Source organism: Caretta caretta, chromosome 6, assembly GCF_965140235.1.
Source record: "Caretta caretta isolate rCarCar2 chromosome 6, rCarCar1.hap1, whole genome shotgun sequence".
Taxonomy (NCBI): Eukaryota; Metazoa; Chordata; order Testudines; family Cheloniidae; genus Caretta; species Caretta caretta.
Window position 1 is genome coordinate 26,973,967 of NC_134211.1, and position 124,056 is coordinate 27,098,022.

Below are 124,056 nucleotides of genomic sequence, written 5' to 3' on the forward strand. Positions count from 1 at the left end.
CAGAGCGAGGCAAGCCCCACACCCCACAGGGAGCTCCAGGGCCGGATTAAAACAGCGGGCGGGCCCGTGATATTGGCCGTAGTTTGCCCACCCCTGCTATCTATCCCTGAACACTGGCAAAGGTGGCACTGGCTGTCCTTTGGTGATCAGTCTGTTGGCTGCAGGCTGACACCAGCCCTCAGGTGGAGGACTATTAGGCTGGCTTCAGGGGGCCAGGTACCGTTCTCGTGGTACGGTTAAGCTGCGTGTCCAGGAGCCTAGCGTGGCCAGAGTTCAACCCGCTGAGCAGCAGCGAGGGAACCCGGAGAGCTGGCAGCGCCGGGCCCTTAGCATGCGGCCTGGGCAGCACGGGTCCAGCCCGAGCATGGCAGAGTCCACCAGGCGGGGTGGCCTGGCACGGGGGGGGGGGGGTGGGCTGGGCCCAGCCCGCAGGGCAGCGTTCGGGTGGGCCTGGCTCCGCCTGCGTAGCAAGGGCCGCGGTAGCCTGGCAGGGGCAGGGGCGGGACCGCTGGCCCGGAAACAGCTGGTCGCTCCCGCCCGGGGACATGAGGTGAGCAGCCAGCGCCGCGGCGCGCGCGCGCGCCTCCCTGGGCTGAGAGAAAGGGGGGCGTTGGTTCCTGGCGGTTGCTGTCCAGGCCGCGCGCAGGCGCCGCAGGAAGCGCGGGGAGGTGCCCCCGCCGCGATGGAGTTCTCCGAGGAGACGTTGAGGACGCAGCTGGTTAAGGTGCGCGCGCGCGCCGGGCTCCCGCCTCCCCTCAGGGCGGCGGCAGGGTCTGGGAGCCGGCAGCGCCCGGCCTGGCCCCTCGTTGGGCTGGGTGGGGGCGCGTGGCACCCTGCCTCGCGTGTGGGAGGCGAAGGGGTAAAGGCCTGGGAGGGAGCGGGTATCAGTGGGCAGGGAACCCCGGCTCACCCCCCCCGCCGAGTGCACGCGCACCGCCGGCTCCCCTCCTCTCCCCCCCCCACCCCCACCAGTGCATCCACCTCCCAGTCCCCCTAGTGCAGGGTTTCTCAGACTGGGGGGCGGGACCCCTCAGGGGGTCGTGAGGTTATTAAATGGGCGGGGGGGGGCGCGAGCTGTCATCCTCCACCCCAAACCCTGCTTTGCCTCCAGCATTTGTAATGGTGTTAAATATATAAAAATGTGTTTTTAATTTACAAGGCGAGGGTCACACTCAGAGGCTTGCTATGTGAAAGGGGTCACCAGTACAAAAGTTTGAGAACCACTGAGCTAGTGCAACTGCACCCCTGCTCACCCCTACATAAGTGCACCCTCCACCCAGCTCCCCCGTCCATATGTGACCCCCCCCCCACTCAGATGCCCAAGTGTACTATTTTCTGCTTATTTTCCCAGTGTAGCTGCTAGTTCATTGAACCAAAATGGGGCTGCTGTTGTATGATGCTTGTCGCTTAGGTGCCTGTGTTGGGGTGTCAGTTCAAATTTCCCATGATCTGGAGCACCATATCTAAATCCTGGAAGCTGAACAATCCCAGATCCGCAAAATTGTTGGGGAGGATAAAGAATCTATAAGGCAACCTATGGAGAGGGAATGATCCAAAGGAAGTAGCTGGAGTCTGGTTTTGCAAAGGCATTAGCCCTCACCGATAATTATATTCATACCACATTTCAAATTTCAGCAGTTCCTGCTGTAAGTCTACCTTAAAATGTGGCTAGCTTTTTTTTTTTTTTTAAGAAATGTTTGGGTTTTTCCTCTACTCTCACCCAACACAACCACTATATGGATTTTGCTCCACCTCTCCAAAATTAATTCACTTATGGACAGAGACTAAGCACATAAAATTTCAATCCAAAAGGTGAATTTTTCAGATACTTTAATATGTTTGTGAGAAAATGGTTATGAAAACCCTTTAAAATGTGAAAGCCATTATAGAGTTTGCTGTTAGCAAATAACGTAATTATTTGGCTTCACCTTTTTCAAATATATTGTATAAATATATAATTGCAGATGTTAATATGCTCATAAGATTATGCTTGCCATGGAGCAATCTGTTTAAGAATTAATTTAATGGCAAAATTGTTAGTTATAGGTAATTATTAGCTGCCTCCTTCTGCCTTCTCTTCTCTTATTCTTCCCCACCTATCCTGTGCAACCAAAGAAGTAGTCCTTTCAAGTTGAAACATTCTTTTTTGTTTCGTGTACAGTATAAATTCCGGGACCTGACCATAGAAGAACTGAAAAATGTTGTTAAGATCTACCCAAACTTCAGATTCTCCGTGGACACATACAGTAAGAATCTGATCTAGTTACTTTGATTGTTTTTTTTCAACAGTTAATGATTATTTGGAACTCTGACTTTTCATAGGTTCTCTATCTAAAATGAAATATATCTAAATTACTGTCATTTTCAGTTTGTCTTCCTCACGTGATATCATGTGACTTTTTTTTTCAGGAGTTCATTTCCTACAGTACTTGTTGTAAGTTACCTTCAACAAACTAATCAGTATATTTTTTTAAAAAATGAATAAATTGTAACACATCAGTGATTATACAAATTGGTAATTTCATGGATTCCATCTTATTGTTCCAGTTCACTTAAGCAAATTTAAACATAATTTGATGGATTTACATTGTTAAAAGTAAATTCCTGAATCCCCCCACCCCTAGCAAGAAGAAAAGTCCTATTGACACGAGCCTTACAGAGAAGGAAGAAGAGCAGAGGCCCCTTTTTGGAGGGATATGCAAGCTGATAAAGCACTGTAACTTGAGACCACAATGGAGAAGGTCAACAAGATGCACATAAAGTTTCCTTAGTTGTGCAACTGTCATTAAGCTTCCAATAAAGAGTGATACCAAAGGAATAAATAAAGTAACATTCTATTTTAAAAAAAGAAAGGGAGGGGGGGAAGGTCACCTGTGTGTGTTTAATTACTAGATGTAGTATCTAAGTACAAGGAATTAATCTTTGCAGTCACATTTCACTGGTAAATGTTCATTTTCAGCATACATCTGAGAGTTGAAATCAGTAGTTATTTAAATGTGGAATGAAGCAGTATGGGTAATACTTAGAATTTTGTATTTTAAAAAAAAATCCTCTAACCACTAAAAAAGAAAAAACTTGTTCTCAATTTCAGCTTTCAAAGACGGATCCCTTAAAGACCTCTTGAATTTCAGTGGCACTATTCCAGTGAAATATCAGGGTAAGGCTAACAACTGATAGACTGTATTTTCTATACCAAAGCCAAATACAGTGGTAAGACATTGTGTACATTTAACAGTATATCTTCCTGATTAGTCATATAGAGTCTTGGAAAAGGCTTCTAATTTAGTACTGCCAAGAAGGCAGAGATATCATTGTTTCCTTTTCTAAGATGGGTGACCTGGAGAGTCTCCATGTGCCACACAAGAGTTGGATTAAGATCTCTTTCTAGATAACTTGGACTGGGCTTGAAAAATCCACTTGCTTTGGTCATCAGTGTCTGGGGTCAAAGCTATAATTTTTGTTTTGTTTTTAAAGATAATTTCCATATATGAACATAGTGTAAAATGATCCAGTGCTATCTTCCTAAATCTGCAGATAGACAGCTCCAGTGCCTCTGCTGCTGTTCATAGCTGGTCAAGCTGCAGCAATCGCTAATCACCAAAGCAGGGGTAGTCAATTGGCAGACCCTGGGCCAAAAATAGACCACCAGACTCTTTTGAACAGACCCCAAAATCTTTCTATTTACTTATTATCATCATCATTATATTTTTTTAATTTTCTCTGGAGTCTGGGCTATACTTTGACCAAGAAATTTGGACCTTGACAAAAAATAGACTACCTCTGGTTCAGAGTCTTGGGGGAAGGAAGAAGCTATGAGGAAAAGCAGTGGCTGGCACTAAAGCCATTGTCTGGGTTGGAGGGAACAATTTGCACAAAGGCTGAGAAAAGAATAGCTTAGCAGAGATCTCTCCTCACTCTTGCAGTAGCCAGTAGGCCGAGAGGGAAGAAAATGGAAAGTAAGAGTGCTCTTCTTATGATCAGCCAAAGGATTGGAGTGTGAGCTCACTTCTAAAAATACTTTAAGTAAAGCTGATTGACAGTTAAATTCTGTACACCAATGTTTTTTCATTTAAATTTCTGGGGTTAAATTGCGCAGATTGGCTTTAGTAGTGGGGATGGCCTCGTGGCCACCTTCAAACAGGATTACATTAATGTGAACCAGGAACCTTTTAGTTTGTGCCTGGAACATCTACATAGAGGAGTTACAACCTTTGTAGTCCAAACTGCGGGGCAGTGTAGGTGCCCTAAAAGTTGACATACTCCCAGTTTCATACCTTAGCTTGTCACACACTAACCATGTAGACAAGCGCTCAGTTTACCTAAATCAACAGTAGCCACTTCTATTCCAAAATAAGAGTGCCCTCAAATACACTTGCCCTGAAATAACTAACTACATATTAGAAAACTGATTTAGTTAACTAGGTGAAAGACTGTGTAGATAAGCCCTTAGTCCTCAGGCTGGTGGGTGTTGGGTAAAGTCTTCATGCCCTGTGCTTGGATATGCAGTGTCCTCAGATAATTAGGACTCTTCCTTGAACTTGCAGTCTTTGAAGTCTAAATATAAAGCACTTAATAGAGTCTCCTCCTCATTAGCTCTCTGTTTCCAAGGTTATATAAACCCTATAAAAGTAAATAGATTGCTCTAAGAAGTTCCTTTGTTCTGAAAGTCAGACTTATTTGCTGGTAGAGTTCTGTAAATTTGACAATTTATATTTGACAGGATTTCAATCAATGATACTTAATATACCAGGTTTGGTCGGGATAGTATAAATCAATAGCATAAATAATCAAAGCAAATAAAGTGCTATATTTTAAGGAAAACCGAACACACAATCATGATTTCAGTATACCTTCGAAATGCGGAGGTCATAACTCTTTTTGTTTTGTGTCTAACAGGTAATTCCTATAACATACCAATTTGTTTGTGGATTTTGGATTCTCATCCTTTTGCTCCTCCCATTTGCTTGCTGAAACCAACTATAAACATGGAAATCTCTGTGGGAAAACACGTAGATGCACGTGGCAGGATATACTTGCCCTATTTGCAAAACTGGAGCCACGTAAGGAAAAACAAATTCCAAGAAGAATGCGTTATATTACATATAAATTAACACTCATTTTTTTCTCTTCTCCTACATTTGTTAATCTTAAAATGTACAGTCAATGACTATGCAAACAGAAGCAGAAGATTGTTTCCCTTTAAGCAGTAGCCTTCAGTAGCAGTAGAAAAATTTCCTAATTTTAAATTGAGGAAAAAAGGGGATTAAACTTGTTTCTGTTAGAGGGAAGGATAAACCAAATAGAGATGTTTGACACATTTTCTTTTAGTGTTGTGAACAATGTCCAGTAACTGGGTAAGCTGAGGTTATATTTAGCAAGTGCAGTTTTTCAGTAAAATTATAGTAACTGATATAATAGCCTTATGTCTGGTATAGATATTATTGCAAAATCGAGATTGTTTTTCTGGGGATGACTCGTATAGAAGGTCCAAAAGCAACTTTAGTTGCTAAGTGGATTTCTTTTATGAAATGCAGTACATAGGTTACTTTAAACGTGTGGCTGTCAAGCCATAAAAAATAATTTAATGAAATCTGTTTTGTTTTTTCAGCTAGCTTTTTAAGATAAATAAAAACAAAGCTGTTGAGGTTTTTGGAGGGGGAAGAGTGGGGGTGAGGGGTGTCATTTTCCTACTTAATGAGGAAATTTCTTTGTGAATATGTACCTGGTAATTACTGATTCATGCCCAGTCCTTACTTAGCTAAAAGGTCCATTGACCTCAATGAGAGCTTTGTCCAAATAAAGACCGCAAGATCGGGCTCTGATGCAGCTGGCCTGAAACTTCTCTAATGAGTTTTGTTTTTCTTCTTGCTGCAAAGTAGGATATGTTTTTTCTACAGGCTTCTGCTGGTATGGGTGTGAAGATCTATGATTTGTGACCAACAGAGCTGTGCCAGCAGAAATCCCTACTGTAGGCACAATTACACAGACAAAACTCTTTAATGGTATAGCTTGTTTTGCTTGTGCGGGGTTAGTTTTACTATTCTGGTACAGAGGCTTTGCTGGTTTACTGTGTCCACACTGGGAGTGCTTTGGCAGTAAGGTTATGCCTATACCGGTAAAGTGCTCCGTGTAGATATAGCCTTAGCCTGTATTTAGTAATATATGCTACTTTATCAGAGGCTTTCTTATGTCCAATAATGCTTCAAACAACCAATTGAGTTGGTGTTTGGTATCTTTAATTCAGTCTCTATATTCTCCACTTTTCTAATCCATACTCCCATAGTCACACATTTATATTTGTATTAATAAGGTATTAAAAATAAAATAGAAATATACTCATGGGCAGTGCTAGTTTTCCTCTATCTTAAAAGTTGGTTTGGGTGTGAAAGATTGATATTTATAGTTTGGCTAAATTTATACAGTGACTCTTGATACCTTGTGATAAATTGTTGCAATTTATGGGCATGCTGTTTTATCATGATAGCTAGTAAAGATTGTAAGTCTTCTCCTATATGTATGTGTTCCAGCCAAAGTCAATTATCATTGGATTAATCAAAGAAATGATTGAAAAGTTTGAGGAAGAGCTACCTCTGTATTCAGTATCATCTTCCGATGAAGCCAAGCAGTTAGAACTGCTATCCTATATTGCAAAGATAACTACAGGTGTGTAATTTGTCAGCAGATCTGAATCAATATCAATTTTATCTATGCTTTTAGTTATTTTTATTTTATCTTTTCAAGGTGGACAATAAATATTACTTAAACTTGTAGTAGTTACATTTTCCTAAAGCTCATTATTTTTCCTTTACCTTAAATTACTTTCTGACGGCATAGCTGATTTACATGTTCTCTCATGGATAATGCACTTTAAAACCGTCTTTCAATATTTTAAAAACACTTTCTGCAGTAGTATACATTGGTGCATGTAGTAGCATTAAAGGGATTACTATTATTTGTATTGTGGTAATGCCTACAGTTGCCAACCAAGATTGTACTAGAGCAGGGGTGGCCAACCTGAGCCTGAGAAGGAGCCAGAATTTACCACTGTACGTTGCCAAAGAGCCACAGTAATACGTCAGCAGCCCCCCAACCAGCTCTCCACCCAGCGCCTCCCGCCCACCGGCTGCCGATCAATGCCTCTCCCTCCTTTCCCACACCTGCTGATCATCTGTGTGCTCGGGGGTGGGGGGGAGGAGCGAGGGCATGGCAGGCTTAGGGGAGGGGGCGGGAAGGGGTGGAGTGGGAGCAGGGCTTGTGGCAGAGCCAAGGGTTGAGCAGTGAGCACCCCCTGGCACATTGGAAAGTTGGCACTTGTAGCTCCAGCCCCGGAGTCAGTGCCTACACAAGGAGCCGCAGGTTGTCCACCCCTGTACTAGAGGGGTTACCTATATGGAGCAGCAGTGCGGTGTGATTTCTAAAGCACACTAAAGTGTTGCACATTAATTGGTTCATATAGACCCCTGCTGGTGCTCACTAAATACTGCTTAGTGAGCTTTAATGTTAGTACTGTTTCAAACAGTGCAAACATAGCACTAGGGAATCCTAGTACACACCACCAGAGGTCTACATGGACCAATTAATGTGCAACACTTTAGTGTGCTTTAGAAATCACCCCCCACTGTAGTCCACATTACTGCTCCATGAATTCAAGGCCAGACACTGTACAAAGCAGTTCAGAGTTTTTGTCCCAAATATCTTAATCTAAACAAACAAGATGGACAAAGAGTAGCAGGGGAAATGGAAGTGTACAGAAATTTAATGAGTTGCCCAGGGTCACACTGCATTTCAGTGGCAGAGCTGAGTACAGAGCTGGGGGAGCGTGGTTAATAGAAAAGGCGTCTATTTGAATTTTTTTCCTTGCTGATGAAAAACTTAATTTAAATGTAAATTGTAAGAATATAATTCTGTGGAAAAAATGTCTTACTCAATGGAAGCCTTGAAAATTAGTTTCCATAGTGTGACCAGCGTACTGGAGAAAACAAAGTAATTTGATTGGTCGGACCCAGGCATTATCTTTCACATTCAGTACATGTGTTTACACTGTCTTATAAAACCACCAGCTGTGATTGATTGTTTTTTTTAAATTTTAGGTGAAACTGACATGAATTCAAAGACTAGGGTGGGTGGACAGAAAAAAGATGGAGGCTTTAACAAAGTTACTGTGATTGGAGCAGGAGATCTTGGCATTGCTTGTGTACTAGCAATTGCAGCAAAGGTACTTACTCATTTTTAATAGAATAGCTATTAATATTGTCTAGTGCTGTTCCTATAATGATCTCCAACCTAGTTCTTAGTGTATTTAAAATACAAACACAATGACTTCATTTTAAGTACTTTTAATAATTTGTGATGTTGCTTCTTTAGTTTACCTTTTTCCTATTTAAATATATTAAACTAAAAAGATAACATGTACACATTTCAAATTTAATCATCCTTTATGGGGTCCGACAGTCAGCTGTTTGTTATAAAACATCTTAATGTTGAGCACAGATTCTTCAAACTACATAAATTTGTAGTTAAGGGATATTGTCAAGGTTGTGCCCTAGATATTGTGGAGTTCTCACAGTGTATGGTATTTCTGTATGTGCTCAGTATTTGAGCACAAGAGTCACAGTTTTGGCCTTAACTTTGAGTGTCTAAGTGTAACCATCCTAAGGTGAGTTTTGTGTATGTGGTTTAATATACTATTTGGTAATGGAACTACCAACACAGATGTCCAGTTTTCCATTTAACATTACACAATCATTGGTGATTTGGGTGTGGGCTGTTTTGGGGGGGTTTTGTGATACAATTAAAATTCTTTTTAAAGTGAGATCAAATCTCAGAAGCATCTTTTTATCAGAATAAACTGCATTTTATTCTGTTGCAGAGATGAAATATATTTATTTGTACAGGGTGCTGCAGACCAGGTGGTTCTCTTAGACCTCTCAGAAGGAGCAGCAAAAGGAGGAACAATGGACCTGGATATCTTTGCTCTGCCAAATGTAGAGATCAGCAAAGGTACTCATTTTTTATATTGTAGTGGAACATATTACTGTATGTTCTGTATTTTTATTTTGCTGTATACTTATATATTTATTTACTTTATGGGAACTAGATCACCCTAGGGAGTGATAGAATCTTTCATCTCTGGTCATTAATGTAGATTCATTCTGGGTCTTTAAACACCCATTATCTTCTGATAGTTTCTCACCTCCTGAAGTGGTGTGTGCAGATTAAGACTGTGAAATGCTGGTGGCATGGTCCAGGGAAGCTGGTACTGCTCTTGTCCAGTACTCTAATCTTTTCTGTTTTTAGAGGCTTAGATCTCTTGTGCTATCAATCAGGCACCTTCTAGCTGCATTCAGTTCATTTACTAGATATATTTTGTAAGATACGTTGGTTCTTTTTTAGTCCATGTTCCACCTCATGCCAAACCACCAGAACAGACTCTTTGATACAGTGTCAGCATCCTTGACTCTGAGCTAGAAGGACAAAAAGAACAGAAGCCCCTATGTGAAAGAAAGAAATGAGGATAAAGATCTTCACCAAGAATCCAGGATTATCAGGATGCAGTGTTCAGATTCTATAGCGATGGCCCCAGTATAAATACCTAGCTAGATGGGGGTTGGAAAAAGGAGAGAACTTCTTTTTTAGAGATCCAAATAATGTCAGGAGAAGGATGCTAGTTTTTACTTCTTAGTTTCTCAGCAAGGTATAAAGAAATAAATATCAAAAAGCTAATGTAATATATGCTACCAATGCCCAGTTGTTAGAGTAGGAGCCTGGGAGTCCAGATTCCTGGGTTGTCTTCAAAGCTGTGCATCAAGCTCTGTATGATCATGGGCAAATTGAAGCCTCAGGTTTCCATCTATAAATGGGAATAATGTCAACCTTGCATGGTTCTATGAGGCGTATCTAGTTGTAAAATACTTTGAGATCCTTGGATTAAAGGTACTGTAGAAGGGGGCAAAGTACACTCATATTATAGGCAAAGCAATTCCAACACAAAGCTCTGTATACACTTCCAACACAATAGATCGGGGATGGTGATACATAAAAATATCCTTATATATCTTTCTAGTTCAATTCTACTGTAGGAAAAAAGCTGTTAACTTAAAGGCTCTTGCGGAAAGGCAAACAAAATAGTTTTGTGTTGAATTGAACCTATATGTACTGGTTTTAGTATGGGTCATTTAAAACATTTTTGCACCAAGTCTATCTTGACATATCTATAATTTGATAAAATGAGACTTTAAAAAAAACAAACCCTCAATTTTTTTTTATGTTTATCAGATTTTTCTGCTTCTGCTAATTCAAAAGTGGTAGTGCTCACCGTTAATTCTCTGGGTAATGCTCAGTCGTATCTTGGTGTCATACAGAGCAATGTGGATCTATTCAGAGGAATTGTCCCAGCAGTAGCACATTATAGTCACAATAGTGTGCTGCTTGTCGCATCTCATCCAGGTTTGTTGGTATTTTACATGTATCTGTTTTTTTGTTCTAATCTATTTAAAGAATATCCTTTTGCCTGATATACTCTACTGAGCAGGGAGCCAGCACTCCTAAATTCTAATCCCAGTTCTGAGATGGACTCCCTCTTCAGACTTGGGCAAACCACTATATCCGTGTGTTTCTCTATATGGAGAGGCTGTTGGTAAGATGTTGTCTTAAGCATAGTTGAGATAAAGGGGGGGAAATGAGATTATTTTGTATATCAAAAGTCTTCTTGCATATGTTTTGTTTTTGTCTATTGTTTAAACCTCATTTTATCTAGTCTTATGATATGTCTATCTACTGTAGTCTTATGGTATGTCCATCTACTGTAGCACCTTGAAAATGTGTTAGTGACAAGATCTCTCTCTCTTCCCCTATGCTGTAAGGATATATAAACACAATATGATCAAAACTTCTGTTTGATAGGCCCTTATGTTACCTTATGTTAAATACTTAGCCCCTTGTTTGTTTGGAAACACATTCATGATCATAAAACTATCATGATTCCATGATCTTGTGTCAGAACTCTAAGTAAGTTGGGAAGGAAGAAGTAGACATGAACCTACCCATCCACACACACTTAAAACATGTTACTATAACATATTAGAGAAATTGGAAAGATGACCTTTTGCTCCATTCAAAACAGGGAACGAGGAGGAGACATTTGCGAAATGGAAAGAGAACTAAACTTTAAGGTGGGGGCTAAGTTTTTTGGGGTGGTGGTGGTGAGAGAAATGATTTGAGTTTCTGATATCTTTTCTTAATATTTTATTTGAGCTATGACATGATTATTCTCAAAGCCTGACTCATTGTTTTAGAAATGAGTAAGCTGCTGATAGTGTCCTGTATGCTTATACTTTGAGTTATAAAATGTTCCTGCTTTTGTTTCTTGAGTGTGAATTATAGTTTGCTGTTGTGTTGAATTTTGGGAGTAATTCTGTATGTTTTCAACAAACTTTTGTCCCATGTTTAGTGGAAATAATGACTTACGTATCATGGAAGCTGAGTGCATTTCCTAAAAGCAGAGTTATCGGAATTGGTTGTAATCTAGACACTGAGAGATTCCAATATATTATCACAAACTTGTTGAAAGCACAGACCGTAGGAAAAGAGGCTTGGATTATCGGCGAACGAGGGGAAGATAAAGGTAAACTGATACATGATTATGACTTTGAATTTGAACTGTTCTAGAAAGGGGGGGAAAGACACATCCTATGGAGAGTGTTAGTGTTTACAGCGGGGAGGCAAACTGCGCCTCAGGGGCCATATCCGGCCCTCCAGTTGTTTTAATACGGCCCTTGAGCTCCCACCGGGGAGTGGGGTTCGGGGCTTGCCTTGCTCTGGCGCTCCAGCTGGGGAGTGGGGTCCGGAGCTTGCCCCACTACACGCGGCTCCCAGAAGCAGTGGCATGTCCCCTCTCCGGCTCCTACGTGTAGGGGCAGCCAAGGGGCTCCGCACGCTGCCCCCACAGCTCTCATTATCCGGCAGCCCCAGCCAATGGGAGCTGCAGGGGCAGCACGCAGAGCTTCCTTCTGGGAGCTGCTTAAAGTAAGCGCCGCCGAGAGCCTGCATCCCTGACTCTCCCTTGCACCCCAAATCCCTGCCCCAGCCCTGATCCTCCCTCCCACCCTCGGTCCCAGCCCAGAGCACCCTCCTGCATCCCCAGCCCCTCATCCCCACCCCAGAGCCCAAACCGCCAGCCAGAGCCGCCCCACCCTCCTGCCCCCAACTCCCAATTTTGTGAGTTTTCATGGCCCACCATACAATTTCCATACCCAGATGTGGCCCTCGGGCCAAAAAGTTTGCCCACCCCTGGTTTACAGGGTGTCCCCCAAGATTCTAGAGCAGGATGGGAGCAAACAAAGATGTTCTCTGTGTGTCCCCAAATGGGGAGAAGTGTACAGAAGTACAGCCTTGATTGTTTATTTGGTATAACACTAAATTACATTAAAGATATTGAAGAGGGAAGACTCTTTTTCAGGGAAGGGAATGCATGGGGGTAAAAGTATGTGGAGGGCTGTCAGTACTTCAGAGAATACCATGTTTTCAGAGGTGCTGATCCCTGACTCATATGGATGTTCACAGTAGCTGTGGTTGCTCAATACCTTTGCAAACTGGCTGTAGTTGATTTCCCAAGTGCACAGCAGCGACAAGAATGGAACCCAGGAGTTTTGGGTCTAGAGCAGGAGTGGGCAAAGTTTTTGGGCCGAGGGCCACATCTGGGTGAGGAAATTGTATGCAGGGTTGGGGTGTGGGAGGGGGTGTGGTGTGCAGGAATGGGCCCAGGGCAAGGGATTGGGGCAGAGGAGGGGTGTGGGCTATATGAGGGGTCTCAGGGAAGGGGGTTGGGGTGCAGAGTGCAGGAGGGGTGCAGACTGCGGGAGGGAGCTCAAGGCAGGGGGTTGGGGTGCAGGAGGGGTGTAGGGTGCGACAGGGCTCAGGGCAGGGAGTTGGGGTGCACGGGTGTGCAGGGTGTGGCAGGGGGCTCAGGACAGGGAGTTGGGGTGCGAGGTGCAGGCCAGGGGGCTTAGGGCAGGGAGTTGGGGGGTGGGGTGCAGGAGGGGTTTGGGCTCTGGCTCGGTGCCGCTTACCTAAAGCGGCTCCAGGGTGGCAGTGGTGCACTGCCTGCCTGCCCTGGCCCCATGCCACGCTGCTCCAGGAAGCAGCCAGAACCACATCCCTGCGCGGCCCCTGGGGGATGGGGTGGGGCACAGTGCTCCATGTACTGCCCTTGCCACGCCTCCGGGTACCTCCCCCGAAGCTCCCATTGGCCGCAGTTCCCCGTTCCCAATCAATGGGAGCTGCAGGGGGCAGTGCCTGGAGACAAGGGCAATGCACCGAGCCCTCTGCCCCCCGCCCCCCCGGGCCCCCAGGGATGTGGTGCCGGCCGCTTCTGAGAGCAGTGCGGGGCCCGTGGCACCACGGGGGAGGGGGGGCAGTCCTGCGGGCTGGATCCAAAGCCCTGAGGGGCTGGATCTGGCCCATGGGCTGTAGTTTGCCCACCCCTGGTCTAGAGGAATTGAGTTGAGTGCTCTTTACAGAACTGGATAAAGTGAGATTTAGCTTCTCCCTACATTTAAAAAAAGTGATGTATGAAGGATAAAGTAATTAAAAAACCAAACAAACTAGGCTCTTTATCACATCTGCTTAAAATGCTACTCCACATAGAAACATCAAACTTTAATTCACGATTGTGCGGCATCTGCTCCTACACAATGCAGCTACTGCTACCTTTCTCTTAAGTGTCAGGTTTTTTTTCTTCTTAAATTGAAAGCCATGCAGAGGTGGTAATTTCTTCAGAGGAGGGTTATCTCCCTTTTTCCTTCCAAAAGTTGTCCTCAAAATAATGAAATCAAATTTTTGAAAAAGCAGTTAGGTTAAAAAAACAAAAAACTAATATGGGCATATCAGAAATGTAAAGTGTGAAGCATTCTGTAATGGAGATTTGAGTATATGTGAAGAATGGAAATTGCAGCTAAACTTTGGGGTAAACTAGGCTGCCTGGATGTTAGACATTGATAGGCCATGGTGTTTCATGGACCAGAGATAGAAAACAATGTACTGTTATTAGAGTAATTTTTAATGAGAAGTCTGTTTAAAAATGTCAGTAACACTTTTCTAGTATACCTTTCTGACTCATAGAACAACTTTCACTATCAGTGTTTTCATTGTATGGCTCCTTTAAGTCATGACTTCCAATTGAAATACAAAAGACTGATTTATAAGGAATCAATCATAGATTTAATTTGTACAGTAGGTTTGTCAGTCTTCATGAATCTGGTCTCTGTCACACTTCAAAGTATCCTTGATAGCTTATTGTAGCAGGTGGCTTTTCAACTGACTTGTCATTCCCAGCTTTCCTTCCATATGTTAGGCTAAACAATAATATATTTTCTTTGAGTTCAAAAGAACTGAAAACATTATACCACATCAGATGCATTACACACTGAGACACATTGGCTCCCTCTATTCTCTGCCAATCCTGATCTACAGGACACAACTGAGGATGAGAGAATAGCTTGGTCTCCATGGTCCATTTTTCCTGAGGGTCTCTGCTGAAAGTGAATATAGTAGTTTTTGTGATGATATTTTTTAGTTTGGATAACTGTCTGCTAAGAACCTGATACTCAGATCTCGAGTTTAGGATTGCCTTTCATCATGCTTGCTAAATCAAATGCACACTACTATGTAGGATGTATTTTCCAGTTACTTTACAGAAAAGTCTGAGGGGAAAATATTTAACCCAAATTCTGCAATAATTGGACTGAACAGAAAGGTTTTACCCAAAAATTTATTTTTCTTTTGGCAATATTCCTATTTGAAATTATGATAGTGGGGACTGGTTGATTTTAAGGGAATTAGTAATAGAGTACGGACCTTTCACCTCTAAGTTACTTCAGATCCAACTTGAGTTGACAGAAAACTACCACCTGACAGCTGTCTGGGGGCATATGTAAAATGAATGGGTGGGTTCAGTCCTGTTCTTGGTAGATAAGTTTGCATACCAAATGTGATCTTTTTTTGTGACACTTATCGTCCCCCTTATGTGTGGTTTAAACAGAGATTAAATGGAAATGGAGACTGAACTAGCCTCTTGCCCTTAAAGTTAGTCCCTTTAGAGGGTTTAGACATGCTGGCAGGACAGTGTGAGCAAGCTTGCATAGCTATTTTCTGTGCTATGTAAGGCTGTCATCCCAATAATATTCATCAGCCTTGTGGATATGCATACCCACCCACCCTGGTAGCAGCATCATGCATTAAGGGGGTGGGGAAAGACATTAAATCCAAAAGTTTAAGTTGTAGGTAAGGTTGTAAAAGCGTATTAAAATTTAATAAAGGAAATGCTTTGAGCAGGGGGTTGGACTAGATGACCTCCTGAGGTCCCTTCCAACCCTGATATTCTATGATTCTATGGGAGTGAAAAAAATAAGACTACTGAAGCTGTTTTAAAAAAAACAGGAATGCTGAGAAATTTTAAGATAAAACTTATGGTTTTTTACCTGTATCCCTTCTCTCTTTGCACCAACACTTATGAGACAGTCTTTTACCATAGGTTTCAGAGTAACAGCCGTGTTAGTCTGTATTCGCAAAAAGAAAAGGAGTACTTGTGGCACCTTAGAGACTAACCAATTTATTTGAGCGTGAGCTACAGCTCACTTCATCGGATGCATACTGTGCACAGTATGCATCCGATGAAGTGAGCTGTAGCTCACGAAAGCTCATGCTCAAATAAATTGGTTAGTCTCTAAGGTGCCACAAGTACTCCTTTTCTTTTACCATATGAGACTAACAAATTTATTTGAGCATAAGCTTTCGTGGGCTACAGCCCACTTCATCGGATGCATAGAATGGAACATATAGTAAGAAGATATATATATAGAGAGAGAGATACTCCACCTTTTCACTTTCTCTGTATGTGTGTGTAAGAGGCTAATTAAGATGAGCTATTATCAGCAGGAGAAAAAAACTTTTGTAGTGATAATCAAGATGGCCCATTTAGACAGTTGACAAGAAGGTGTGAGGATATTTAACATGGGGAAATAGATTCAATATGTGTAATGACCCAGCCACTCCCAGTCTCTATTCATACCCAAGTTAATGGTATCTAGTTTGCATATTAATTCAAGCTCAGCAGTTTCTCGTAGGAGTCTGTTTTTGAAGCTTTTCTGTTGCAAAATTGCCGCCTTTAAATCTGTTAGTGAGTGGCCAGAGAGGTTGAAGTGTTCTCCTACCGGTTTTTGAATGTTATGATTCCTGATGTCAGATTTGTATCCATTTATTCTATTTTGTAGAGACTGTCTGGTTTGGCCAATGTACATGGCACAGGGGCATTGCTGGCACATGATGGCATATATCACATTGGTAGATGTGCAGGTGAACAAGCCCCTTTCATGTTCTCTGTGTGTGTGTATATATATATATTTTCTTACTATATCATAGAATCATAGAATATCAGAGTTGGAAGGGACCTCAGCAGGTCATCTAGTCCAACCCCCTGCTCAAAGCAGGACCAATCCCCAATTTTTGTCCCAGATCCCTAAACGGCCCCCTCAAGGATTGAACTCACAACCCTGGGTTTAGTAGGCCAATGCTCAAACCACTGAGCTATCCTGTTCCATTCTATGCATCCGATGAAGTGAGCTGTAGCCAATGAAAGCTTATGCTCTAATAAATGTGTTAGTCTCTAAGGTGCCACAAGTACTCCTGTTCTTTTTGTGGATACAGACTAACACGACTGCTACTCTGAAACCTGTCTTTTACCATATGTGTCTTAACATTGACAATAGAAGCCACATTCTACATAGTGTACTTACTAATGCATAACAACAAATTCTGTTAAACTCTTACGTGAAGCCTTTTTTTGAACAAATTTCTCCAGGCCAGTTCTGCCATGGAATTTAGAACCTCAGAAAGACGCCAAACTGCCCTCAAGGCCTGTACCAGTATACGCTTCAGAAAATCCAGTTTAAAACTTTATCATTCCAATATTTTATAACATTGACGAAAGTTTGTTTTTAATTTGATTTAGTGCCTGCATGGAGTGGTTCTAATTTAATAACATGTCATCAAACTGAAGGAGTAGTGAATGATAACTCTCAGGAGCAGTTGGCAAACAGGTAACAACACTGTTACAACAGTAAACTTAAATTCACACCAACCTGTTACCAGAATAGTAGAGGTGTTTTTTTCCCAATCCGCAGAGTTCAGAATCTCTGAATAATATGACTTTACTTTACTACTATGAGCAAGTCTGCTTTGAAACTTTCAGGTCATTGGTATACCTTGAGTATATAGGAAAAGACTATTTTTTTTAGTTCTGAATTTTGTTTTTCCAGTAGCTAAATATAGTTAAGTGGTAATGTTAATAGAATAAGCGTGTGCTCCTCTAAACTGTTTGCAACACTTACACTAAAATGCGTTGCATCAGCATTTATTTGATGCAGTAAACTAGGCTGTTCATAATCCTAATACATGACACTTATTTAGTACGTTCCCTCTGAGGTTCTTAAAACACTTCTTAATCAAGAATACACTGCAGTGAACAGGGTATATATTTAACATTGCTTTTCATAGAAATTAGGAAAATGTCTGCCATGATAATTTTTATTAAGTTAGCAAAATTTTACCATTTGCATGGAGAAATTAAAAAATTGTGATCTTTGTAGAATTGGGAAATAAAGCATTGCTTTAGAATGCAATTTTTTAGAGAAGTAGACAGCGGTCTTCATATGCTATGCAATACTTTTTGTGTGTTTATGGAATACTGTATGTCAAACAAAACATGGTAACTGAAGAAATTTCTAAAACCACATTTTTCTCTGTTATGTAGAGCCATGGAAGTTCTTAAAGGAAAAGGTCAAAAGTCCTGGTCTGTTGGGCTGTCAATAGCTGATCTGATTGAAAGTATACTGAAAAATAAAAGAAAGATTCATTCCATATCAACTCTGGCAAAGGTAAATATGGTATTAATTTCATATATTTTTCTATTGTGCCTTTAATCCTATTACTCACGTTAATTGTAGCCATATATAGACCTTAGGGTATGTCTACACTACGAAATTAGGTTGAATTTATAGAAGTCGGTTTTTTAGAAATCGGTTTTATATATTCGAGTGTGTGTGTCCCCACAGAAAATGCTCTAAGTGCATTAAGTGCATTAACTCGGCGGAGTGCTTCCACAGTACCGAGGCAAGCGTCGACTTCCAGAGTGTTGCACTGTGGGTAGCTATCCCACAGTTCCCGCAGTCTCCGCTGCCCATTGGAATTCTGGGTTGAGATCCCAGTGCCTGATGGGGCTAAAACATTGTCGCAGGTGGTTCTGGGTACATATCGTCAGGCCCCCATTCCCTCCCTCCCTCCATGAAAGCAAGGGCAGACAATCGTTTCGCACCTTTTTTCCTGAGTTACCTGTGCAGACGCCATACCACGGCAAGCATGGAGCCCACTCAGCTCACTGTCACCGTATGTCTCCTGGGTGCTGGCAGACGTGCTACTGCATTGCTACACAGCAGCAGCAACCCATTGCCTTGTGGCAGCAGACGGTGCAATAGGACTGGTAGCTGTCATTGTCATGTCCGAGGTGCCTGTGTGAGGTCGATCAGGAGCGCCTGGGCAGACATGGGCGCAGGGACCAAATTTGGAGTGACTTGATCAAGTCATTCTCTTTAATCCTGCAGTCAGTCCTATTGAACCATCTTATGGTGAGCAGGCAGGTGATATGGATTGCTAGCAGTCCTATTGCATCATCTTCTGCCAGGCAGGCAAGAGATGAGGATGGCTAGCAGTCCTATTGTACCATCTTCTGCCGAGCAGCCATGAGATGTGGATGGCATGCAGTCCTTCTGCACCGTCTGCTGCCAGCCAAAGATGTAAAAGATAGATGGAGTGTATCAAAACAAGAAATAGACCAGATTTGTTTTGTACTCATTTGCAAACCCCCACCCCACCCCCCGTCTAGGGGACTCATTTCTCTAGGTCACAGTGCAGTCACTCACAGAGAAGGTGCAGCAAGGTAAATCTAGCCATGTATCAATCAGAGGTCAGACTAACCTCCCTGTTCCAATAAGAACAATAACTTAGGTGCACCATTTCTTATTGGAACCCTCCGTGAAGTCCTGCCTGAAATACTCCTTGATGTAAAGCCACCCCCTTTGTTGATTTTAGCTCCCTGTAAGCCAACCCTGTAAACCGTGTCGTCAGTCGCCCCTCCCTGCGTCAGAGCAACGGCAGACAATCATGCATCTGAGTTGAGAGTGCTGTCCAGAGCAGTCACAATGGAGCACTCTGGGATAGCTCCCGGAAGCCAGTACTGTCGAATTGTGTCCACAGTACCCCAAATTCGACCCAGCAAGGCCGATTTAAGTTCTAATCCACTTGTCAGGGGTGGAGTAAGGAAATCGATTTTAAGAGCCCTTTAAGTCGAAATAAAGGGCTTCATCATGTGGACAGGTGCAGGTTTACATCGATTTAACGCTGCTAAATTCGACCTAAAGTCCTAGTGTAGACCAGGGCTTAGTCTTGACCAGCCATTCTACAGACACACTATTTTAGTTACTTTATTCCTACAACAGGCACCCAGCTTTTAGGATCCATCTGAAAATGAGCAAAAATCAATTACTGCAATTACTATGGTGGCCTTTCAAATTATAGGAGTTGAGAGATGCAACATGTGCAGTGCTGGTGTCTAGCTCATCATCGATCAAGGCTATTAACACAGTTAGTTTTGGCAAAATAACAGGCAGATGTGTCATGGTTCAAAGTGCTTAATGTTGAATGCAAATCTCCCCAAAGGCCAAACATCTTCAACTCCATTTACAAGAATCCGATGCAGATTTTCTCACTTCTATATTTGTCAAATCAGGAGGCAAACTTTTCTAGTTTCTCATTTTCTAATTAGGGAAGAGAGGATATGCTTATATTTGACAAAAACAGAATCTCAGACTAGATTTTAATTAAATTTCATTCTAAAGGACATAATTAAAGCAATATGTTGTTTATATTAGAACACACTGTGGAAACATTTTTCTTTAGTGACAAGGTCTGTGAACTTCCTATGTTGGTGACTGATCCATTTTGTGCTTGAGATTACAAAGACTTGTTTGTGTTTCATTATGTACATAAACTTAATTTCTTCTTCTCATCATGTGAACATTTTAGCACTTGTTATGTGAAATAGCTATTCAGGTATGGGAGTGACTAATAGTGTCTTGAGATGAACATAAATTGTACAGACACTATGCAAGATTCGAACAAAAATTTAATTTTATTTTGAACAAGACTTATAAAATTTCAACTAATTTTAGTTGCAGAATGTTGATGATCTATTACTAAGATTTTTTTAAAAAGTAGAATTTTTAATCTACTATACAGTATTATAAATAACAAACTAAGCTATGCTTGTCAGCTAAACAAAGCATGTCTTGTGATTAATTATCCTTGCTTACTTAAAATTGTTAATGTACATAATTTTGTATTTTATAGTGGGCATGGGGAATGGAGATTAATGAACTTAGAGTTGTTTTTATGTACATTCTTTTTGTCTATTTCAGGGGTGTTGCAATATAAACAGTGAAGTATTTTTAAGTATGCCATGTATTCTTGGAACCAATGGAGTGACTGAAATTATCAAACCACTGAAGGAGGATAAGTTGGTGGCAAAGAAACTGCAAAGCAGTGCAGCATCAATTCATGACCTTCAACAGCAATTGAAACTGTAAACACAATGGAATCATGCCATATCTGCTCATGAAAATGCTGGGTTTGCTAAGGGAAAATGTTTCCCTGGTAGATATAGGTTTCTGCAAACAGAAGAATTATCATTTCCTTTCAAAACTGCCTCACTCCTTCAAACCATTAGTTAAACTATGTAACAGAGAACATCACAAAATGGAAAGCTTTTTTCTTTTTTTAAAAAAGCTGTAGCTTTTGTAGTCAAAATGAAGAGATAATCTACAACTGTGTTTTGTCAAAATTTATGTAACTTTGCCTGCATTCTTTGTTACTAAGCTATGCACTATGTAGGCCTGATTTTCACATTCACTATGTTTTCGTTGTGCCCTCTGCTGGGACAAATAGGTTGTAAAGCTGACTTAGCAGTCTATCTGCAAGTGTGTCTAGTGTAGGGAGAATCCTTGGGTGGTGTAGAGCCACTACAGAAGCAGTATGTCACCTTCCTTGTAACCTTCAGTGTAGGGGGCATGACTAGAACACCATTGCACTCCAGCTTTTCAGTGCAGTAAAGGATTGACTAAAATGATCCTCATGCTTAGCAAACACGATAAAGCACTTTATTGTTTTCATGTAATTGAACTTGACACTAGAACACTGCTAGGAAAAATGGGAAATATTTTTTTAATGATACACCTTAGAGCTTGAGCTTTTGGGCATTGTGTATGAATGCTGTTGTATGTTCATTTAATTGTCTGAGCTTTTTTCCTAGAATTTTTCTCTATTCTAATTGTTTTGTATGTTTTACAGCACTTTAGGTGCTTTTATGCTATATGTTTTAGAAATAACTTTTTTGTTTTAAACACTAGAGGTATGCCAACAAATACAGCATTGGTACAGATACTGTACACAGTGGTGAGGTGTTTGTGTGGGGGGAGGTGGGAATAAAGGACAATCTTACAGTTGAGTAATATAGAAGTAAATAAGACTTGGAGGCATAATTAATTCATGGAAATATATGATTCAAAGCCCATTGATGTCAGTGGGCTTTGGATCAGGTTCATAAGGAATAAAGTGACTGGGAAAGGCAACTGAATCTGAGTAGGGAGACACTCCTGACTGACAAGGGTGAGGGGTGTACAAAAAAAGCAGGATACTAATGTTTAAAATAAACTGGAAAAGAATGCATGTTGGTACAAGTGGTTTTATCGACTTCTTAAATAATCTTTGCTTGTTCATTATGTTACACTCCTAAAAGAAAAGTAGTATAATTCATCTTGTGAGTAGACTTTAGTATTCAATTGAATACTAATGATACCAAATACAGTAAAGGAGAAAATGTGGACCCAACTCTTAAAAGTGCTGGTATGTATTTCTTAAAATACCATTGCAGCTTTATGTTGGTAAAGACACAATATATGAATGAATTAGAGTGATGATACACTTGCTTGTGACTTACACTTATACCTCAGAAAGGGCCCAGTCTTAAAGAGGCTTAGTACCCTCAACAACCTTTTGGGCCTGATATGTATCACTTACAAGTCCAGTTTCCATTGTGATAGATGGGGGCACGATCTAGCCCATTGACATCATTGGGAGTTGTGATCTTCTGAGTGATCTCAGGATTGAGTCCAAAAATAGGAAAACTACATTTTCCTTAATGGGATCACCATTCATATTGCCCGAGCATTTTTTTAATGATTTAATCAGTGATGGTTTGTAAATAGTGATTATTATGATAGAACAATTGAGCTGGTTGTTTAAACATAATTGAGCACTAGTCTCTAGCTGGACTGGTTTTCTTTGTAACTTAATAATATCTTCATGAATGAGCAATAACTAACTTTTCCTTAAAGTGTGGTACATTTAAAATTGTTCATAAAGAGGGCTACACTTAGCTAGAATAGATCATCTTTGTACCTTAATGTTGTATCTTATTTTGTTAAAAGCTGCAGTCCTCTTATAATGGTCACTTTTTAGGATAAATTGTACTTAGCACTCATAATTCAGAAATCTGATCTAATTTTTAAATATTAAATGCCATTGTTCAGACATTTCCAATTTTTATTTAAAAAGAAGGGATTGCAGCTTTAAAAATACATTACATGGCACTTTACATTGTTGTAGGAAGGAAATTGTGTAAAGTCACTTTTAGACTAATGGCACTAAAAGGCATCTGTTGTATGACACTTATTCTTGTTCAGAAACAGTGGGGGAAAAAGTGTTTTAGATGCACAAAGAACTTGTAAGATGTGGCCTGCTATTAAGGGCCTCTAAAATGAGGGTTTTAGTTGGCCAGCCATTTCCAGTTTCCTAAACAGCTGGTGTGTTGCTGCAAAACTCTTAATGTTGATATCTAGGTTCAGATATACTGAATTCATGTAATTTGTATATTGCACTGTTTTCCTGCTATTCTGTTTTTAAATTATGGTCTTAGGCATTGATGGTGTCACGAAGTATTGAGTCGTTGTAATCTATATACTGTGCTTTCATTCAATTCTGTTTTAAATCATGGTTCTCATGTCTTGTGGTTCTCAAGATCTAATGATTCTTGTTATGCCTCTAAATGAATTACTTACGCGAAGGTGGTTGTTGGAAAAATTAATCAAAACTGCAGTAGACAATAGGAGGGCTCTAATAGTGATCATGCGCTGTCCAAGGTACCATTCTGAAGGGTCTCAACTAAAGAAACACATCAGGCACCAAGATAATAGGAGATGCTCGTTAACTCTAATACTATGTTATGGTAAGTATGTTCTTGTATTAAAATATTAATCATGAATCAAACAAAATGCCGTTTGTAACTACCTTTGTAGTGAATGCAAGAAATGTCTTGTTGCTTACATTACGGCTGTCAACAATAAGCTTCATCTGTACGCTGTTAAGAAGTGGTAGTAATAAAGGATGCAGAATGTGATACCTATGCTGTCTATATATTAGTCTCTTCTATCTTATGGACTCATTTATGTGTAAAATTTAGTATGCACTCATGTGCTTACAGAAGGGGCCACTCTCCTGGTTCGCCCCTGTGGCTTAAAGCGGGGTTAGTCAAGAGACAAACTGTAGGCCAAATCTAGTCCACCAGACACTTTTTAACAGACCCTAAAATCTTTGTAAATAGTTATCTTTTTTAAAAAAAATGTTTTCTTTTCTTGTTCAAGAAATTAGGACCTTGACAAAAAACAGATTACCCTAGTCACAGCAAGGCCCAGTTTATACACTGCTGTCATGTAGTAGGGCATAGCCTGGGGCTGGCAATGGCTTGTGAGTACTATCTTGGGGGGCCCTCTTGTTCTCAGAGGTGCACTTGAAGAACTAGACTTGCTGGTGCCATTATTCCCCTTGCAGCCTGTGTGGTGCTGCCCCTGTGGGTGAGGCCCAGTCTGCTTCAGCCGAAGGGTAGAAACACTCTTGAAGGCAAGGTCCCTACAAGGGAAATGTTCAGAACCGGTTCAGCTAAACCACTTTAAGGTGGTTGGCGCTGCTGTGTAGATGTGCTGTCCATGAGCCACTTTCCGCTTCTTCCAGGCTCAGGCGCAGCTGCCAGGGCCCTGCCAGGCGTCAAGGTGTGTTCGCCTCCGTCTCTCTCTCTCCTCTTTCCCCCCCCACACGTCACATGACCTTTCTGAAGCTCTCAGCCGTTGGCCGAGGCCCAGTATTGCCTGAACGCCCCACTATCACGTGACGAGGGCAAGCGCCGCCGAGTTCGGAAGTGACGTATCGGCCGGCGGAAATGGGTCCTGCCGGAAGCGAGCCCGCAGTGAGCTTCCTGTTTATGCAGGAGGAGGAGCTGGAGGCGCGCGCTAGGCCGCTCTCTCGTCTGCGCGGCGGCGCCGGTGACGGCGGCCAGTCAGGGGGGCGAGGCTGCCATGGCGCTGTCCGAGAGCCAGCTGAAGAAGATGCTCGCCAAGGTAAGCGGCCGCTCCCGAGACGCTGCCGCCCGGGAAGCGGCCGCTCCACCCCCCTCACACACACACACACACACACCCTGTCGGCTCCGCCACACGCCCGGCACCGGGCGGCCTGGTCTGTTCTGCTCCCCCCGCCCCGCAATATCTCGTAGATCCGCCTGCTTTTCCCGACCCGCCTCCAAGCTGGGGTCCGTCCCCCTCCTGCCCTTTCCCCGGGGGTTCCCGTCCTGGACGCCTCGCTGGGGTGGGGCTGGAGCAGCCAGGCGAGACCCGCCCCCGCCCGTGGAGGCTATTGTGTAGGGAGCCCTGAGCCGGCGGGCGGTGCACGGACTCCTGCTGGGGGTGGGGGGGCCTCGTCTCCAGGCGCCTGCAGCGAGTCTCCCCCCGCCCCGTGCGGAGAGGCAGCGCTGCGTCTTGCCTCTGCCGCCGCCACTCTACGGTGGGCTAAGGGACCGCATAGGTGTCTCTGGGACAGGAGCCGGCCCTACCTGGTCTTCGCCCCTGGGGCGGGGGTGATGCAGGAGTCAGCAGAATTTAGCTGCTTTGGCTGCCTTCTTCCCTCGCCGGTAGCTGGAAAAACCACCCCTTTTGCTTGTGGCTCAAGGAAACCTGATCTCAGAGTTATTGCGAGAAAATAATTATAGGTCCCCGTCGTGCTTCGCTGGCTCTGAGCACTTCAGTTTGACATCGGTTCGGAAGCTGCCCTCCTGTTAACCTGCTGAACAAGCCATCAGCTTAAACTGGTGCTGAGGAGTCAGGACTCTGTAGTTCTACTAACTTTCTTTGTGATCTTGAGCACATTTGTGCTTCCATTTCCCCATAATGCATTGAAGTGTTTGATTTTGTTCCTTGGCTGAAAGATTTTATATAAATGTAAAGTATTCTAGTAACAAGTCTAGTAAGTGTGGTGGTATCACCATTTCTAAGAGGGCTTTTTAAATAGTGGTTGGGTTCAGCCAAATGGGGTTTAACTATTTTTTTACTGAAGTGCCTAGGAGCCCTACTTGTGAACCTTCATTATGCTAAGCGCTGTACAAATACAAAGAAAAAAGACAGTACTTGCCTTGTGGTTACTTACTGTGTCTCAAATTGGTTTTAAAACCACCACGCTAGGGATCAGTAAGAACCACTTGTACAGCAGATGCTGCCATTACACAAAAAAAGGAACAAAATTGTACTGAGTGGGGTATTTGCATGGCAGTGTTAGCACTTTCCATATTAACATTAAAATACTCACTTATTTCTGTATTACATTGGTTACTGTTGTAGGTTTCCCCTGTACCATTGATATTTAGCATTTATGTTTTTAGAAATTGATTTTGCACTTATGATTGAACCAAAAATTAATGGGTTGTAATAGTTGTGCACATCCTTCGGCTGTACAAAATTGAGAAAATAGCGCTAATAAACTTAGCGGTTGTAAATTTTTGGAAACCAGAGACTGCCAGTAATTAACATTCAGAGTATTTTTTTTAGATGTGTGAGACAACCTTTATTAATTCTCAGGTAGTAAACCTTTATTCGTGGTCACTTACTAGTCATGGTCAATCAAATTGACAGATGAAAACTCAATCTCTGAGATTGTTTTCCTATGTTAACTTAAAACATTTCAGTGGTCACCTGACAAACACATTAGCAGTCACACAAGGACTTGCTTGGTGCCTTCAGTAACAGTGAAGAAAACGTACTGAAGAGTCTTCAAGAAAAGCTGCTCCACCTAAATGTTGAAGCTGAGGCCCATGCTAAAATCCTACTGAGCTAATCCCTGCCACCAGCTACTGTCATCAGAAAGTTGCACTGTATTGTAATATTTAAAGGCTTTTCATATTGGGTGTACAGTATTGATTACTTCACATTTCAGAGGGGTATGGGCAGGGTTTCATCTTTGAAGTTACGCTTATGAACTTTCTAAAAAAATTAGATCTAATTTGACTGTATAAAAAAACAGGAAAGTAATCTGTTTTACTTTCTGAGAAAGAAATTGTGATTGGTGAGGTAGCGAGTTTCTGTTTTTCACTTTGGAGGTCCATGCAGACAATTGGAAGAATGTTAATCAGATCATATTTATATATAAAGAAATTCATCCTGATTTGCTACATATGATCTCAGTGAAAACTGCTGTTCACCTACTAGCAGATGAAAGTAGAGGCTTCTTTAATCTCTCTCCACTTCTTTGAACTTGCTTTCACAGAAAAGAAATTATACTTCTTAAATGTGTGGCTATAAGGAGACTTTTAGGTATTTCTAATGGGAAATATTCAAAAACTGTAACAGTAAATGACTTCTAATTTAAGTGAACGTAAAGAGTTCTGCAAGTATTTACTGCTGTCACTGACTTACTGTGTGAGCTTGGGCAAATCACTTAGGCTCTGTGCCTCTGTTTCCTGATCTATAAAATGGAAGTATTTACTGTTGTTTGTAAAGTGGCTTGAGATCTGTGACTGAAAAAGCATTATATGTAAGAGCTAAATATTTGCTCAGATTAATACATTTAGATTTTGGAGACTCTCTCTGAACCCTTATTCAAACTGACAGTTTATATTTTGAACCATTATTCAGAGGGCATAAAATATTAGATCAAAAACTTTGCTTATTTAATACAAATTGGAGTGAAAAGGAAAATAAAGGGCACAAACATGTTACATAATTGCAGATGTAGCTGAAAGGAGTTATTTGAAATTTGATAGTGTAGTTGAAAATAACTCAAAGTTGGAGAAAGTCCATCATTTCAGAAATAAGAAAAAATATTCCCTCAAATATCATTCTTCTGTATGCAATATTTTTCAGTCTCTCAGTATTCCATAGTTATCTGAATAATCTTAAAAATCACATGAGAGTGATTGTTGCAGCATTTGCTCTGTTTATAGCAGCATCCGTAGCCAAACTCATTTGCATGTCTATTGAAAGTAAGGGATGATAAATTATTGAACAACCAGGATAATAAAGCAGTCACTGCAACAATATTTTTTTAAATCTAAGGGGGGAAAAATCAAACAATTGCCAAAGCTCGCTTTTCTGTGTGCTTAAAAAAGAAGAAATATTTCCCCCGAAGTATCTGAAAATGTCAATCCAGAAATTTGAAATTACTATAAAGAGCAATATATATAGGAGTGATGTAACACTCTCTGAATTAAATTATAAATCTTCAATCAGACTTCATAGTTTTAAATCATCGTTCCAAGTCAGCTAAGCTGTGTCATTAAGATGTTTTAGATTTATTCCTGATAATAAATGCTTTCTTCTGTCTCCAGAGAAAAAACTAGGATTGAAATAATACTGTATGCATACAACACTTTTCAGCACTCTGCAAACACAAGTCTCACAACATTCATGTTTATCTGACAAGCATAACTAGGGCTGTCAAGCAATTAAAAAAAGGAATCGTGATTAATTGCACTGCTAAACAATAATAGAATACTATTTATATAAATATTGTTGGATGTTTTCCACATTTTCAAATATGATTTAAATTACCTCACAGCATACAAAGTGTACAGTGCTTACTTTATATTTATTTTTATTTTAAATATTTGCACTGTAAAAATAAAATAAATAGTATTTTTCAATTCACTTAATACGAGTACTGTAGTGCAATCTCTTTATCATGAAAGTTGAACTTACAAATGTAGAATTACAAAAAATAACTGCTTTCAAAAATAAAACAATGTAAAACTTTAGCGCCTGCGAGTCCACTCAGTCCTACTTCTTGTTCAGCCAGTTGTTCAGACAAACAAGTTTGTTTACATTTGCAGGAAATAATGCTGCCCACTTCTTGTTAACAATGTCACCTGAAAGTGAGAACAGGCATTCACATGGCGCTGTTGTAGCCAGCGTGGCAAGATATTTATGTGCCAGGTACGCTAAAGATTCTTATGTCCCTTCATGCTTCAGCCACCATTCCAGAGGACATGCATCCATGCTCATGATGGGTTCTGCTTGATAAGGATCCAAAGCAGTGCGGACCAATGCATGTTCTTTTGCATCATCTGAGTCAGATGCCACCAGCAGAAGGTTGATTTTATTTTTCGTGGTTCGGGTTCTGTAGTTTCCACATCGAAGTGTTGCTCTTTTAAGACTTCTGAAAGCATGCGCCACACCCTGTCCTCATCAGATTTTGGAAGGCACTTCAGATTCTTAAACCTTGAGTCAAGTGCTGTAGCTATCTTTAGAAATCTCATATTGGTACCTTCTTTGTTTTGTCAGATCTTCAGTGAAAATGTTCTTAAAACGAACAACATGCTGGCTCATCATCCGAGACTGCAATAACATGAACTATATGGCAGAATGTCCGTAAAACAGAGCAGGAGACATACAGTTCTCCCCCGAGAATTTCAGTCACAAGTTTAATTAACACATTATTTTTTTAATGAGCGTCATCAGCGTGGAAGCATGTCCTGTGGAATGGTGGTCAAAGCATGAAGGGGCATACAAAGGTTTAGCATATCTGGAATGTAAATACCTTGCAATGCCGGCTACAAAAGTGCTGTGCCAACGTCTGTTTTCACTTTCAGGTGACATTGTAAATAAGAAGCGGGCAGCATTGTCTCCCGTAAATGTAAACAAATTGGTTTCTCTTAGCAATTGGCTGAACAAGTAGTAGTACTGAATGGACTTCACTTTGTTTTTGAGTGTAGTTATGTAACAAAAAAAAAATCTACATTTGTAAGTTGCGCTTTCGTGATAAAGAGATTGTACTAAGGTGCTTGTCTGAAGTGAATTGGAAAACACTTTCTTTTGTTAATTTTTACAGTGCAAATTTGTAATAAAAATATAAAGTGAGTACTGTACACTTTTGTATTCTGTTATAATTGAAATCAATATATTTGAAAATGTAGAAAAACATCCAAAATATTTAATAATTTTCAATTGGTTTTCTATTGTTTAACAGTGCAATTAAAACTGCAGTTAATCGTGATTAATTTTTTTGAGTTAATCATGTGAGTTAACAGCAATGTTATATGAACACCAATTACTGTAATTGTTCACATGGAAGAATATTAGAAAAGTAGTGTGTTTTACCTATCTTGGTGTAGATTAGCAGTTAGAGACGAGACATGATAATATGCCAAGCTAGCTTTCTGCTACCCATGAGCAGATGGTTTGTGGACAGTTGGTGATTCATGAACCCCAGTTTGAGAACCATTGAATTATATAGTAGACTGCCTATTTTTACAGATCTCCATGATATCAGCTTCTCCCTGCTGCTAAGGGAGTAGGTCCACACCATACAAAAGGGGTGGGCCATGAGACAACAGTACCGCGGCTGTTATGCTGAGTTGGTGTGCTCCTGGAGCCTGGGACTACCTGTACCCTTTCCAGGCCCACAACGCTTTGTAGCCATCTCTTCTGTTTGACTTTTTTATGAGGAGAAGACACCCCTGCCTCCGCTCACCATTAGAGTGAGGTCACCCTGTTTCCACATTATTCCCTCTCTAAAGGGGCATTCCTCACCCTGTATTCCTCACAAATGCACTTACACACTTCAAATAAAAATTGAACTTAATCGTAAAAATACTTGCCTCTAGCTCAGTTTGGAACCTTCAGTATAAGCAGCACTCCTGAATCCGTGCACCCTAGCACTGGTTGAAAATCGTGCTCTCACTGGCACAGCCTGAAATGGGATGGGGGCGGCAACATGCATCTTGTGGCTTTTACAGTAGCATGGCTGCCTTCTCCACTGTGTCCCTGCACATATGTATGTTATAGCACAGGGGTGGGCAACTTTTTGGCCTGAGGGCCTCATCGAGGTTGCAAAACTATATGGAGGGCTGGGTAAGGAAGGCTGTGCCTCCCCAAACAGTTTGGCCCCCTCCCACTTCCTGCCCTCTGACTGCCCCCATCATAATCCCCAACCCATCCAATCCCCCCTGCTCCATGTCCCCTGACCGCCCCCCCGGGACCCCACCCCCATCCAACCCCCGCTTCTCCCTGTCCCCTGACTACCCCAACGCCTATCCACCCCACCCCCTGACACTCCCATGCCTATCCAACCACCCCCTGTCCTCTGACTGCCCTCCCCCAGAACCTCTGCCCCATCCAACCCCCTCTGCTCCCTGCCCCCTGGGACTCCAACACCTATCCAACCGCCCCCTGTCCCCTGACTGCCCCCCCAGGACCTTCACCCCATCCAACTGCTCCCTGTCCCCTGATTGCCCCCTGGAACCCCCCCCCCGCCCCCTTACCATGCCAGAACCAGCCACACCACCATGCTGCCTGGCAGGAGTGGCGGGCCAGGGCGCTGGTGGCACAGTGAGCGGAAGCTGTGGGGGAGGAGCCGGGGGCTTGCCTCCCCGGCCGGGAGCTCAGGAACTGGGCAGGACAGTCCAGCCTGTGGGCCGTAGTTTGCCCACTTCTGTTATAGCAGCGAAGAGCATCTGCTTTCCCAGTAGGAATTATGAATATTGTTACTCTCTACATAAGTTTGTATGTTGAACAAATATTTCACATCACACTGTTGAGCTTAATTTACATATTTTATGAGTTACAAATATTATATAGCTGTGTATCAAAAAAGTTTAAGTACTTGTGGTTTCAGGGTAACTGCATCCTGTATTCCTCTTGCCTGTTTCCTCGAGGGCACCCACTTAATGTTTCCAGCTTCCAAACATGATCTCTCTTGGGTAGGGGCCCTGTTCCCACTCCTGTCTGACTGAGGGTTTTAAGGCTGCACATCTTCCTGCCTTACACTGTGGTATCGCCATAAAGACAGTCCACCTAAAACCCAGTGTCTGTGAATTGCTTTCTCTCCGAGGGCCATGAACAGTGTATTGCCAGAAGTTACAAGTTAATACACAGCCATTTTTAAGCAAGCACCTTTAAAATAACAGCACCACAGAGATGATGATGATATAAAAAACAATAAAAGTTACTATACACATGCTAAAAACTTACCAAAGGTCACCTATCTGTCTTATGGTAACCTAGTAGACCAAAGACACATGGGGATAGGGGAGGGAGTAGCTGAGTGGGGGTGCCGGGGCACATGGGGACAGGGTAGATGTGCCTGACTGAATGAGAGAAGCTATGAGTCAGCCAGGGTCTGCATGGGGAGGCTCCCTAACAATCCTCCCTCTCAAAAAACAAACCAAAAACCCTGTTCCATACTTTTCCCACACCCAACAACCCTCCAAGTTCACACTCAGGCTCCTTCCCAAAAATTATTTCCCTCTTGCTCAGCTCCTCCGTTACCCCTGACTTCCCCAAGCCTTTGCACTGCTTCTGTGCAGTGCAGGAAATACCTTTCTGTGTTGACGTTTAAATGAATTATTATTCAGAGTTCTATATTAATATTCCTAGTAAGAAATCTATTTCTCAAAAAACATTTCCTGAATTTTTTTGTTGTCTGTATTGTTACAGACATAATTGCTGCTCGGTACTTTGAAATAAATTACCAAAATAATTGAAGCTGGCATAATTACATTGTGTTGTTTTAACAAATAAAATATGCAGAATTTTAAAATATTGTGTACAGAATTTTTCATTTTTTGGCCCAGAATTCCCTCGGGAGTAGCATACAATCCCCCTAGCCCACTGTAATACAAAACATTTAGAACAGTATGGGCCCCAGAGACACTGAATGGGATTGCTATATCCATCATACTTGTTATGCAGGTTGAGAGAGATTTCTTTAAACCTCAAATACCACCAGCCCCAAAGCATTTTTAGCATTTTTTTCCCATTAATTTTCCTTTGCTTTTGTTCTGTTTGGATTTGTACTACAAATAAAAAGGCCTAATGGGAAGAAATGTAAACTTTTGTATGGTTACATCATATCATGGGAAAATAGATTTCATAACTCGCTTGGTCTTTTCCACATCGGACAGCTTTGATTCTACTCTTCTGATTTACAACTAGTCTGAACTTTGACCATAAGATTACATACATGATTTTTGCAAACTAAAAAAATGATATTTGATTTTTTTTAAGGATTTGACTTTTGTAGATAAGTGCTTCACTTAGAGCTTTGCAAATGCAATTTTTGACCAGTTTGCTTGTCTCCAAGGAAAGCAATGCAAGACAGAACTTTATAAAACGTCTGGCTTTGCATCTTAAAGGCTGCCCAAGCATTAAATGCTTTTGTTTTTCAGTATAAGTATAGAGATCTGACGGTGCAGGAAACCACCAGTGTTATTACCCAATACAAAGACCTCAAACCTGTAATGGATGCATATGGTGAGTTTGTGCATAAGAAAATCTTCTACTCTCTTGTTTCTGATTTAAATGTGTAGTGTATTTTCATGGCATTTCCTCAGCTTTAAAGTTTGCAATTAGTAAAATTTAGTTGGCAACTGGTGCCTATTATCTGGTAATAAGTATTTATTTTTATTGTTTTATACTCTGTTAAATAGCTTTTTATGAGAGAGGACTGAAACTAGAGTATAGAATTTGAGGTTCTGTTAAATAAATTCTATTGACGGGATCTCATCTTCCTTGGGGAAAAAACATGCAAATAGAGAACACTTATTCAAAAAGAAATGTACATGGGGAATTTTTGCCCCTTCAGTGTTGTCAATAAGTGCTTTGTTCCTCACAGCTCAGTTTTTGTTTGATCCTGCAGGTTGTACTGTTGCGTATTGCTCAATAGTCAGTCTGTTGCCCTATTGGAATCTATGGGAAGATGGAAAATTCAGCTCCATTGTAGTATAAGATATTCTGATTGTTATATTTATTTATAAAGAACAGTAAATCGACCCCCGTCCCAAAAGCGTCTTGTTAACAGTGAAACATCTTGACATTTGTTAGGGTAGGAATAATGTTCTATATTCATGTGTGTAGGAAAGCAGTTTCAGAGTTTTTGTAATGCGCATTATAAATATTTTTTAATTGCTTAACCTATCAGTGGTTTAACTGCTGTCACCTTAACCTTTGTTTTGTTTTGTTTGTTTTTTAAATTGTAGCAATAAATGGCAATGTATTAAGTGTGGGAAAGTTCCAGAGAGCACTTCAGGAACTAGTTTTATGTTTGGATTTAGTTAACGTCTTTCCCAAGATCCAAATGAGGGTGTAAACGGATTCACAGATAACTCTAATTTGGGAGAAATATTCAGAGAGACCTAGAGCAATTAAAAACAGGTAGAAAATAACTGAGTTTTAAATTGAAAAAAATGCAAACCAACAGCTGGGGAGAAGTAATCTAAAACATTTACCTTGAGAGAGAACCTGAAATAACCCTGAAAGAGACTGAAAGGAGAATAGTGGACAGAACTCTAGACATGATTTTGTGTTGTGATATGGTGTTCAAAATGTCAATTCCATTTTGAGCTGCAAATGGAAAGGCTTATATCCTGCAGCATAAATGTACTTGTTCCTTTCTAAACTGCTCTGGTGAGACTGCACCTGTGAAATTTCTTGTGTTCAATTTTAAACACCACTTTACCAGTAAGCTAATTCACACTGGAGAGATTCATTTTTGATAACATATAAAGGGTGAAGACACAGTGTAGCCAAGGCTTCTGTCTACGTTGAGAGTTAAGGCTAAATTATGTGGTAGCAACCCAAGAATTACTCAGTACTGCTTTGCCCAATACCTCTCTCCATGCTCCCTCCTCTATATAAGTGGTATAGTATCTCTTGTTGGTTGTATAGCACTTTAAATGTATGCTGTCCCCATATTTTCAGTCTGCTGCAGGTTTACATATTGAAAAAGTATATGTGTATTGTAGAAGTTTTCAGGGGGAAAGCTTGGGACGGAGACATTTGTCACTTTGGGCACATGGGAAGGCATGCGAGCCAATTTCGTTTTTTGGCAGTCAGGGCACAGTTGAAGCTTTTGACTGGGGGGGAAGACTCATCTCCCTCCACACCTTTTGGGCAGGCGTGAAAGTGACTTTAAATTTGAAAGGGGGAGGAGGGGCTGAATTCCTCACTCCCGAGGAAACCTGGACACCAGCTAACTGTTCCGCTGTTTTTGGTCCTCTTCACCATGCCAATATCAGCCACTATGTCCAACCATGATTAAGTACATTAGCTTGATATTTCTGTTAAAATTACCCACAGTGAAATAGTTAACAGTGTTAACATATTAGGTATCCTCAGTGTGCTTCAGATTTACCACCCTACTGAGATACATAAGCAGTTTGTCTTTCAGAACTGTTGTTTCAGGATGCATACAACAGTGCATTGAATTTGCATTCAGTTCATATTTTGAAGGGCACCTTTGCAACTATAAGAACTAGTGTGGGTTTTTTTTCCCTCAAATGAGAGTTTAGATTCAGAACAGGGTTATGTGGTAATTTATGTGGCTGCATCGTTACATGGGGCTTTGAGTATAGGAGACAGTCCTACGTTTGTAGGGAAAAGAGATCTAATTTTCTAATCTGTCTTCCCCATCTCTAAGAATACTTTGTTTTTAGGTGTTAATCAGCTGTGGATAAATACTTACCAATTTATAGTTATGTAATCTTCAAGAAAGAGACGCTCTTTAAGAACAGCATAAATATTTGTCTAGGTCACACAGGCTGAAAAAAGTTTAGGTAATTTGAACACAAAGCTAACTCAGCAAAAATTATTTAATACTGTGTATTGTCTTTCAGTTTTTAATGATGGCTCATCCAGGGACCTGATGAGCCTCACTGGAACCATTCCTGTGCCTTATAGAGGTATACATCATATCTTTCCTTTGTTTTCAAATCATTTGGAAGATTTCAGCTTGTAGATTGTTCAGTTTTAATAATCACTATTCTCTTTAAAAAAAAACTTGACTATGTTATATAACATTTTAAAAGATTTGTTTGTTCTGCTCTGTTATGGAATTCCAACATAGCGTACAAGCTGTATTTGTCTCGTGGCTGTTTGATTATTCCAGGCAGCCTCTACCTATCTGATAGTGTTGGATGCAACATCTTTATTTCACAGTAGTGCTATTGTCAATACTTGACAACATTTTTATTTTTAAAAAAGTTTTTTGCTTTTCAGACCTGTCAGCCAACTGAGGGGGAGGACTGCAAACAACTCACAAGTGGGACTAAGGATAATTTAGAGATAGGGACTCTGTGTTTCATGTTGCGGGGGGAGGAGGGGCATTTGTGTAAAACACCTTATTAGTGGTAAATTATAGTCATGGAGTTCATGGCTAAACCAGGAGCTCTTCATTAAGTATGTATTTGGTGAAGTTCAGTTTACTCTAGAAACCTATACTTCAGTGTGATTCAAATGTTGGTTCATGCATTAATTTTGTGATCTCAAGATAATGGTATAATCTAGTCATGGGTAATTAATAGTAGTTTATTTTAAAAATCTCAGATCAGAATGAGTTGAGGAGGAAGAATAAATTCAGACCTTTTTTAACTTTTCTTTAGGTAACACATACAATATCCCAATATGTCTGTGGCTACTGGATACCTACCCTTTCAATCCCCCAATCTGTTTTGTTAAACCAACTAGTTCAATGACCATTAAAACTGGGAAGCATGTTGATGCAAATGGAAAGATATATCTTCCTTATCTGCATGAGTGGAAACATGTAAGTATAATTAGTCTGAAATCCTTCAAACTGATTACTCTTGAATTCCATTAGATTATTATATCAAGTTTCTTAACTAATTCTGGTCATTTTGGCTTTGAGCAATAAAACAGTGGTGATCTTTTCATCAAACACCACATTACCAGAAAGATAATTGACACTGGATGGACATTGGATTGGGACTTTTAATCAAAAACTGTTGTCTGAATGTCACTTTTACTGCCTTAAATTAATAAATTCAGTATATCACTTTCACTGTTGGCCAGCTAGCTATGCCTAATGACAACTCTTCTGGCTAGTGAAGGAGCACAGCATTGGTGGTTTCAAAAGGGGAATTCATGTAAGCTTCCTTTCCTGACAGGTTTGATTGGATATAGGTCCTTAAGAGAGCAGTAGGGAGAGTGTAGTTATTGAAAGCAATTTAGGGATTTTCAGGGATGTCCCTGGGACAAAATTATAGTACTGTGACAAACTTAAGGTGAAACTATGAAGATGAACTGTTTGTAGAACAGTTGAAATTTTTAAACCTTAGCAAAACCTACTGAAAGGATGATAAAAAATGGCACTTGAAACGGCTTTGTTTCTGTAACTTGTTTATATTCTGAACTCTCCTTCAGAGAGCACTCACTGTTTTATAGACATGGCTTGAAAAGCAAAGAGTGTATTTTCATGTTGAAAGTTTTAATTTAAGAAACAGCAGCAAAGGCACTCTGGGAACTTCCTTCTTTATGTGTAAAAAGGAGGGCAAAATTTAGCATATCCTCATATCTCTGCTCGTTCCTCTGATACCTCTTGTGAGTATTTGTCCCTCTCTGCTATTTAGTATTCTACCCCCATTAGGGAGAACACTTCACTTAATATTGAAACTTTTAGCTGGTCTCTCTGTTCTATAATGTGAATAAACACTGCTTTTTATACTGCCATTGAAACAATAAGGGCAAGCATACTTTTAGGAATAAGATACAATTTTACCTCCAAATCACATTATGGTAACTCTGGATTTGAAGTTTGCCTGACACTGAGCTGTAAATGGAATGTAATTGATCATCTTTTTATACTATTTGCAGTGAAAATCAGGCTGTTGAGTACAGGACACAAGAGTGATCTTTATTGGCCTCATTAATGACCTGCAACAATCTAACTATTGTGCTGTGTGTCAAACTGAGGAAAGCCTGCACCTCATGTGGGTTGGAACCATTAGAATGTTTAGTCTTCTGTACTTAATTTTCATGACTCAGTGTTGGTTAAGTCTTTAAAATAACTAAACTTTTATGGTAGTTTTAGTCCTTCTTCAGTTGCAGTACTGTAATTCACATGGAACCGTGCATTGTCCAGAGTGTAGCTCTGTATCAGCACTATTCCAGCTGTTTGTTCCCTCTTGATTATTTAACATCATGCTAGTCGCACAAGCTGACTAAGTTGGAATCTACTAGGTTGGGTCTATAAATAGGAGGAGAGAAAATATTCAGCTGACCAGTGGTATGTGATGAGATGGTACTAAGTCATTATTGTTAGCAGTCAGCTATCAAAGTCAGCTGTCTTTAGTACAAAAAAAAAATCAACAGCTTTTGATCTGCTTTCCCTCATAGCCCCAGTCAGACTTGATAGGATTGATTCAAATTATGATCGTGGTGTTCGGAGAGGAACCTCCAGTCTTTTCTCGGCCTACCATTTCAACATCCTTCCAACCATACCAAGCAACAGGACCACCAAATAGTAAGTGATGTGCAGACACATATTTTAAAGTATTTTCAGTTCATTATCAAGCATTTTGGCTACCCTGTGCAATATTTTGACAAATGATTTATTGTACTCTATAGTGTTGAAAACTGATGGCCCAGTTTCTGTAGTACTTGTAGCTTTTTGAATTATGCCATAATACCATTTGGCTTTTGGCTCTCATAATATTTTAATAGAAGGAAATGTATTATCATATTAAACTATTAAGTTTGACTGCTGATTGCCATCCCTAGACATTGCCAGAATTCATTCTTACCTTATACTGACTTCCTCTGATAACCTTATTTGTGCCTTACTCATTTTATGTCTTGAAAATTGAAATTCTTTTTGTTAGAATTTTTCTAAAATCTTTTTCTCCAGGATCCAGGACAACAGTACCTGTGTCCTTTCTCTATTTGTTGGCTTCTTAATCATTGGTTAATCAAATTCAGAATTGCCTTGTAGGTTTTTAGACTATTGATTTTCCTCTTCAATTTTGAGTTCTTTTCCTTTCACATACCAATTTTTTTTCCTTTTGCAACCTCCTTTTAAGCTCTTACCTTAAGCACTGTCTATACAAAAATAAAAAAAAAGGCTTTCTAAAGTGTTTTGTTACATTTTGTCAGAAGGATGATCATGTTCATAGGTCTGATGTAGTGGGCTGTAGGGAGGTTGTGCAGAACTTTGTGTGACCAGAGGAGGAAAGGGATGTGCAGGTTATCTGGGAGAGATTATTGTTAGGGTATGGGGTCTGTCTCTACCATCAACCTCCATTACTCCACCAGCCTCTATGGTTGCTTGCTTGCAGGTCCTCTGCGGTGGGCCCTTGTGTGAAGAACCTTCTGGTTCACCAAACTGGGACTCTTAGTTGGTCAACCAGGGAGTTCACCGGCTTGGACTATTGTCAGATAAGCAAAGAAAGCATGGAGCTACATTCCTCACAGCCTCTAAGGAACCAGCTCCCCTCCACACCTAACTGGGGAACTGGTAGTTGAAGCACTGCCAGGAGGAAGTACAGTGATCAGGTCCTTTCCGCTTGCAGCTGCCCCAACCAACAAACCATCTGCAGTTTAACAGGTCATATTCCTGGTTTGTGGGACCAGGCTTGCTGTGAACATAACTGGGGAAGGACATTTCTAGTGCAGAGGGAATAAAATAGGAGCATTACAGATGGGGTGGGGGTAGTGACAGCATTTCAGGATAGCCCCATGTGGCAATTAGCCTTGCTCTAAATGCCTTCCCTGTCCCAGCCTGCTCAAAGGAAACCCAATTCCCTCCTCACCATGCCCTAGGAAAAGTGTTCTTCTCCAGCAGCTGGTTGGTGTTGTTAGAGAGAGGGGATGTTACAGTGGCTAGGACATTAGCTTGGAAATTGAACCCAGGTCTCCCTGCTCTGTGAGACTTCCTGTGTGACCTTGAGCAAGTCACTTAGTCTCTCTCTGCCTGTGTCCCATCTCTAATGTGAGGATAATAGCAGTTCCTTACTTCACAGGGGTGGTCCTAAGATAAATACCTTAAAGACTGTCGGGCACTCAGGATACTATGGTAATGGGGTCATATAAGTATTTTAAGGTTAACAGTATCTGCCTGCAAAGCATCCACTCTCTCAAAGACCATGATCTTCACCAGAAAGGGCAGCTGCTTCAGGGACCAAACTTCTACTGGACCAGCTTCATCTGCTGTTCTGCTGTGCTCCACTCCTTGCCATTTCCCATCATCTACCCCCTACCTGCTGCCTCCTACAGGAGAAAGGAAGAGACTGACACTGCCGGTTTCGGATTGGAGGTAGAAGCTCCAACCCTGAATCAGCTTCTCTCCCTTTTTGACAAGGTTCAAATCAGCAGACATCATAGTCTCCATTGTTGTTGGACTGCTGCTGTAAAAGGCCTGTGGTAGGGGCATGAAAGGGGAGCAGTGGGGAGTATGTTGTTGGGGCAGTATTTTGAGATTGTTTAATGGAGGAAGGGTGCCTTTTCACAGACCTGCCCTCGTGTGCTTGGCCTTCACTTGGCCACTCATGCCTCCGGTAACGTCCTTTTCCCCTTGCCATCCCACTTAGACTACCTTTCCCTCATTGGCACCATCGTCTGAAAAATTAAAATGTGTAAACTTTTGTTAACATAAGGTTGCTGGCACTCCGCAGTGTTTTGCGCTGCTTATACCCTTCCTGGGTGCAAGAGATTAATTCCCCAAACTCTCATTCTGCATTTCTTGATTTTCCAACATTTGAATTTCGGGAATTAAGTTTTCATGTTTAGATAGGATCTAGGTAGCACAGGTCATTGCTGAGCTCCACCCCTGTGGAGACAATTATCATAGGACATTAAAATTATTCATATTGTCATTCTGATTGCAAGGGGCCTAATTATCTTATCACCAGTTGCATGTACAACTCTCACTTGCTTCAGTGGGAGTTATGCCCGTGCAACTGACAGAAAGTTATACTGGAAATTATCCCTTTGTGCCATCAACTTAATGAAGGAATGTGAATGTATAGATGAGCTCCCCTAGCTTGAAGTGAGAGTTATAATAGCACTACTAAGATTAGGAGACTCTTTGAAAGTACTGCATTTGGGGGACCTGAATTCCTTGGCAGTTTCTCTTCTGTGGGTACATCTGTTCCAGATCTGACACAAGTAGCAGGGAAGATATTAATGAAATTAGATGAATTAATGAACTGATTTCTCCATTCTTTATCTCATTCCATCCCAACTGTATCTCTTGCTCTGAATCTTTCCTCAGCTTCATGACTTAGCAACAATGCAGGTCTGAGTTTATGATTTAGCTTCAGTAGGACATCCCCCGATGCAGTTAAAAACAGAATGTTTCTCTTAAACGTAACTTGACAATAGATATTTTAACTCACAGTTAAAGGTGCGTTCTCAAGTGTGAATAAGTGAAGCTATGTTGATTCAAGAGCATATTTTTAATGTTTTATTGTATTCATAGTGTCTGACTTCGACAGGAATAGACTTTATCAATGGTAAAAATACTCCAAAAATGCAAACTGTAACACATTCAGTTTTGATTTTTGCATAAATATAAAATTTCAGTAAAAGTGTTTGAGATAAGAGTCGAGAATACAGTATATTTACTCCTTTCCTGTTTCTCCATGCCTTAAATCAGACACTGCTAGATCTGTTAAGACATTAGAAATCTGCTTTCAAGATGGCATAAATCAGTCATTCCCCACACCCCCTTCCCATCCTTCCTTCTGCAAAAGTTTTGAGGTTTTTTTAGCTGAGAGATTGGATTTCTCCTAGGTCAGTTGGCAGCATTACTCTGACCTGTAGTAAAAATGTTCAATAACTCGGCAAAGAGCATGAACTATTTTAATTTTTAACAGTAGATGTCAGTGCAAGTGTAGAGTTACTGAGGAGTACGAACTATACTATGCTTAAAGGGGCAACTGAAAGTCAAATTTCGCTGAAAACTTTGTACCTGTTATATTTGCAAATAATACCTCAGGCTACTATAATTTAATAAATTAGCAAAATGTATTTTTCAGGTTTGTTTTTTGTGTGCTTTTAACAGCCACTTTGTTATCGTCTGTTTCACTGGGGCAGCCAGTCAGTTTCTCACCAGGGGACTGTGAGAAACTTCATAAAACTTTTTTAAAATCTGGACATGTTATTTGAAAGGTGCTGTTTCAGCACCAGAGTTTTTGAAAATGGACAATTTCAAAGCATTTAGGTTGGCAATGCGCTTCTAATCTTGTGTTATTTAGTAGTAAGCTATTTAGTGCAATGATTCTGAACGTTCTCAGGATCAAACAATGAGAAGTGCATCATTTCAGAACATAAATAGTTGCTTAACTTGCAATCATGTAATGATTATTAGGAAAGGAAAGTACTAGGCATAGCTAAAATGAACAGGTTGGAACTAAAATAGACATTTTTATCAATTATGTTATCTGTTTGTCACTAGTGAAATATGAGTACAAATAACAGACTACAAATTTTCATAACTCATCTCGGAAGCATAACATCATTTTCCTTAGACCACTGTTGATTCCCACTTGGTGAAATGAGATGAAAACAAATGACACACCTTATGCAGTGTTTTTCAATTTCTTTATGGCATAGTTGGATGAATTTGAAAATAGGGATTTATAATGGAAATGTTGGCTGACAGACTTTATGATAGTAGCAAAGGCTACAGAATAATTCTGTGCTGAAGGTTTTCTCAGTACTAAAGAGGTGTCTGCAGAATTAAAATAGTAGTGATGCAAGATCATCCCTAATCTAAAGAGAAAAGTGTATTTGGGTCTCTTAATGCCTAATTGTATGAATATAATTACTAGAGGGAGCCTGTCTGGAGACCATCTGAAGGCACAAACTCTTTATCATCCGTATAATAGCTCATATTATAAGTAAACTTGTAGAAATGAGTCAATGATTTTTTTAAACAAATACAGTATAAGAATGTGCTTAAATTGGTTTATATCCTAATTTGCAGTGTTGGAGTTTTGTATAAGCAAAAAAGCACAGGGATGAGTATTTACCTGGTTAGTATTAAATCAAATTATGACTAAACGATGGAAAGAAAAATGGTTCCTCAGGTTTCATTGACTGAGGAGAGTTGTATATGACTGCCTCTAGATTCTGCCACCACAGCTTTGAACATCAGCCAAAGGAAATTGCCGCAGTGGTATGTGAGACTGTGTTTTCGGGCCTCCCAGCCCCTGCTGATTCTGAGAGGGTTCCCCCCAGCAGCAGGTTGTATTGCCACTAGATAACCTGACCAGGCTTTGTTTTATTAAATAATGAATTTGCATAAAATTTTCTGGCTTTTTTCAATGAATTGTTTTAAGCCATGATCTATAAATGTTGAATAAACATAAAAAAAATTGTCAAATTTTTTTCTTTGTTACTGACATTTGATTCTGTCATTGTACTGTGTTCATGAATGAACAGTGTATTGAAATATCTCTCATCATAGCATAAATATGTCTACCTCATTTAACAAAATCTTGAAAAGTAAAACTGTACAAAATTGTTATTTTGTTTAGCATCCTACATGCCAGGCATGCCAAGTGGAATCTCTCCCTATCCACCAGGACACCCTCCTAACCCAAGGTAAGTTATGCTTTAAATCCAGTCACTGAAGAGGATCTGCTGTGATAGTGCTGCTTCGGAGAATCCCACACCCCGTTTGTATCTTCTTTTGATGGAGGTTGAGTTCTTGGATTTATTTTTAAATTATTATGGTAGTGAATTATTCAAAAGTCGAGGATTCAGTTCTTGTCAATAGCAGAGGGAAAGTTTGAATAGGGCTAAGCCCTTTAGTGCTAATTGATGCCAATATACAATTGTTGGATTTTGGTTAGAAAAATTTGCTTACTGTAAAGTGTTCCTTGCTGGATTATTGCTCCTCTTGTTACACTATATAAAAGGTCAGTTTTTATGGGGTAGGTCCCCCTATTTCTTTTTAAAAGTATTGTCCAATTTCAATTCATGCAATTGACTGCTGAAGTAAGAAATCATTTTTTGTTTAAACCTTTCTTCTAGGCAAATATAGAACACCCTTTGTTCCCTTCCCCTCAATCCACAAACACTATAAAATCAAAATGAGCCATGAATAACATTGCTCCAAATAAGAAGTATCTGTAATGTTTTAATGACTCTTAAGTGTTGGACGAAAAATTAGTTTACACATCAATTCAGTCTTCTGAATATGTGGTAACCAGTCAAATTCCAATTTTCAAGTAAGTCTATTTAACATCACCTTTGTCATAATCTATACTCTAAAAGTTCTGCTATCAGAGGTCTTTGGCTATCTTATGGTGCGTTTTTCTTGTTATATTGCTGCCCAGTATAAGTAAACTTGATACCAGAGGGATTTGGTTACTGAATTTTAAAAGAAAATTGAAGTGATTACTTCTGTTAACCTAAAGAGTAAATATTAAGCTAGTTAATGTATGTGTTAAAATAGTTTTAAAAATTCATTGTAAGAAATATGTCAGTGTTTCTATATGTCCCAAATTGAGAATGGCGCTGGTGTTAATAAACTTAATGTAGAAAGTCAAGTTTGACCCAGTAAATGCATTTCAGTATTATGAGGGTATGACACAGACAGGAGGCTTTCATAGTTGTTGTAAAGTCCATTTTATTGTTTGAAATTTGTAATCTAATACTTAAATATTTTATAAACAATTAACAGTCTAGCCTTACAATTTTGAAAGTCTCCTGCTTATCTCATAATTTCATATGCAGGGTTGTGCCTTCTGTATCCCAAACTGTCACAGAATGGAACTTTCTTTTTGTTAATTATTCATTGTTACGCAACACATTTTAAAATATTTAAATATTTTAATTAAATGCAGGGATTAGGAAATAGTTTATTGTATTGATATAAAATCTACACTTTGGGTATGATCCAAAGCCTATTGAAGTAAATTTGAGACTCACTTTGACTTCAAAGGGCTTTCATTCACTCCCTTTTGGAGCATGGGGTGGCACTGAATGTAAACCTTTTGGTAAGTATGCCATGCGGTCATGTATCTTGCATCTGTTTGGGCTGGAATCCTTGGTTATTATTATTATTGCTATGCTTGTCTAGTATAGAATTGCTGTATGAACAAAATTGTGCTTCGGAGAGTAGGGTCTTGTTAGGAGGAGCGGCAGACGTTTCACTGCTTCTGGCAGACTTGCATTTATTTTTCTGAATGATACAATGCTCTTCTCCTGTGAGCACTTCATGCATATTAAAAAGACCTAAAAGATAATACAGTCTCAAAAAATAAATGTGCTAAATTCCTCTTGTAATACATCATCATGAAGACCTTTTGTACCTCTTTTTATTAAGTTTTCATTTATTACTCAGTTTTAAAAATCCCTCTTGATCAACAGCCATAAATTATCATATTTTGGGGAAATAGTCTCTAATACTATTTTTTAAATTATAATTAAAAGACTATTTACTACAAGGAAGTGATAGGTACAGATCAGTAAGGCCTAATCCTGGCAGTTAGTGCATAAGATTTACACTTCCCATGATGATAGTTAGTTTCAATTTTGAGGATAAATGAAGACAGATTAAATGTCATCTGCCCAAACTGTCAACTGCCTTGATGAATGAATTTGTTGTTAATATCTGTGTATTTATTCTCTCCCTCTTCTTCCACAAAAATTCTTAATGGTACTGTGACAGAAGACTTTTTACCTTACTCTAATATTTTTATTACATGATGATAAATAAACTTTTAACACTTGCTTTTTACACAACAAAAAACAAAATAAAAAGTTAGTTTAACAGCTGTACAACAGTTACTTACTATCATTGTGCCAATCAACACTCTAATACAATTTAGTATGTAAATACTTTCTCTTTAAATATTTATGGTTCCAAGTGGTTCTTCGGGATGGTAAAATAAATTAATCAAATTGAAGGAAACTTGAAACATTCAGAACATTTGACCTGCAAATAACTTGTCAGAGACAAAAGTATAATGATATCGTTTTAAATTATACAAGAAATTGTGAAAAACATCTTTAAGCTATATTAGTAGCGTATCCTGTGAAGAAGAAGAAGAAAGTAAAGTCTTTACTGGCCTGTAGTTTGAAGCAGTTTATTACCTTTACTTGTAAAAGTGGCTTATTATATTTGAAAAGGAAACTTGCTCTTTCTTTTAGTATGATAACTTTGTAAAAAGTTTTGGAATCAAAAGTTTAGCACTGGAAAACTTAATGTAAAGTTGATGTACGTGGATGTTCTGCAATTTCTTGCGTAACGTTAATATAACTTTCTTTACCAAGTGGCTACCCGGGCTACCCTTATCCACCTGGTGGTCCGTTTCCAGCGACAACAAGTGGTCAGCACTACACTTCTCAGCCTCCTGTGACTACTGTTGGTGAGTAACTTTGAAAGTATCTCTCTTTCTGAGTTCTAGAGAAAGCGAAGGTGCCAGACGTAAGTAGACCGGGGGCGGGCGGGGGGGGAATATCACATTTATGAAACACAGACATAAATTGCATTGTACTTGTATGGTAGTTAAAAACCTGAACTTTTAAGCAGAGATACCATTTAACATGTATTGAAAAATATCCATTGTGTTTTGTTTCCTCCAGTCAGGAACTTGGTAAATTGTCTTCCTTCTATCCATAGTCTCTGATTTGTGGACTTTCTGAAGCACAATGCATATAACCACCCTACATTTTTCTTTCCCCATTTGATAAATTGTGACATTTTTATTGCACGTGCACTGCTCTGTGTATTTGTTTGTTTGTTTTAAAAAACTGTTGTCCTTATTTTAGTTATCTGTTGGATTCATTTGATTTGATCCAAGAGAACCATCTAGTAAGTGGAGGTACAGAGCTATAACTCTAGTTTGATAGCAGTTCCTTCCAGACATTGTGTGTGAAGTAGCAATCACTTGTAATATGTTTACAGCCTTTGTCTCCTGCAAAATAAGTACCATAAGTAAAAACAAGAAAACACAAACAAGTTTTAAGTGTGTATGTGCTCTTTCTTATTTAGAAATGCAGTATCTTTTATGATATCCCTTGTATATTAATTATGTATTGGGCAAACAAAATTATATCTTGAAACTGGTTTGAATGAGGTACCTGAGGAAAATGTAAATCTAATCTGACAACTCAGGGTAAGCAGTTGACTTTATTTTCTTGCAACACAAGATGTATATTTGTTTGCACTGTAAAATCTTTTGTGGTCTTCACTTTGTTTTGGGAACTATGAGTCATGGTGAAGGATGGGACTGTGGTGTTTTTGAGTCCTACTTTTTGAGAATCAGCAGTGCTATCCTGGGAGGAGGGGGGCATATTTCATTTAAATGGAGGGCTCAAACTGTATCTCTTTCCGAAGGCACCATATGCCAATCTACGTCCTTGTTGCAGTATTGCTGGCCTCTGAAGTGGCTATAGCAATTGCCGCTTTAAATGCCAGACTGTATTGGCAGCACCAAAAGCACTCACTTTGGTTACCAGGAGACTCAGAAACTATGGGATGATGTGGCAACTGAAGATAATGCAGTCCACCAGCCAAATGAATGAAGAGAGAGATGGGAGTTGGGTTGATATGTACAAGTCGGCATTTTAGGGGTTTAATGCACGGGCTATTTGATCGTCTTTTCTTGCACTGAACCTTTTGAGCAGCAGTACCCAGGAGGCTGGCTCTTATGCTTATATGTTTGTACTTCCTCAGCTGTCTGGACTACTATTCTTTGAAAAGCTGGGTGACTTCCAGTATTTGATATTAGTCTCATAGATTAGCAAGAGGGGATGAGTTGCATGAAAAAGACAGCCGTCTAATAGGAGTGGTCTCCTTACATCTGTTGTTTTGGGACCCCTGTTAGTTGTGGGGAAAGTTTGCAACAGTATTCCCAAAATAACAATGAAGCTAGCATTTATTCTGATGGTTGGGGTGGAGGGTGTTTTGGGGTTGAGTAAATCTGTGAAGTTCTCAAGCTCTGGCAAGACCTAGTGCAGTGGTTCTCAAACTTTTTTTTTTCGCAGACCACTTGAAAATTGCTGAGGGTCTCGGCGGACCACTTAATGATCTTTCCAAATGTTGTTTGTACCATTAACTAACTATTGTAAAGCGCTTTGGATAAAAGTGCTATATTAAAAAAAACTTAATTATTAACTTTTTTTGTTCTACAAATAAAAGCACACAACTCACATTTTCATCTCCGTAGTTTTACTTTTCTAATGCAGTGGATGTGCCCTCTCTCCCCCGCCGCAGCAGCCCCTGAGTTTGGGCTGGGAAGGAGAGCCGTTTCTCCCCAGCAGCCGCAGCCCTGGAGCTGGGGAAAGTCGCCTCTTTCTCTGGCTGCCGCAGCCCTGCACATCTCAAATTCCCCCACCACCCCCTCTTCTCACCCCGCTGCCCCCTCCCACCTACCCCTTAGTCCCCTCCAAGGCCACCACTTCACCTTACATGTGCGTCTTCTCCAGGGTCCAGGCACCTAATTAGTGGAGCCATGCCTGCATGGCTCCACTAATTAGGTGGGTGGCCTTTCATTCTTTCATGTGCGGCCACCCAGGCGCGCATCTTAGAGGGAACTATCCACGGACCACCTGAATGGAGCTTGCGGACCACTCGTGGTCCACGGAGCACAGTTTGAGAACCTCTGACCTAGTGTATTTCAGGACCTTCATCACGATAGGAGACAAAGAATATATATTTGCCATTGTGGGACCATTCCAAAGGGACATGAACATGGATTGCCTTCTGTAGATTTTTATATCCAGTACAGGCACTAATTACCAGCAAAGACGTCTGAAGGAAGGTAAATTTTTCTTCATGTACGTGAGGGGACACATTTGTCTAAACAGACACTGGAAGAAGACTTGGTCTCCCAGATTATGGTTGAATATGACACCTTTAGGATTTATGCATGTGCCTCACTTGTGGTCTTGGCTTTTCCAAAGTATGGAGTATGGCAGAGTGAGCCACATTTAAGGGAGTTGAGGGGCTGTTAGGCCACATACAATTTATAAAGGTGGAGTCCAGACGAAAGCATTAATATTTGTTTGTGTTCTCTTAATAGCAGATGCCAGAAGAAAGCAGAAGCAGGTATGGATTTGTGGTCATTCGTATGTTTTCTGGGCAGAAAAACGGGCACTCGTAAGAAGCTTTGGTCCACAGCTGGGCATTCGAGTGGAGGATGCCAAATTGCACTGGATAGGAAAGAGCGGCATGATGTGGGATCAGTTAATACCCACTCTGTTTCATGCACGAAGGCGTCTGCCAGATCCTGATGTGCTGGTGATACACCTGGGAGGAAATGATCTGGGGACAACAAAATTTGTGGATCTTATAATCCGAATTAAGAAAGATTTAGGATTTATCAAGCACACATTCAAGAATGTCATTCTGGTCTGGTCAAACATTGTGCCCCGAAAGGCATGGAACCAAGAAGAGACCTATAGATTCATGGATAAGAACAGAAAAAAAGTCAATAGGGAAATTGGCAACTTTATGAAGTTTATTGGAGGGTGTGTGATCCGACACGATTCCCTTGTACCAGAGTCTCCGGGTTTATTCCATCTAGATGGTGTTCTCTTATCTCAAAGTGGTACTGATGTCTTCAACCTGGATTTACTGAGTGTTTTGGAGACTTTGATATGACTTTGGAGGAAGTTTGACGTTATTGGCCATGTTTTGACGTAGGAACCTCACCAGGGGTAGGGAATACACTATAGGAGGATTCCCAATGATATGGGGATACTTTGGTAGTGTTTGGAGTTGCCATCGCTCATGGGGGAGAAACAGTACTGATTGCTGAATACATTTCGGAGATTGATAATAGTGTTTGTGGCACACAATATTTGTTACCCCACTATTAAAATGAAATGTTATTCCCAGGCGCTAAACTTTGTTGTTCTGCAAGGTCTATTTAACATTTTATTTTGAGCTTCATATGATTAATTTATGTAATTTGTTTAAAGGGACACTGCCAAATAGTTTTTACCCCTTTTTTTAATACACTATCTTCTGTGTGCAAAATCATTCAGTAGTAGGTAGCTTTGTGGTAGGACCTAAGGTATAATAAGTGAACTTTTTGAAGCATTTCATTATTAGAGATACAGTAATACGAACTGTAGGGACATATTCACGATGACATTTTCTGACACAATATGCAACTTTAAAAAAATGTAAAATTGGAAGGTAGGTTGTCTGACAGAGCAGGACACTGTGAGTTGAGACTTCTGGGTTCTATTCCCAGTTCTGCCACTATTTTATTATGGAAATAAGTCAGTTAACTTCTCCATGCCTCTGTTTACCTGTCTGTAAAATACATAATAATTACCTCAGAGGGGCATTTGACAGTTCAGATGACAGTTACTGTAGAAGTTCAGTCTTATTGCTGTGAAGGTATAGACTCTTGACATAATGTCCTTTTAAAATAACCAACTGTTTTTATAGACTTGAATTTGTTAAAGTATAGTATTTTTGGTTCTTTTAAAGATGGTTGAAAACAGATTCTTTCCTTACCAGTTTTGTCCTTTTCCATCTTTCCAGCAGTTTTCCTCTTTCTAACAAAGCATAAAATTAACAATTTTGTGCTTGCGCCCAATATCTTTGATGTTTGCAGTGTAGCCCTGGCAAAAGTGTCTGATACTCCAAAACAGTAAGAAACATTCTTGCTTTTATTTTGCTTCTTCAGAATTGAAGCCGTTTAAAACTTTCTTATATTGTGGATTTTCTTCTTCTTTGAAACTGCCTGACTGATTCACTTGAAACTCAGGTTTTTTCTGTCTTGAAATTGCTATAAACTGCTTGACAGTGTCTCTTTAATTTAGCGATCATGTAGAAAACTGCAGCATTTTCCTTCCAGTAATTGTTGCAGTATATTTATATGTTTGTTGTAGGGAAAAAGCTTTGGGTCTGGTTTACAATTTATTTTTTGCATATAGCACTAAAATTTATTTTTGTTAGTTGGGAGTGCTGAGCTACTACAAAACAAAATATTGTGAAACGTATTAGCAAATATATTATTCTATATAGTTAAGATTTAAAAAATTAAATTTTGTAGAAAAGAATTTTAATATTTCAAAAATCTCCATCTTCTCTCCTGTCTCAGATATGTGTTACATAACGTTTGTTAATTTGTATTTAAAGTAGTTTTGGTCAAGGAACCCATTTTATTTTCTTAAATGAAGACTCCTGTCAGTATTTTGATAGCTCCTTGATGCAGTAATTTGCATTTGGAAATCCCTTTATGACAGGACTTGAGAAAGGAATTGCTTTAACCTTACCAGGTGCCCCTTCTCCCAATTTTCTCTTTAATCAAGTCTTCATCCAGAAAGATACTGGTTATGCAGGGAATTGCCTGCAAAAGGACACTTGTCAGAGGCAGGGGAGAGGTGAGTACTAGGAGTGGAGGAGTGTTTATTCTCCACTATTCTGGTCTTACATTACTCAAATTCCCAGCCTCGCCAACTTTTTGGAGGAGGAATTAGGAAGCCGCAGTTTAGTAGAAAACACCAAAGTCTGTTTACAGGACTCTAAGGCAAAAGTAATAGAATATAGGACACTGTGCAGGCTAAAAGTTAGTTTGGTGAAGCTTGCAGTAGGGATATTGGAAAAGATTTATTTGAGTATTAATCTCTGTTCTTGAATACCTCTGAAGGTTTCCCTGCTGTACAGGGAAAATTTGTAGCCTTTAGAGGAACTGGGGCTGACTCCCTCACGCACTGGGAAAGGTTCCGCTCAATATGTACATATCAAGGACTTAGAAGCACTTCCAGCACATATGGCATGGGTACGTGTTGCACCCTACCATTGGAAAATAGAATATTCCCCGATGGAAATTACCTACACTCTGGCGAGGTCTACAGTCATATTTATACCTTTTTGATGTTGAACGATGTTGATGATTAATGCATTTAATTTGTATAACTTGGTGATTGTGTTTTACAAATAAAGTTGTAGCCTTTACTTTTTAGTCATCTTGTGGTGTTTTAATGAACACATGACATGGAAGGATGTGAGTTTACAAATTCGTTTTTGAGATAAAGTGCCTTTGTGGCTATTAACTCCAGCCTGTTGAAATGGTACTCGGTACTAAAACATACTAAAAATATTTTCATAACAGTTTCTAACTTAGTCTGTATATTTCAAAAAGTTTAAATGCACATCAAAGTTAAATACCTCAGTTAAGACGTTAAAAAAAAAAAAAGAAGACAGTAGCTCATAATACAAATAGTTCAGCCTGATCAACACGTATTTGTGACTGAGTATGACTTTGTTGCTATAGTTCTTGTTAAGGCAGATAGTCAGTATTTAGTAATCACTGCGGTTGAGTATCTGTTGGTTTGTATCTTTTAACCTTTGGTCAAAATGTAGTACTTAAGGTGCATAGCATTAATTGTAAATGTTGTTGTTTGCTGTTAAGCGATAGCAGTGGTGAATGTATGTTGTCAAGATTTCTTTCGTATTCTCTCCATTTGGTGGTATTCTTGGAGTTACTGAGATTGGTTTGCAGAAACCATTGTCTTGTTGGGTGTTTTTGCTCAAGTTCGCCTGCGAGTGCTTGTATGCACACGGTGCATGTAAACATCTTCTGCAGGGTCTGTTTTAGTTTGCAGAATTCTGTTGGAGTTCCTGTTCTGGTCTGTAGGTAAGTAATCCTTTTATCTAATCAACGGAGACAGTGTCTCAAAAGATGGTGCAAATATATTGATTGTTGGGATTAGGTTCTTTAGCATCTGTTCTTATTTTCATTGGTTTTATCAAAAATAGGTGGTCTGAGTTTTCTGTTCATGTTAATGAAAATATGTAGTTGTCTCAACAAGTGTATCTGTTTTCTGATATATTCTTTGCGTAAATTTGTACCCTTGAAGCTGATCTGGGGCTAGAAGATAGTCATTGGAAATTTGCTGACATGTACATGCTGAACATGTATTTGCAGTTTTGCATTTGATTTGCATTAGCCTTTGTTGCTTGGGAGATGTTTCAATCCAAGGGTGATCAAATAGTTTCTTCATAACAGCATCCTTCTAGCTAGATTCTGGCATTTAGCCACAAACCCTAGCAGGGGAGAGTGCATTGCTGTCCCATCCTAGGGAGAGCTGAGGAAGGGATTGTGCCTCAGGCATACAGAGTTTCTTCTTGGTGCAGAGGGGGAGGAGTGCAGAGGGTGTACTATACAACAGGATGATATGACCACTTTTCCTCTCCCAGCCTGTGGCCCACATGGCCCACCCCAATGGAACAATGTTTTTTTCTACTTGGGGATAAGCATAAATGGGAGGAAGGGGGAGTTCCCCATTGGAGTACATGGCAAAGAGGGGGTGTTGCATTGACTTGCACCTTCTCTGGAGCCATAAGCACTCTCAAGGGTGCAGGGAAGGAACAATCCCTTAGCTTCCCCAAGCCTGGGAACTGAGATTGCCCTGATACTTGTGCAAGACTTGCCACGGCAGGAAAGGTTCCTTGAGCCCTCCCCTCCATCTTATCATATTTCTTGGCAGGGTTCAGAAGTTTAGTTTACATTGCTCTTCAAAGTAATCACACTTGATTTTTGCTCTTCATTGCAGTGTACTAACTGCATTATAGTTATGGCTGGAAAAGCACTTCATTTTAAGGCTCTGTTTTCAGACTCGCTACTAGCATCTGTTTTATAGTGGAGTGCCAGATGCACTATAGTTAAGTTTGAGTAGATACACAGTTAATCTGCCTGTTTCATGCCAGTAGAGGTGGGAATAATGTTATGCTTGCTTGATTTATTGCATGCTTGATTATGCATAAACTGACAACTACTTACATTGGTTACTTGTAGATGTACATGTGTCACCATTTCATGAGGTAGGATTTTTTGAGCTGCCAGATCACTTGCATGCATCCTGCCTTAGACCAGCTCGACAACATGATTTATCTCACTGAGCTGCTTGATGATTTTAAAGGGCCCCTCCCAGGCAGCTTGGAGTTTATTCTGCCACTTTGGAATGAGTGCCATAACTTTATTCCCTGTTCCATGTGACCTGGCCTGTGCCTTGTGGTCATACCATACAGTCTCTCTCTCTCTTAGGCTTTAACTAGGTTCTCCTAAGCAAAATCCAGGAGTTCTGTGAGCCTTTCCCTGAAGGACAATATATACTCTACTGCTTCCTCCTCAGGAGAGGTCTTAAGCTCCCACTCATCCCTCACTTGGTTCTAGGGTTCCACACCCTCCTTCCAAAGAGCAGTGCAAAAGGGGAAAACCGGTTTCTTAGTGAATTTCTCTATAGGCAGACAGTAGATACAGTAAACACTTGTCCCAATCATGCGATTGCTGTTCTACAAAAGTTTCCAGCATCATTTTAAGTGTCCTATTAAATCTTTCCACCAGTCCTTTGGCTTGAGGGTGATATGTAGAGGCCCACAAGTGTCTGACCCCATGTTTCTACCATAAGCCCTTGTGAAGGGTTGATATGAAAATGAGTCCCTGAGGAACTTGCTGGGGGGGAAGCCCATCTTGCTGAAAATTGGCAAGAGAGCATCAGCATCTGTGCCTGCCTCTACAGAGGACAGAGTTGCAGTCCTGCAGGATAGCAAGTAGCATAATCTATCACCCCTAGTACGAATTTCTTTCCAGTCTGGAAAAGCGGCAAAGAGTCCTAACTAACTAACAGACGTATTGGAGCATAAGCTTTCGTGGGTGAATACCCACTTCGTCGGATGCATGTAGTGGAAATTTCCAGAGGCAGGTATAAATATGCAAGCAAGAATCAGGCTAGGGATAACGAGGTTAATTCAATCAGGGAGAATAAGGCCCTCTTCTAGCAGTTAAGGTGTGCCGACCAAGGGAGGAGAAACTGCTCTTGTAGTTGGCTAGCCATTCACAGTCTTTGTTTAATCCTGAGCTGATGGTGTCAGTCTTACTACGGGGTCCCACAGTATCCATGGTCAGCCTCAAAAAAGGTTCCTCTGTTATCGTAGTGGCCTCTTGACTGCTTTACACTTTCTTGAGCTTTTTACACTTCTGGTAGGAATCACATGTTCTGACTATTCTTTGACTGTCTCAAAAACTCTAGGCCAGTAAAAATTATGCAACAGCCTGTGTTTTGTGTGCTGGATCTCCCCATGTCCTGAAAAAGGGATGTCATCGGAGAAGTTTAACGTCTTAGGGTGATACTTCTGGGACACCACTAACTGTCTTCTGGTACTCCAAGTCTCTGTCTCCCCTGGGGGAAACCATTCCCTGTAAAGGAGTTGCTTATTCCATGGGAATCTCTCCCTGCATTCCTCAGATAAGAGGGCTTTCAGAACTTGGACTGGCCACAACAGCCCTCACCTTCTCTAAGGAGGGATCAGGCTGCAGCTCTGTTTGGAACACAGCTGCCAGGGCAGGGAGCGTAGCCTGCTCCTCCCTGCTAAACTCATCCTGTTTCCCCCTCTTGGCTGGGATATCATCCAAAGCAGCACTCAACTCAGCACATTCTCACAGGCTGGAGGGGACAGTTGTGCCAAATGGCAGGGGAACAAAGGTGGTCTCTCAAGTAAGTAGTCCCAAGTCATTTTTAGGAAGGAACTGGTATTCTTCTCAACTGCGGATCTTAATTTTTTACATAAAAATGTTTGTTTCTTGCTGCTACAGTGTTGTGGCTTGTAGAGATGAAGGACTATTAAAATGTCCTGTTAGGTCACACTTATAAGCATAATACACAGTATGTCATTAGGGATCAAATGTACAGCATTTTATTTGTTATACCGTGACATTTAAATAGGCTTTTTGATTAGTGACCTTAATTTCAGTTTCTTCAAAGCAGTTTTTTTCAGTCTTGTCCCATTCATTATCCTTCTGATTCTGTTACGGGTCTGAAGTTTCTGTAAGGTCACTTGTGAAACCAGACTCTGCGTAGTAAAGGTTAAGTGTCTGAGTGCTCCTAGGGATTAATGGCTATGTGCCATAAAAATCTTCCCAAAGCTGGGCTAATTATGGAAGTGACAGAAAATGCTAAGGGTTCATGCTCTGTAAGGAGCCACATTGAGATTATTTCAAAATGAAACCTTACATGTGCAAGGAGTTAGTAGAAATCCACCATTTCCTGTTTCATTAACGTTTTTTGTCATCTGAATTTCCATTTTTAAGATTAAGATGTCTTCCCTAATATTTCCCTCCTGGTTTATTATTAAAATGTCTTGTACAAAAGTGTCCTAAATAAGGGATTTCAGAAAACAGCTAGTATTGATCACTGACTTTGGTTTTGCTTTATAAATGTATATTATATTTAAAAGGAGTGACTAGAATCTTGTGAACTCTTACATTCATGATCTGAGTGTCTGGATGGTTACAATTCACTTCTTCTCATAATTACAGTTGTCTGGTAGTGAGTGTACTCTCTTGTTCCTTTGGGAAACTTTACAGGGCTAAGAATGTTTAAACCTCTCCTGGCTACCATAACCCACTGCTTTCTCTTTTCCCCTTCTGCCCATCCCTTACCTCACAAATAATTTCATATAAAAGTGATGGTAAAATCTTTGCAATATAATAAAACAATGTATATAATGCATTACTTCAGTAAATAATAAGATTTATATTCAGTTACTGTAAATTAAAGGGTTTGGTTCCCCTCTATGGTGTTCCTGTAGAAAGTGCTAGTCCTGTCTCCTCAGCATTGAAGCATCCTTGAGCAATTCCTTTTGGTTTATGTGCCATTTCACATACTTTCATTGCCACATGTGATAGGTGTTTACAACTTTTAACAAAATATTGTAGATGTCTTTATTGACCAGTAAAGTGCCTGAGTGACATGAGCTAGAAATGACACCTAAATGAAATGTATTGTATATACATTTTTATGAACCAGACATCATCTTTTTAATAATCTATCAATCAGCTTCTACATGAGGGGTATTTAGTCTATTAATAGATGAATTGTACAAGACGCTTGTATAAATTTTATATATAAAATAAAACAGTAATGCCTACTGGCTCTGAATAGGTGCCATTAGGTTTAGAACTTTGTGCTGCATATCCTGCATAGAACCATTAACATGCAACACATGCTAAATGAGTCCATTACTACTTGGTGAAAAATATAAAGCTGGCATTGCTTTGTTATAATTTTTCTATCATGAAAAATTAATAATCAGAAATATTGATGATAGATTTTTAAGGTACGTTTTTCAGTAGTTTTAAACAACTTTCTGAACGTGTGGGATTGTAAAACAGATTTATCACAATATGCCGTCTTTCTAGTATTTATGGGGTAGATAAGGTGACTCATTGAAGAGAAGTTTTTACTTCTTGAAAAGTTTTCTACATTCTCGTTTGTTGCTTGTTGTGACTAAAAATGACTTGGCTTAAAAACACCTGATTCATCTTTACTCTGTACCTTTGGCTCATTTAGCAGAGTTTGGTGAGTTGATAATATAGGTATTGCATGAGTTGGTTTTTTTTTTTACTATTATCCTTGTTTCAACTGGGTGGCTTCAGGCTTTGAAATAACTGGATGGGAGAAGCCTTTGTGTTGGGAGCAGGAGAAAGGAAAGGATGAGGGGGGAGTCATGGGCTTTGGAATATAGCTTCTAAGATCTGTGGGAGCAGGGATAGCGGTAGAATGGGAGACGAGCAGAGGCCTAATGTATAGTTTCTAAGCCCAACATAGACTAATGAAGAGCTCCTAAATTCCATGTAGACTTTCATGGAATAACCCTTCGGAAACCTTCTAAAAACAAACAATTTCCAATACCTAATAATTTAGGTAAACTTGATTTACGCCCCCAGAAATTTACTGATTAGTAACAACAGAGTACTTGTAAATTCTGCTTTAAAATAGCATTCTTTTTACTAGAAAAACCAGAAAGTTCAAAGTAAGTGTGCTAGAGTATAGTTATGGAAGATGTATTGTCATAAACCAAATGAATCTAGCTAACACAGGCACAAAGATGCAAATACTGATTTAAAGCATAGCTAATACATACACTGTTAAGGCTAGAGTCTGTAGTAACAGCCTTCCAACTTCTGTTGGTTTAAATTTTAATAGTTCATATCATTTTTAGAGTAGATCTTTATTATTTTCAGATATAGCAGCTCAGTCTTAACCTTTTGGAAAAGTTTAAATAATATATGCATCCCAGAAGAGGACTCTTTCTTTTATAGTTATTCTCTTATAAAACTCTTTTGTGCATCAAAAAGGTAAGCGATACACTGAGTTCTTGGCCAAGGTATATTCAGTGTGGTGCAGAGTAGGTGTTCTTGGCCCATTACTTGTGGCATTGCCTTTACCTGCAACATTCCGGATATTAATCTGTAACTTTAAGACACAGAAGCTGTAGAGATCAATGCTGGTCTAAACCCAGGTCTCTTCTTATTTGGAGTTAACATAGACAGCTTTATAGCACTGCAAAATCCGATGTGAAAAATATATTTGGTTCCTGATGTAAATAATACCTGCATATACTCATCTTAGAGTATTTTCTGATGCTCTTGATTTCAGAGTTCAAAATCTCAGATTAGATTTGATCTTGCATCTGGTCAGTCTTTCCTGTTCTTGTGTTATCTGGAGTACATGGTTGACAGCAGAAGTCTTTGCTTGAAGTATCGGCCCATTGACTATTAGCTTGTGATTGTGTGGTCTATTTTCTGCTTTTAAACTTTCTTCTGGTACTGTCATAGGCTATCGCAGAGAAGATAGCCAAAACAGTTTCAAGTAAAACAATGCTATAAAAACCCAACTATTTTAAAAATAAATAAGTCTGAACCCATGATGTGTTCAGAAACAGATCTGTTCTGTTGCGCAACAAAGATGTGCACTACCTTGATGATTTTATTACGTCTGAGATGCTGACAAATGAAATAAAGGTTCGAGTGTACTGATTTTAAAAGGTTCTGCGCAAAGTACTAGATCAAAGACTGATTATTTAGAAAAAGGATTTGCTCATAAAGTAGGTCAGATAATTGTATCGTGCTCCTGTTGCTACACAACCTGCATGCTGATTTGCGTAAAGTATAATGGCATTCTTGACTGGAAGAATTGGATGTTTTTGTATGGGGGTTTAGGCTTCTGAGAAAGAGTCAAGATTAGAAACTGGTATGAGAGAAAGCCCATTTAGTTGCTTGTAAAACTTTGTTTGGAACATTTTGATTAATTTAATGTGTTAATCAAGAGGATGCACTTAGCCATCGTTACAGCTTGGGGATAAAGTTGGTTTTATGTCACCTTTACAACTCCTCTGAACCTGAGGTCAGTCAGGGACCAGGCTATTCCCTCTTATACATTAGAGCAGCCTTAAGACTGCTCTAATTTATGTCTTAGCTGCTTGTGACCCTAATCAGTTATTCTGGCAGCTGGGGATCTCTGGGGCATAGATATACCCTGGCTACTCCCCCTTTTCCCTGACCCACACCTACTGCAGCAGAGGCTGGGGATGTGTGACGTTGGACACTCCACAGTGACTCCACGTCAGTGGGGGATGTTGGAAGAATCCTTCTCCAATATATGTACCAATATATATGCTGGAAGAATCCTTCACCAATCCGTTTAGATGGCATTGTGGCTGTTTTGTGCTGCCAGTGTAGGTCCAGGATCCTGAGCTCCAGTTCTTCCTCAAACACCTGGAAATGTTATAGTGGGTCAGTTCCTTTCCTTTCAGTTCCGGCATTCTTTGTTCTCCCAGTCCTCTCTCTGTTATTCTTTTTATGTTTTGATTCCCAAAATGTATTTAATTACATGACTACAATCACACATTTAATTTTTAAAAATTACTATTTATACAAAATAGATCAAATTTCAAAGAAACTACCACAGATGTATCTACCCTCTCCTTAGGCAAAAGCCTGAAACTTGAGATGGGCTTTGCTGTGTGCCTTCAAGGTCAGCAATCTTGGCTCTGTCAGAACAGTTGAGAATGAATTCCAGAGTTTAGGCCCATCCACAGAGAACGCATGTTCTCTTCACTTCTGCCTTTAAAAATAAATGTCTGTAGGGAAATACTGAGTGGGGCAGTTACTGTACAACAAAGTATTCAGGATTGAAAGTGTTACACACTTAATTAGGAAGAAATTTTCTGAGACATTTTAGTATGGAAATTTTTGCAGTCTGTTCACCTTTTACTTATTTAAGAATTATTTTATAGTTGGCTAATCCAGTAACTTCTTTGGTGTAACTTGATATGCACTAACCCCAAATTAAAATTACTAATATTTTTCTTATGGTTTGATTTACTCTAGATTTAATTGTTTTTCTTACGGTTTGTGGGTTCAAAAGAGTGTTTTCCCCTCTGGACCACTGTGTTGGAAAAGTAGGCTTAATTTTAGGTCTTAGTTACTCGCTCAGTTTGGCCAGTAGGGCAGGGAATGCTGAGGAGGGAGAGGTATGTGCCTTGCACTGCTATCCTGAGATGAATTTCAGATGATATGGAAATCCCTTGACTGAATCTGAAAGGATATACAGTCATCAGTCAAGAGGCCCGTAGTGAAAAAGTAAAGGAAGTGATCTTGAAGATAACTTTTTTTCCCAAACATATTCTCAGTTTTAGTCTTTAGAGGTATGTGACTCTTGAGGGAGTTAGCCTAATTCATAAAACTCTTTCCGCTTTGTGATGTGCGTAATTTTGAGAGATTTTGGTTTGGCTATACACTGAGAGTATGATATGCGTGATGTTATGACAACGTCTGTATTTTGACAACTTGACTTTATTCCTGTGTAAATGGCTTCCTTGGGTGTTTTCTCTTTTCTGAAGTTTCCCTTGCAGCAACAGGGCTTCAAAACTATACAAAGTTCAGCCATATAAAGGTTGCACAGTCCGGTCACACAGGTTACTACAGTGATTCCTGTTGCTGCAGTTGAGGTTTAGTGTATCTCAAAGTAATTACATGTAAACCAGAAGTATAAGGGAAATTGCAAAGCTGTGTATTATTCTTTAATAGATAACAGTTAAAGTGATTTGTAATGGAGACTGGAATGATTACTTTTTCAGTGCAGGGATATCAACATGAAATTGGAGAGACTGAAGTTTTCTGCATTGTATACATGCAACATTTTTCTGCAACAAATTGAAAGGTTTACTTTATCTTTTTAATATGTACATTAATTAGTCTAGCAGAGGACATATAGCTACTTGCTCTGAAAGTGTGATCTGCAGAAAAAATTCTGTTAATCCACCTAAAGGCTAATGCATTTAATGTTACGTTCAAAGAAAGTGACTAAGAAAATCTTGGCAGAGAGTTGATTTACATGATTGTTTACTTTTTTTCTCTCGCACTTGCTAGTATTGAATCCCATGTGAAAATAGTATTTGCTTAGTAACTGTAAATTACAGGTCACACATACCTAGTAACCACTTTACTGTGGTAATCTCATTTTATATTGTTTAATAATAACAACGTTGATTATTCATCCCAAGTTAATTATCATGATTATTACATAGCACTTACAAGTTTGTTACAAAGGAAAATATCTTTTACGTAATACCATCTAACCTTTTTGCAGAGTATATGGAAATTGGTTTTGGATCTAATTGAGTGTACTTACCCAGTAATCTGTAGGAGTCTATAAATGTTTCTTACATTTTATGTACCAGGTGAAACCTTTGAGTTAGAGCAGGGGTGGCCAACCTGAGCCTGAGAAGGATCTGGAATTTACCGAAGTACATTGCCAAAGAGCCACAGTAATACGTCAGTAGCCCCCCATCCGCTTCCCCCTGTTCCCAGTCCCTCCTGCCAATCAGTGCCTCTCCCTCCCTCCCCGCACCTCCCGATCAGCTGTTTTGTGGCATGCAGGAGGCTCAGGAGGGGGAGGAGTGAGGGCATGGCAGGCTCAAGGGAGGGGGCGGGAAGGGGTGGAGTGGGAGCAGGGCCTGTGGCAGAGCCAGGGGTTGAGCAGTGAGCACTCCCCGACACATTGGAAAGTTGGCACCTGTAGCTTCAGCCCCGGAGTCAGTACCTATGCAAGGAGCCGCATATTAACTTCTGAAGAGCCACATGTGACTCTGGAGCCACAGGTTGGCCACCCTTGAGTTAGAGTTACTGCAGCCAAGCTGCAGCTAGCCATATTCTTTTGTTTGCCCAGATTAATTAGGCTGCTTTAACTGAATTACAATAGAAGTTAATTGTATAATTCACTTATACAGAATCTTCTTACAGTTGGCTAACTTTATCGCTCTAAATGGGTGAATAAAGCAAACGTGGTTATCTGCTAAAGCCAGATAAAATAATTTAGCCAGGAGAAAAACTTCTGAAAACTTTCCCTAGATATTAAGTAATTTTATTATAAGTAAATGCCTAATGTTAGATACCTAGTGTGACCCTGAATGGTTACTTCTTATTATAACACTGCTACATATTCTTAGTCTACTGAAATATAAGATTAACATTACTCCTGATATACAACAGTTAATTAAGAGTTGCTGCTTTTCAAAGGAGAGTTGTAGCTAAAAATGCATCCTCTGTGACGCAAGGCTTTCCCCCCACATTTTTGGCTGAATGATGGTAATAATCATGAAATCAATTGGGAAGAGTAGGACCTCAGAGAAAACTTTAGGCCCTTAACCCCATCCAGTAATCAGTCCTCAGCAAATGCCATGTTTCTAGGTTCACATATATGTTTGTTTGCAAATACACAAGATAGGCCAGTCAACATCTCATTTTTGTGACTTAAATGAGAGGAAACTATGAAAAGTACAGTTGTGCTTCATATGATGTTTTTTGATTTTGAGGGTTTTGGGGGTTGTTGTTTGCAAAATATTCTCATCTAAGATCTACTGACATTTTGTATTTCCCATTTTCGTAGAGTCTTCTGAAGTTGGAAAATGAATTTTTCTTATGATTGAGCAGCAGTCCTTCCATAAGATTATTAAATAACAAAATCCTGAATTAACACAGGCTTTTTTAATCAGCTATATTTTTAATTAAGATGACTGGAAGCTTTCCTACAATCTGGAACACGTACTAAGCATTAATTGTCTGGAAAGGCAGTTGCGCAATGCAAGTACATCATATGCTCAACATTTCTGTAGGGTGTAAAGGAAATCTTGGACAGTTCCCCCCACACACACACACAAATTGCATTCAGTAATAACAGAAAACAATAGTCTAATCTTGGGTCCTAGCATTAATGCAATATCTTACATTTGTTGCCTGCAATTAGAAAGGTAACATCCCAGGCCCAGTTGTTTTCATCCTTTTCCAATTATAGCAACTTTTGAATGAATACAGTATAAACTTCAAGCTATATATTCACATTTTATAGAAAGATTTAATCCTTTTTACATTATGTAAATAGGCAACTATTGTACTTCTTCTTCTGTATGTCTGAGTAACTTAATAGTTTATGAAAGGCTACTGCTTATTTTATATCCCATAGACCATGGATCTTGTTCCTGCTTGTTGTTGTTTTGACTCTTACTATCCCTTTGTAGCTTTCTAGAATTTACTTTAAATAGTTCTGATCTTTTTGCTTGGGGTGAATATGAAGGAGCAACATACAACCTTTTGTCTTGCACTGTATTCAAATCCAAACAATTGTATATAGTTATGCTTTTGCTTTTCTCTATTGTGATATGTTTGTGCTTAAGTTTACAAACATTGTTAATGAAAAGAATACAAATAAAATAACAGCAATGATGTAAATGCAGGGCATTTCCTAGAGATTGACCTCTAAGATCAATGGGTTAAAATGTGCCTCAACTTCTCTCCCAATTGGTCAGTAATCCCAAAGAAACACACTGTCTCAATCATTATTGCTTTATTAAGTTTTTTTCATTTTCAAGAGCTTTCTTTTAAGACATTTGAAAAACTAAATATAGCCAATGTTTGGGAAGTTTGGTTCAGATGTATACTTGAGTGATCAACAAAATGAACTGTGAAAACTTTTAAAACTCAGTGCTGTGCAGACTTTTGTGAAAAGTGTGTATATGCCTGTGCGTGTTAAGAATCGATCAAAGAGTTTTAACTGACATGTAGTTCATTATGCAGAGGGAATACTCTGGTTGGTAGTTACCCAGTCTTCCTTAAATGTGCTCAGCTATACGTTTTTAGAGAGAAGAGGAGAGACTCTTGGCAGAGGAGCTGTGAACATGGTGAATGTTATGTTGGACTGTTAATTTTAACTTCGTAAGAAACTCGCTTCAGTGGTGAACAGGAAACTTAAACAAGTCTAAGAGTGATACTGGACTTTTCCATCATCTGGAGGAGAAAGAATGAATCAGTACCTGACGGTCAAGTTTTGAAGTAAAGAAGCTTGTGTGCACCTGCCTTCAGTCAGATTTAGCCACTAGAACAAGTAAAGAAATATGGAAGGTGGGATGCAAAACTCCTGAAAAATGAATATATCACTACAGAAAATAAATAGTCATGTCCTCGCAAGAGATGACGAAACCAGAAAGTGAAATCTGAGGAAACTCGAAGGAGAGACTTGGACCAGAGACTGTGTTCCAAAGGGACATTGTGGAACTGGATACCCTAACCAGTGAATAAAACAGCAACTGATAGAACAAAGCAGCCCCAGAGACTTTAGGAAGAGTAGCCAGAAATTTACAACAGTTTACTTTGTTGTTCAGTGGACCCGAGATTATAAAAACAGCTGAATTTGGGAATGGACCAATCACACCAATGTCATGATGTCTTTTATGGATGCTCACTGTCACCCAAATAGGTTACTCATACACAGATCATCTTAAAGAAAAAAAAAAAAGACTAGTAACCAGGAAAAGATGGTAATTCAAAAAGAAGAGTTTTAATTTTAAAGATCAAGGGAGAAAGAAAAAGGATGGATGGCTGCGTATGAAAGCTGTGGGGCACTTTGAGTTGATGTTTAAGGTAAAATACAATTTTCATACTAAAGTGCTATTACTAATTTTTGTTGGTTTTGATGTTAGTGTGACATGAATAATTGGTGCTAAAGGCATACAAATATTTAAGAAAACAACATTTTTAGTAGTGTTAATGGAAATAATATTTGAGTTAAATCAAGTGTGAGAATTTGTATGTATAAAGGTTCCATGTTAAATCAAAAGGACATGTGCAAGACCGTCTAATCTGCATGAAGACAATGGGGAAAATTGCAGATTAGAAAGCACTTTGGGAGTTTGTGACTATAATGTTTTAAGGACTGCTTTTTACCTACCTATAAGGAAAGAGACTTTTCAATTGGGAACATTTTTGTGCATAAATGAAATGTTACTTTTGGATTTATATTCGAATGAGATGAGAATCTACTATGTAATCAGATATAGGAAATTTAAAAGTACTGATACAGAATCGTAAAGGTTTCAAGAAATGATCTGTGTATAATTTAAGGTATCAAAAATAAACCAGCATTTGTCTTGGATGTGATTCTGTTATTGCTCATTCAGTCTTTCCCCCTTATTTCAGTGTTGAAAGCAGCAATCAAAGGTTATATTCCGATAGAAAAGCATCTGCTGTGTTGTTCAGAATTAAGTTTAAAATATCACATGTGGGGTGTATCCATTTACTTCTGGCTGCTTACTAGGTTTATCCATCCTTGTTGGTAGAAAGTTTCAAACTACAGAGTATCTGAAGACCAATTTACATTCATAGGCCAGCTGTTAAACAATCATAATAGTTACATATTTGAATGTTATCTTTTATACTAAGCTCTTCTGGAGTTTGCCATAAATTCAGCCTTCTGTTAGAGACTGAAACTAACTGTTTGTGGATCTCAACTGCACTTGGTGATGAGATGGGCAGCCCCTTTTTAAAATTAGGGTTGAAAGCACGGTCAGATTTTAATGTGTGCTGAGTGCATGGATACACCTTTAAATTTAATTCATGTATGGTTTTCTGCATTTCATTGTGGCCTCTGCATTGCTTCTGAAAATTAACTAACACGGAAAAATTCATTTTATGTTCCTATCTCATATTCTTAAAGCTAGGTGCAGGGATTTAACCACTTTCTGTCAAATGGCCCTGTAACAAAGCTATCCAAAAGAGTGAGAGATAATTTTGTGTCTGTGAATTCTGTTCTGCAGGTCCCAGCAGAGATGGTACCATCAGCGAGGATACCATTCGAGCGTCTCTCATTTCAGCAGTGAGTGATAAACTGAGATGGCGGATGAAAGAGGAAATGGATCGTGCACAAGCTGAGCTCAATGCCTTGAAGCGGACAGAAGAGGACCTGAAAAAAGGTCACCAAAAGCTGGAAGAGATGGTAACTCGCTTAGACCACGAAGTGGTAAGCTGATTGAGAAAGCAATGCCATGTGTCTTGATTTTCAGTAGTGAAGTGAACCGTGTATGTGTACAGTCTGTTTTGAGTATAATGGATATTCCCAGGCTTCCAGTATGTCAGTTTTAAAATGTGTCCCCTTTTTTTAGTTGAGGGGGGTGTGTGTGTGAGAGAGAGCGTGAGCAAGGAAAGTAGATGGAAATGGAGTTAAGACTATTCAACTCACTGTCCAAAATATCCACTTTATCATTTTATTTAGCAGTAGGGAAACTGTAATACATTTTATTGAAGGATATGTACTCCTGAAGATGATGCTGATGTAGGGATGTGTATAACTTTCTGCCTCCATCTCTCTGATCCTATGTCCCCTCTCTTCCCCCACATAAATGATATGGAAAAAGGGGTACACAGTGAGGTGGCAAAATTTTAGATGAGACAAAATTTTTCCAGATAGTTAAGTCCAAAGCCGACTGTGAAGAGTTACAAAGGGATTTCACAAAACTGGGTGACTGGGCAATAAAATGGCAGATCACGTTCTGCCATTACTTTGCATTTATTAAAGTAATTATTTATTACTTTAATAAATGCAAAGTAATGTGCATTGGAACATATAATCCCAACTATACATACAAAATGGTGGAATCTAAATTAGCTGTTACCATGCAAGAAAGAGCTCATGGAGTCATTGTGGATAGTTCTCTGAAAACATCCACTCAATGTATGGCAGCAGTCAAAAAAGCTAACAGTGTTAAGAACCATTAGGAAAAGGATAGGAAAGACAGAAAAATATCATAATGCCACTATAAAAATCCATGGTACACCCACACCTGGAATACTGCATACCGTTCTGGTTGCCCCATCTCAAAAAGATACGTTAGAATTGGAAAAGGTACAGAGATGGGCAACAAAAATGATTAGGAGTGTGGGACAGCTTCTGTGTGAGGAAAGATTAAAAAACCTGGGACTTAGCTGCTTGGAAAAGTGACAACTAAGGGGAGTCTATAAAATCATGGCTGGTGTGGAGAAAGTGAGTAAGGAAGTGTTATTTACTCCTTCACATAACACAAGAAGCAGGGGCCACCCAATGAAACGAATAGGCAGCAAGTTTAAAACAAACAAAAGGAAGTACTTCTTCACACAATGCACAGTCAACTATGGAACTCATTGCCAGTGATGTTGTGAAGGCCAAAAGTACAAGTGGGATCAAAGAAGAATTCAGTACGTTCATGAAGGATAGGTCCATCGATGGCTATTCACCAAGATATGCAACCACGTGCTCTGTGTGTGCCTAGTCTTTGACTGCCAGAAGCTGGGAGTGCACAACAGGGGATGGATCACTCAGTTGCCTGTTCTGTTCACTCCCTTTGAAGCACCAGGCATTGGCTGCTGTCGGAAGACAGGGTACTGAGCTAGATGGACCCTTGGTCTGACCCAGTATGGCTGTTCCTGTGCTCTGAACCTCACTCACACTATGCCCCTCACTGTGTGTGGCTGCTCACCTTCCTTCAACTGTCTGTGGTGCTCGTCCCTGGCGCACTGCGGGAAATTGAACAGGAGTTTCAGGAGGGGAGGGGATTTGAGCTGTCTGGTGGGGCACAGGGCCCTGCATTGAGACTTGTGCACATCAGAGGCTTCTCTTGGTACTGCTGCCGTGGTATAGCAGGAAGCTGGGCAGCAGCACCAAAAGGAGCCATTCGTGTCCCAGTGCCTCAGCACAGAAACAGTTCGTTCCCAATCCTTGCCACTGTGTCAGCTCTTTGGTGCACTGTGGCAACAGCGCTGGGGAGCACTTCAGTCTCCAGTGCCATGGCATAGAGGCACTGGACTCCATCCCTACCTCAGTCTCCCTGCATAGCCCTGGACCCTCAAGCCAAGGGCCCCCATCCCACACAACAAAACGCCTCTTCCATCCCTCATGCCCACATATCCCTGTTAAACTAGTCATCAGAACTTGCTAATATCTCATCATGCCTCCATACGCAGCACTCACTCTGGCGTCCCACATTTTTGCTTATCGTCTCATGGCTTCTGAACTACATCTCTTCCCCTGGAGCCATCACCTTCCCAAACCCCTGCTTGCCATCTGGCTCCACAGGGTCTCTGTGTTGAGCCAGAGCCAATGAGTCTGCAAGACAGCCTTGCAGCACTGGAGAATGGGAGTAGCTGTTAGAACTGGACAATTATAGGCTAATCTTGGCAAAACTTAACGGTAGGTTGTCTTGAATGAAGGGGGATAACTATTATTGTGAGTTAACTTTACAAGATCAAAAGTATCTTATGTCCAAGATATTATCCAGATATATGTGTAATCCCTATTTTGAAGCTTGTGGGGATTTTGCTTCTTTAACTAGAGGGACCTAAGAAAAAGTGAGGAAAGCAGGACAAAATTACAGAAAGGAAGCAGCATTTTTCAGTGTTTTCTTTGTAATAATTAATATATTAACTTTAAAAAGTATATGAAAAATTCAGTTGTCCTCTGAAGGATTATTGTACGAAAATTGTAAACTAAATTCAATCATTAAAGTGCAAAATGGAGGAATTTCTGTCCTATTTAAGTACGAATCAAACACAGTCTTAAGGAGGGGGTTGCTATCAGGTCTTCCATAATTTTTCATTTATATATCACTTTTCATCCCAAAGGAGACCATAGGCAGTCACAAATGTGATACAGTATGTACAACACTGAAATGTTAGCCACCTCTGTGATAGATAGTGGGAAACAGCCAGACAACTGGCAAATCAATCATGGCATAACCATAGCCAGAATAGTATAAAATAAGTACCTCACTCTTATTCCTATTTATACATTTTAAAATAGCATTCAGTTTTACATTAGAGGAAATATCTAGAATCTATGTGGTGATAGGATTTACCATAGTAAAACCCTGATACAAGTGAGCAAAGAAACTGAGAGCCAACTAGAGTTCTCAGAATTATTTTATCTAGTCAAATGCATATCAAAGTAAAATTTAAGAGGTCATCTGGATCTCAAGAACTTTAACAGAGCAAGTATTTTAAATATTTTTTTAGGCTGAAGTCGATAAGAACATTGAACTTCTGAAGAAGAAAGATGAAGAACTTAGTTCTGCACTGGAGAAAATGGAAAATCAGTCCGAAAATAATGACATAGATGAAGTTATCATTCCAACAGCACCACTTTACAAACAGATCCTGAACTTATATGCAGAGGAAAATGCCATTGAAGACACCATCTTTTACTTGGGAGAAGCATTGAGACGTGGGGTTATTGACCTAGATGTCTTTCTAAAGGTAGGTTTCGCAAGACACTTTTGAATGTGCATTGAAAGTTACTTTGAAATCCTTCAAATTGACTAACGTTTTGGCACTGAAAATTCCTGTGTGTCTGTCCCAAGATTGTGTTGCTGGGTTGTTGGTTTTTTTGCCAAAGGGGAACCAGTAGGTTTAAAAATGTCTGCATTTTTTAAAAAGAGAACTTCAGTTAATAAAAGGAATGTCCGTGGTTGTGAAAAGTCCCTAGTTAACAGCATTGTAGACGAAAGTCCTGTGTTACTAGGCCAGGTGTAATGGTGGCAGGGCAGTGTGCCCACCTTGCTTTATCACTGTACCTTCACCCTGATTGTGGAGAAACTAAGTGTAAAGGTGAGCAGTTAGTCAGTCTCTACCCTCATTCTATCCTTGGTGGCTTTGCTGAAACAGCTAACTAAGTTTGTGGTAGTGTGGATACAGAAATGAACGCAGACCACCAACTCATTTCCCATAGCCTAATGCTCCACCATGTTCATCTTTTTCTTCCTTACATCAGATTTTTCTATTCCAAGCAGAGTTTCAAATGCTTGAGTGGCTTTGGATCAAGACATAGCCAGATACTGAAAGATGAGTAAGAGGACAGAATGAAAAACGCTGTTTTAGGCATTGACTTCAGTTGGCTATTGCAGGTTGTCTGATTCTGAGGCATGCAAACCGTATGTATGGACAGACAAAAAGATACGCAGAAGCCACTTCTATAAAAGAGAATCCGCTCATTACCACTGCCTGCTTATGGATTTGTTTATTTATGAGTATGGTGAAGATTTGACATAGCTTATTAGCTAAATGTGGCAGTGATCTATTTTTATATGTGGGGTATAGAAAAGGGAAAGAAGGGGAAGAGGACAGTCGCAGCTTGTCACCTGTTTAGCTGTGGTTATCAGGCTGGGTTTTATAGGCATTACAGCAGAGGTGTCTCTTAAGGGAGGCATTTGCAGGAAGACAAGGTGCATGTGGGAGAAAGCCTGGAGGCTTTTTACAAGAGAAGCTGACAGGTGGGCAGTAAGGGTGTGGGACATTGGCAGAGCAAAGGCGGTGATGTATGTCACAGAAAGTTACTAAGTTAGGAAGGGTGGGGTGAAGTTGTGAAGGATGCAGGGGTCCACCTATGCGGAGCCAGTTGCATACTTGGGGTGGCCTGTGTCTAGGAAATAGTTTACTGAAGTCACTTCTCTTTTTTAGTATCTCTCTGCTTTCCAGTGGTGTAAAGGCACACTAAATTGGTATGCCTTGGTATGCCTTTAAGCTTTCACTCAACTTAGAAACAGGAATTGTAACTTAAATCTGACCAGCTTTACATTCTATAAAAAGGTAGCAAACACCACATAGATTCACTTTAAAAAACTTATCTCCAACATGGAATGGTAGTATAGATATTTTTTAATGGCTAGTGCAATAAAAGGCCTCATCCCTATGAGTCTGTTTTCATTTATAACCAAACAGGTAGTGTGGAAATATTTATCCATACTTTTTGGAATGATGATTCACAAGTATTTCAAACATCTTTTGGCCCTGTGCATATGAAATCCTTCAAATTAGATGGGAAGCATATAGCAGATATTGAGTGACTTGATTTTGACCAGTTAACTGAGCAACCAGACATTTTCCAGGAAGGAAAAGCAAAGGGTTTGGGGTTGCTGATCGTAGTCTTGTCTTAACTTCACTTATAGGTCAAATCATTTCCAGAGAGGTTGATAGCTAAATGTTTAATTAAGGATCAGGATAAAAAATGCCATGCAGTGGGCAAAAAGATACCCCACCTGTATTTTGCAGGTGAATAAATCCACAGCGACTTTGAAACAAAGTATTAAAAATGCTTAAAATTAAACTGATTCAATAAAACTATTTAACTTTTAAAGCTCATTGTTGTGTGCCCATCTCAGTTAATACTCACTCCTTTTATATTTCTCAAATACAATGCCTAAGGGACTCAAAAGTCTAGTAGTCTGCACCTACGCAATCAGTACTATTGGTTCTTTTTTCTAATGATAGAAGTTCACTGACATTCCAATTTGGGGTGAGACTTCAAATCTGGGGTTCAGCTTTAGCATCGCATGCATGGAGAGGCCAGATAATGGGTTAACATCTGGTCCTTAAGCAGCTTGGCTGTTGCATTCACCAATGTGGTCTTCACCCCAGCTTCCAACACGTATCGTTGTCTCTCATGGGAAGCACAGTAGTAATCTACAGTGATTCAATTTAATTTGTTATACGCTCCATAAAATGAAATGTTTTTACCAGATACTTAATTCACTAAAAATAAACCATAGTGAATGATACTTTATTGAATTTGATTGCTATTTCTTAGCAAAGAAAGTGCTGTGAACTATGTGTTGCAGTTTGCAGAAAGTGTAAAGTATTTTACTTTGGGACATATCTTGAGGTCCTTACTCTGTGTTTACTTAAATCAGGATTTGGCCCTGACAGTGTAAATATCCATTTCCAGAAATAAACATCACATTTGACTCAGATTATGCAAAGTATTAAAATTTTGGATTGCAGATAATCTCAGATTGTAATGAAGACCATACTAAATTGTATCTTCTCTTTCTCCAGCATGTACGTCTTCTGTCGCGCAAGCAATTCCAGCTGAGAGCACTAATGCAGAAGGCAAGAAAAACTGCTGGACTCAGTGATCTGTACTGACCTCTCTGACTTTAACTGGGAAGTAGGGCTCCTTAAGAAACAGTCACTCTCTTTTAATCAGTAGGTGCCCAGAATAAGTTATTACATCATTCAAGTGTAAGATATTTTGAATCAATAATATATTTTCTTTTTCTTTTTGGTAAAGACTAGCTTTTATTAATGCACTTTCTATTCCCTGTAACCTTTTTTGTGGTGGTGGATTAATGCTAAATAAAACTTATTGCATAATATTTTTCTTCCTATGTTTTTGTTTAGAATATACTTCCTTTGCAAACAGATACGTCTTCCTAGTTTGTGCAACTTTTTATTTAACTAACAAACATAGATATCACTAATAGATTGCCGAGACCTGGAAACATCTTTTCTTCAGTGTCCAGAACTAGGAAGAATAAACACAGTTGCTTTAAGTATGGCTGTTACGTCATTTTTAAGTTTATTATAAACTAATGAAAGCAGGGTGCCCAAAGTAAAGGCTTGTCTTCTGTGCTTGATCGTGTCACCCAGGAAATGTGATTTCTTGCAGGGTGAGCATAGCAAAAACGGTGGTGATTTTTTCCCCCCATTCTATTTAGATATTACAAGCAAATATCACCCACTGGTAGTATTGCAGTTTGTAAAAACAGCTAGACAAAATAGGAAACGTTGACCTTAATTAGGCTGAGGTGTATAACACTTTTACTCGTAATCACCTCATAGATTTGTTTCAAGCTTCCATTTCCTTAACAAATTGTTTATGCTGCAAATTGCTTTCTATAATCCACACTAATAGAGCCTGCTCTTTTCCCAGGTGACTAATTACCACCATCTCCTCAGCAACTTGATGTCATTTGCTTCCTTAGATTAGGGCTGGTGTGGGCTACCTCAACGAATCCTTCATGGAAACCAAATTTTCATGTCCTTTTCCCCTTCAAGATGAAGTGCAGAGGTCATATACTGTAAAGGGCCCAAAACAAGCAGCATTCACACTTCCCTAAGCAAACTGCCCCATTTTCATGTTAAATGCAATGACCTTCCTCCCTTAAGAGGCCAAAGAAATCTATGTGTATCTCCCATAAGAGTCTGAAGGGAAATTTCCTCATCCTTGTTGGAGTCTGATTCTGAAGACACCTCTGAGGAGTTTTAATGCAGATGACATGAGCTGCTTATTCTAGAGCTGGATGTATGGCCACTATTCCTTTAGGTTTTCCGTTCATTCAAGATGGCAGTTTTGGTTCAGTTTTTTTACTCTGTCAGATGAGTACAAGAAATGGTTTTGTTCCCCCCCTTCCATATCTCCAGTAATTATTTTTCCTCCAACTAACTGGTCCTGAGAAACATGCCCAGCTTTCACATTAATCAAGAGCTGTGTATCCCTCCCTACTTTCTTTCTGGACCTAAAGTGGGACAAAAAGGATCCTGCACTTGGTCTGTTTCTTTAAATTACAGAGGGCTGTAACTCAATAATCCAATTTATTTTTTCCTCAAAGTCAAGATGTATCTTCCTTCCTCATCAAGTCAGCTCACTACTACAATTTAGGGCCCTTATTAGTAGAGTACTTGGAGATATTCCCTACAAAAAGGTGATCTCCCCCCCAAGGTTTTCAGTGTGTATCTACAGTAATCCATTCCCCCACTCTTATTGTGTTCTGTATGGTTTGTTAACTGCTTCTGTTAGTGCATTAGATTTTAGGGAAGCTGTTAGCCTGCTTCCATGTATGCACTAGCAGCAGAAACTCCTATTATGGTATACCTTTGTTCTGATTCATTTGCCTGTTAACCACCTGTGGAGAGAGAAGGATGGATCCCATTAGTACAGATTGCTGAGTTACTCTCAATTCCATTTTACAGGAAAGGAAAAAAATCCTCTTGTTTTTCTTTGGCATGTAGTTTGCCTTGGTTTATTTAGGTCAACTTTTTGAAGTGTATCTTTGCAATTAAGCTTTGCCTCAAGCTCCTAAATCCATATTTTACATGTCAAAATATAGAAGACATGTTATTCAAGAGTACTAAGCCCCTGCAGTCTCTGCTCTCATCTATTTACTGGGATTTTTGTGTAATAACTAATGAGTTAGCTATTTAATATTCAAAGGGGGGGGGGTGTCTCTTTTTTTTTTTTTTACTGAGATTTGAGATAAGGGGGCTATAGGAATAGTAGAGAGGATTGGTTCATATTGAGAATCTGGATTTAAATACCAAGCTTTTGTGGATCTGTACTCCTCTCTGCATCAAACTGACTTCTATCTAACCTAGTATCCTGCCTCTGAAAGTGGCCAGTGCCATGCTTCAAAAGGGACAACTCTGAACAGAGCAATGTCATGTGATCCATCCCCTTTCCAAAAGCCATGTTTGAGGCCTAATGTAAAATTAGACAAGGAAACAGAAGTAGCAGTTCATGGTTTATTTGGTGTTAGGGCTGGTACAGTTGAATGCTTGCAGTGGCCTTTACTTGTTGTATACAGCAGTCCTGGTTTTTACATTTCTAGGAACCAGATTTACAGCTATTCCAGTATCGTACACAAAAATTAAGTTCTCCGGAAAAGGTATGCACAGAGATTCCAAAGCAGTTAGGAAAATACATTTGGACCTGCAACAAGTTGAGATCTTTAATCTATCAGTCAGAGAAAGTTGGTCAGTGTTGGTTTGCCCCCATCCTTTTTGTAATACAAGAAATACTTTGGTCTCTACATTTATTACACAGTTGTGAAACCAATTATATTCTTCTGAACTGACATTAAACTGAGAAAAATGCAGAGGATTTTGCTAGGCAGTGCCGTTTTACAAGGAGTGCTAGATCTACTTTACACCACTTAACTGTAAATTACTAGGTTGTGATCCACCTCTGGCTACAAATACAGGTTTTGGTGACTAGGAATAGCCCCAGAACAGTTTCCTACTCTAATTTCAGGAAACTGAGTTGTTCATAGATTTTAGCTTTACATGTTTCTAGTCAGTACCTACATCAAAGGACATGACCTACTTGAAAAGTGCAACAGACAAATCCACTATACTATTATATAGTGAAGTGAAGTTCTAGGACATAAGAATTAAAACTGCAGTTCCTTCTGGATTCCCCAAAGTGTATCTGCACTCTTCCTTAGCTTTTCTTCCTCCTCACTCTTCAGAGTCATCTTTACTACATCCGTAATGCCACCATATCCCAACACACAAGGAACACTTAAGAAGACATCATCATGTATTCCATACATGCCCTGAAAAGGAAATAGAAGGATATTACATGGTTCTTTTACAACCCTGGTTTACTTTATTTTCAAGTATTAGCCCATCATGTCACCACTTCCTTTAAGCCAGTGGTCTTAAATTGTTAGCCAAATTTCACAGGAAATTAGGCAGCTCTGGATATTAATATTTACAGCTGTAAATTAGTTTACCTCTTAACACAAGAATGGTGGACGTTTCTCTGCTTTAACAAGCTGCTGCTTACCTTAACCATAGTAGAAATTGGGTGAATCCTCTTTAGGTTCTTCATAATAGTTTCAGCTAGATCTGCCACAGAGAGACCAATAGCCCATGATGTGTATCCCTTCAACTTGATCACCTCATAGGCACTGCAAAGGTAAAGTACTTGCTTTACATTTTCTAAAAGCAAAATGGTTAAACTGAAGTTTGTTATAACTTGGATTATGAAATCTTAAAACAATGGGTATGATTTCCAAAAAAATCACCTAACTCAGCGGCACCAGTCCCACTGACTTTCAGCAGGACTTGTGCCCTTCTACAGGATTAAGCATTTCTGAAAATTCCACCCAGTCTGTTTAACAGTCAAGCACCAAGGTACCTATTAACCAGATTCAAAGTATTGGGTTCTCTGCACCAAAAAAAAATTAGAGGTGCATTATTATGCCCATCTATATGTAAGAGTTCTTGGCATACAAGATTGCAGCTCACCAGAAATTAACATGTTTTCTCCATTAGACTGGAGAATGTTAGCTACCAAGGCATCCCTATTTTAAGTTGTACCATTTCTGCATCTTGTTTCTGTTCTGCTGATACTGCAGCAGATACTTACAATACCATAACTGAGCACAGCCGGTTAGAGACAACACATCTGCTCCATTTGACATTATGCACTATATAGGTCTGTGCCATTTAAGGGTAAAGCAACTTGTTCTAGTGTAAAATTGCTCTTTACCTGTCCACCACCTGTTTGTGGACTTCTTTCCAGTGCTCTTTGTCTGTATCAGTTCCTAGGTCTGGGTGCAGAGCCTTCAGGGAGACACCAGCAACATTAACCCCACTCCAGACAGGTACTAAGATAAATACGCAAAATTAACGAGTTATTTCACAGTAGAGCAGTTATCCATCCACCAGACAAATCCTAATTTCACTCCACCCAAATATATACTGACAATTAGCGTAACCCCTGGTAGAGTGAATCTGTTGCTGTACAAGTGCCATTGTGGTTTCGATGTCTGAATGCAACACTAAATTTTTTTTTTTTTTTAAATGTTTGTGTCTCTTACAGGATTAAAATAAGTCTTGTGAACCTAGTCCTGTTTGAGTGTCTGAGCCAGTTTCTTTATTTGGCATCTCAAGGGTAAAGGTGGTCAGTTTGGGTTTTTTATTGGTCAAGAAATGACTTGTCAATAAGGGACTATTTAGGTAGTTTCATGAGGGGCTGGGGAGGTGAGAAGGGAAAGAAATTTTGAAGTCTCCCCTTCCCAGACAATGCTGTTTCAATCACTTGAAGGTGTGTTGAACAAAAACAACATTCTTAGGTACTCCTGACCTAGGTCTGCACTTCAGTTCCTCCACATAAGTTTTGAGAGAGAGGCCAAAAAAAAAAAAAAAAGCATTAAGACTGAGTGACTAAAATTAAAAATCTTGTCTAGTGCCGGTCTGATGACAACAGTGTTTTTCAAGAGTCCCTTGCAAGGAAGAGCTTCACCCTCCCACTCCGTCAGCTCCCTACTGGAGAGTTCTGGGGAGAATTTAATCTGCAGATTTTGGCCCTCCTTGGGTTACAGTAATGACCTTTTCTAACAGAACAGGTTAAGTCAAATATAGATCATCTACTGTTACTACATGCCACAGCTAAGTTAAGGAAGGCAATGCTTGTTCTCTTAACTTGCCTCATGTTAAGGTCCTAATGAGCAATTCTTTGCAAAAGATTGAATATTGGTGTTTCCTAGGACCCTGGTAGAGTTTTAGTCTTGAGCTCCTAGTACATTAGCCTTATTCTGTTTGTGTTTTTTGTTTGTTTTTTTTTTAAACACTAAAGATAAATAGGGCTTCATACGTACCACTAGAATCTCCATGCTCTCCAATTATCCACCCATGGCAGCTTAGAGAATGGATACCCAGTCTTTCTCCCATGAGGTAGCGGAAACGGGCAGAATCCAGATTGCAGCCGCTACCAATAACACGGTGTTTAGGAAAGCCGCTGATCTTCCAGGCCACGTAGGTCAAAATATCAACTATTAATACAATAAAAGGACTGAGTCTTTAATTAATGAAAAATTCTAATGCCTTGTTTGACAGAGACAGTTTATTTCAACTGATTCTTGTGAGGGTTTTATCTGTAAGCGGAGAAGATTTTTACTAAATATGCTGAATAGAGTACAGAATTGATACACACCTTCCCAATATATATCTAGTTGCCTCTTAGCAAAGCCACCTTTTTAGCTGCATGGCAGAGGTTTAAATTACACTATCTATAAGACATGGCAGCCTCCATTACACACAGTCCTGCTTCAAGAGCTTTACAGAAGTAGTTACAGGCAAGTTTAAACTGGAGGGTGAGGCTTAATTCTCAAATAGGCAATGTGAAGTTTGTTTGTTTTTTGTGGGGGGAGGAAGGGAGGTGACTGCATCTTGCTCTTCCTAAATTCTGTTCTGAACTGGGAACTTGAGACAAGTGTTCCCTCAAATCCCTAGCCCATTAAACTAGGTTAGTTTTCCCCTCTCTGAAACATGCTTCCCTATTCCATAAGAACCAGGGAACGATGAGGGCTTTATTAAGCAGTCCTAACAAGCCTGACCTGGATTTGATACGACGAGCAGCGTGCAGTCAGGGCTGTACTTGACAATGTTGGGAATGATGAATTTGAAGATGTTCACATTGCGCTGGACCAAGTTAAGACGACTCTCTCCTTCTTGCTGGCGCGCGCCAGCTGTGATGATAACCAGCTTGGAGTGTGCGGTCACACTGTAGTCTACAAAGAAAGTGTCAAACGTTAATTCTTTCCACAGATAGCTCAGAACAAGCCTAGAGTTCCTACCATCCTCAAGTTAGAGCTCACTGTCTGAAAGTGCCGAGAGGCAGTAGTTAGTGGATACAGTGCTCTCCTGCTAGTCAGTTGTTCTCTGCTACGCAGAGAAAATTCCATCAGCTTCATTTTGTTGATGCACAAGTGTCTCCGATACTATAGTAATGGGGGCTAAATGAGTATGATAGGACTAGCTCTTTGAGCGTGGACGGTGTTAAGCACTCTTATCTACAGCTATGAAACGTGGACACTCTGTAACAGACACCTGAAGAAACTAGAGCATTTTCATATGTGCTGTCTGTCTCCCATGTAACATCAAGTGGGCAGAAAGATACCAAACAAGGTCCTGGACCAGTGCTGCATGACTAGCTTTGAATCCCTGATAATACATGTACAACTTTGCTTGGCAGGTCACCTCATCCATATGGATGACACACAACTCCTCTCAGCCATGTTTTATGGACAGTTAAAAATGGGAGCATGTACACTGGGAGGCCAACAAAAAAATTAAAGGCACTACCAAGGCTCATCTGAAAGCTCTTCAAATCAACCCTAACACATGAGAAGCTGCCAAAGAAGCGTGAGTGAAGAAAGCAGGCTGTGGCAAAAAACACATGGCCACATCTGCCTGCCATGCAGCCATATCTGCAGATCCCTTAATTGGGATACGTTCACCTGAGAGCACTCACTGAAAGACTCATGTCAGCTATAACAGGAGACTCCAACAATGGAAGGAGGGAGAAGAAAGCCCCAAGTGTTACCTTTCATGGAATGTGTGGGGTTTTTTTGGTTGTTTTTTTTTTTAAGGAAATACTGGGTGCACTGTTACTGATGGTAGCCCTAGAGAGAAGCCAATCTGGACAATAGCTGAGGTATAGGTAGTGGTGGTATATGCTTTTCTGGCTACTGTAAGCATGGGGTGACATGTCTTACAACTTAACAAAAAAAGCCTCTGTTCTGATAGGGACTGCCTATGGATGAAGGAGTTACTCCTTGGCAGAGAAATAAGTAAACTATGCACTAACACTTGCCATAGTCTTGCCACTGTGAAATTTAAACTGGCATGGCCTGAGCTGTTGATAGCCAATAGGAGTGGTAGACAAGAACACACATCATGCTGGTGATTAGCCAGCTGCAGAGTAAAGTGATCTAGGAGGATCATACAGGTAAGCTGAAACACCTTTATGTAAGAACCTGTAAAAAAAATTCTAGCCCCCTTGGCCAATTCTAGAACACAGGAGTGCTCACCTCCACAAGCTTTAATGAGAAGTTACAAATTCCAATCTGGCAGCCATGAACCATTTTTTATTTTTTCCCCAGAGAAGCTACAGTTAAGGGCAACAAATTGATCCGTGATATGGAACAACTAAGAAGATGGACTGTTCAGCTAAGAAGAGAGACAACTAAGGGCAGGGGGATAGGAGAGGTTTATAAAAATTATGACTGGTGTGTGAGATACTGACAGACCAGGTGTTAACTTGTGTCAAGGTCCCCATGTCAACAGAATACTGATTCCAGCTATACATTTGTCAATCTGGCTCACCAGTGTGGTTACAATAGGTATTAGAATTACAAGAATGTTTGTTTAGCTTTTATTAAAGGATTGAGAATGCATACAGCAAGTATCTTACTTTAAAGATATGCAGTCCATATTGTAAGGTAATATTGGAGTGGTTGTATTGTGAGCCTCTAAGGCACCAGACAAGAGACATGCATTAAATTAGTGTGAAAGGCTGATCTTCACCAGAAGTTGTTACGCCCTCCCCCTCCGCCAAAAAAAGTCCATTGATACCAGATGAACTGGTGTAGGACATTGCAAGTGGAATTTCCCCTACATACTCTCAACAAGAGGAGAAGAGAGACTTCTTGTTCTGCTCTCCCCCCAGAAGATGAGCCACGCAAGTGAACTCCTCCCATTAAGCTTGTAGCACAGAACAAGGTTGAGGACAAAATCCCTAAACAAAAGGAACTAAGGATCTCTACGCTGCTTGCATTGTCCTTGAAAATGGACATGGGTTTTCTAGGCATAAGCAAGAAATCCCCATCTGCTTAGCCTGGGCTAGCTCTCAAGGACATATAGAGCTTGCTTATCAGACTATTCTATCACCTTTTGAAACTTAAGAGGGTCATAGATGAGTTACAATGTGCTTTAGCTTTGTAAATAACTCAGTTTCCTTTTCCTATTTAAAAGGACTTTATACTGTTTATTTTAGGATTGGCTACAGGCATAGTCTTTGGTGTCAGATCTAAGGTACAACTGACCTGGGGTAAGTTACTGGGCTTTTGATACCAGGAGTAACCCGAATATTGCTGTGATTCTTGGTGTAAAGGACTTTGCTCACCTGGATGGGAAAACAGATTGGAGAACCCAAGGGGACTGAGACTCCATGTTTAGGCAGTTCTGGTGCTGGAGGAATTTACACTTGGTTGTGAGTTCTATACTTAGATTTCACCAACCAATTTGGGGTTTGTGCCCTGTTTCCTAACAGTCTGCCCTGAGGTCGGTACTCACACTTGAGTCACCACAGGCAGCATTACAGTGTACAGAAAGTGAATAGGGAAGTGTTGTTTATCCACTTCACATAACAAACACTAAGGGGTCACCTGATATAATTAATAAGCAGCAAGTTAACATATATAAGGAAGTACTTCATGAAAATGGGTTCCAGAGGTTGACTCTGCGTTGTGTGATGTTGAAGGCCAAAATATAATTAGGTTTAAAAAAAAAAAAAAAAGAAACACACAACAAACTAGATAAGTTCACAGACAATAGGTCTGTCAGAGGCTATTAGCCGAGATGGTCAGGGATACCACCCCATGCTCTGGGTATGCCTAAGCCTTCAGCTACCAGAAACTGGGACTGGGGGAGACAACTGATCACTTGAAGTTGCTCTGTTCTGTTCATTCCCTCTAAAGCAGCTGGCACTGCTGGTCTGACCCAGTATGGCCATTCTCATGTTCTATATGAACAGAAACAGATTAACACCTGCTGTTCAATACTAGGACTAAAAATCAAGTGTAACACTTGGATGAGCAACGGTGTATCCAATAAAGTGAGCTGTAGCTCATGAAAGCTTATGCTCAAATAAATGTGTATCTGAAGTGGTCTCCATTTAGAAACTATATTTATTAAAAAACCAACCACCACCACCACACACTAACCTTTGCCAGAGACAATTTTTGGTGTTCTAAGGAAGAGACTGCCATGCTGGAGATCCAGCATCTCTCCTCTCAGCTTGTCCTCTATGACATCAACAAGGGCAAGTTCATCAGCCAAATCCTACAGGAGGCCAGAAGCACAATTAGAGACCAAGTCAGTGTGCTGGATTTCTGAATTAAAATGTTTCACTGTAATCTGTGAAGTCAGCCTTTAGAAAGATAGCAACAGCATAAATTAAGTGTAGTTAGCCAACTCTTGCTGGTCAGGATCAGAAAACGGTCATTCTAAGCCAAATATTTTAGTTAGCTGGAACTTCTATCAAGGTGCTAGCTTTTGGGGGTGGGGGAGGGAAGTATTGACACTTGCAGTAATTTTCCTATCTGTACTGCACCTCATACAGCATCACTAGACTGTGGACTGCACACAGTTCCATGCATGTTAACCTGAACAAGACAAATGGCTTATGAAGCATAATCCAACAGCTAGTGGTTTATAAACCATGACTATATTATAATAATGAAAAGCAAGCATTGTGTAATCTGTGGTACGATCAATAGTTTGGTATTTCAGTGTGGAGAACGCAGTTCAGATTTAGAACAGACCACGGTCTCCCACCCCCAAAAACTCCAGGAAAAGATTACTTTCTAGAAGTGACATTGAACATAAATGTGTGTAATGCACAGAGTATGCAATCCAGCATTTCTCATATCTAAGATAGAATTACTTCTAATACACAGTGGAACAAACAATTCAACAGCTCAGTTTTCTCCTTGCTTAAAAGGAAACCGCTTTAGGCATTCTAGCAGTACAAATAAAGGTTTGGAATCCAGATATATTTTATTCTGTAACTATTTTAGTTATCTGCCCAGGGTGGATAATTACAGTAGAACCCCATTTATCAGACCTTCCATTATCTGGCTCGCTATTAACCAAACAACCAGCACACACATAGGTCCAGAAGCAGGTGATCTCTCTTGTGGCCACTAGACGGCACTGCAGCCTCACTTTCCCATTCTCCATATTATCATATTTTTTCATTATCCGATCTGGCTCCTGTCCCAAGTAGATCAGATAAGATATATGGGGTTCTGTACATGAAAGTCAGAAAGCTGGCAGTTGTTGGGGAAACATTCTGATAGTACATGTTATTTGTGAGCTCATGTATAGCAAAGATATGAAGTGAATACCTATATTCCATCTGGCATACAGGGTAAAACTGGCATTCACAAGGTGCAAGAACAGACAGATAAATCAATGGTTCTAGCTATTCTCCATAGCTTTCTTTGGCTCCAGATGGAGGATGGGTAAACCTTGACACTCACCTTCATCAGGATGCTGATTGCACAAGCCATGCCGACTGCGCCAACCCCAACCACAGTGATCTTGTTGTGAGCATGACTGTGCTCCTCTTTGTGAACGTTTTGAATGAGAAGTTCCTTAACAGACATCTTGTAGTGCTGAAAAGAATTGAAGTGTCATGTAATTTCTCTGAACATCCGAGTTATTACTGTACCTTTGAAGCAAACTCAGTGTGCCTATATTCATGGACCCTGTTACTAGATGTAGCGCAAGCAAGAAAGTTAGGAGTGACCCCATAACTAAGACAGCTGGCGATGCTGCTTGCAGGAGAGAGGCCCAAAGTGTACATTCCGGTTGAGAACCTGTGGGTCACTAATAACTAGAAATTGATTTAAATATACTAAGCAAGCCGATTATAATTGCCCCCCAATAAGGTGTTATGGGCAATGATTATAGTTGGTGTAGCGCTCTAGTAACATGTTCCAATATTAGTGCAGAAGGCTTTGCATTACGGTCCAAGAATTTTTTAGTTAAATAAAGTCACTTCTCTGGGTTTCAGAGTACAGCACTGTCTGGCAAAGGGTATTCTACTGCACCAACAGCAAGGGGCTTATCTTTGCTTAAATTCCTACAGCTGTGCGGCAACAGCAGGTCTATGTAGCCACTACCTACGCAGATGGGGGGGGGGGGGGGGGCATAGCTAATCCACCTCCCCACGAGGCAGTAGCTAGGGTGACGGAAGAGTTCTTAACTATGCCACTCCTGGATTTTTCCCCACCCATGAGCAATGTAGTTATGCTGACCTAATTGTCTAGTGTAGATCAGGCCTAGTACTAGAGCTAGACTCAGGCTACGTCTACGCTACAAATTACTTTGGTGTAACTTACATCACTTGGGTGTGAATGATCTGCACTCCTGAGTGACGCAAGTATACAACCTAACGCTGTCCACACCGGCGCTTAAGTCAGTGGGAGAGCTTCTCCTGTGGCCGCAGCTACCACTGCTTGTGAAGGCAGGAGTTAAGCCGACAGGAGAGCTCTCTCCCAACAGCTTAGAGTGTCTTCACCAGAAGTGCTACAGTGGCACACTTGCATCGGTGCAGCTGCTGTAGTGTAGACCTAGCCTAAATGACTTACTAGGGCCTTTCTGTATCTTAAGTTCTAGGATACAGGCAGAAAAGACCTCGTCAAGTTCACTTCAGACTTCCCAGCCATGTAAGTGGGAGTGGGTGACCAGACTCCCTAAATTCTCTTGTTAATTAGTTTTAAGGTGCATTTGAGGAATTTCCATTAATGAGCCAGTTAACTTTTCCCCCCTGGGTAGAATATTCTTACAAGAGGAGTACGCTGCATCTCTGGCTGTGCCAGCAGAATAATTTCTCCTGTGGCTTCTGCATTCACAACTATTTCAGCTGCATGTTACATCACAAGGAAGATAGGAGGGAGGATCTGGTAAGGCAACATGAATATTTATGAGCATAGTTTTAAATATGCCATTAGTAATATATCCAGTTCTTCAGTCACATACCTGCTCGTTAGGTACCTGGTACTATATGGTCCATGTATGACATTTGATTGACAAAGATAGTCAGTAGTTTGGTGGGGAAGTCTTTAAAATATTACTTAATTTGAGCCACAACTTAGGGGGCTGGTTCCTTTATTTAAGCATCAGACATTCCCACTGGGAAACAGCCTTAATGTTTATCATTACTTTTAATCCAGTCTGGCAGATTGCTAGTAGTTTGAGGCTATGGGGGATATCTTTGGCTGGGATGTGGGAAGTCAATCGAGGAGAGGCTTAGGACACAATTTCAAATTCCACTGACATAAGCAGTAACATATAGGGTAACCTTTCCAAAAGCATTTAAGTGACCTACAAACTTCTGAAAGTGTTCCCCTCCCCCAAGTTTATTCATGGGTATTTGAGAGACAGGTGCCGCTTCTTTTGAAGAGCTGTACAAAGCCACTATCGTTCCTCAAAGACGAGACAGAGAATGGGCCAGAACAATGAACCCCCTGCTCCAGCGTGTCCCTCAGGGTCAGCACTGAGAGGTGCAAGTTTGCACTGCTACTGCTCTGTCGGTCCTGTGGATGAAGGGATTCAGTAGCTAGGGGCTATGATTCTGGCCCCTTTCAGAGGCACTTACATACACTTCAAAATAAACTGCTTCTTTCCCACCAAGGGGAAGAAAAAGCAGGAAAGACCATCCTGACCACCCATGGGAAGTGGAAGGCACTTCACTGGTTCTAAGTATGTACAGATTGGCACCGGAAATTCTCCCCTTCCACTGGGTGTCAATATAACTAGTCTTTGTGGAGGAAGGCACCCCAGTGGGGAGTCCTGGTCTTCAGACTCCAGCCTGGAGTCACCTTAGTGTTTTTTCCCCTCAATTCAGACCCCATCCAATCTTGCTGGTGTTGATGCAAGGACTGACTCCAGCTCCCAGTTACTCCAACCGTGTGATAGACTTCTGCTGCTCTTCTAATAGAGGCAGTCTGCAGTTACCAGTGGGAGCGAGGAACCACCCAGCCAGCAGATTCAAGGAATGGCACCCTGTGGCCCAACAGCCTTCCTCTTCGGGATGTAAGTCCCAGGAGAGCCACTGTTGCCATTTGCCCCCTTAGCCAAGTTCAGTGTAGCCAGGGGAGTGAGTAAAAATAGCTGCCCAGATGTGGCCAGGGGGGAGAATAGGACTTGCTGTGTTATGCCTGTGGGACAGGTTTTGCCCAATGAAATCTAGGGACAGAGGTAAAGATGGGGGGGGGGGGGGAGGTTCTTTTAACTAAACAGCAGACTCCATCACTTAAGTGTTTTAGAGTAGGAAACATACACAGGGACTAGGAGTCACTTCATCTTCCTATCACATTGCATCTCCCAAGCAGCAGGGTCCTCTGTCTGTAAAGTAGGTTACAGTTATGGCATATTGGATAAATGATAAGTGTAAGCTCTGCCAGGCTGTCTTTGGTTCATGTGGTACAGGGTCTGGCATGAAAGGCCCCTCACCAGGGCCTCTATGCAGTACAAGACAAGTTAACATCAGTTTTCTTATGTATTGCCCCTAGCAAAGAGACCAGAGTCACGGGCTTCAACATGGAACATCTCTGCTTCCCAGAGCACTGTGTAACATGAGATACCCACATGTTCTCCATAGGCCAGATTTGTCCAACACATTTTTTAAAAGGTGGTATGTGAATCAGTAAAGATTGGGAACTGCTGCTCTAAAGCATCTCCACATGTGCCAAGTCCTCCATGAGATAAAATTTAGACAGGAAAGGATACATCCTGTTTGGATCAAAAGCTAATAGAAATATATCAGCTGTAAAATATACGTTTGTGGGATATTATTCCCCCCCCCAAGGAGTTAGAGCTCAGGGATAGTCATGAAGAATCAAGCATCTGTACACAGCATGAAAGCTACTGCATAGATCCATTGACAGGTGAAATCAATACTTGATTGCATCTATTTAATATGTGGCTCTGTGCCTATGTTGTGTTTTATGACTTTTGCTTTATAACCAACCACAAGCTTTACAAAGGGTCTCTTTAAGGAGGAAGCAAATCATTAATTCTAAGTTAGCTCTACTTTTAGCTCCTAAATATGCACTATCACCATAAGGTTTAAAAAAAAAATTACAGAAAGCGATGCCATCTAGTGAGAAAGCACTGGTAATTTATAAATATGCCCACCTCTAGAGAACTAACCTAGGACTCTCATGACTCAGAGATCACTAACAGCACTGGCTCCATTCCTCACTGATCTAAGACAGCAAATACTGACCCAAAACACACTAGTTGGTTAGGGTTTTGTTTTGTTTTTCACAAAGTTCGTTAAAACAAATGGGACCACAAATATTAATTGGGCTATTTTTTCCCCTGCACTGTGTCATGTTCTCGTAGCTGTACTTCTTCCCCACAGAGCATCAGATTAACACAGTGGGATGTTGTATCGTAGCTGGAATCCAACACAGACCAGGGGCTGTCAGCTTGCCAACCCTAATGTCTTGCCAGACCCAAATGCAAATGGCTGGGGCTGGGTTCCATACCGCTGCCAAGGGGCAATAACTGGAATGCCAGCCAAGGCTGTTAGAGCCCTTTGCCATGCTCAGCTTCATGAGCAGAGGAGGACTTAGGGATGGTGGGAGTCCCCGAATTCACCCAGCACAGGCTCAGAGGTTGGACACATCTCTGACATTTTAGGAGTAGGCACACACCACTATCCACCCACCCCCTGGCTGCTCCCTACAAGCCCTTGCAGTGTTACTGCCTGCAGCAAGCTTTGCTTGATCAAGGTGGGGGCTCCCTGGTTTTGTCTAGGGAAGATCAGCCCAAGCACCACCTCAAGCAGCTCAGTGCTGTTTCAGCTCCTCTGTGTGCTCAGTCCTGCTCCAGCCAAAGGGGCTGGCGGAAGATCAGTCCTCAGAGTGTGTTAAAGGGGCAGCTGAGTTCTGACTCTGCCTGACTAGGGGTCAGGGTCTGCTACCCCATGCAAGAGTAACCCTCCTTTCATTCGCATGCCCAATCTGCCCAGCCGCCTCCTATGCCCTGTGCCAGCAAGAACTGCAAGGGCCAGCTAAGCTAACTCCCACTCTGGACACGGATTTCACTTCCCCTCTCCAGCCACAGGCAGAAGCTAGCCCCGCCTTCACCCCCCAGAATTCATCATGCCGTGTTGCCCAAGGGAAAGTGCTCGGATGTGTCTGGGTGCAGTAATCTGGAGAGGAGTAACGAAGTTCACTGCACACGTTGCAACCCTCCACGCTAAGCAGCCAAGCCACCAGCAACCGCAAGATTCTCCCCTCCACCCAATTCAGACAGGATCAGGTCCTTTGCAGCCCAGCGACCCTAAGCAACCCCTGTAAAGGAGGATCAGCTAAGCAGGAGCCTTATCATCCCCAGGGGCTTGCCCATCACACAGCAAGGAAGCACCTTGACTGGGCTCCAAGGTCAGCAACAGTAAAAAGAACTCTGCATGTAACAGCTCCACAGCAGTGACTCAATCGATGATTAAAGCGGATGTTGCAGCCTGGGGAAGAACTCAGAACACACGGCACGTAGCCACGGTGCCTACTGCCCCAGTCCACCTCCAAAATCAGTGTGACCCAGAGACTGCAGCCAGAATCACCACCACGTCCCCCAAAATACTGTTACCTAGGGCTGCCATAACCCTCCCAGTGCGCAGGGGTTGTATAACTAACCCTTCCATCCCCCCCGAGTTACAGCGGCCCAGGGATCAGATACCTGTAACTCATCTGCCCCTAAAAGCAATTCAGTTACTAGAGGCTACGTAGCCCTTCTGTGTACCCCACACCCACAGCGCAGTGACCCAGGGAGCACAGGAGAACCCAGCCAGCGCTCCCGCACAAAACAGTGACCCAGGGGCTTATATAACCCGCACCACCCGTGTGGCCAGGGATCGCAGCACAGAGCCCTCCTACCCCTCCCTCAAACCCAACCGAGGAGCCACAGGTTTAAATACCCCCCCCCCCAATAAATACAAGTGACTCGGCGGATTATGCAACTAACCCCCCGCATCCTAGCGCCCCCCCCCGGCTCTAGCAGCGTCTGTGCACAGCGCTGCCCTTGCTCCAAGCGGCCGGGCTGCGGCTTACCTGGGAGCTCGAGCTCGCAAAGACTGCACGGTCCTCCCGCTGCTCCGGCCCGCTCCCCGCCGCCACTGCAGTACCGCTGCCGGGGGAGGGGCGGGGGATTTAAAGAGGGCTCCGCGGCTGACGTGCGGCCAGCGGGGCGGAGCGCGCTGGGCCAGAGCCCGAGTGGGGACGTGCCCGCCTGCACGTCGGGCGCGGGGGCTGGGCCGGCCCTGGCTCGGCGGGGGAGTCTGCAGCCTTGCGCGGAAACCAGGCTGCTTGCGAAGGGGCCTTGGCTCGATGCAGAGGTCAGGACCTGCCGTGCAGGGGAGTTGGTTTTTAAAGATTACCTGGGAGCTAAGTGAGGCGCCTGAGCCCCATTTTACAATTGGGGAAACTGAGGCACGGGATATTTACAAACGTTATCGCTGACCACGTTAAAGGTCCCTTGCTTAAGGGGGTGGAGGGTTTCTTTAGGAGGAATAAGGAGACTTGGAAGGATTTTTAGGTTGACTTTTGGATTTTTTTTTTTAAGCATTGAAATGCAGGCCTTGGCTGCCCTTTGAAAGATCTATGATAATTGAAGAATTTAATGAAATTAGGCTATCACAGAAGCCTGAAATCTGAGTAATTGAGATGGGAAGGGGAATTTGTCTGTTTTTGTGAATAGCTATTTAATGTCAGTGATTAATTAGCATTCTGGAGAAAAGACCACTTTCTCATACCTTCCCAGACCCAAAGCTGTGTGAGGCCAGGATATACATTTTCCTTGTCTAGACTAGGAACAATATATTTTTTAAGACACGTTAGCTAGCAGGTATTAAGTGCTGTTTAAAATGTGTGTTGCTAGCACCTAATATAGACAGACTTAACACCTTTAAAAATGTGTGATTACTGGCTCAATGGTTGGCCCCACCACCAGATAGTGTTTTTAAATGCTGTCTCTGTTTAAACCAGGTGTTACAAGCATTCACAAGTGGTAGCTAACACATTTCCTAACCACATCTTCCCACTTTTGATAGTGATGTCATTGAATCCCACTTCATAATTTCACTTCATGTGGTTTGCCTCTTTGGTTGTTGCAGTTAGTCTCACAAATTGAGAGAAGCTGTACTGCTATTTTAATTTCTCCCCATATGTGCAGCATCTGCATTCTCTTTAAGCGTAACTCTCAACTGTTCCTGACTCTGGCAGTCTGCCAGTCTCTAGATTCAAGTTTACCTTGTTCTATGCAAAACTCATGCTCTTCTCCTAAATTCTGCACTGTCAGTGGAGGAATCACCCATCATGGCTTTTATGCTCACCAACACCATTTCCTCAAATAAGGGATTTCTTTAAGATCCTCATGCAGCTGTTGACGTGAGAGCTGATGAGAAGTGCAGCCCAAACTGGTATGGCTGTGAATGGTAATAGAGCCTCAGAGAAAAATCACAGGCGAGGAAAAACATCACAAACATTTGCTGATGCCTAAATACACAACTGGAGGAAAGAGTATTGCCTGCACAATTGTGAAATCCAGAGACAGAAGAGCAACTAAATATTGTCCATTCGCTCTCTAAATACAACTGTCAGATTAGATACTAAAACCTGCAGGCTGTAACACTAGACATGCTTTGTTTGGTGCTGCTGCATCAGGATTGGCAGGTGCTTGTGACACGTGGCCTGGGGGGGGGGGGAAGGAATTGCAATAATTGTGGCAGATGTGGAAGGGGAAGCGCTGGTGAAGGGAGGAGTAAATCTGCTGTGGAATAAATGTAGAAAAAACAAAGTGACTTACTCCAGTGCTGTCATTTTACATTATTGCTGGCTCACAGAGCATCCTGAGCAAAAGGCTTGGAAGGAGGGGTCAGGAAGTTTAGTTACGCTTCCCTGAATCCTCACTTTCAGCAACTTTGTATGCATCTGAGTAGCTCATTGCTGACTTGGCATTTTTTCACATACCAAAATGGAGTTGGGTGCCAGACACCAGAGTCTAAAACATACAGGTAGTTAAACATCATGCTTGAGGGTACAAAATGATCATCTGGAGGAGAGTTGGTCAGGAAAGAATACTTTTTCCCGTATACACTGTTGAAGTTTTTGGCAGTAGGACAAGGGGCCTGTTGACACTAAGCTAAAAGGGGTATTTTTAAAAAACCCTTTGGTTATATGATTTAAAACTCTAGAGCAGAGAGGGCAAGCTGTTGTTAACACTTTAATGGGCTGAGGTGAACTCCAGGCTCCCAAAAGAGAAAAGGTTCTTATTTGTACACTTTTTTCATCCTATAAGCCAAGCAAAATTAAAAACCGGCATAGTTTCCAGTGTATCACGGGGCCTCCATTGCAGTGATATCAGCTCTGTGCACCTGCATGGAATCTGTGTTTGCCACAAAGACCAAAATCATCTCTATTGCTAATAACTCCTTCTAGGGTTCACCTCAACCAGCCAACACAGGTTAAAAAACAACTTGCCCTGTCTGCACTGGAGTTTAGTTAACGTAGGTGAGCTAACATGTTTTAAAATATATATTGTTTTTATCCTAGTCTAGACAATCCCAAGGTGGCGATACAGCAGATTGAGCACCATGACCTGTTGAAACCTGTCTGGTTTTATGATGTTTGCATTTAATTCACCCAAATTATTTGGTGGAAAATAGGATGGCAAATGCCAACATTTTTCTTGTGTGTATTGTGGGGCCGAGGCACACGTGAGAGGAGAGAAATCTTCAGGCATGACTGACGTTGATTTTCTGTCTCAGAGATTTAACCAAAGGAGGCCCATGCCAATGCAAGCAGTATGGAATATGCTGATGAAGGGCACTGTTCCTGCACTTGGATGGTCTCTCTCCCATTCTCCCTTCCAAGGACAGGAGACCAAATCTCTTTTAGTCTTCCTTTTAAATGGCTGACTTTGCTTATGTGGATGTAGGCCTGCATTTCCCCTCCCAGCCCCCAAACCTTACCTGCCTAGCTACTGCCTCCATTGCAATGGGTGAGGTGTGTATATATAAAGTTACTAAAGTGTTTTCAAATCTCTGTGGGAAATCTTGTCCTCTCTATAATATGACTGGCCTTCTCTCTCCATTTTCACAGGCTTCAAAAAATACCCCCTTGAGTTAAAATAAAAATGGGGCAGCTGAAATTGTTAGGATAGGACAGGAGTGGGCAAACTTTTTGGCCTGAGGGCCACATCTGGGTATGGAAATTGTATGGTGGGCCATGAATGCTCATGAAATTGGGGAGTTGAGGTGCTGGGGGTATGGGCTCTGGGGTTGGGGGTGAAGGAGGGTGCTCCAGGCTGGGACCAAAGGGTTTGGGGGGTGGGAGGGCATCAGGGGTGCAGGCTCCAGGCAGTGCTTACCTCAAGCAGCTCCAGGAAACAGCAGCATGTCCCCCCTCCGGCTCCCATTCGGAGATGCAGCCAGGTGGCTCGGCATGCTGCCCCGTTTGCAGGTGCCGCCCCTGTAGCTCCCAATGGCCATGGTCCCTGGCCAATGGGAGCTGCGGGGGTGGCTCTTGGGGTGGGGGCAATGTGTGGAGCCCCCTGGCTGCCCCTAGGCATAGGAGCCAGAGGGGGGACATGCTGCTGCTGCTTCTGGGAGCTGCGCAGAGCGGGGCCAGACCCCAGCCCCGCTCCCGGTTGGCAGGAGCTCGAGGGCCAGATTAAAATGTCTGAAGGGTCGGATGTGGCCCCCAGGCTGTAGTTTGCCCAACGCTGGGCTAGGAGCACATCCAGTGCCCACTGAAAACAATGGGAGTCTTTCCATTTATTTCGATGGACATAGAATTAGGCCCTGATTAAGTAACAAAAATTACCTATACCACATTCTCTTCAGTCTGGATTTTTTTTTTCAGCTGAGTGATATGAGGTAGCTTTAATTGTAAACTAAGGCTCACTACCATATGGAAGAACATGGGTTTAGATTATCCATCACATCAGATGTTTCCAATATTCTGGGGGGGGGGAAGTCTACAGCATTAGGAGGTATTATCTCCATTTTGATACTTTGCTGTAGGGTTTAAAGTATTGTTCAATCTTGGTGTCTCTTGTCAGTTGCATGTGTCCTTTTTCTCTGGAAAACCAACTCAAAGCTGATACTGACCACTCCAAAGATGAGAAGACATGAAGCTACAACATGCACGGGGTCATTTTTGGGGTTCAATTCTGAAGTTCTTGCTCAGGCTGCGCTCCCAATGAACTCCATTGGGTTTTGTCTGCAGAAGCAGGCAGTGTGTTCTGAAGAAAAGATCAGGGGACTGAGCATCAGGATGTTCTGAGTTCAAATGGGAATGGTTTTCTAAAAGATCTTTTCTAGGACTTATTTCGAAGAAGTTCTGTGGCCTGTGTGATACAGGGGATCCAGATGAGATGATCACAGTGGTCCCTTCTGGCCTAGGAATCTATTAATCTAAATCCTGGTTTACCCATTAATTTGCTCTGCACCCTGGGATGAGTCCCTTCATCTTTCTGCCTCAGTTTTTCCATCTGTAAAATGATAATATTTAACTACCCCCTCATAGTGATATTCTGAGGATTAGCTAATTAACAGTGATAAAATAGTTCAAACATGTAAACCTGTAAAATTGCTAATTATTATAATCAAGGGGTTCAGGATTGGCACTTAGATGCCATGCTGCTAGGTGCTTTAGACATACCTTAAGTTGATTAGACTAGACCGGACCCTAAAATGGACTGAGTGAAATCAGATAAGAAAGGATTGAGGTGTGTCTTTTATTCGCAAAAAGAAAAGGAGTACTTGTGGCACCTTAGAGACTAACCAATTTATTTGAGCATGAGCTTTCGTGAGCTACAGCTCACTTCATCAGATGCATACCGTGGAAACTGCAGCAGACTTTATATATACACAGAGAATATGAAACAATACCTCCTCCCACCCCACTGTCCTGCTGGTAATAGCTTATCTAAAGTGATCAACAGGTGGGCCATTTCCAGCACAAATCCAGGTTTTCTCACCCTCCACCCCCCCCCCCCCCCCCACAAATTCACTCTCCTGCTGGTGCTAGCCCATCCAAAGTGACAACTCTTTACATAATCAAGTCGGGCTATTTCCTGCATAGATCCAGGTTTTCTCACATCCCTCCCACCCCCATACACACACAAACTCACTCTCCTGCTGGTAATAGCTCATCTAAACTGACCACTCTCCAAGTTTAAATCCAAGTTAAACCAGAACACCTGGGGGGGGGGGAGGGGGTAGGAAAAAACAAGAGGAAACAGGCTACCTTGCATAATGACTTAGCCACTCCCAGTCTCTATTTAAGCCTAAATTAATAGTATCCAATTTGCAAATGAATTCCAATTCAGCAGTTTCTCGCTGGAGTCTGGATTTGAAGTTTTTTTGTTTTAAGATAGCGACCTTCATGTCTGTGATTGCGTGACCAGAGAGATTGAAGTGTTCTCCGACTGGTTTATGAATGTAACATTCATAAACCAGTCGGAGAACACTTCAATCTCTCTGGTCACGCAATCACAGACATGAAGGTCGCTATCTTAAAACAAAAAAACTTCAAATAAACCAGTCGGAGAACACTTCAATCTCTCTGGTCACGCAATCACAGACATGAAGGTCGCTATCTTAAAACAAAAAAACTTCAAATCCAGACTCCAGCGAGAAACTGCTGAATTGGAATTCATTTGCAAATTGGATACTATTAATTTAGGCTTAAATAGAGACTGGGAGTGGCTAAGTCATTATGCAAGGTAGCCTGTTTCCTCTTGTTTTTTCCTACCCCCTCCCCCCCCCCCAGGTGTTCTGGTTTAACTTGGATTTAAACTTGGAGAGTGGTCAGTTTAGATGAGCTATTACCAGCAGGAGAGTGAGTTTGTGTGTGTATGGGGGTGGGAGGGATGTGAGAAAACCTGGATCTATGCAGGAAATAGCCCGACTTGATTATGTAAAGAGTTGTCACTTTGGATGGGCTAGCACCAGCAGGAGAGTGAATTTGTGGGGGGGGGGGGGGGGTGGAGGGTGAGAAAACCTGGATTTGTGCTGGAAATGGCCCACCTGTTGATCACTTTAGATAAGCTATTACCAGCAGGACAGTGGGGTGGGAGGAGGTATTGTTTCATATTCTCTGTGTATATATAAAGTCTGCTGCAGTTTCCACGGTATGCATCTGATGAAGTGAGCTGTAGCTCACAAAAGCTCATGCTCAAATAAATTGGTTAGTCTCTAAGGTGCCACAAGTACTCCTTTTCTTTTTGCGAATACAGACTAACACGGCTGTTCCTCTGAAACCTGTCTTTTATTGTCATTCAGTTGATTATGCGACAGCAGGGAGTGGACTTGATGTCCCAAAAGGTCCCTTCCAGTCCTGTGTTCCCAAAACCAGAAATAACAAAGTATGGTTGAGCAAGAACTTTAGTGATTGTTACATGTGTAGCAGGGTGAAATACATCGTACAGTGCATAAAATAATCATGTTTATACATGTCCCCGTGCTCTTCAGTCATCTGTAATATTCCCACTTCAAAGGTTTGTACTAACCTATAGAGAACCGAAGGCTCAAAAATGGATCCCTTCTTAGCTTGCACTAACAGATTTCTATGCACCCAACTGATTTGCCATAATAAATAATCTTCACAATTTTGTCTTGCTCTTTATCTGTTCCCACACATGCAAATATCCTCGGGGCAGAGCCAACTGGAATTACAAAGACCTAGAGCTCTTGCTACTTATTAGAAGGAGGTGCTGGCTGAAGTCTTAACACTGTTTTGGGGGAGGGGGTTGGATTGTCATTGGGTGGGGTTAGCTGATGCAATTCTCATTTCTGGAAATTTCCACACATTTTGAAATCTTACTAAGGTAAAAAAATAAACATCAGGGAAATGTAACTGAAATATAAGTGGTGATTTTATACATAACGGACAAAATCTGAAAATCCTACACCTTCTGGGGGAACTTTTCATTATATCGTCATAGGTGTTTATTGAGATGGCCTAACAGGCTCTCCAGCTGGTTACCAATTATTTTTGTTTCCTAGTTTACACACTTCAATACTCAAAACTTCTAAGTATGTTGACTTTTCCCCCACCAAAAAAGTTTTATGTGCTTCCCAATTATACAGTCATGGAGGATTTGTTCACTGGTGCAGTGTGCCCTAGAGGATAGAGCACTGAAGTGGGACTCAGGAGACCTAGATTCTATTTCTGCCTTGGCCACTGGCCTGCTGGATAAGCTTAAGCAAGTCACTTCACTGTGCCTCAGTTTCCCTCTCTGTAGTATGAGGCTAATGATGCATACCTCAGTTGGAGAGTGCCATGAGCTCTATGGCTGAAAAGTTCTATTTAAGCGAGGTGTTGTCATATTATTATGATGCTACATAGCTAAAACTATATTGCTAACAATGGCTTCCTAAATCACAATTTTAATTATTTTAGGTTTAATGCACCACTGCGTAATTAGAGCTGAGCAAAAGCCCTGGACTTGCCTTACTTTATGAGGAGAATAAAATTATCCATGCAGGCATTAGCCATTATGTAGGACTCTATTGAGTCCTGAGTAGTGGGCTTTATCCAAAATATCCCTTTTTCATGCTGTTCTCCATAGTCTTTGTTTCTGCACAGATACCAGAGGATAAGTGTGGAGCATACAGACAGATAAGAGATGGGGAGGCAGCCTTATGTAGTGACAGGGCACTTTCTGATCTGCTGAGTGACTTTGGCCAACTCATTTAGGCTAGGATTTCAAAGAAGCCTAGGGGAGTTTGGCACCTGACTTTCAATGCGAGCCGAATGAAAAAATCTGCTTTTAGGTCTTAGTCCTAAACCTGCTACAGGAGCTAAATATTCGTATTACCCCTTTACTAACTAGTGTCTTGAAATTAAGAACCCTGAAGATTTCAAGCAGTAAGACTTTCCATAAATGATAGTAAGATCGACAGTGATACCAGAGGAATACTGCAGATCCTTGCCACTGCTTCAGTAGTGAAAGATTAGATGATAAATGTAAAAGTAGTGAAAGGTTATTGGTAAATGTTGGTAAACATTTATTTCACAACACACACACACAAACCGACAAACAAATATTTCCATCAATAGTAATCAAAATTTACAGATCGGCAGAGTAGAAAAATGCTTAAACCCCATAATTTTGGGCAAACCCCCCTGAGTACAACTCACTCAAGGGCTTCAGCTCTTCCCTGCACTGTGCAGCGGCGGGGTGGCTCCAGCACTGACCCAAGGAAGTCTTCATTCTGGGAATGGCTCTGGCTCTTCACGGGTGGCGCAAGCCACCTGGCTGGGAGGTGCTGTGGCCCCCTGCCCAATGCAGCCATGGGCCTGGATTGTTCACAGTCCCCACCAAGAGGCCACAGGATTTTGCTGCTGGCTACTTCAGAACAGCAGTCCTGGGACTGGGAGGAGAGGCTAGCAGGGTGCTGCCTTTCCCCAGCACTACACGTTCATCTCTACCAGAGTGATACTCAGGCCTCAGTGGGTGAGGAGCCAGATTAGTGATCAGGGGTACCCAAAAGAGCCACAGTTGTGTGAAGTCATCGTTCCATTTACTATTGTACTAGTCATATTTAAACAGTATGATGGGGAAATATTTAGTTTTTATAGATTATTCTCACAGCAAAATGACTGATCAAGTATTTTTATCAACTGCAATTGGTTAATATAGTAAAAGCATCCTGATTGGTTAATAACTTAGATTGGTTAATGAAATCACAGTGTTTTCAAAAAAAAAATATCTATAGTGGGAGGCCGTGCACTGAGTCCCGCAAAGAGATTAACAATCCACTTAGGTCATTTTGGGCACAGTGCATGTAATGGTTCTAATATTTGTTCCCTGTGGTGCAGAATATTAGTGCCAGTGGTAACAATCACCTAGAAATTAGCATTTAAAAGATAGTGAAGATGATTGTAGGATTTATAAACCCTTTTTCATGACACCGGGCAGGTGGCCAAGTCAGATACAAAAATAAATGAGAGACAAGATAGACAGAGATAATCAGTAACTTTTCCATAGCTTTTATTCATATCTGATCAAAGTGTTCTCTTTATCATAGATATAGTTACAGAACTAAATCATTGTAGGACCTGTGTTATCCTGGCCTCATTTCCAGAGCTCAGTGCCCCACCCGAGGTGCTTTAAAAGCGCTGCAGCTGAGCTGGCTCAGCCCTAGCAGCAGTAATAGTCAGGGAGTGGCTGATTGTTTCACAGAGCCAGGCTCTTTCAACATCAAGCTGGGAGAAGTAGGCTGGCTGGTTCTTCATCAGGTAATGGAACCTTTTTAAGGCATAGTTAAAGGCTCTGCTCTGGGGAAACAGTATGCAAAGGTCACTTATTATTTATTTGGACTGTTAGTGCGTAAGGATCCTAAACATGGACTAGGACCCCATTGTGCTAGGCTCTGTGTGAACATAGAACACAGGCAGTCCCTGCTGTAAGGAACTAACCAAAAAAAAAAAAAAAAAAAAAGTGGGGGCAGCTAAATATCAATCCTAGCACATATATTCTTGGCAAAAAAAAGTGCCTCGAGTCGAAATGGAGCCATTTTCAAGGGGAAGGTTTCCCTGTCCCTTCAGTAGCTCTGCTGTCTTCGTGTGAGAACCAGCCAGACAAGGAGATAGTAAGCAAGCCTTCTGCTTACTGGTCAAGCCCCCTTGGCTTTCTGCTGCCTCTACCTAGTGTTGCTTTATGTAAATAATTAGAGATGAGGTTTTGTGCTAGTCTACACAGAGACACATTGGCTTTAAGTTAATTAGCTGTTGTATAATATAAACTATCAGCATGGGTTTGAGGTGGGCAGGCCATGGGGTCTGAACTCTCCCAATGGCCTGGGGGAGGCAGGGGTTTGGAGTTAGAGATCTGGTTCTGCCCATTGTAAACCTAGAGGTTAGCCACAGAGTTCAGATGTGGATCCCCTGCCGGCTGTGCCCAGAGTTTGGGGCAGCTTAGGTCTAGGAGTGGTGGTTTGGGTCCATCTCAACAAAGGGGTGTTTTTTACAGCCTCCTCCCTACTTTTCATTAGGATGAGGCATGGATCTGTCTGTATGGCTCTGGATATTGTTTACAATCCCGTCATTTAACCTGGTGGCAGCCTTCAAATGAGGTAAACGGCACTGGACAGAGCAGGGAGCTTGAGGTGAGGCATGATTGATGGTGTCCTATATGAAACAGGCTGTTGGTTCACGCTCATCATGCAACACAGCTGAAAACAGTAACAAACTGTAAGCAGGTGACAGGCACTAGCTAGCTGAGCTTGCATCACAGCTACTAGGATACTGATACTTGGCACCTATCATTTTTTATTTACTCTAGGGCCTAGAAGCCCCAACTGAGATCAAGGTGGCACTGTGCTAGGCACTGTACAAATATGTAGCAAAAGAAAGACTCCACCTCAAAGAGCTTAAAATCTCAATAAGACAATGGGTAAGAGGGAAACAGATGCACAGTGAGGCAAAATGTCTTGCCCAAGGTTACACTTACATTCTTCAAGGCATTTCACAATATTAAGTAACTCTCTCCCCACCCTTCTAGGTAATTAAGTATTCTTGTTGCCCTCGGTTTTCCGATGGGGAAACTGAGGCACAGAACCGTTGCTGCTTCCTCAGGGATATACAGTGAGTCAGTGGTACATCTAGTACTAGAACTCAGAGGTCATTGAATCCCAGTCCCCTGTGCCTTTATCCAGATCACACTGAACAAGTTCAATGTAGCCATGTTGCTTTGCAAGCCACGATAAATCTTGCTTAATAACATGAGTGTGACTGTTCCCCAAGGGAAATAGAACATCTAACTCCTAAGAGAAAAAGAACAAATGTAAAGAAAACAAGTTGTATAGATTCCGATCCTGCCCGGGAGTGAGTGCCCACATTTCTAGCTAAGACAATGGGAGTTGAGGGCGCTCAACTCCTCTTAGGAGGTAAATTCCAGGATCAGTATATAAATAAAGAAATCTGAAATCCTGTTGATGGTAAGATTTCTCTTTATTTAGCTTTACATACAGTCCACCACATCCATATGTACTAAGCAGCTGGCTGGTGCTTGCACTAACAACCAGGGTGTGGCAATGCCAAGGATGCAAATATATTTTAAAATAAGTGTGACTGTAAAAATAAATAAAAAATTGGCAACACCCTGATTAGCTGGTACTGCTGCTCCATGCTCTGGAGTATGGTCCGGCCTTCTGGAACCTCTGTCTTTGGAATTTTTTCACCTTGTGCATGTGTGCTAGGGATGTTCTTTGCTAATTAGTGCAGCATTTCTGTTTCTGACCATCTTCACCCTGATTTGGTCATTGTTTGCCATCTTTTGGAGCCCCTTTGTGTACAGTGGTGCAGTCGATTAATTGCATGTTCTATTAAATATTTTTAATATTTAATGCTTTTATGTCAGAAGGAAGGAGAGTTACAGATACAATTTAGAAATGGAGTACTTGTGGCACCTTAAAGACTAACCAATTTATTTGAGCAATAAGCTCAAATAAATTGGTTAGTCTCTAAGGTGCCACAAGTACTCCTTTTCTTTTTGTGAATACAGACTAACATGACTGTTACTCTGAAAGATGCAATTTAGTACCATATTGTTGTGGACCCTCAATGGGAATCAGATGTAAAATAAACTCAGGATTTTGATTTTGATCTGTAAAGTCCCTTGCCTTGACTCCTGGTCATCTAGTCATCTCTGACTAATCACCTTCCTTCCCACCTACAAATGTGGCAGCTGGATCAACTGATCTCCTCACGCTTAGTCCCTGCAAACTGAGGTCAAATGTTTTCGGTTTAGGGGGAGGGTATTGACTCCAGAATTTGCTTCAGCCACTAGGTAAATAGAGCCCAGGCCTGTGGCCATCAGAATGCAATACAAAGCCTGTTTGCATATTCAGGAGAATGTGGATAAGGTGTATTTGTTATTTTCAATTGTTTAATTCTGGGCCTGGGTCCATATATTTGGTTGACATTGGTCCACCAATTCTTGCATTGTTTCTAATTAGTTGTGCATGATTATGACAAGGGAAGTACATCAAATGCACAAATCTATTTTCCTTTAAAGCCTTTATGGCTAAGTGTTGGAGTGGACTTGATCCTGTGAGGGGCAGAGTATTGAAAGTTGAGAGTACTGACCACCGGATGGCCCCTTGTTTTTTTTAAATCTTTGTTCCTGCTGCTTATCTGTACTGCAGTAAATGTATCCGCATAGGCAATCTGCTGTTTGCCTGTTGACATTTATCCATAATAGTCAATCTATAAAATATTCATGCACGCGGCTTTGGTGTCTGCAGGATTTGAGTGCGAGAAGGACATGTTTTAAAAGGGAGAATAATGAATCATCTGCAGTGTTTCTGACCCCTCGGGCAAAGGGTTTTTTAAAGGTCAGTTAATTCAGTGTGTGACCTATGTAAGAGACCTTGGGCATAAAAGAGAAGTCAAAAATAACCCCTTGGAAGGTCAGAAAAGGCACATCTTGTGCACTAGGATAGCTCTGTATTTCATGGCAAATAACTGTATTGTGGTTGGAAACACAAGAGGCTACCAAACACATTTCAGTAGAGGGACTCCTAGGACCAACAGGCCTGTGTAATGGATTCTTTACTCGGACCAGCCCTTGTGAACTACTCTCTGCTTGGGAGACTTTCCCTTTGTAAAACAGAGAGCCCAAGTCTATCTTTATGAAAATATTTCAGACGAGATTAGTTGTCTAGGAATTAAATCTTGGCTTGCCAACAGGATGGACAATAGCACAAGAAATGTTTATATTTAAAACGGAGCCAGCAGTTCATATGGATCTGTTTTCAGATTATTTGAGCTTTTGATTGGTCTAGGGATGAATTTCAGCTTGTCATACTGAATGTTCTCTCAGTGTCAGTGCAGGTAAAGAGGTTTATAGAGAGCGTATTTATAAAGCTTCCTATTCAGATCTGCTGTAGAATGCTTTTTTTTTTAACCTATAAATGAAGTATACCAGAGCAGATGTGAAAGCGAAGAATTCAGTGATTCTGCGCAAATGAAACCCTGCTCGACTCCTCTCGGTTAACAAGGTTATGTGCGTCCCATTTCACAAAGGGAGCAGAATGCTGCATTGGTAGAAACCAAATATTCCCTGTTGTCAAGGCAAGGGAACTAAATGTGTTTAAAGCAGGAACCAGTTTAGAAAAGAGAAGATTTCCAAATGGTCAAATACTCACTTTGCACATGCTCCAGATATTACAGTGATATACGTCACCACCCCCCCCCCCCATCTCTGCTCTGCTCCTGAAATCTGTGCTGGTTAGATATCTCCACACAGGGAAATGCATGGGTCGTGCCTCCTGGATCATATGACTAAACAGGAGTGAAGGAAGCTTGCAGTGAGATGCGTTTTGCTTCTTTAACATATCCCTGTCTGAGCATGATTCATGAGCTGCATTGGTGGTGATTTGTGTGTGCTTTTCAACTAACAGTGATTTTGCTTTAACTCAGAACAAATGACAAATTTGCTAAACAATGTATCTGTGCATTGAACAAGGTGCATACACCCTCCTGGTTGAGCCCAGACCCTGAAGTGCTGTAGTAGTTAAACTGGTTACACAGCAGAACGTGCATGTTCTGGTCCTGTACCCAGCAACGCCATCTTACTTCAGCCTCACTGCACTCAAGTTATTTGGGCAGAGGCTGTGAAAATGGAAGTGTGTCAGAGATGAGCAGCCTGAATATAATGGAGACCTTTCTGAACGGGAGCCAGCATGCCCACAAACACCATCGTTAACCTACCTTGGTTTTGCTTCAGTTTGCAAAAAGGACGTAGGGTTCTGCTGGCAGCCTGAGTTCCTGGCAAACCTGTGTACTGAGAGGAGTTAGTTACAAATGGTCTTGAAGCGGAACCAGAATTTCTGATCTGAGTGCCCCCAAGCTTCAGGGGGACTCCGAATCCAAATGTGGATATGCTCTTTGCAAATGGCTTCTGGTCTGATCTCAGGTTTTGATTCAGCACTCCATGTCCAAGATATCTGAGCTTTTGGCTGTTCAGTATCTGGATCCAAATCCTGCAGTTCAAACTCTCCTTTATTTTGAAATGTGAAGGGTTTATTGCACCAAGGTCTTGTTTGATGGAGCTTTTTGGGACAGGGCTTATCACCCGAGCTGAGACTCGGCAGGTTGGTTTTGCAGGGGATGCGTGTGCATGCACTTTTTTTTGTTTGTTTCCATTTTACCAGAGTTTGCATTTCAGGGCTAAACCCTGACACTCAAAGCCAGACCTTCCAGGTTGTGCCAGGCCATGCTACTGAGATTCCTGTAGCCTCCCCCCTGAAACCGTAAATCTTTCCCTTAGCTCTTTATCTTGGCCTAAGCTCCCTCTTATTTTAGCCAGGGCTTGCACGTTGGTTTTGTAAGGAAGCTCCAAACCACAGGTGCGATGCTTGCTTTTGTGTTGTATCATGGATGCTTTGCTCAGATCTAGCCAGGCACGGTTGCAGTGGGGTATGCCGCATATTATTTAGCGACCATTTCCAGCGTTCCTGTTTGCTAACAGTGTAGATCATGAGCTTTTCTGCAGCCAGGTGAATGTTAAGGGAAAGCAGGAATTACTCTCCTCCAAAGGGGGCATATGAACATTAGGAAATACAGGCTGTGACAGGTTGGATCGCAGAAACCCCCTTAGGAACTGGCAACTAGGCTGACCAGATAGCAAGTGTGAGAAATCGGGACGGGGGTGGGGAGTAAATAGGAGCCTATATAAGAAAAAGCCCTAAATATCGGGACAGTCCCTATAAAATCGGGACATCTGGTCACCCTACTGCCAACTGATGTGCTTAGACTACCTCTGAGCCATTTCCCCTGCCAGCTTGGGACTTCAGAACACTGCCTGGTTTGAGCCAGACATGCTTGCCTGCTGCAAATCCAGACCCAGGTCTGAACCACGTCCTCTGAATGCTGCAGGCTTCACTGAAAACAGCTTAAGAAGTGTTCCTGTCTCTAACACTCAGATGCCCAGCTCCCAATGGGGTGCAAACCCCAAATAAATCTGTTTTACCCTGTATAAAGCTTATACAGGATAATCTCATAAATTGTTCGCCCCCATCACACTGATAGAGAGAGATGCACAGCTGTTTGCCCCCCCCCCCCAGGTATTAATACATACTTTGGGTTAATTAAGAAGTAAAAAGTGGTTTTATTAAATACAGAAAGTAGGATTTAAGTGGTTCCAACTAATAACAGACAGAACAAAGTGAATTACCAAGCAAAATAAAATAAAAAACACAAGTCTAAACTTAATACAGTAAGAAGCTGAATACAGATAAAATCTCACCCATAGGGATATTCCAATAAGCCTCTTTTGCAGACTAACCTCCTTCTAGTCTGGGTCCAGCAATCACTCACATCCCTGTGGTTACTGTTCTTTGTTCCATTTTCTTTCAGGTAGCCTCTCCACCCCCAAAGGATATCTCTTCAGCCAGCTGAAGACAAAATGGAGGGGTCTCCCAGGGGCTTAAATAGACTTTCTCTTGGGGGTGGAGACTCCCTCCTATGCAAAATCCATCTCCAAGATGGAGTTTTGGAGTCACATGGGCAAGTCACATGTCCATGCATGACTCTATTTTTACAGGCAGCAGCCATTGCCCACATGGTATCTTGAATGTCTCCAGGAAGACTTCTTATGTGGATTGGAGTCTTCCAAGATCCATTGTCCGTCAAGTTTCTTGATTGGGCACTTAATTTGCACATTCCTTTTTCAAGAAGCTGACCAAATGCTTTACTAGGGCTACTTAAACTCAAACAAGTACACAGCCAATATTCATAACTTTGAATACAAAAATGACACATGCATACAAATAGGATGAATATATTCTGTAGATCAAAACTTTTACAGAGATGGGTTACATGGCATATGTAGCATAAAACATATTCCAGTTATGTCATATTTACATTCATAAGTATATTTCCATAAAGCATTATGGGGTGCAACGTCACACAGGCCTCAACTTTAAACAGTGAATAAATATGTGCATGGTCCATGGCATTAAAGCATGTTTACATGTTTGACGGTACACAGCAGCACTATTCAGAAGGCCACAAGTTCCTCTACTCTCACTAATGCACAAAGGGTGGAAGTGAACACACATTGGGCCGGCATACTAAGTTGCTATATAGGAAGGATCTGCCCTAAACGCAAACCCCTAAGGCAATTCTGGTGTTGGGGTGCTGCATAGATCGAGGTGTACGTGTGCCGACAGATAGTTTTGGGGGCCAGGGCATACATTTGGAAGCCCTTTGAGAAGATCAAGCCAAACAGCGGCACTGTTTGCAGATCCACTGACACTTTTATACTCTACCACATCAAGGTCGAGCTGTCTGTCAATCCTAAGTTACTGTTATGGTATTACTTGATCGCATCTATTGTTTTGTAATTTTTGTGGCTCTGCGGCGGTACACTTTGGCATGGGGAAGGACTTTATTGAATCAGACTGAATACATTGCTGCCTGCCTGTGAGAAGCCAGCATGTGTGTGAACAAGCAGAGGGTGAGATGAACTCTGCCAGGAACGGTCTCAGGGCCTGGCTTCACTGCTAAAAAAGCTGTTTTTTACCTAGGACTAGCTCAGACACAGTAGTTACCCTCAAGTAAAAGACGCAGCCTTTTTTAGCAGTGAAGACAGAGACCTTAGAGACTTGGGCTCAACTATACCCAGCCCTAGGTAGGTGTGTAAGGGGCACAGGGGAGACAGCTCAAAGATCTTTACCCTCACGGCCCCGCATGGGAGTCTGAGGCCTGGCATTTTGGAAGCACAAGGACTCCGTGCAGTTAGTACCCACGCTGCAATGGCACGAACCTCCCCAAGGGAGCAGGCCAGGCCATCCTCATGCAGGAGCAAGGGCACCATGCACCTTTGGTGAGAGTGACACGGCAGCCACATACCCCCCGGGTCAGGCACAGTGTCTCCCTGCTGGGACTGTGCCTCTACAGCTCCCCTCCCCCCCAAAGCTAAAGAGCCACAGCACAGTGCATTGAGAGAAATTTGGGGCCCCAGAACATCATGTTTGCTGGGCCCCACCCCTTCCCATTTCACCCCAGTTAAGAAGTTTTGGGAGTTGCCCTGAACTCAGGGTCCCAGTACAGTTGTTCTCTTTTTCCTGCCTTGTCAGGCCTGCCGGTAGCTGTATTTCCCTGTGTGGCTTTGCCCAAAGAGCCTAACTGATAACGTGCTCATGGAGCACAGGAGGCCTTTTTTTCTATGCCTGGTCAGTCTTGCAAGGTAAAAGAGCATTCAAAAATCAGGAGTCCAGCCCAAAAAATCATGAGATTAGCTTCAAAGTCATAAGAGATTTAAAAATATCATCATTTGGGATTGTTTTATTTGCGTCTCTGGTTTCTGAACCTGTAGTGAGCACTTAGTTCACGGTTTCAAGCTTTTTGCCAGCACCATGAAGGCTGGAAATGTTTCTTCAAATGAAAGCTGAGTTTCTTGCACAGTCACATGACTCTAGAAGCTGGAGCTTTAAGACAAAACCAACCACTGCATGAGTTGGTAGCACTGAGCCAGTAAAGAAAATGAAGAGGAGAAAACGCGCGGGTTTGCTCCTGGAATCCGGGTAGTGGATAGGCTTTAACAATGGCACCCTACAGCGTAGGCTTCAGCTACTGCTTGGATGTACGTGGCAAGGTTTGTACTCAGTGGCTGTGATGGGTTGCGTCTTGCAGGCTGATGGCCCAGACCATCACCGGAACGTTGCTTGCTAGTTAAGTGTTGCAGAGCGAACAGGGGGAGCTGCACAAGGGCACAATGTTAAGTTATTAGGTAGGTTTAAAAAAAAAAAAAAAGTGAAATTAAAAAACCAAAATAGATATGAAAATCTTGATCTATATTTCTCACCAACTTAAAAACAGTGTAAGGTCTAATTTTGGACCTCAGCTTTTTGACTCTGCACAATTTTAAGTGGAATTTCATGGAAGTTTACAAATAATTCATGCATCTTATTTTGCAATGGGGCCTTAAGGCCCCACAGTTTGGGGCACGGAAGAACGTTCCGGGAGGGAGGGGAAGAAGACGTGCAGCAGGGCCTGCACCAGCCACCACAGGAGCGAGGAGGGACCACCTCCCAGCCCAGCTCCTCTCCCCAGGTACAGCTTGGCTCCGCCCCCAGCCACAGCTCCGCTTTGCCCCCCAGGCTAGCCCCACTCTAGCCCCAGCTCCTCCCCACATCCCCAGTTCTGTCCCCAGCTTTGCTGTCAGCCCAAGCTCCTCTGCTTAGCCAACTGTGCAGTAATGGAAGGGGGCATGGACGGACTCCATTACTGATAAAGGGGGGGGGACACGACTTTTGGGCATCACTGCTTTAAGGCCTTAAGATCCTTGTAAATTGCTATGGATTGCAACTCCATCAGTGGCCCCTAGAAATGAGACTTGCACATTTCTATGGCTTTGCTCCAGCCTGCTTGCAAACAGGTTAATTGTTGCTAATGTACACTTTTGATGGGTTCAGGGACTGTACAAATGACAGTACATGTGTCTGTTACATTTCACATCTAGTTCAGTTTAAAAAGAAATAAAATCGAATAGTATTAAAGATCTGATCCTGCAGAATTTACTCTTACAAAATTCACATTAAGGTCAATGGGACAAATTAATCCCTGGTCCGACTCCTCAAGTCAATTTGGCATTTCACCACGGATGAATCTGGCCCAGTAAGAGCTTTGAGCATGACTTAGGACAGCAGCTTATTGTCTGACTTAAAAGAGGAGAATTCGGATCCCAAAGTGATCACACAATCACCCTACTTGCTTCACTGTTACAGTTATGCTGATGATGTCATCATAGTTAAGAAAAAGGGAGAGAGGTTTTCAGGCCAAGATTTTTAAAAGTGACTCAGGTTTTTAGTGTCTCCACTTTTGGGTGCCCAACTTGAGATACCTTTGTCTGATTCTGAGAGGGCAGATGCTCAGCACTCTTTGAAAATCAAGTCCCATTAAGATATCGGTTGCCCCAAATTTGCCGTCTCCCTACACTACTAATCACTCTTGAAAATCTTGGCCATCATACTGAGTTGTGAATTTCAAAATAAATCCAAACATTAATATGTGAGGATAGGTTGTCAGGGTGTGGATACTGTGGTGGTGTGTGCAACGGAAATGCCTGTACATAAATGTATTTTGTAAGGGTGTCTTTTTTAGAATTTGATTTACTTTGTTTTTGGAGAAATGGCTTAAAAATGTTTATTTGGGCATAAGCTTTCGTGGGTAAAAAAACACTTCTCCAGATGCATTCAGTGTTTTTTGTTTTTTTTACCCACGAAAGCTTATGCCCAAATCTGTTAGCCTTTAAGGTGCCACCGGACTCCTTGTTTTTGTGGATACAGACTAACACAGCTACCCCCGATACTTAAAAATGTTTATTTTACAGAAAACTTAAATGTCCTGCCCAAACTCCCTGGCAATGCCCCTAATCCTTGAAATACTTTAAATTGCAGTTTGAGGAGAAAGGTCGTTAATGACTTGTTACATAACCCATGGGATCAAACCCTGGAGGTTTAATTGGTTTTGAACTTTGCACCAAGGCCATTTCCTGCTTGTGAGTAACAAGTTCTGATCACAGGTGGATGGAAATATCAGATTAACAAATACTAAGTGAACTCAAATTATTTGACCTCTTTGTGTTTCCTGAAGTGCTTACATGGAAATAGATAATGAGGTAATGGGTGCATTGAAACAGGGTAGTTCAGCACCACGCTTCTCAACTGGGTCATGATCTTGCACCCGTTGAAATCAGTGGTAGAACCAAGGCACTTAGTGCAAACTGGTTCCATTCTGCGTCGAGACCACAGAAACACAGACCCACAAATAAGCATGCAAAGTTATAGGTGTGTGATGTGCGGTGTGCGCCGTGGGAGGCTGTTTTTGAAAAGCTGACCCTTTGGGGCTGTTGTATCATCCCATCCATCTGGGTCTAGTGCAGAGCAAATGCCTTTTGAACAGTGTTTGCTGAAGTGGGCTCTCCACTCGAGTAAGGAGCTGTTGTTAAGCTAATGAGCTGGAAAAGCTTCATGTGAAAACAATGCGGAATATTTGTCCAGTCCATTCACCCGAAAGAATCGTTAATTTGTGGCTGCTCAGTGACCACCTCAAGTTGCTGTAGTAGCAAGTCCAAGAAGTAACTTACTGCGTTACAGGAACGGAAAGCAGGAATGGGCCCAACCAGCAACATTTGTGGGAGTTTGGATCCAGATTTTTGTGTCTTCTATAATCAAAATATATTCAGTCCCAATGATTTGTCCACTGTGTCTAACAATAGTATGTGAGATTCCTAAATTATACAGGACTGTGACTGTGAGCCGGGATATTCAGATCTTGGTTAGATATCACAATGATAAGTGCCTTATCTACCTAATATAGTATCAGACTCTTAGAAATACACTGATGTGCAGCTATTTATTACTTCAAATGTAGAGAGAGAGCGAGAGAGATACTGACTAGAACGAGAATAGAACTGAACCATTTGACAATGGCTGGTTAAAAAGCAGTATGGCCATTGTATGAAGCCACAGCACTATCTCTGTAATGTGGTGTACGTCTGTCTGTCTCTCATGCACATGCAGCTGATTTGACAGAGTTTCCTCCCTGCACCAAATGATCACTTCGGGAAGCAGCATCTCTCGGAAGAAGTGAAGTGGTTTGACATGATAGGAGGAGACACTTTTCTGAGTCAGAGCTGGGAGGGAGGGAGGAGATCTCACAGCAGCAGAGGGCAAGAGAATAACCTTTAAGTTTGTAAAAAGAAAAGGAGTACTTGTGGCACCTTAGAGACTAACAGATTTATTTGAGCATTAAAGTTTTCATGACCTACAGCTCACTTCATCAGATGCTGAAAGCTTATGCTCAAATAAATTTGTTAGTCTCTAAGGTGCCACAAGTACTCCTTTTCTTTTTGTGAATACAGACGAACACGGCCGCTACTCTGAAACCTTTAATTTTGTGTTTCTGGGGGACAGTGTTTGGACCATTTAGCATCAGGCAAGACTCGATACTAAAGGGTCCGAAGAGTCCATCTGGGATGTAACCAAATCCATGTGATGGATTCTGTGTGTTTCTGTTTGCTTTCTGTGGCCTGTACATACGCACAAGGCTTGAGCACAACGCGCCAACTGCTTCCAGAGTGCATGAAATGACCCCTAACCTAGCCAAGTGAGTAGTGTGACCAATTAGGCCTGTGTACAACAGCTAACGTCCTATTTCAACGAGCAGTAACCCCATCAGATATTAATGCTGGTAAGAGATCCCTGTGTGAGGATTGCATATCTAAAGCATGCCCAGATTTTGTGCCATTGAGATTGCCGTGCCTAGTTGCACATCTGGTATCTCCCCATGACCTCCAGCAGAATGATGGGGTCAGTCCAGAGGTCCTCCCAGCCTGCTTACATTGACCTGACTCTGAGTTGTCTTTGAGTGGCAAAAGGCTGCTTCATGCACCCAGACTTCTAAAACCTCTGAAAACATGTAACCTTCCTGGAGGTTCTTCTGAGCTGGCTGGCACATGTCCCGTTGACATTGCTAATTGCTGCGGTGCATCCCCACTGCTGCTGTTTTAAAAGCTGAAATAGGAATGTCAAAGGGGGGCGGGGGGGGGGAGGAAGAGGCGGTGTCTGTGATGGCCTCTATTCCATGGATTCTGGCTCTGTTCCCCAAGCCAGTTACATATGTGGAGATGCAGGCAGTGGAACGTGTGCAAAGTCAGCATCGCTGAGCTCTTCCTGCTTGCCTGGCTGCCTCCCCTATGAATAAACCATTTCAGAAATGTAGACCAATATTTCATAACCTTCACCATCCCTGGCCTGGGTATGGAAAACAAGCTCAGCTCCATCAGTGCATAAAGCTGCAGTACACAGACGTGCACTGAAATCAGTAGGGTTTCTCTGGATCTGTGCTGGGGAAACTGGGAGCAGTGTCTTGCCCCAGGAATGTATAAATCGTTATGTAAGTGGACCATACATTATTGAATATTGAAATTCACAAACACCATGACATGGTAAATATATGCATGGAGCAAATCTGTAGTAATACGAAAGATTTTGGATGGTCTCCAAATACAACAGAACAGTTACTGATACAAATAAGTGACTGACTTAGTTTTCTTGTGTGTTTTTGGGTGGATCATGTCTCCTAGATCTGCAGCTTTCCTCCTACCCCCCCTCGCACACAGCAGGGAGCCCAGCTCGGCACAGTTCTTCCTCCTAAGACTTTGCCCGAGGAGGGGAGGGGAATTGAGGCTGGGGGGAGCTATGGGGATGACATGTTGTCCCATGCTCCCCAGCCCTGAGCACTACAGAATCCCCAGAGAAATGAATGACGATTTAAGCCATGTCTACACGTACAAACTTAGAGGCACAGCTGTACGGATACAGCTGTATGAGCGCTCCTGTAGCTGCATTATGCTGATATATTAAAACCAGCTCAACCAGCTCCTGCTTTTGAGCAGGGGGTTGGACTAGATGACCTCCTGAGGTCCCTTCCAACCCTGATATTCTATGATTCTATGCCCTGGTCTACACTAGGACTTTAGGTCGAATTTAGCAGCATTAAATCGATGTAAACCTGCACCCGTCCACACGATGAAGCCCTTTATTTCGACTTAAAGGGCTCTTAAAATCGATTTCCTTACTCCACCCCTGACAAGTGGATTAGCGCTTAAATCGGCCTTTACGGCTCGAATTTGGGGTACTGTGGACACAATTCGACGGTATTGGCCTCCGGGAGCTATCCCAGAGTGCTCCATTGTGACCGCTCTGGACAGCACTCTCAACTCAGATGCACTGGCCAGGTAGACAGGAAAAGAACCGTGAACTTTTGAATCTCATTTCCTGTTTGGCCAGCGTGGCAAGCTGCAGGTGACCATGCAGAGCTCATCAGCAGAGGTGACCATGATGGAGTCCCAGAATCGCAAAAGAGCTCCAGCATGGACCGAACGGGAGGTACGGGATCTGATTGCTGTTTAGGGAGAGGAATCCGTGCTATCAGAACTCCGTTCCAGTTTTCGAAATGCCAAAACCTTTGTCAAAATCTCCCAGGGCATGAAGGACAGAGGCCATAACAGGGACCCGAAGCAGTGCCTTGTGAAACTGAAGGAGCTGAGGCAAGCCTACCAGAAAACCAGAGAGGTGAACGGCCGCTCTGGGTCAGAGCCCCAAACATGCCGCTTCTATGATGAGCTGCATGCCATTTTAGGGGGTTCAGCCACCACTACCCCAGCCGTGTTGTTTGACTCCTTCAATGGAGATGGAGGCAATATGGAAGCAGGTTTTGGGGACGAAGAAGATGATGATGATGATGAGGAGGAGGAGGAGGTTGTAGATGGCTCACAGCAAGCAAGCGGAGAAACCGGTTTTCCCGAAAGCCAAGAACTGTTTCTCACCCTGGACCTGGAGCCAGTACCCCCCGAACCCACCCAAGGCTGCCTCCTGGACCCAGCAGGCGGAGAAGGGACCTCCGGTGAGTGTACCTTTTAAAATACTATACATGGTTTAAAAGCAAGCATGTGAAAGGATTACTTTGCCCTGGCATTCGCGGTTCTCCTGGATGTACTCCCAAAGCCTTTGCAAAAGGTTTCTGGGGAGGGCAGCCTTATTGCATCCTTCATGGTAGGACACTTTACCACTCCAGGCCAGTAACACATACTTGGGAATCATTGTAGAACAAAGCATTTGCAGTGTATGTTTGCTGGCATTCAAACAACATCCGTTTTTTATCTCTCTGTGTTATCCTCAGGAGAGTGAGATATCATTCATGGTCACCTGGTTGAAATAGAGTGCTTTTCTTCAGGGGACATTCAGAGGAGCCCATTCCTGCTGGGCTGTTTGCCTGTGGCTAAACAGAAATGTTCCCCGCTGTTAGCCACGGGGAGGGGGGAAGGTTGAGGGGGTAGCCATGCGGTGGGGGGAGGCAAAATGCGACCTTGTAACGAAAGCACATGTGCTATGTATGTAATGTTAACAGCAAGGTTTACCCTGAAAGAGTGTAGCCACTGTTTTATAAAATGTGTCTTTTTAAATATCGCTGTCCCTTTTTTTTTCTCCACCAGCTGCATGTGTTTCAATGATGACAGGATCTTCTCCTTCCCAGAGGCTAGTGAAGCTTAGAAAGAAAAAAAAACACACTCGCGATGAAATGTTCTCCGAGCTCATGCTGTCCTCCCACACTGACAGAGCACAGACGAATGCGTGGAGGCAAATAATGTCAGAGTGCAGGAAAGCACAAAATGACCAGGAGGAGAGGTGGCGGGCTGAAGAGAGGGCTGAAGCTCAAATGTGGTGGCAGCGTGATGAGAGGAGGCAGGATTCAATGCTGAAGCTGCTGGAGGACCAAACCAGTATGCTCCAGTGTATGGTTGAGCTGCAGCAAAGGCAGCTGGAGCACAGACTGCCACTACAGCCCCTGTGTAACCAACTACCCTCCTCTCCAAGTTCTATAGCCTCCACACCCAGACGCCCAAGAACGTGGTGGGGGGGCCTCCGGCCAACCAGCCACTACACCACAGAGGATTGCCCAAAAAAAAAGAAGGCTGTCATTCAATAAATTTTAAAGTTGTAAACTTTTAAAGTGCTGTGTGGCATTTTCCTTCCCTCCTCCACCACCCCTGCTGGGCTACCTTGGTAGTCATCCCCCTATTTGTGTGATGAATGACTAAAGAATGCATGAATGTGAAGCAACAATGACTTTATTGCCTCTGCAAGCGGTGATTGAAGGGAGGAGGGGAGGGTGGTTAGCTTACAGGGAAGTAGAGTGAACCAAGGGGCGGGGGGTTTCATCAAGGAGAAACAAACAGAACTTGCACACCGTAGCCTGGCCAGTCATGAAACTGGTTTTCAAAGCTTCTCTGATGCGTACCGCGCCCTCCTGTGCTCTTCTAACCGCCCTGGTGTCTGGCTGCGTGTAACCAGCAGCCAGGCGATTTGCCTCAACCTCCCACCCCGCCATAAACGTCTCCCCCTTACTCTCACAGATATTGTGGAGCACACAGCAAGCAGTAATAACAGTGGGAATATTGGTTTCGCTGAGGTCTAAGCGAGTCAGTAAACTGCACCAGCGCGCCTTTAAACGTCCAAATGCACATTCTACCACCATTCTGCACTTGCTCAGCCTGTAGTTGAACAGCTCCTGACTACTGTCCAGGCTGCCTGTGTACGGCTTCATGAGCCATGGCATTAAGGGGTAGGCTGGGTCCCCAAGGATACATATAGGCATTTCAACATCCCTAACAGTTATTTTCTGGTCTGGGAATAAAGTCCCTTCCTGCAGCTTTTGAAACAGACCAGAGTTCCTGAAGATGCGAGCGTCATGTACCTTTCCCGGCCATCCCACGTTGATGTTGGTGAAACGTCCCTTGTGATCCACCAGAGCTTTCAGCACTATCGAAAAGTACCCCTTGCGGTTTATGTACTCGCCGGCTTGGTGCTCCGGTGCCAAGATAGGGATATGGGTTCTGTCTATGGCCCCACCACAGTTAGGGAATCCCATTGCAGCAAAGCCATCCACTATGACCTGCACATTTCCCAGGGTCACTACCCTTGATATCAGCAGATCTTTGATTGCGTGGGCTACTTGCATCACAGCAGCCCCCACAGTAGATTTGCCCACTCCAAATTGATTCCCAACTGACCGGTAGCTGTCTGGCGTTGCAAGCTTCCACAGGGCTATCGCCACTCGCTTCTCAACTGTGAGGGCTGCTCTCATCTTGGTATTCATGCGCCTTAGGGCAGGGGAAAGCAAGTCACAAAGTTCCATGAAAGTGCCCTTACGCATGCGAAAGTTTCGCAGCCACTGGGAATCGTCCCAGACCCGCAACACTATGCGGTCCCACCAGTCTGTGGTTGTTTCCTGAGCCCAGAATCGGCGTTCCACACCATGAACCTGCCCCATTAGCACCATGATGCATGCATTGGCAGGGCCCATGCTTTCAGAGAAATCTGTGTCCATGTCCTGATCACTCACGTGACCGCGCTGACATCGCCTCCTCGCCCGGTATCTTTTTGCCCGGTTCTGGTGCTGCATATACTGCTGGATAATGCGTGTGGTGTTTAATGTGCTCCTAATTGCCAAAGTGAGCTGAGCGGCCTCCATGCTTGCCTTGGTATGGCGTCCGCACAGAAAAAAGGCGCGGAACGATTGTCTGCCGTTGCTCTGACGGAGGGAGGGGCGACTGACGACACGGCTTACAGGGTTGGCTTCAGGGAGCTAAAGTCAACAAAGGGGGTGTCTTTACATCAAGGAGTATTTCAGGCAGGACTTCACGGAGGGTTCCAATAAGAAATGGTGCACCTAAGTTATTGTTGTTATTGGAACAAGGAGGTTAGCCTGGCCTCTGATTGATACATGGCTAGATTTACCTTGCTGCACCTTCTCTGTGAGTGACTGCAGTGTGACCCAGAGGAATGAGTCCCCTAGACAGGGGAGGAGGCAAATGAGTACAAAACAAATCTGGTCTCCTTCTTGTTTTGATCCACTCCATCTATCTTTTACTTCTTTGGCTGGCAGCAGATGGTGCAGAAGGACTGCATGCCATCCACATCTCATGGCTGCTCGGCAGAAGATGGTACAGTACGACTGCTAGCCATCCTCATCTCTTGCCTGCCTGGCAGAAGATGGTACAGTACGACTCCTAGCAATCCTCATCTCTTGCCTGCCCAGCAGAAGATGGTACAGTACGACTCCTAGCAATCCGTATCGCCTGCCTGCTCACCATAAGACAGTTCAATAGGACTGACTGCAGGACTAAAGAGAATGACCTGGTCAAGTCACTCCAAATTTAGTCCCTGTGCCCATGTCTGCCCAGGCGCTCCCAGCCGACGTGGCCAGGAGCACCTCGGACACGACGAGGACGGCTACCAGTCGTACTGCACTGTCTGCTGCCAGAAGGCAATGGGTTGCTGCTACTGTGTAGCAAAGCCGTACCACATCTGCCAGCACCCAGGAGACATAGGATGACGGTTACCTGAGCGGGCTCCATGCTTGCCGTGGTATGGCGTCTGCACAGGTAACTCAGGAAAAAAGGCGCGAAATGATTGTCTGCCCTTGCTTTCACGGAGGGAGGGAGGGAACGGGGGCCTGATGATATGTACCCAGAACCACCCGCGACAATGTTTTAGCCCCATCAGGCACTGGGATCTCAACCCAGAATTCCAATGGGCAGCGGAGACTGCGGGAACTGTGGGATAGCTATCCACAGTGCAATGCTCCAGAAATCGACTCTAGCCTCGGTACTGTGGAAGCACTCCGCCGAGTTAATGCACTTAATGCACTTAAAGCATTTTCTGTGGGGACACACACACTCGAATATATAAAACCAATTTCTAAAAAAACAACTTCTATAAATTCGACCTTATTCCGTAGTGTAGACATACCCTATGATTCTAAGTGGCGGTAGCTAGGTCGGTGGGAGACGCTCTCCTGCCGACATAACGCTGTCCACACCAGCGCTTAGGTCGGCGTAACTTATATCACTCGGGGGTGGCTTAGTCACACCCCTGAGTGCTGTACGTTCCACTGACCCCCATTACTGTTAGTGTAGACGTAGCCTAAGGCTGTGCAGTCTGTCTTGAAGAGAGCTTGCAGAAGAAGCAGGGGTGCCATGCTGCCTGTGGTGAGTCAAGGGCAGGAGGTCCCAGAGCTGGTGCCAAAGCACATGAGTGTCGTGTGTGTGGAGGTCAACTCTTGCAGCTCCTCCCAAGTCCACAGTCTCTGGTCATTCCCCAAAAGGTGACCGCCCCTCTAAGCTCCCCAGAATAATGTGGGGAAAAACTGAGCAGCGCTTGCCCTTTCTCCCCTCACCCAGGAGGGTGACCTCTGGTCCCCTGTTACTTTGATGATGATTTTGATTGTGTTCAATCCTAGATTTGACAAGAATCTGTATGAAGTTTATATGCAGGGTCCCATCTAGCGCCTCCCTTCCTTCCCCTTCTTGAAGGAATGGTCAATGCCCTGTACCTGCCCATAACTTCCCCCTAGCAATCCACCCCCCTCCCATGCTGGAGTATGGGACAGTTCCAAATGCCCTCAGCTACTCAACCTACAACATGAGGGGGATTGGGAGGAGAATCTCCCTATGTAGACTGGGTGGCCCAGGAGCAGTGAGATTGTCAGCAGACTGCCTAGAAGTCAGCTCCTCTGGCTGGGGGTGTGTGGACAAACATGCATAAACCAGTCCCATATTTTGATAGTTGATATTAGCCATTGAGCCTTGGTTTATTTAATGAAGCCTGACCATATGGAGCTGGTCTTAGAATTGCACCCATTCTCAGCCAATTGGTCTGCTCCCTAAATCCAGGCCATGTTATGAGCATGGTACTGCACTAGGGCTAAAGTAGCATCTACAAATACATTCCTGAGATTTCGCCCCAGTGTATCGTAGCACAGAGTTTATAGATGGGAATGAACAGGCTTTTTCTCTGGTTTCCTCTAGTAACTATTCAGCCATTTCTCTTTGACTTTCTTGATGTTGCATTCTAGTGACTAATCTCTAGTTAGGATGGACTAACAAGTGGCAGTGAGAGACTTTCCACCTGCTGGGATGCTTAACTTTCACAAGAAAGCAGAAAAATCTTTAAGAATTCGATTTCCTGGGCCTATTAAATTTATGGGACTAACGGCAAGAGTTCTGAGTAAAGCAAGATAATTTGATCAAGCCTCCATTTCCGCCCTTCTGGAATACACCTCTATCAACTCAGCACTGCCAGGTGCCTTGTTTACACAGGGACATGCTAGATTTTTAAAATTGGAACGCTTTGGGAGCCCTGCTTCCCAGATGTAGTATCCATTCTCCAGACACTTTTGTGTCTGGCTGCTGAAAGCTGGTAGGAAAAGACCACTTGTTTTCTAGGATATTTTTCATTTGATGAGTAGTTCCTAAGAGTGGATCACATGGGGCTGCTTGTATAAGCATGCTCTGTACACCCTGCATGCACCAGGAAGTATAAATGCTCAGTCATATCAAGATAAGCTGGATTCAGCATTAGTAAGATAGGAAGTCTGATTTTTACAGCCACTAGGCAGGGTTTAGAGCCACACCCATAGGATAAAGGAAAAATTTAGGAGATTTCTCACCAGGAACTAGCTATTTCTGGGCCATTGTATCAGAGCTTTCCCTTCAAATCACTAGACGGCTGCATTTTGTATAGCATTTTTCAACTTGCTGTATCCCAACCTGCCCCACAGAGTCCGGTAAAACTACAAACTGTATGTGGTAGGAAACTAGTGCTTTTGTAGTTGATACTACAGTACAAACTAGACCAGTGGTTCTCAACCAGGGGTACGTGTACCCCTAGGGGTACACAGTCGTCTCCCAGGGGGTACATCAACCCATCTAGATATCTGCCTAGTTTTACAACAGGCTTCATAAAAATCACTAGCGAAGTCAGTACAAGCTAGAATTTCATACAATGACTTGTTCATACTGTGCTATATACTATACATGGATATGTAAGGACAATAGTTATATTCCAATTGATTTATAATGATATGGCAGAAATGAGAAAATCAGCAGCTTTTTAGTACTAGCGTGTTGTACACTTCTGTATTTTTATGTCTGATTTTGTAAGCAAGTAGTTTTTAGGCGAGGTGAAACTTGAGGGTACGCAAGACAAATCAGACGCCTGCAAGGTGGTACGGTCTTCTGGCAAGGTTGAGAGCCTCTGAGCTGGAGACCCTAATGGAAATCGGGGCCCGTTTCGCTAGGTGCTGTACATATGCATCGAAAGAGTGTTCCCGCCCCGAAGCGTTTGATGATCTCTGTCCAGTTCACAGAACAAAATACCATGTTTAGGCCTGGTCTCCTTACTGGGAGTTTGGCCTGAGTAAAGAATGAAAGAAAGGGCTCAAAACTGGCTCCTTTGCTAGTAGCTGCAGGAGAGTGAGGCCAGGATTGGAGTGTATCATGGAGCCTGAACAATGCCTTTCCCCTAAAGCTGTTCCCCCTCTAGATAAAGGTTGGGACGCTGCTGGGACAATACGGGGAACATGCTGGGCCGGCTTTACACCTTACACACCCCCAGGCACAGCATCTTCAGCGCCCCCCTGCCTGCAGCGGACTTTTCTGTTGCACAGTTTGGGAGAGGTAAGGCTAGGGGTGACCAGATGCCCATATTTTATAGGGACAGTCCCGATTTTGGGGTCTTTTTCTTATATAGGCGCCTATTTCCGCCCCACCAGCCCGGTTTTTCACACTTGCTGTCTGGTCACCCTAGGACCGTGCCTACTGTGCCTAATTAGAAATCCAGCCCTGGGAACATGCTGGAATCTGGACAACTGATGCTTTGGGAGGCCAGAGAGAAGGGAGCTGCTGTCCTGAAGACTAGGGGAGATGCTGGCATACATGAGGACTTGAGCAGAGGTGGAATCAAATCAGTGGCTGACATGGATCACCAAGGGAAGGTCATGCCTGACTAATCTAATCGCCTTCTATGATGAGATTACTGGTTCTGTGGATGAAGGGAAAGCAGTGGATGTATTGTATCTTGACTTTAGCAAAGCTTTTGACACCGTCTCCCACAGTATTCTTGTCAGCAAGTTAAGGAAGTATGGGCTGGATGAATGCACCATAAGGTGGGTAGAAAGTTGGCTAGATTGTCAGGCTCAACGGGTAGTGATCAATGGCTCAGTGTCTAGTTGGCAGCCGGTGTCAAGTGGAGTGCCCCACGGGTCAGTCCTGGGGCCGGTTTAGTTCAATATCTTCATAAATGATCTGGAGGATGGTGTGGATTGCACTCTCAGCAAATTTGCAGATGATACTAAACTGGGAGGAGTGGTAGGTACGCTGGAGGGCAGGGATAGGATACAGAGGGACCTAGACAAATTGGAGGATTGGGCCAAAAGAAATCTGATGAGGTTCAATAAGGATAAGTGCAGGGTCCTGCACTTAGGACAGAGGAACCCAATGCACAGCTACAGACTAGGGACCGAATGGCTAGGCAGCAGTTCTGCGGAAAAAGACCTAGGGGTGACAGTGGACGAGAAGCTGGATATGAGCCAGCAGCGTGCCCTTGTTGCCAAGAGGCCAATGGCATTTTGGGATGTATAAGTAGGGGCATAGCGAGCAGATCGAGAGACGTGATCATCCCCCTCTATTCGACATTGGTGAGGCCTCATCTGGAGTACTGTGTCCAGTTTTGGGCCCCACACTACAGGAAGGATGTGGATAAATTGGAGAGAGTCCAGCGAAGGGCAACAAAAATGATTAGGGGTCTGGAACACATGACTTATGAGGAGAGGCTGAGGAAACTGGGATTGTTTAGTCTGCAGAAGAGAAGAATGAGGGGGGATTTGATAGCTGCTTTCAACTACCTGAGAGGTAGTTTCAGAGAGGATGGTTCTAGACTATTCTCAGTGGTGGAAGAGGACAGGACAAGGAGTAATGGTCTCAAGTTGCAGTGGGGGAGGTTTAGGTTGGATATTAGGAAAAACTTTTTCACTTGGAGAGTGGTGAAACACTGGAATGCGTTGCCTAGGGAGGTGGTGGAATCTCCTTCCTGAGAAGTTTTTAAGATCAGGCTTGACAAAGCCCTGGCTGGGATGATTTAATTGGGTATGGGTCCTGCTTTTCAGCAGGGGGTTGGACTAGATGACCTCCTGAGGTCCCTTCTAACCCTGATATTCTATGATTCTATGGGCAGCCAGGCAGATCTAGGAGAACTCAGAGTCAAGGATGGTGCTGTGGTTACAGGCGGGGGACCCCGTGGCTGGGAGATAGACAACAGTACACTTGAAGATACACCCCTTGCTCAAGGACTTATCATAATGCAGATCGTTCCTAACCTGAGTCCATGGGGAAAGGAATGGGTTACGTAAGCACTGAAATTTTGGAGAGCGAAATGGTGTTTAGGCTCCCATAGCTTCAGGGAAGCTGCTCCTATCAGCTTTAGGTTCTGAGCTTGATAAGCGCATAGAAACATCCTCCCTGTTGCAGATATTGGTGAATGCCTTCCTAGGGCGACCTGAAGGACCAACAGCCCCCCTGAAGCAGCAGGGAAAGGCAGGGCCTACCTCACTGCTGGACAGAACAAGCTTTCATCCTTATGTGGTCAGGCAGTGAGCCAGCCCTGCTGGGAAAGGAGGAGTTTGGCTCAGATAGGATGAAGCAGCAACAGCCTGCCTGGCCCCCTCTAGTTGGGGAGCAGTAAGGCAGCTCCATGGGGTCTTCTGGAGGGAGCCAGAGAGGAGAAGGAAGCTGGGCTGGACATGAGCCCAATAAAGTCTTTCAGCTGAGATGGCTAAATAGCACTTACACAGCAGGGAACGGGCTAACTGAAAGCCCAGCTCAGTCACAGGTGGAGGGTAATTCCCATAGTAGGAAATAGTGGAGAAGCTGGTGAGGTCTGATCTCTGAAAAATAAATCCACGGAGAAGGAAAAGCAGCTTCAGAAGGTTCACGCTGAAATCTCTTGCCACCTTCCAGACTGTGAGGGCTGTACGGCGCTTTGCGGAGAACGCGTTAGGTCTGTGCTCACAGCTTAGTGTTTGGGGCTCATTGAGGCATCTTTCGTGTCATTTTCAGAATTGATGTTCATCAACGTTATTATATTGTAGTCACATTCAATGGCCCCAGTCAGGATCAGGGCCCATTCTGCTGGGGGCCATGCAGACACCACACCTACAACCAAGACAGAATAAGCAAAGGGGTAGTTTTTAAAATGAGGAAATCAGGCTCTTTTGTTTAAGTTGGATAGAAGAGTGTACGTGAACTTTGGGTGTATAAATTTAGCTCACTTTACTGTGATCTCTTTTGCAGTTCTCCCTCCCCTTCTTGATTTACTACCACCAGCTGTTCCTGCTTTTGCAGCCAGGACTTTATTTATGTGCCCTCTAGTGGACATTGTGTATTTTTTGTTTTTTAAAATGCTTAACTTGCTAGCATCATAAAAATGGGGACAGCTTGTACTGACTTGGACTCTCTTGTGTCTTGTTATGTAAAGAAATGGTGAACAATGGTAAACCAAGTATAGGTCCTGCACAAGGGCTATTAAGCTTATTACTAGGGTTGGGTAGGCAAATCCCCTTCACATATGCTTTTTAGGAACAGCTCATATTGGAACAAATAGAGCCTTGAGATGACTGAGCAATGCCAGAAATGAATTTAAGGAACTTAAGAGCTCAGTCTGTTAAGCTAATCAAAAAGAATATTGAGAACTGACTTAATTACAGTATACAAGTATCTTCAGGGGGAGAAAATACCCTGGTTCTAAAGGGCTCTTTATCCTAGCAGCAAAAAGTATAATAAAAATGAGTGGCTGGAAGCTGAAGCCAAATTCAAATTAGAAATGTATACACAAATTTTTAACAGGGAGGGTGATTAACCATGGGAACAAACTACCAAGGGAAGTGGTGGATTCTCCATCTCTTAATGTCTTCAAATCAAGACTGGATGCCTTTCTGGAAGTTATGCTTTAGTCAAACAAATTATTGGGCTCAATACCAAGGTAACTGGGAGAATTCATCTGAAATCAGCAAGATGAAATTCAATAAAGACAAGTGCAAAATATACTTAGGAAGGAAAAACCAAATGCGTAACTTACAAAATGGGAAATAACTGGTGAGGTAGGAGTACTGCTGTCAAGGTTCCTTCCCCACTCTGAACTCTGGGGTACAGCTGTGGGGACCTGCATGAAAACCTCCTAAGCTTACTTTTACCAGCTTAGGTTCAAACTTCCCCAAGGTACAAACTATTTTACCCTTTGCCCCTGGACTTTATTGCTGCCACCACCAAGCGTCTAACAAATATATAACAGGGAAAGAACCCGCTTGGAAATGTCTTTCCCCCCCAAAATCCTCCCAAGCCCTACACCCCCTTTCCTGGGGAAGGCTTGATAAAAATCCTCACCAATTTGCATAGGTGACTACAGACCCAAACCCTTAGATCTTAAGAACAATGAAAAAGCAATCAGGTTCTTAAAAGAAGAATTTTAATAGAAGAAAAAGTAAAAAGAATCACCCCCGTAAAATCAGGATGGCAAATACCTTGCAGGGTAATCAGATTCAAAACATAGAGAATCCCTCTAGGCAAAACCTTAAATTACAAAAAGACACAAAACTAGGAATATCCATTCCATTCAGCACAGCTTATCTCCTCAGCCATTTAAAGAAATCAGAATCTAATTCATCTCTAGCTAGATTACTTACTAAGTTCTAAGACTCCATTCCCGTTCTGTCCCCGGCAAAAGCATCACACAGACAGACCCAGACCCTTTGTTTCTGCCCCCTCCAGCTTTGAAAGTATCTCTTCTCCTCATTGGTCATTTTGGTCAGGTGCCAGCGAGGTTATCCTAGCTTCTTAATGCTTTACAGGTGAAAGGGTTTTTCCTCTGGCCAGGAGGGATTTTAAAGGTGTTTACCCTTCCCTTTATATTTATGACAACTGCTAAAAGGGATCTGGGGATGAGAGTTGATCACAAATTGAACGTGAGTCAGCAATGTGGTGCAGCTGTGAAAAGACTGGGGTGTATTAACAGAAGTGTTGTATGTAAGATGTGGGATATAACTGTCTCACTCTACGTGACACTGGTGAGGTCTCAGCTGGAGTACGGTGTCCAGTTCTGGGTGCTACGCTTTGGGAATGATGTGGAGAAACTGGAGAGAGACCAGAGGAGAGCAACAATGTTGATAAAAGCTTTAGAAAATCTGATCTATGAAGAAAGGTTTAAAAAGGATTAAGGGCCGTTATAAAGAGAATGGAGATCAATTGTTCTCCCTGTTCACTGAAGGTAGGACAAGTAATTGGCTTAATCTGCAGCAAGGGAGATATAGGTTTAGATTTTGGGAAAAGCTAATGATCCAACCAGTGGACCAAATTGGTGATGAATCCTGGTCATGTGCCACCTGAGGCATGTTGTGCATATGCTAAGATGACGACTTAACTATACGGGTAGTTAAATTCTGGAATAGGCTTGTTGCTGAATTCCCATCATCCTGGAGGCTTTGAAAAACACCTGCCAGGGATGGTCTTGATTTACCTGATCCTGCCTCCGTGGGCAGGACTCGATGTCTCTAGGTCCCTTCCAACCCTACATTTCTAGGATTCTAAATTTAATGGCCTGTGATATACAGGAGGTCAAACAAGATGACCTAATGGTCCTTTCTGGCTTTAAACTCTCTGAATCAGTCCCTCCCTTTGACTAAAGGAGTATATTTGCCATTAATTGCTAGTGTTTGCAACTGAAGGGTGACTTTTGGACACACTCCCGGGTGCTGTTTATTCCATATTACAGTAGTGACCCATCTGCAGCTAGCTAGGATGTTGTCACCTTTCCACCCTTATCTAGGCTTTTTTGTTACATTAAGATTACATTATTGCAATGCACTCTACATTGGACTCTACTAGAGCTGGTTGGAAATTTGACTGAACAGTTTTATTAGAAAATGCCAATTTGTTGCAACCCAAAATGTTTCAGGAACCATCACAGGGTTCAGTGAACTTTTGGCAGATCAGTGTCAGGGTTCCAGTAGACCCTTGCCTGCTCAGCAGGTTTCTGTAGGAAACCTGGCAACGTGCTGGGAAACCCAATCTTCCAGGGTCCATGGCTCTGGGAAAGTCCCATTGGATAAGACTGCAGTTCAGGGAGCCAGCTCGGCCAAGAGTCTGCAAGTCCTGAGGTTCCCCAGCCCAGGACAGTCTACATGGCAGGGCTGCCCCTGCCAACTCCAATAGTTGAGTGAAATTGATGTTGTCAGTTTTACGCTGCTAATAGCAGTTGTGAGACAGACAAGAATGTCATTTTCACTCAGCAGCCATCAAGATCTTGGGCAGCAAACTTGGTTTTGTAAGCACAACCTGTCAGTGTTTCCAAAATGACTTTTTTGGAGATTTCTGGTTCATGTGAAATGTTTGAAAAATTTGGATCTAGTCTGATTTAGACCAAACCCGCAACATTACCCATGAACTGGAAATCCCACATTTTTGCCAGCTCTGTGTTACACCTTAAAATCAACTGGAGACTAAAGCTGTTGCAGAACACAGTGGCTTACTTATTGAGGGGATGTGGGGAGAAAAAGAACAGTGCTTTAGAATCTGCAATGGCTGCCTATTGGTGTCTGGGTGGAATTTTAGGGGTTAGTTATGACCTGCAAAGCCCTGAGTGGCCCAGGACTAGCCTACTGGAGGGATCACTCCTCCCCCTGTGCCATTCTGCCACAGCTGTGGTCAGCAGGGGAACTGAAGCCGACTATATGAAAGAGGACTGGCAAGGTGTTGTGATGGCTCAGACTCTGGCACTCTTCCCCTGATCCAAAATAGCCCAAATCTCATGACTTTCCAGGCATGTGCAAAAGATACCTGTTTGGACAGGTTTTCTAACTGATGAAGGGGTTGGTGGGTGGCTGGCAGAGCTCCTGTGGAAGTGATGATTTTAAAGATGCTGCAGCTTACTTATTTCTTGTATAATTAATTGAGCACCTTGCTTAACTTTATTTTAAATCAAGGTAGGCGGTGGCCTAAAAAGGCAGATTTTTCCATATAAAGAGAAGCAAGGAAGAGAGATGTGATAGTACAGCCCTATGACTTTGGACTGTGTAGAAATTGTAGAGGATCAAGAAGGGTCAGACTGTATACAACAAAACTCATGCATGCAGAGGAAGTAGCATTGCCCATACAACAGATGGCACCCTTTC

General features: G+C 42.0%; 3 protein-coding genes across 4 annotated transcripts; 2 read left to right on the forward strand and 1 right to left on the reverse strand.

Annotated features, from left to right (window-relative positions):
• The first annotated feature begins 562 nt into the window (after nt 1-562).
• UEVLD (UEV and lactate/malate dehyrogenase domains) lies at nt 563-23,560 on the forward strand. Its single transcript, XM_048855881.2, has 12 exons — nt 563-724; nt 2,162-2,246; nt 3,092-3,157; nt 4,897-5,060; nt 6,528-6,663; nt 8,091-8,215; nt 8,895-9,000; nt 10,276-10,446; nt 11,450-11,623; nt 17,006-17,093; nt 17,807-17,930; nt 20,526-23,560. The coding sequence occupies exons 1-12, from the start codon at nt 683-685 to the stop codon at nt 20,691-20,693; spliced, it is 1,449 nt and encodes a 482-aa protein (XP_048711838.1). The 5' UTR covers nt 563-682; the 3' UTR covers nt 20,694-23,560.
• An 833-nt stretch (nt 23,561-24,393) lies between these two features.
• TSG101 (tumor susceptibility 101) lies at nt 24,394-71,475 on the forward strand. 2 transcript variants are annotated; one of them, XM_048855884.2, is made up of 10 exons: nt 24,397-24,554; nt 32,642-32,726; nt 35,087-35,152; nt 35,852-36,015; nt 37,605-37,731; nt 42,746-42,812; nt 45,492-45,586; nt 65,116-65,318; nt 68,342-68,581; nt 71,156-71,475. In XM_048855884.2, the coding sequence occupies exons 1-10, from the start codon at nt 24,513-24,515 to the stop codon at nt 71,243-71,245; spliced, it is 1,179 nt and encodes a 392-aa protein (XP_048711841.1). In that variant the 5' UTR covers nt 24,397-24,512; the 3' UTR covers nt 71,246-71,475. The 2 variants fall into 2 exon arrangements, with proteins under 2 accessions (XP_048711839.1, XP_048711841.1); XM_048855882.2 differs by lacking the exons at nt 65,116-65,318; nt 68,342-68,581; nt 71,156-71,475 and adding an exon at nt 48,245-51,138 and having other exon boundaries at nt 24,394-24,554.
• A 2,132-nt stretch (nt 71,476-73,607) lies between these two features.
• LOC125639209 (L-lactate dehydrogenase A chain) lies at nt 73,608-87,661 on the reverse strand. The gene is made up of 8 exons (XM_048855885.2): nt 87,520-87,661; nt 81,934-82,068; nt 80,614-80,731; nt 77,224-77,397; nt 76,486-76,659; nt 75,375-75,492; nt 74,667-74,790; nt 73,608-74,433 (listed from the first exon to the last, which is right to left on the reverse strand). The coding sequence occupies exons 2-8, from the start codon at nt 82,057-82,059 to the stop codon at nt 74,269-74,271; spliced, it is 999 nt and encodes a 332-aa protein (XP_048711842.1). The 5' UTR covers nt 82,060-82,068; nt 87,520-87,661; the 3' UTR covers nt 73,608-74,268.
• Between the last annotated feature and the right edge of the window lie 36,395 nt (nt 87,662-124,056).

Bases quoted from the DNA above. Each gene is read 5' to 3' on its own strand.
- UEVLD (XM_048855881.2), top strand. From the start codon at position 683: ATGGAGTTCTCCGAGGAGACGTTGAGGACGCAGCTGGTTAAG. The intron at 2,247-3,091 runs GTAAGAATCTGA...TCTCAATTTCAG, and splicing joins ATTCTCCGTGGACACATACA to CTTTCAAAGACGGATCCCTT. The intron at 17,094-17,806 runs GTAACAACACTG...TCTGTTATGTAG, and splicing joins CAGGAGCAGTTGGCAAACAG to AGCCATGGAAGTTCTTAAAG.
- LOC125639209 (XM_048855885.2), bottom strand. From the start codon at position 82,059: ATGTCTGTTAAGGAACTTCTCATTCAAAACGTTCACAAAGAGGAGCAC. The intron at 74,791-75,374 runs GTAAAGAGCAAT...TTACCTTTGCAG, and splicing joins CACAAACAGGTGGTGGACAG to TGCCTATGAGGTGATCAAGT. The intron at 74,434-74,666 runs GTAAGCAGCAGC...TTTCCTTTTCAG, and splicing joins CAATTTCTACTATGGTTAAG to GGCATGTATGGAATACATGA.
- TSG101 (XM_048855882.2), top strand. From the start codon at position 24,513: ATGGCGCTGTCCGAGAGCCAGCTGAAGAAGATGCTCGCCAAG. The intron at 42,813-45,491 runs GTAAGTTATGCT...TTCTTTACCAAG, and splicing joins GGACACCCTCCTAACCCAAG to TGGCTACCCGGGCTACCCTT. The intron at 45,587-48,244 runs GTGAGTAACTTT...TTCTCTTAATAG, and splicing joins GCCTCCTGTGACTACTGTTG to CAGATGCCAGAAGAAAGCAG.